The 144,179-nt window shown below is 40.5% G+C and overlaps 3 protein-coding genes across 9 annotated transcripts; all 3 read left to right on the top strand.

Moving 5' to 3' along the window:
• The first annotated feature begins 25,842 nt into the window (after positions 1-25,842).
• Positions 25,843-100,749, top strand: gata4.L (GATA binding protein 4 L homeolog). 4 transcript variants are annotated; one of them, XM_041562185.1, is made up of 8 exons: positions 25,843-25,898; positions 62,444-63,211; positions 81,580-81,654; positions 91,992-92,158; positions 96,737-96,862; positions 97,867-97,954; positions 98,395-98,522; positions 99,645-100,749. In XM_041562185.1, exons 2-8 carry the CDS (start codon positions 62,689-62,691, stop codon positions 99,795-99,797), a joined length of 1,260 nt encoding a protein of 419 aa, XP_041418119.1. In that variant the 5' UTR covers positions 25,843-25,898; positions 62,444-62,688; the 3' UTR covers positions 99,798-100,749.
• A 7,257-nt stretch (positions 100,750-108,006) lies between these two features.
• neil2.L (nei-like DNA glycosylase 2 L homeolog) lies at positions 108,007-123,499 on the top strand. Of its 3 annotated transcripts, none has more exons than XM_018264102.2 (5): positions 108,007-108,066; positions 113,045-113,184; positions 113,260-113,558; positions 115,886-116,082; positions 123,070-123,499. In XM_018264102.2, exons 2-5 carry the CDS (start codon positions 113,047-113,049, stop codon positions 123,381-123,383), a joined length of 948 nt encoding a protein of 315 aa, XP_018119591.1. In that variant the 5' UTR covers positions 108,007-108,066; positions 113,045-113,046; the 3' UTR covers positions 123,384-123,499. The 3 variants fall into 3 exon arrangements, with proteins under 3 accessions (XP_018119591.1, XP_018119590.1, XP_041419537.1); XM_018264101.2 differs by lacking the exon at positions 108,007-108,066 and adding an exon at positions 108,907-109,051; XM_041563603.1 differs by lacking the exon at positions 108,007-108,066 and adding an exon at positions 111,890-111,943.
• An 8,591-nt stretch (positions 123,500-132,090) lies between these two features.
• On the top strand, positions 132,091-141,666 carry fdft1.L (farnesyl-diphosphate farnesyltransferase 1 L homeolog). Of its 2 annotated transcripts, XM_018264100.2 has the most exons (8): positions 132,091-132,273; positions 134,078-134,175; positions 137,895-138,078; positions 138,638-138,766; positions 138,955-139,146; positions 139,268-139,444; positions 140,613-140,765; positions 140,864-141,666. In XM_018264100.2, exons 1-8 carry the CDS (start codon positions 132,175-132,177, stop codon positions 141,074-141,076), a joined length of 1,245 nt encoding a protein of 414 aa, XP_018119589.1. In that variant the 5' UTR covers positions 132,091-132,174; the 3' UTR covers positions 141,077-141,666. The 2 variants fall into 2 exon arrangements, with proteins under 2 accessions (XP_018119589.1, XP_018119587.1); XM_018264098.2 differs by lacking the exon at positions 132,091-132,273 and having other exon boundaries at positions 133,697-134,175.
• Positions 141,667-144,179: the final 2,513 nt, after the last annotated feature.

Raw genomic sequence — 144,179 nt, 5'->3', positions numbered from 1 at the left:
ATCCAATCAGCCCAATGGGAACCCTGGCAATTACTTGCTAATAAGCCCTGAGCTGTACCTGCCTGGGGATAGATCTATATGGGGGATGTTTGGAAGAAGATAAATACAATGAAATGATTTACCATCTCACACAGAGAGAGCTCTCAGCTGGCTACTCTCACTATTTAAATATGGCTGATAAGAATCCGCACATTAACGTCTGTTTGCACACATGCTGTCATGACCCGGGCAGGGGGTCAGGGAACAGTCAAGGTTGCCCCGTTGGCCAGTCCATGTGCTTTGCTTCCCTACAAAACATTTTAGAATATACAGACCATGTTCTCTACCATCAGATGCAAGTAAAGCTGGCCATAGATGTTGAGATTTTTAAAAGATCAGATCCTCATCGTGAGACCACGATTTTCTCGGAACGATCGTACGAATTGACCATCAACTAAAAAGACCAATTTGCCAGGAAAACAAAGGGGAGCTGCCTGCTTGGCCCTGCAGACATAGATACATTGCACTGGGACCGACAAAGATTTTTTAACCTGGCCGATCAATTTCCTGACAGATGTCGGACGAAAAATCGTAAGATGTACGATCGTTTGAATACCACTAACCGCATGATAATTTCGAAGGATTGGTCGGACTTCCCTAAAATCGGTCGTTCGGCAAGAAGAATCGTCGCGTCTATGGGGAGCTTTAGAGACAGAAAGACATTATTTGTAACTTTAAAACCAGTGAGAATGTGGAATAAATGGATTACATTTTATTTTATTATGCAATATTCCCTTTAACATTTTGCAGGTTACATATATATGTCCAAAGCGAATGTATTTATTGTAAGAGCCCTAGGGACGTACTTTACCCCCTCAACCTTTGGATTTCAGGAAACGCACATTTATGGTTTCTAGTAAAAGGTCCCGGTATTCTCAAAGGTTTAAAGTACATTCCAGAGAAAGTTTTAAATGTAGAAATATAGGTTCTGAGCTGCTTTTTCCAGGTGCCAAATACAGCAGACAAATCATAGGGACCACGGTTGTACCCCCTTTGTAGTTTATAAGGTTTCTGGGCTAATCGAAATATTCATGTGACGTTCCTTCTCAGTGGTGCCGTTCTACAGTAATTATTATCATATAATATTCTACAGTAATTATTATCATATAATATTCTACAGTAATTATTATCATATAATATTCTACAGTAATTATTATCATATAATATTCTACAGTAATTATTATCATATAATATTCTACAGTAATTATTATCATATAATGTTCTACAGTAATTATTTTCATATTATATTCTACAGTAATTATGGTATCAATGGTGCAGGTATTGGAGGAGCAGCCCCAACAGGGTCCCTTGAAAAGATGTCCCAGTAATGATTAACTTTCCCCCTTTTGGTCAATATTTTGATTTTGAAAATTATTTCAAAATGTATATTACATGTAATCTGAAAAAAAACTTTCCCCCTTGCTCTGTCTGATTGCAACCAATGCAATGGGGTTTGCTGGCTGCCTGTATGTTGATTTTTTTCTAGTTGGGGTTTTTGGGGAAAAAACTTGAATTTTTTAGTGGAAGAGAAAAAAACTTTTCAAGATTTATTATTCCCCGATGCTCCAAAAAGGACAGATCCAAAAACCCTACATCTGAAACCTGTCGAGGTCATGTATAAGTCAATGGCAGATTTGAAGGTATCATGATCTGTGCTGGGTGTAGTCCAATAAACCAAAAAATTCAGGGTGTTGATTTTTTATAATTGGGGTTTTTGGGGCAAAATTTTTTAGTGGAAGAAAAAAAACGTGGATTTTTCGAGATTTATTATACCCCGATGGTGCAAAAAGCCCAGATACAAAAACCCAACATCTCGAACCTGGCGAGGTCATGTATAAGTCAATGGCAGATGTCCCTATGCCAATTTGAAGGTATCATGGTCTGTGCTTGGTTTAGCCCAATAAACTGAAAAATTCAGAGTTTTCTAGTGATAACCCAGAAAAAATCAGGCGATTCTAGAGTAAAGTCCAGAAAATTTGTCCTATTTAATTTTTCACTCGATTTTATTGCGTTTTTTCCCCAACCCAAATATTTCTAGTTATTTTATTGATAAATAAAATAATATCATGGATGGGAGTTTGGTCAAGCTTGGTTTAATAAAAATAAAAGATAAATTTGAGTTTAGTAAATAACCCCCTATTTCACTGGACTTGGTCCAGTTCCAAACTACAGGATATGAGAATAGCACTAAATCGTAAAAATTCAGTTACATCAAGTAGGAGAAACAACAGCCTGTCAGAAAGCAGTTCCATAGTGCAGTACTGGCTCTTCCTGAAAGCACAGCAATGCAGAATAACCTGAGATGCACCTACACACCAATATTAATACTAAATAAATACACTTGTTCGTTCAAGAATAACATTTTATATGGTAGAGTGAATTATTTGCAGAGAAAACAGTGTAATTTAGAAATAAAAATGACACCATAAAAATCATGACAGAATCCCTTTATGGTTCGGGGATACAATGTCATTCTAGACCAGGGGTCCCAAACCTTTTTTACCCATGAGTCACATTCAAATGTACAAAAAGTTGGGGAGCAACACAAGTATGAAAAAAAGTCCCTGGGGTTCCAAATAAGGACTGTGATTTGGTAGCCCTTATGTGGACTGGCAGCCAATAGGAGGCTCTGTTTGGCAGTACACCTGGTTTTCATGCAACCAAAAGTTGCCTTTAAACATGAAATTTAAAGCCAAGCACCTGTTTTGAGGTTATTGGGAGCAACATCCAAGGGGTTGGGGAGCAACATATTGCTGCAAGCCAGTGGTTGGGGATTATAACTACAGACTTGGCCCCTCCAGACTAAATCAGCAGGTTTTGGGGTATGTATAGGGTTTTTGGAAGGTCATCTCTGATCAATATCTGACCTAAAATTGTGAGTTGATAGAGTCCTCTTCAGACTGTAAGTCCCTCACAATGATCCAATCATGAGTCCAGGGATCAAGCAATTGGATCAGCACACTGCGTTGGTGGCCAAATAAAGTAAAGATCTGAACCTCATCAAACAAGTTGGTCCTACCATGTACAGTATGCTCATCAGACCCATGCAGATGTCATACATTAAGCTTAAGGACAGGCACTAGCTGGTATTGAAAATAGTAATACAATTATTTACTATAGTTTTATCTATTTGTATTTTATTAGTGTGTGGAAACTGACAAAATCATGGACACACCAAACAATACACAAAAATTGATTATATAATAAGAAAATGGGCCAGCAATTATATTTAAAATAACTTCATTAGTTATTATGGAAATGCTTCAAAGGAGGTTTTGTTACTGTTTCTAAGTGGAGAGTTCTTCAAGAACTATATGAGTATATAGATGGTTGGCTGATGATGGAGATGGAAATCTAGTAAGTGATTTGCATTCCAGACCTTATGATGTTACGATGCTGATTGGAGAGAACATGCAAATTGCTTGACGTTATCCTGGTGCTCATGAATCGACCTTTGAAGCCATTTAGAAGAGATTAGGGGAACATTATAGGTCTGGAGTATGGTAACATCTTTGTTGGTTTTGCACACACTCGCTCCTCTGGTCTGCACCAAGTACGGGTTCTGTATGTGATTATACGACAAGTTACAGAATATATCCAGGCAACTCACACCATTTAGTTTATCACCTAAGTATAAGTATTACAGCAACATATTTTCAGGCACAACAGATAGACGTAAGCAATGCAACGGAAACTTGTTCATTGCTGTAAGACATTTACACATGCAATAAGTAAACGGCTGTATCCCATTTCACCTGCTATTGCTGTATGTTGCTTGGATATAGATATATTCAGAAATATCACAAGGAATGATTTGTGGCACTAAGTGATTGAGTGGTTAGCAAAGCTGCTTTGCCTCAGTGGATTCAGTCAGGGTCCTGGCATGGGGTTGTATATTCTCTCTGTATCTGTGTGGGGTTTTCTTCCACATTCCACAAATATCCAGGGAGGTTTATTGTCCCCTGGTTAAATTGTATGTAGTCTGCGAAAACTCGATTGGACTAGGGACTGAAATGAATGATGAATGATATTTAAATAAAAATGATTCTTATTGCCAACCACTTCCCATGCTTAACAGATTCACCATCATATACTTATTTTGCTCTCTGTGTGGTGCCTTAACCATTGGGCCAGATGAGCCTCCTGTAAGGTTGTTCACTGTCTATTACCTGACCTTTGCAGCCAGTGTCGGACTCGGACACCAGGGGCCCACCAAAAATCCTAAAACTACTATTTTCTTACTTTCCTCACTCAACCTTTATTTTCCAGTCTCTTTTCTTTACACACTTTAATCTATTATTCCACCTGTTTAGCCACTTTGTTCTCATAGAAATAGGGAATGGTAATGAAATAGTCCAAACATTTAGCAGCATGAGGCCCACTGACATCTGGGGCCACCGGGAGTTTTCCTGGTATCCCAGTGGGCCAGTCCAACACTGTTTGCAGCCCTAGCCCAGCAGCAGCCTGATTGGTTTGCAGTCAGCCAATCAGGGCTAACTCTGCCCTATTTAAGGCCAGTCCTCAAAACACTCCTTGCCTGAGCATTGGTTCCCAAACTAGCAGTGTGGCATGGTCCCTAGCTAAGGGTTCCAGCTCCAGCCCTTTTCCCTTGATTCTACCTTGTCTTGATCTGCCTTGTCTTTCCCTGCCTTGTCTTGCCTTGCTTACCCTACCTAGTACCTTTCCCTGCCTTGACCTTGACCTGACCCTGCCTTGCCTGTTCTTGATTCCTGCTTCTTGTTCTACCTGGTACCTTTCCCTGTCCTGACCTTGAACTGACCTTGCCATGCCTGTTCCTGTTTCCTGTTCTGTCTTGTACTCTGTCTATATCTCTCCTCATCTCGCTGTGCATGTTGCTCTGCCTTGTCCTACCTCTTCGACTATCCTGTCCTCTCCTGCTATCTGCTCCAGTCTCCTTCTGCTCCAGTCTTCTTCTGCACTCTATCCCCAGTCTGATCTGATCTGCACCCGCATTGTTCTGTACTATCCTTTCACTCTGTTCCTGATCTATGGCCGAACCGTGTTGTTCCATCCTTTCAGTCTGCTCCTGATCTACGCCTGCATCATCCTGTCCCATCCAGTCTGTTCCTGTTCCACTCCTGTTCCTATCCAGTCTGTTCCTGTCCTGACAGCCAGCTCTTGCCTAAGGACTCACCTTCCTCATCAGCCTCCACAGTGTCCCCTACCTAATCCTTGACACTTTGAAGCAGAGGTTCTGTTTCTATTTTGAGTTACCATACACTATATGCTCTGATGTGGTTATGCCATATTCTAAGACAGTGGTTATTGGACTTTTTCAGTTCAAGTACAAATTCGAGGTCCAGCATTTGGTCGTGGTCCCTCTTAGGACATGACAAGATTACAGATATAGGAAAACATTAGTGTTCGAGCCATTCAGATGTAATCCCAAAGAGACTACACCAAATGAGCAGATTATTAAATGTATGGCCAGTTTAACATTTGCTTCTGATGAAGAAGTGTGATGCGGCGAGAAGAGTCTGGTCCCTCTAGCGTGCAGTGTCATGCTTTCAAATGGCCAATAAAATATAAAACTTTAAAATATATTTGAGTGCTTTCACTTGTGCTCTATATGATGGTGAAATACTGCACTAGGCTCTCCAAGGGGATCAGCCCCACGGTTTGGAAACCGCTAATTAACAAAATTCACTTGATCTGTTGGAACCTTAGACAATACAAATTGATGACCCCCAAGTATTTTTATAATAAGAAAAACCACGGCATGCAGAATTTGCAAAGAGTGTTGGTGTAAGAATACCTGGTGGTGTAGTGGTGCTGAGACACCCGCATCTTCCTACTTCTTCATACACCAATGCGAAATGACACCCAATTCCGGGTTTTGGAGTGAGCATTGCGTCTGATATCATCGTGCTTTGTGCTTTTAAGATATTTAAAGGGGTCTCATAGTTTCATAGTTTCTGGGTGCGATTTCAAGTTAGTCTTGTCTATTCCTGATCTTGCCTGTCCTGACCTTTGCCTGTTTATTGACTACTCTCTGGGATCACGATTCTGTACTGCGCTATTGTTGTGTTTGACCCGGACTATGAGCTCGACTACTCTCTTGTCTCCTGATTTTGTGCTGCTCTGCTCGATTGCTATTGACCCGGCTTGTCCCACAACCGCGCTCCTTGTTCCCCGTTCTTCCTGCTAATGTTTGGTTCCTTTGCCTGCCCAGAACTCTCTCCCTGGTCCTCTCACTATAAGACCTGGCCGCATCCGATTAGCAGACGGCTCCTCCCGAAGTGAAAGGCAGTTGTTATAGGCAGAAACGTGAGCTGAGGCCAGGACCTTGGGGTTTGTTCTGGGTTTGGGACACCAACAGTTGGAAAGTGAAAACTACATTAATATTATATGTTAAAGTATTCAGGGCAATGCCAGTGTCACTAGCACTTTAATCGTTGGGAATAGGCATTTGTGCCAAGATACAGCAAAAGATTTCTCATGAGCAGAGCCTATGATTAAAACGGCTTCTGTTTGCTGGTACCAAATAAATCCACATGTATTTTAATTCTCTGCCTCTGATGGACAGCTCATTGAGTGCCAACTCCAACATACGTGTTTGATTCCGTTCCCCCAGCCGAAAGCTCAGGGCAGAGAACCTGGGCCTCCTTGTGAGTTTTAGTGAATTATGGATGCAATTTTTTTAAGTTTTAAACACTTTTATTGGACTCCGGTTACTTTTCAATCACTTTCAGAAACGAAAGAAATTTTAGAATCAATCTGGTTAATTGGACTACCAGAAATGATAATTTGACATGTCAACTTGGTTTAGAAGTTTTGTGGACACTAATAAATGATCTCTAAAGTGACATTTAGGGGATTATTTATCAATGGTCGAATTTTAGAGTTTTTTTTATACCTCGAATGAACCCACAACTCAAATGGTTTCTAATTTAAGGAAATATCAAATGGAAAAAACTCCAATTAGTGAGTTTGGGGTTAACAATCAGAAAACTCAAATTAATCGAGTTTCAGTGGAAAAAAACTCAAATCTCTCAAAATGATTGTGTTTTTGGGTAAAAAACTTCGAAAAAAACTCTCGAGCAGTATTGGATTGGGATGCCAGGGGCCCCCAGAAAACCTTAGGCTGAGAGCCCACTTTCCAAACTATTATATCTCCTCTCCTCACTCAATCTCTTTATTCTCTTAGTCTCTTTGCTCTACATACTATACTCTATTCTTCTATTAAGCCTCTTTGTTCCCATAAAGAAATTGGGAATGACCATGAAATAGGCTAAATGGTTAGAAGCAAGAGGCCCACTGACGCCTGAGGCCCCCGTGCCAGGGGCCCCAAAGAATATTTTATTTAAAAAAAACATTGGCACCAGGGCCCCCCTTACAAGTTAAAAAAATTGGGGCCCCAAAGAATATTTTTTTAAAAAAACATTGGTGAAAGGGGCCCATAGAATATTAAAATAATACATTGTTGGCCAGGGGATTAAAAAGAATAATAAAGGCAGTTGTTATAGGCAGAAACGTGAGCTGAGGCCAGGACCTTGGGGTTTGTTCTGGGTTTGGGACACCATTCGTAACAGTTGGAAAGTGAAAACTACATTAATATTATATGTTAAAGTATTCAAGGAACTGGGAATAGGCATTTGTGCCAAGATAGAGCAAAAGATTTCTCATCAGCAGAGCCTATGATTAAAACGGCTTCTGTTTGCTGGTACCAAATAAATCCACATGTATTTTAATTCTCTGCCTCTGATGGACAGCTCATTGAGTGCCAACTCCAACATACGTGTTTGATTCCGTTCCCCCAGCCGAAAGCTCAGGGCAGAGAACCTGGGCCTCCTTGTGAGTTTTAGTGAATTATGGATGCAATTTTTTTAAATTTTAAACACTTTTATTGGACTCTTTATTCTCTTAGTCTCTTTGCTCTACATACTATACTCTATTCTTCTATTAAGCCTCTTTGTTCCCATAAAGAAATAGGGAATGACCATGAAATAGGCTAAATGGTTAGAAGCAAGAGGCCCACTGACACCTGAGGCCCCGTGCAACAAAATTTTTGGGGCCCCAAAGAATATTTTTTTTAAAAAAAACATTGGCACCAGGGCCTCCCTTACAAGTTAAAAAAAAATTGGGGCCCCAAAGAATATTTTTTAAAAAAAACATTGGTGCCAGGGCCCCCCTTACAAGGTAAAAAAATTGGGGCCCCAAAGAATATTTTTTTAAAAAACATTGGTGAAAGGGGCCTATAGAATATTAAAATAATACATTGGTGGCCAGGGGATTAAAAAGAATAAAAAACACAAATTGGTGTTAAGTAGAATTGAACTTATGGCTTCAGGACTTCAACTTCACCTGACTTTGGGTCTTTTCGCCGCCTCAGGACTTCTATTTCGGCTGTTTTCGTGGCTTCGGGTCTTTTCGCAGCTTTGGGACTTCGGCTTTTCGGCACTACCGCAATTCGGCTGTTCGGGACTTCAAAAATGGCCGCACAGCTTCGGCCACTTGTACCCCCTGTCCCCCCCTGATAGCGGCCCTGCCATCAGGAGTTTTCCTGGTATCCCAGTGGGCCATTCCGACACTGCTCTCGAACATCATGAAGGCTATAAATATCCTCAGCTATTGACTCCTACACAACCTCAACAAGTTTTGGATGTGGTGTGTTATCTCGAAATATTAGAGTTTTCATGGAAAACACAACTCGATCCTTAAATGGATACTGTCATGGGAAAAAAAATTTTTTCAAAATGAATCAGTTAATAGTGCTGCTCCAGCAGAATTCTGCACTGAAATCCATTTCTCAAAAGAGCAAACAGATTTTTTTATATTCAATTTTAAAATCTGACATGGGGCTAGACATTTTGTCAATTTCCCAGCTGCCCCCAGTCATGTGACTTGTGTCTGCACTTTAGGAGAGAAATGGTTTCTGGCAGGCTGCTGTTTTTCCTTCTCAATGTAACTGAATGTGTCTCAGTGGGACATGGGTTTTTACTATTGAGTGTTGTTCTTAGATCTACCAGGCAGCTGTTATCTTGTGTTAGGGAGCTGTTATCTGGTTACCTTCCCATTGTTCTTTTGTTTGGCTGCTGGGGGGAAAAAGGGAGGGGGGTGATATCACTCCAACTTGCAGTACAGCAGTAAAGAGTGACTGAAGTTTATCAGAGCACAAGTCACATGAAAGGCTAATAAGATTGCGACAGAGAAGGCACAAAGTAGGTGCAGGTAGACCTATCTCTGACTATGGAAAGACTAGGCCAGGGGTCTGACTCCTTATTAATATTTATAAAGCATTTTGTGGTACAGAGAGAGGGCCCATGAGCACCATGATGGTACCCTACCATGATGACACCTAAGAGAGAGCCAATGAGCACCATGATGGTACCCTACCATGATGACACCTAAGAGAGAGCCAATGAGCACCATGTCTCTTATGACTGGGGGCAGCTGGGAAACAGACAATATGTCTAGCCTCATGTCAGATTTCAAAATTGAAAAAATCTGTTTGCTCTTTTGAGAAATGTATTTCAGTGCAGAATTCTGCTGGAGCAGCACTATTAACTGATTCATTTTGATTTTTTTTTTTCCCATGACAGTATCCCTTTAATAAATAACCCTCTAATACTGAAGCATGAGTTGCATCCAATAACTGCAAATAAAATCGCATGGCGTATTGCACAATGCACACGCAGCTAATGAAATGGCACCCGCTTGTCTGCATTAAAGGAGGAACCACACCAAAGCCTTTTTTTTTAATGGCAAACACACAGTGTACCTGGCTGGATCAATACGTGTATTCAAACAAGCTGATTGAAATGCAATGTAACAAGGGGAAATAACACAGACAAACAATAAGTCACTTGTAATACACATAGATTATTATGCCTGCCATATATTTCCTAATGTCGCGGCTCTCGGGAGACCGAAATATACACCATTTATATGCATAAGCAGGGAATAGTGATAAGGCATGAGCTGAACAAACAAGAAACAGAAATAGGAGAATAATGCATTACACAATGTCAATATGTCTAAATATTCCAATATCCTATGCTTTTCTGTCTCTTGCCCTATGTAAAGACACAAATACAAACAACCGATTTAATAGAACACAGATTACACATTGTTTCGACTGGTTCCACTGGTTAAATATGCCTGTAATAATTATGTTGGTGAAAACATCTCTCTTTTATTTAGCTTCCCTTAAAGGAACAGTAACATCAAAAAATTAAAGTGTTTGAAACTAATAAAAATATCATGTAGTGTTACCTGGGGGTTAAAGGAACAGTAACATTAACCCACCGTGATTATTGACAGTGATAATAGTGTTCTTTTATTTAACTTAAAAGAACACTATTATCACTGTCAATAATCACGGTGGGTGTTAATAATTTTTTAAAAAAACAAAAAACAAAAATCTTTTAAAAAAATACTATACTATATTTTATCCTTTCTGTTAAATCCCCCTTCTCAATGAATTTTTGAGGAATTTAGCACTTTATTTTCTGTACTTGGAGATCGTCTCAAACTGGTGGAGGAGGACCTGCAAGTGCTGAACTGTGGGGAAACCAAAGTTTGTCCTTGGATACAACCTGATATATTTACATTTTTCTGATCTAACTTTTTGGGGCAAAAACTCTAATTCTTTTATGTAAAAAAACTTGAATTTTTCAAGATTTCTTATACCCCCTATGCTGCAAAAAGCCCAAATCTGAAAATCTGCCGTCGAGGACCTGTATAAGTTAATAGGAGAGGCACAAAATGAAGTTATCGTGGTCTGTGCTGGGTTTACCTGAAAATGCGACTTTTGGGGATTTTCGGGCTAACACTCGGAAAAATCTACCTTTCAGGGAGAAAAGCCATAAAAAAATCATACGATTCGGGGTTTTGGCTCGATTTTTTTGAGTTTTTTACCAATCCAATTAAATAAAGTTCATTAATAAATAAATAAATTGAGCATGGGAGTTTGGTCAAGCTTTCTTTATTAGGGCAATGAGATAAATTTGGATTCTAATAAATAACCTCCAAAGCGTCTTTTATTACATATGGGGGTTAGACTGTAAAGTTTGGCAGATGTTAATTATTTATTGGTCAGAGGTGGCCTGTGGGCTCAGCTTTATGGCATGGGACCCTCGGTGACCAAAGTCTATGGTACATGACACAATTGCAATTCTAGGGATGCACCGAATCCAGGATTTGGTTCAGGATACGGCCAGGATTCTGACTTATTTTTGGTCAAATCCTTGTGCTTGGCTGCGCCGAACCCAAATCCTAGTATGTACAAAAAAAGGAAGTAAAAAACAGTTTTTCCACTTTTTCCTCTCCCGCCCCTAATTAGCATATGCAAATTAGGATTTGTGTTCAGTTTGGTATTCAACCAAATCTTTCACAAAGGATTCAAGGATTCTGTTGTATCCCGAATTGTTGGTTCGGTGCATCCCTAGTTTTTTGGGGGTTTTTTCCATTGGCTCAGTAGAATCACTATCGATTTATACAGCAATAACTTAGACCTGTGGGTGCACTGACAGGTTAAAAGATGTGGTTCAGAAATATAGAAGTTAATGATTTCAATCGACAGTCACACCTGCAGGTCCAGGCAATAGCCATTGAAATCAATAGGGACACTACAATAAACAGAGTAATTTCCCTCTTCTGTGTTCCCACTGAATATCCTTGTTCATCTGGTAGCAATGAGGCGTGCGGCTCAAAAAATTGGGGGTCAATGAATAGAGTCTGCAAGGCAGAGAACGGAGAACTCATTTTGGAAATAAAAAGAGGGTCAAAAAAGTTGCTGCTTGTAGCGTGGCGACAGGGCGCCGATCCATCGCACAGCACTCCATTTCTCCTCCCAGGCTATCTCATATAGAAATATAGAAGGCAGGGAGGAGAAATAGCCCTGTCGCCTTTTCTGAAGAGGAGTGCAAGCGGAGTTTCGGTAGGTTATTTTTTAATAAAGACTTTGCGATTTTAAAGTTTAATATGTCTTGGTGGGTTTTTTTTTTGAATGTCAAGAAGGCTGCAAACAAGTCCAAATTGATCCCTGGACGACTCCCATTGACTTTTAGGTGGCGAATAGTCTAATTTAAGTTCTTAAAGCACCAGAGTATGATAAATTTCGAAAATCTAATTATAGTTTGAATAACTCCCTGATCGAATTTGACAGTTTTGACCATAAAAAAATCAAAAATTTGAATTTTCAATTTGGCCCTTGATAAATCTGCCCCTTAGTGTTGCGCAGTGTTGCATGGCAAGATCAGATAAAATCTGACTCACAAAATCTGATCAAAATCTTCCGTGGAGTTTAGACCTATTACAAGAAGACAACAATAGGCATGACCTAGCGATTCAGAGAACAGTGCAGAGCCCAGCTTATGTTGCACCCTAGGCAGCCCCCCCACCCTCGATTGCTACCCCCCTCCAGAGTAAAGTGGTGGGCGCCAACCCCTAGTTCCGGCCCTGAGAAGGAATGGCCCAATAGTATTGGAGGTATCGCCAATCTGAGGTTGTCTATATCGAAAGACACCAGGTATAACATTGGAAACATCAAGTTTGTTCAAAACTAGAATAAATGTCAGAAATAAAGTATTGATTCACTGGCAGTATATATATAAACTGTAATATTGTAAAACTGAATATACAACGCTGTAGCACAAGTTTAAAGGAATAAGCACTAGGAAGCCGCTATTGAATCAATTCTTTCTTATGATAAACCAATACATGTGTCCGATATCAAAACCTGAAAGTCATGTGATACTGTAGAGGTAAATAAACTAAATAAACTCCTGGCAGAAGTGGAATTCTCCCAAGTGATAGATAGAAGCTAAGTTCAGTATTAAACAGGCGGTTATTTCAAAGGGCTATCATACACATAGAATACATCTCATTATCACTTGAATAGGGGAGAACCATGGCACTTTTCATTGAAGTTTGGATCTGGGAGTTGGATAAATGACTCAAATGGCACCACAATTAGGCAGGTGTCTCAACCTTTGCACCATGGGACTGGGCAAAAAATCAGGGAAGATTCTTGGTGCCAAATGAATGATGCTATACATAGGGAGAGCAGATAAATAGAAGTATTTCTTTATTAAGTAGCAATATTAGCTACTAGTCTGCTAGGTGATAGTAAATTCCAAACTTGAGGTCATCATAGTTTAAGATAAAAGTTTTGCTTTTTGCCAAATGAAAGATAATGTAAGACTAATGTCACCTTAGGTAGTTTCTCTCCTGTGTATAAATGTAGGCAGGGTAAAAGCTTGGGAAGAGCAGTATACAAGGGTCTCATTTACCCTATTGAGGTAGAACAGTAGAGAAGGTCTCCTGTCGTTGTCATTACATTGGGTTATTTGGAGCATTTCAGAATCTGCTTGTTGTTATTATTTGTTTCTGTTGTTCATTGTATTAATTTTAATTGAAAGAAAGGCTAATAAGATTGCGACAGAGAAGGCACAAAGTAGGTGCAGGTAGACCTATCTCTGACTAGGGAAAGAAAAGGCCAGGGGTCTGACTCCTTATTAATATTTATAAAGCATTTTGTGGTACAGAGAGAGGTCCCATGAGCACCATGATGGTACCCTACCATGATGACACCTTAGAGAGGGCCCATGAGCACCATGATGGTACCCTACCATGATGACACCTTAGAGAGGGCCCATGAGCACCATGTCTCTTATGACTGGGGGCAGCTGGGAAACAGACAATATGTCTAGCCCCATGTCAGATTTCAAAATTGAATATAAAAAAATCTGTTCTGCTCTTTTGAGAAATGGATTTCAGTGCAGAATTCTACTGGAGAAGCACTATTAACTGATGCATTTTCAAAAAAACATGTTTTCCCATGACAGTATCCCTTTAAGGACATTGAAACATTTTGTGCCTTAAAGGGATACTGTCATGGGAAAAAAAATTCTTTTCAAAATGAATCAGTTAATAGTGCTGCTCCAGTAAAATTCTGCACTGAAATCCGTTTCTCAAAAGAGCAAACAGATTTTTTTATATTCAATTTTGAAATCTGACATGGGGCTAGACATTTTGTCAATTTCCCAGCTGCCCCTGGTCATGTGACTTGTGCCTGCACTTTAGGAGAGAAATGCTTTCTGGCAGGCTGCTGTTTTTCCTTCTCAATGTAACTGAATGTGTCTCAGTGAGACATGGGATTTTACTATTGAGTGCTGTTCTTAGATATACCAGGCAGCTGTTATCTTGTGTTATGGAGCTGTTATCTGGTTACCTTCCCATTGTTCTTTTGGTTGGCTGCTGGGGGGAAAAAGGGAGGGGGGTGATATCACTCCAATTTGCAGTACAGCAGTAAAGTGTGATTGAAGTTTATCAGAGCACAAGTCACATGACTTGGGGCAGCTGGGAAATTGACAAAATGTCTAGCCCCATGTCAGATTTCAAAATTGAATAAAAAAAATCTGTTTGCTCTTTTGAGAAATGGATTTCAGTGCAGAATTCTGCTGGAGCAGCACTATTAACTGATTCATTTTGAAATTTTTTTTTTTACCCATGACAGTATCCCTTTAAACTACTAAAATTCCTTAAAACAGGAACAGGGATTGTTTGTCCATATATTGCAATATATATAAGCTGGCCAACTCCGTCAAAGTCATCCCCGGTATGGCCAGTCCTACACTCAACTTTCATCTAATTCATTAAGAATTCTAATGCTTAATTATACATTTTTTAAAGGGACTAAGTTTTACCTGCAACTTACTAGCTGCTTTCAAAGTAAAACTCCCAAACTTGGTTGCCATTTAAATGACCACGAGTGGGATCACCTGACTATAGCTGGGAAGGGTGGGAGCTACAACATGGAGCTGGCCAGTGCTCCTGTATAAATTATAACAAACAAGGGGAAGTTGTGCTCAACACTCATTTTTAAAAACATTAAGCGGGGGAAGCTCCCACCCTTTCCAGCTAAAGTCAGGTGATCCCAACTTTCCCTTGTTTGTTATAAGCCTCAGTTATTCAAGAGAGCATTGTTTTTGGGTCCATATAATGCCAAACAAAGCTCCTATAAATGGCTGCAACAATCTCTGAAAATATTTTTTTATTTCTGAAAATAATATTTATTTGGATTAGTAGGTAGAACATCCCATGACCACTATGGCTGCATTTTGCAAGGCCTGCTGGATTTACTATTACTGTTGTGCCTTTTTTGAGCCTATACTGACCTTGAGTAAGTTTCCAATACAGTGTTTGGACAAGTCATATCACCTGCTGCATTTGAGAAGCCATTTCCCATGTCATGAGCTCTACGCATGAAGTGCTATTTATAAATAGTCTAATCTTTTGTCTCCTGCTGGAGAAGGTCTGGCAACCCCCAAAGGAGCCGCCGATAACAAACTTTACATTACCTAAAACTGTGCAACCTGTAATAACTACAGTAAATGCCTCTACATAACACTATACGTAAAAAACCCAAACATACAATTTAGTGAGGGTGATGGGTTTTTTTTCAGAATTATATAATTTATGCTACTTTTATGGATGAGCCCCTTGACAATCCCTATGTGGCCCTAACTTTCCCGATATCAGCTTTTTACATGGGAATATTGAAAGAGCAATCTCCCATATGTTGTGACTATGATGAGCTTGAGCAGTGTGATTTCTGGATCTGTCTGTGCCATTTGATCTGAAAACCAATGTGAATTGTTGCGATTAACCCAGGTACATCTCAACAGTATGAATATATTTACCAGTATTTAGTGATGTTTACAACGTCAATTTCAGTTACATAGTTACATAGTTAAATTGGGTTGAAAAAAGACAAAGTCCATCAAGTTCAACCCCTCCAAATGAAAACCCAGCCCCATACACACACCCCTCCCTACTTTTAATTAAATTCTATATACCCATATCTATACTAACTATAGAGTTTAGTATCACAATAGCCTTTGTATTATGTCTGTCCAAGAAATCATCCAAGTCCCTCTTATAGTCATTAACTGAATCAGCATCACAACATCACCCGGCAGTGCATTCCCCAACCTCACTGTCCTCACTGTGATGAACCCCCTACTCTGTTCCTTTAAATGAAACTTCTTTTCTTCTAGTCTGAAGGGGAGGCCTCTGGTACTTGATTCTCTTTATGGGTAAAAAGGTCCCCTGCTATTTGTCTATAATGTCCTCTAATGTACTTGTAAAGTGTAATCATGTCCCCTCACAAGCGCCTTTTTTCCAGAGAAAACAACCCCAACCTTGACAGTCTCCCCTCATAATTTAAGTCTTCCCTCCCTCTAACCAGTTTAGTTGCACTTAGTCTCTGCACTCTCTCCAGCTCATTTATATCCCTCTTAAGGACTGGAGTCCAAAACTGCCCCCATACTCCAGATGAGGCCTCACCAGGGACCTATAAAGAGGCAGAATTATGTTTCATCCCTTGAGTTAATGCCCTTTTTTATACAAGACAGAACTTTATTTGCTTTAGTAGCCACAGAATGACACTGCCCAGAATTAGACAACGTGTTATCTACAAAGACCCCTAGATTCTTCTCATTTAAGGAAACTCCCAACACACTGCCATTTAGTGTATAACTTGCATTTATATTATTTTTGCCAAAGTGCATAACCTGCATTTATCAACATTGAACCTCATTTTCCAGTTTGCTGCCCAGTTTTCCAGTTTAGACAAATCACTGTGCAAAGTGGCAGCATCCTGCATGGAACCTATAGTTCTGCACAATTTAGTATCATCTGCAAAAATAGAAACAGTACTTTCAATGGCCACCTCCAGGTCATTAATAAACAAGTTGAAAAGCAAGGGACCTAGTACAGAGCCCTGCGGTACTCCACTAACAACACTGGTCCAATTAGAAAATGTTCCATTTACCACCACTCTTTGTAGTCTATCTTTTAGCCAGTTCTCTATCCAGGTAACAATACCATGTTCCAGACCAACATTCCTTAATTTAACCAGTAACATTCTGTGTGGCACTGTATCAAATGCTTTAGCAAAGTCTAAGTAAATCACATCCACTGCCATCCCAGAATCGAGGTCTCTACTTACCTTCTCATAAAAAGAAATTAAGTTAGTCTGGCAAGATCTATTACACATAAAACCATGCTGGCACAAACTCAAAGTATTATGATTTGCTATGAAGTCCAGTATCTAATCCTTTATTAACCCTTCGAAAAGCTTTCCTACCACTGATGTCAGACTAACTGGCCAATAGTTTTGAGGCTGAGAACGAGATCCTTTTTTGAATAGAGGCACCACATTAGCAATTCGCCAGTCTCTCGGCACTATGCCAGATCTCAATGAATCCTGAAAAATTAAGTAAAGATGTTTGGCAATCACAGAGCTAAGCTCGCTAATTACCCTGGGATGAATACCATCTGGCCCCGGACCTTTGTTAATCTTAACATGTTCTAGTCTCTTTTGAATTTCTTCATGTGTGAACCATGCATCATTAGTTGTATTACTAGAATTGGTACTATTAAGAAGGAAACCTTCACTTACTGGTTCCTCATTTGTGTAGACAGATGAAAAATATGAGTTCAGAATCTGCACTTTTATTTTGTTTTCATCAACCAGCTGACCCCCCTCTGATAGTAAAGGTCCCACCCCTTCCTGCTTTGTTTTAAATTATCATTTTCAAATGCTTTCCATGATAGAGATGTTCTTGGAGGATTCTCTCCCACGTGTTGTCCGAATTTCTCAGAATTTCCCCACCTTTAAATGATCTCTTTAAACTCTTAAGGGTTTCCCCTCAGCTAGCCTAGCATAGCTTCAGTGTACACTATTTACTGCTAAAGGCCCAACTTAATGGCACATCTTTCACCTTGATGATTCCTGAGCTTGCCTAATGCCTATACCTTCACAATATGTCTCATACACAGTCTCCCTATAGATTGCAAGCTCTTTTGAGCCAGTAAGTTGCACATCTCAACAATGGCGTAACTATTATACAGAATACCCCTCAATCTCACTGGGACCCGGGGGACAAGGGGCCCAGAGCACGGAATCTGCTATAGTGTAATCCCCCTGCACACTGCAGGAAAGTTTGCCTCCCGCTGCAAATAAGTAGTGAAAAGAGTGGGAACCTTCCAACCAGGGGCTGGGGAGGCGGTAGAGGGTGGTGTGTGGCTAAAACTGGACATAAACTTGTATATTTTGTTCCCACAAATGATAGACAATCGTTCGTTCCAATGGACTGACTTACTACTAACCATTCAGATTAAATAAAGTAGTAAAAATAACAAATCAGATGATGTTCCAGCCATTACCGTAATTGACTGACAGCAATCGTATGAATGTTTGGTCTGACAAATAGTAGTGACAGTCATTGATATCATCAGACAGGCAATACATAGAGAGATATTATCACGAGCAGATAGAAATCTTCTAACCTGTCCGATCCTTCATGGGGAAGGACAGAGGAGTATTAAAAGGTGTTTACACTCCAGAATTCACACCCTTTATAAGGCACTGGTAAGGCTCCATTTCATACAACATATGATATTGCTACTTGTTATGTAAGAACATATTTCCATATGTTCAGAGAATGTTTCAGAAAGAATACATACCCTATGTTATTGGTTATTTAAAACAGAAAGAAGATAAACATTGCTAATGATGAGTAAAGGTGGCCATAGACGCAGAGATCCACTCATTTAGCGATGTCGCCAAATGAGCGGATCTCTCCCCGATATGCCCACATTGAAGTGGGCGATATCGGGCTGATCCGATCGTGGGCCCTAGGACCCATCGATCGGCTCACAATGCATCCGAAACGGGCGGTCGGATTGCGGGACAGCATTCACGCACAGATGCGGCCGAGATCCAACGGGGTTTTTTAACCTGCCCGATCGAGATCTGCCCGACTTTCGGCCACATATCAATCGGGCAAGCCCATCACGTGGGCCAATAAGCTGACGACTCTGTCTGTCGGCAGCTTTTATCGGTTCGTGTATGGGGGCCTTTATACTTTGCCTTGAAGTGAATACTGTGGAAGGTTTGGAGGCAGCTGGTTCAGTAACTCTGTATACTCTGTATAACTAATAGACCTCTCCAGTGGCCACAGCATACCTCCCAACATTTTGGAACTAAAAAGAGGGACAAAAAAAAAATTTCCGCACGTAGCGCAGCAATTTTTTGACCATAGCCCTTTCTGTGGCCACACCCCCTAATTACCATGTTTGTTTTACAAAATTTGGCAGGTTATGAAAGTTTGAATACATTTCTCCTTATCTAAACTGTGTTTTTGTGTCTCAAAATTGTTACAAAGTATCTTATTTGCACCTGTTAGCTGTTCTGGGCTCTCTGCTAAAAGCCAATTAAGTGAGAAACTTTGTTTCTTTTTCTGGCTGTTCAGTGCAGAGAAAAGAGGGACTTTCCAGTACAAATGAGGGACTGCGGGTTGAGCTGTCAAAAGAGGGACTGTCCCTCCGAAAAAGGGACAGTTGGGAGGTATGGCCACAGCACAAAATGGCAAATGGAACTGCTTCTCATCACAGCTGTGGGCTGGAGATGGACACGCCGTGCATTTATTTGCTGTTTGCTTTCGGGAAAACTTTACATTAAAAAAATAGCATTACAATAATATTATGAGCTGGGAACTCCCGAGTTTGCACAGAACCTTCACAGCTCTATTGTTTCCACAGTCGGCTATACAAGGGAAATAAATATCAGTGGAAACAATGCCTTGGGACCTGCAAGCTTTAAAGGAACAGTAACACCAAAAATATAAAGATTTTTTTAAAATAATGAAAATATCATGTACTGGTAAAACTGGTGTGTTTGCTTCAGAAACTCTACTATAGTTCATAAAAACAAGCAGCTGTGTAGCAATGGCGGAAATTGAAAAAAGACTAGATGGCACAGGTTAAATAGTGGATAACAGATAACACCATTATGTTCTACAGAGCTTATCTGCTGTGTAACCTGAGCCTTTGAATGGCTGCCCCATTACTACACAGCAGCTTATTTATATAAACAATACTAGTGTTTCAGCAGTGGAACACTACATTATATTTTTATTACTATAAAAAAAATATTTTTTTATTTTACTGTTCCTTTAACCCCCAGGTATCAGGGATTTCCACACACACAACCTCTCAGTAATATCCTCGTTTTTTAATTAAGGACCTGGCTGAACCCACTGGAATTGTTGATGAGAGCAATAAATAGATGAGTTGACGAGCGCAATAAATGTTACCTTTGGTGTGATATATGCAATAGAAGACAATGAAGAACACAAAATGGCTCAAATTGGAAAATAAAAATAACTATATAGCCACAGACTGAATTGGCTTTCTGGTTGACAATACAACTAATAATTACATTTCCAATTAATGAAAGGAAAAATAAAAAGACATATAATTTGAAACAATAACAAAAAAACTGCAAGTGGCATGATAATACCCTTAAAGAAATACTTTCATGGGAAAAAAAATTTTTTCAAAACACATCAGTTAACAGTGCTGCTCCAGCAGGATTCTGTGCTGAAATCCGTTTCTCAAAAGAGCAAACTGATTTTTTTTATATTTAATTTCGAAATCTGACATGGGGCTAGACATATTGTCAGTTTCCCAGCTGCCCCCAGTCATGTGACTTGTGCTCTGATAAACTTCAGTCACTCTTTACCCCTCCCTTCCCCCCCAGCAGCCTAACAACAGAACACTCAATAGTAAAATCCAGGTCCCACTGAGACACATTCAGTTACATTGAGTAGGAGAAACAACAGTCTGCCGGAAAGCAGATCCATAGTGCAGCACTGCCTCTTTCTTAAAGCGAAATGACCTAAGATGGCTGCCTACACATCAATATTACAACTAAAAAAAATATACTTGTTGGTTCAGGAATTAAATTATATATTGTAGAGTGAATTATTTGCAGTGTAAATTTAGAAAGAAAAACTACATCATAAAAATCATGACAGAAGCCCTTTAACTGGCTGCCTGGACCCTAAACAAGAAGAAAGGAGCGGAATGTATTGGCTTTTGCGCAAGAGAATCTGAATCATGAAGGTAATGTAAGACCAGGAATAGCAAGACCAACCCTGTGAGTTTGAGTAAAACCTGTACCAAGAGATCAAGAACCTTATGGCAAGCTAGTTACTTGGACACAATGATTTTAGCACAAACATATAGGGGCACATTTACTTAGGGTCAAACCTCGATATTCGACCGTCAAAGTAAAATCCTTCGACTTCGAAAATCGAAGTTGAAGGATTTACCTCATTTAGTATGATCGAAGGAAAAATCGTTAGATCGCTCAATTAAATCCTTCAGATCTAAAGATTCGAAGGATTTTAATCCATCGATCGAACGATTTTGGACCTTCCCCTAGGCTAACATTGATGTTCAGTAGGTTTAAGGTGGCGAAGAAGGTGGTCGAAGTTTTTTTTAAAGAGACAGTACTTCGACTGGTCGAATAGTCGAACGATTTTTAGTTCAATTGGAAGTTGAAGTCGTAGTCGAATGTCGAAGTAGCCAATGCGATGGTCGAAGTAGCCAAAAAAATACTTTGAAATTCAAAGTATTTTTTATTCTAATCCTTCACTCGAGTTAAGTAAATGTGCCCCATAGCGATTTCAGTGTAATGTAATTCATACTTCTATCCAGAATAGCTCGAATGACCCTAAAACACACCCAGCAATGCTTACGAGTGTCACTGAAGATACAGTCAGTCCAAAACAGCAGCCCATACGCAGGTGTCAGCTGTCCATACCCCGGGGACCATCATCTGCTTTCTCTCTGTGAATGACGACAAGGTGAGCCAAAGTTTACTGCACACGCAATAAAGCAATTTCTATTACCATTTACATTTCTTGCCTTACAAATTGGGAGAACCCAAAAATAGTCTCCATGATTGGATGGGGGACTGTTAAAAGGTCCCTGGGTGGGTGTTGGAGGCCTCCGGTGGAGATAAGAGATTAGCTGCAATATGCTTAATGCGCAGAAAGGCAACTGCTTTGCCTCACGTTATATCCCCACGACAACGTGAAGGATATTTGAAGTGAAGAACAACAGCAGACAAGCCAGGAGATAAAGTGGTTTAGTAAAGAAAGGATTAACTTGCATGAACAGGCAAGGAACGGGAATTAATGGGATCAAGTTGAATGTGATTACAGGACAATTGTGTAGGATTCTCAGAGAACACACACATTATACAAACACAAATATATATATGTAAAACATATACAGTATATGGAGATTTGAACTGGCAGTCAGTGGACTGTGGAATATGGCAGACGGGCTGCTGTAAGTAATCACAGACTGGTCAAGGGCTCTTTGGATGCCTGTGTACTTAAAGGGGTGGTTCACCGTTAACTTTTAGTATGCGATAGAGGTGTAACTATCAATAGTGGTGTAACTATCAGTAGTGGTGTAACCATCAATGGCGGTGTAACTAGCAAGGGATGGGCACTCCTCCACCGAACTCAGTGCCAGGGAGCTCCTGGCATATGCCAAAAAATCCATATGCCCTGCCACCCACATTAGCACTTATCACAGCTCCAGCGCACCACCAGTAACAAGTTCGGTAACTACAAGCTAAATGAATCCTATCTCATGTATTGTGACATAGCTGCTTTATCTGATGAGTGTAAGTAAATAGGGGTGTGATGTAAGTGAGGGTTCCTCACTGTGCTCCTGATCTACAGATCTGCTTCAGGCTTTTGTTAGACTCTAAGGGACACATTCACCAAGCTCGAGTGAAGGATTCGAAGTTAAAAAACTTCGAATTTCGAAGTGTTTTTTGGGCTACTTCGACCATCGAATGGGCTACTTCGACCTTCGACTACGACTTCGAACCGAAGGATTCAAGATAAAAATCGTTTGACTATTCGACTATTCGATAGTCGAAGTACTGTCTCTTTAAGAAAAAACTTCGACCCTCTAGTTCGCCACCTAAAAGCTACCGAACCCAATGTTAGCCTATGGGGAAGGTCCCCATAGGCTTGGCTACTTTTTTTTGGTCGAAGGATAATCCTTCGATCGTTGGATTAAAATCCTTCGAATCGTTCGATTCGAAGGATTTAATCATTCGATCGAACGATTATTCCTTCGATCGTTCAATCAAACTATTTGCGCAAAAATCCTTCGACTTCGATATTCAAAGTCGAAGGATTTTAATTCCCAGTCGAATATCGAGGGTTAATTAACCCTCGATATTCGACCCTTGATGAATTTGCCCCTAAGTGTGTATGAGGTGTGAAAGCCAATTACCTACACAAGGGGGCTGATTCACTATGGGTCGAATATCGAGGGTTAATTGACCCTCGATATTCGACTAGGAATTAAAATCCTTCGACTTCGAATATCGAAGTCAAAGGATTTAGCGCAGATAGTTCGATCGAACGATCGAAGGATAATTCCTTCGATCGAACGATAAAATCCTTCGAATCAAACGTTTTGAAGGATTTTACTCCAATGATCGAAGGAATATCCTTCGATCAAAAAAAGTTAGCCAAGCCTATGGGGACCTTCCCAATAGACTAACATTGACTTCGGTAGCTTTTAGATGGCGAACTAGGGGGTCGAAGTTTATTTTAAAGAGACAGTACTTCGACTATCGAATGGTCAATAGTAAAACGATTTTTACTTTGAATAGTTCGATTCGAAGTCGTAGTCGAAGGTCGAAGTAGCCCATTCGATGGTCGAAGTAGCCCAAAAAAAACTTCGAAATTCGAAGTTTTTTACCTTCGAATCCTTCACTCGAAGTTAGTGAATCGGCCCCAAGGTCTGATTCAGTAAGTGTCAGTTGTATTGAAGTCTGGTGTATGTAACCGAGGACTCCCTGTATATTCATTTCTCTGCACTGTTTCCCTAATGGAAACATTAACACCTGAAAAAAAAGCAATTCTTTGCCACTTAACTGGTTTTTCCTTTGTCCTCGCGCGGAAACTACAAAAAGCCAAAGTGACTTGCAGGGAGACTCATCTCTTTATGTCAGGGCTTGTTCAACTTCCAAACACTTTTTTCAGTTTATTTTTTTTTTCAGATTGTTCACCAGAAATAAAGACTTTTTTTTTTTAACTTTTACATTTTAGTTGATACGTTTCTTATCTTTGTCCCTGCTGAGCAGAACCCCTGAGTTTCATTAAAGGGGTTGTTCACCTTTAAGTTAACGTTTAGTACGTTATAGAATGGCAAACAACTTTTCAGTTGGTCTTCATTATTTACTATATTTATTATAGTTTTTTTTAATTATTTGCCTTTTTCTTCTGATTCTTTCCAGTTTTCAAATGGGGGTCACTGACCCGATATAAATTAAAAATAAATTTTTCAGACATTATGTACTTATCTAACTAATAAATCACGAAACATTGTTTTAAGGTGTCTTTTTTTACACGTGTTAGTATAACTTAAAGGGGTTGTAAACCTAAAAATTAACTGTTAGTATGATGTAGAGAGGGATATTCTGAGACAATTTGTAATTGGGTTTCATTTTGTATTATTTGTGGTTTTTGAGTTATTTAGCTTTTTATTCAGTGACTCTCCAGTCTGTATTTTCAGCAATCTGGTTGCTAGGGTCCAAATTACCCTAGCAACCATGCATTGATTTGAATAAGAGGCTGGAATATGAATAGGAGAGGCCTGAATAGAGAGATAAAAAGTAGCAATAACAATACATTTGTAGCCTTAGGGTAAGACCACACGAGGAGATTCAGGGAGATTTTGTCGCCTGGCGACTAATCGCCTCGTCTTTTGCGCAACTATCTCCCCGAACTGCCTCGGCATTAGGCAACTTTGGAGTCACTATTGAAAACGCATAGCCGCTTGTGCATTAGCGCAGGCAACTTTTCATTGTAGCCTATGGGGAAAAACGCAGAGGCAGTTTGAGGAGATAGTCGCGCAAAAGACGAGGCGATTAGTCGCCAGGCGACAAAATCTCCCCGAATCTACTCGTGTGGCCTTACCCTTACAGAGCATTTGTTTTTTAAAGGGGGTCAGTTAAAGCCGGAAAGAGTCAGAAGAAGAAGGCAAATAATTAAAAAACTATACAAAATAAACAAGTAAAACCAATTGAAAAGTTGCTTAGAATTAGCCAGTCTATAGCATACTAAAAGTAAACTAAAATTTAAGTAACAGGGCAAATAACTATGGTTATAACAAAGGACAGTGGTCATTTAAGTTTCCTCTAAAAAGTAACAATGGGGAATTTGTGTAGAAAACTATGACTGTATATTTACGTGTTAATGTGGGAGCAGCTTTGCTGCTGGTATTGGTTAAAAGAAATTTCCATCACAACAGTGCCCCCAGTGGTCAGGTTATGATAAATGATATGATTTGAATAAAGACTTGTGCATCATGGGAGTATTCAGGGTCAGACTGGCCTGCCAGAGAACTGGAGGATCTCCCAGTGGGTCGCAGCCAAGGACAATCCCATTAACCTGTTCTTTTTCCACCATAGAACCATATTAACAGACATTACATTTAGGATTGTCTAATAGTTGTGAGAGTGGTTTAATGTCAGGTTCTCTAATGGGCCCCATATGGGGGGTATGTATTGTTTAATCACCTCTGTATGAAGTCAGTCCAATGTTAAATTTAAAACCTGCAACTCCACGGTATGAGCAAGATTAATGTCACCATAAGTGAATACTGCAGTGACCCTAAAACACACAATAAAGAAAAGATACACTAATATTTCTCGCAAATCCGTGTCCTTCTACTACTAAAATACTTTATTCCTCTTTGTATATTAGGGAATTAGTAGCAGCCAGGGCAGAGCAGTTTTGTGAACCTTCCTAGAGGTTAATAAACCACTTTCTTATCTAGTTTCATGTTATCAAATTCCAAAGGAAACATCTCAGGGCTGGAGGTTCTGCTTCTTTTACTCTCCATGCACTCCATGCTTCTGCACAACAGCTCTGGGGATTCCATGGGCCTCTATAAGTCTGGATCCAGGAGGCCAGACATCAGCAGAGAGAGGGCGTAAGGTAATGTACTTTATCCTTTCTGCGGGGTGATTCCTATGAGCTATGAAATGATCAGGCAAACAGAGAAAGTCCTGAAAAAACTTGGCAACTTGGAGCTATAAAATAGCAAATTGGTATTGCCTGAAATGTATGAGGCCACCTTAAAAAGCTTGTAGATCATTTATTTTGTAATTGAGACTACTGGGTGCCTGGATTCTCTAATAAGGAAAAAAATAAAAGCATATAAAAAAAAAAAAGAAGGAAAAATTTGTGCTATTATTTAAAAAACTAGAAAAGAGGAGTAGAAAAAAGGAAAAATGTATAAAATAGTTGGAAATAGTCACTGACATGTTTTCCAAAATATTCTACTATTAATTCCACTTAGTTCATGTTTCCTAGAGGAAACTCAAATACAGGGCAATAAAGAATTTGAATGTTAGGATAAAATAACAAAAGATGTTGCTTAGGGGTGACTCCATAATATTTTACTACATTTGGGATCCATTATCCGGAAACCTGTTATCCATAAAACTCTGAATTATGGGAATTTTATCCAAATAATTCACATTTTTAAAAATTATTTCCTTTGTCTCTGTAATAATAAAACAGTAACTTGTACTTGATCCCAACTAAGATATAATTAATCCTTATTGGAAGCAAAACCAGCCTATTGGCTTTATTTAATGTTTACATGATTTTCTAGTAGCCATAAGGTATGAAGATCCAAATTATGGAAACATAACGGCATTCTGGATAACAGGTCCCATTTAGAGATAATGCTGTGACATTAGCCTATATGGGTTAAAAGTACATAAATAATGTCCCAAAAAAACAATTATTTCTACTGGATACTGTATATCACGACCTGGAGGATCGAAAATACAAAATGGGATAAACTGTATAATGCAGATTGTACTGTAAGCATGGATGAGATAGAGTATTTCCTAGTATTAGTTCATATATCTTATATTGTACAAATGGTTCCACATTTCACTACAACTATAAATGCGAATGGGATAATGTTTTATTAGTTATAATTACAAATATTTATATATAGTACTATAACCCAAATTATAATTATAATATAGATATGGTTTTATTATTGAAAACAAAAAGAAGTCATTAATATAAGTTCTAAATTTTAAAAATAAAGTGGACTATGGGAAATGGCCTTCCTATTATTCAGAGATTTATGGATAAAGCATTTCTAGATAAGGGATCCCATACCTATATAATACAGTTATCCAGAAACCTGTTATCCAGAAAGCTCCAAATTATGTGAAGGCCATCTCCCATAGAATCAGTACCTTGTACATGCCCTAGAATAAGATATAATTAATCCTAATTGGAGGCAAACTCATCTTATCGAGTTGATTTTTACCCCATAAATTTGAGTTTTTGTGGGTATTGTTCAGTCAAAACTCAAATTTTTGGGGTTTTTTTATAAAAAAAAAGCCTTGATTTTTTCTTTAGATTTATTATACCCTGAAGGTGCAAATAGCTCGAATCTGAAAATACACCATCTAAAACCAGTCGAGGTCATGTAGAAGTCAATGGCATTCAACCATATTAAGATGTTTGTTGCCTTCATGATGTTCAAGTTTTTTTCAGTGGGTTTCACTCCAAAACATCTATGAATTTCAGTGATTTCACCCAGACTACGCTGATTTGAGTTTTTTTACATTTAAGTTTTTTCTTTAATCAGCTTATAAAATTTGAGTTTATTCGAGGTATAAAAAAAACCTCACAAGCCTCTAAAACTCAACCTTTGATAAATAACTGCCTTAATGTTTAAAATATTTTTAAGTAGAGTTAAAGCATGGAGATCCAAATTACAGAAAGACCTGTTATCCAGAAAACCCCTTGTCCCAAGCATTCTGGATAACAGACCTGTATTGTGTAACTTCCGTTATACGTATATATTTCTTTTGTAGATACCTAAATTATAACATATCCTATGATGTAATTATATGTGTGATTATTTAACTTGAACTGTAATGATATGCCTCCTACTATACTTATATTGAGGGCAGTCTACCAGCTTTTGTAAAATATTGGGGGTATTGTACTTTTGGCTATAACTTCATCTTTGTGATACTACACCATGAAAATGACCAAATTTAGAAGTAATGACCAGAGCTCAGCTTGTAAATAAATAATAAGCTTAGTGTGCATCAAACATCCTTACGCAGCCAACATTCCGAGGAGGAGCGTGAATATTTTGTTTGAGGGGCTGCTTTATATAGACGCGCGTGTGTGTGTACAAATTGATATATATATTATTACATAACTTATATATATATTATTACACACAAAGTTACTTAACAGAAACACTGTGAAGATCCCACTTAGCCAAATGGGAGGTCCAGTTGAAGCAATCAATTAAGCTGACAGTTGGGATCAGGCAGTGAGAATCCCACTGAACGTCTGAGTGATAATAAGACCATGAGCACTATCTGATCCCTTGTTCCTTTCACTGCCGTGCTGGAATAATATTTATAAAGTGTTCCGACTTCTGTTAGTTAAAATGATCTGTTTAGATCAGAGTCTGAGAAGGTTTATGGTACGAGTCATGTGAAGGTGAGATACTGAGGCTTTATAGAGCCGACCACCAATGCTTTGGAAGCCATTCTGCCTGTAAAATGAATGTGAAAGCTGCTCATATTTGTGGGTCTGTACTGAAACACGCTCCACACTCCTGCAAAATAATTAAAAGATAGCTTAAAGGAAAACTATTCCCTCAAACAATGTAGGTCTCTATAAAAAGATATTGCATAAAACAGCTCATATGTAAAACCCTGCTTCATGTAAATAAACCATTTTCATAATAATATACTTTTTAAGTAGTATGTGCCATTGGATAGTCATAAATAGAAAACTGCCATTTTAAAAAAAATAAGGGCCGCCCCCTGGGATCGTAGGATTCACTGTACTCACAAACATACCAACAAACCATACTTGTTAGGTCACATGAGCCAATTAACAGACAGAGTTCTGTCTTTTGCTTCCACACTTCTTCCTGTTACAGTTAGAGCTGCAGTATTTCTGGTCAGGTGATCTCTTCCTGTTACAGTTAGAGCTGCAGTATTTCTGGTCAGGTGATCTCTTCCTGTTACAGTTAGAGCTGCAGTATTTCTGGTCAGGTGATCTCTTCCTGTTACAGTTAGAGCTGCAGTATTTCTGGTCAAGTGATCTCTTCCTGTTACAGTTAGAGCTGCAGTATTTCTGGTCAGGTGATCTCTTCCTGTTACAGTTAGAGCTGCAGTATTTCTAGTCAGGTGATCTCTTCCTGTTACAGTTAGAGCTGCAGTATTTCTGGTCAGGTGATCTCTTGCTGTTACAGTTAGAGCTGCAGTATTTCTGGTCAGGTGATCTCTTCCTGTTACAATTAAGGTGGCCATACACAGGGTCGGACTGGGAGGCATGGGGCCCACCGGGGCTACTGCCCCAGGGCCCCCCTCCAGCCGCCGCTGCCGCTCTGGAGTGCTGCAGGGGGTTACTGCGCGTGCCGCGTTTGTGCGCATGCGTGCGGCGCTACCTTTGTGCGCATGCGCAGCCATTCTATTCTACCGCGACCCCAAACAAAGTGGGGTCGCGCCGCCCCACTAAGTAGCGTATCTGGGCCGGCGGGGCCCACAAGAGCCCGGGGCCCACCGGGGTTTTTCCCGGTGTCCCGCTGGCCCAGTCCGACACTGGCCATACACGGGCCGATAAAAGCTGCCGACAGACCGAGTCGCCAGCTTATTGGCCCGTGTATGGGGCCCCCGACGGGCTTCCCCGATCGAGATCTGGCCTAAAGTCGGCCTGATCTCGATCGGATGGGACTAAAAATCCCGTCTGATCGCGGCCGCATCTGTTTGTTGATGCGGTCCCGCGATCCGACCGCCCGTGAAGCCACCCAAGGTGGGCATATTGGGGAGAGATCCGTTCGTTTGGCGACATCGCCAAAAGAGCAGATCTCTCCGTGTATGGCCACCTTTAGAGTTGTAGTATTTCTGGTCAGGTGATCTCTTCCTGTTACAGTTAGAGCTGCAGTATTTATGGTCAGGTGATCTCTGATGCAGCACACAGACCATCACAAAATGGTGGTTCAAGCCAAGGCAAGAGATGTAAATTTACATAAATAAGATGTAAATATTTACATAAATATATATTCCAGTTTGGTAATGGTAAGATACTTTAATATGCCACTTTATTTGATATAAACTATCAGTTGCTTAAATATTTGGGGGTATAGTTTTCCTTTAATAATGTATCCAATAATTGTTTCCTCCACCACTCTCCTATTTCTTTCCCTGTGAAACAGTAAAATCACAATGAAAAATAGTGAAACAAGAAGGTAAATAATTAATAAAGTAAAGGAAATTAGGACAATTAGCTATATTTGCTTTAATTGCTACTTAAATTAACTGTTAGTATGACGTAGAGAGTGATAGTCTGAGACAATTTGCAATTGGTTTTAATTTTTTATTATTTGTGGTGTTTGAGTTATTTAGCTTTTTATTCAGCAGCTCTCCAGTTTGTAATTTTAGCAATCTGGTTGCTAGGGTCATGCTTTGATTTGAATAAGAGACTGGAATAGGAATAGGAGAGGCCTGAATAGAAAGATGAGTAATAAAAAGTAGCAATAACAATACATTTGTAGCCTTTGAGGGCATTTGTTTTTTGGATGGGGTCAGTGACCCCATTTGAAAACTGGAAAGTCAGATGAGTAAGGCAAATAATTAAAAAATTATAAAAAAAAATAGTAATTTAGTCCACTTGAAAAGTTGCTCAGAAATGACCATTCTATAACTTACAGGTATAGGATCTGTTATCCGGAAAGCCGTTATCCACAAAGCAGTGAATTACGGAAAGGCCATCTCCCATAGACTCCATTTTATCCAAATAATCCAAATTTTTAAAAATGATTTCCTTTTTCCCTGTAATAATAAAACAGTAGCTTGTACTTGATCCCAACTAAGATATAATTAATCCTTATTGGAAGCAAAACCAGCCTATTGGGTTTATTTAATATTTACTTTGTAGTAGGGATGCACCAAATCCACTATTTTGGATTTGGCTGAAACCCTGTATCCTTTGTGAAATACAGTTACAGCAGTCTGGTTGCTACGGTACAAACTACCCTAGGAACCATGCACTGATTTACTGTAAGTAAGACACAGAAATATGAATAGAAGAGGGTCTGAATATAAAGAGGAGTAGCAGAAAGTGGCAATTACAATAAATGAGTAACCTTACGGAGCATTTGATTTTTAAAATGGGTCAGTGAAATTTGGAAAGGGTCATAAGAAGAAGATAAATAATTCGAATACTATAACAACAAAAAAAATGAAGACCGATTGAAAATTTGCTCAGAATTAGTCATTCTATAACATACTAAAAGTTACTTTAAAGGTGAACCACCCCTGTAAGAGAAGTTATAAAACGTTTCCCACTAAAACTGGGTGTCCTAAGAAAGCCAGGTTTAAATTACATTGTAAATTAAATTTAAATTCCCGTGTATAAATATCCCCTATTGTATAGTACAGTCATTATTATTATTATTATTATTATTATTGCAAGCAACACAAATATGGAGGGAAAGCAGATTTGGAAATGATCAGTTGTGTCCTTCACTTTATTCATATCTGTGTATTCTTGTTTCAATATTTGCACCGTGTGATGTGAGGAGTTTGTTGGCACACACATTATAGAGACATGTGAGAAACTCTGTGTCTGTATTTGGCTCTTACAGATTTCGGCCAGCTCTGCAGCGTCTTGGTTTGTGGGCGGCACTTTACTGAGTAGATGATGAGCTGACACTTTACACCACAGCCGGGCACATTGTAGCAAGTGATCAGTCTGTGGATTAATCACTTCCTACACTTTTGTCATGTATAATTCGTATGATTGTTCATTGGCTGGTGTGAATGGGGCAGCTGAAATAAAAAATAAGATTGTGGGAGTTGCAGGTCTGGTTATTCTATTTATTCTTTGTATGACAGTTGCAAGAGTCCATTACTAGCAAATGCTTCCAAAAGGCTACAGTCCGACCCTGAACACAAGCGGGAAAAAAAGTTCCTAGGGAGTGACCAATATGGGCTGTAATTGGTTATTTGATCAACTACAAGAGGCTCTTTTTGGCAGTACATACGGTCTTTATAGGGGAACTATCATGAAAATGAAAATTTAATATAAGTTTCATCGTACTGAAATAAGAAACTTTCTAAATACAATCAATTAAATATTCTGTATCATTTCTAAAATAATCAAGTTTATCTTCACTATTCCTCTCTCAGCATCTGTTTCTCTTCATTCTGTCTTCATTCAGGAGTTGGGTGTCAGATATTCATTGACAGTTAGATCCAATATATCTTATAGGGGGGCTCCTTTCCTACGTAGCAGATAAATTAGAGCTCACTCAAATAACTGATTCCAGTACAAACAAAATAACTGCCGTTTGCACAAATCCTGCATGTAGAGAGACATGATGTCTGGTGATTTTAATAGAGTGAGCTCTAATACATCTGCTACGCCACAAGTGCCCATACTTTATTAATGCAAGGTCTACTTTTAGTGATATTGTCCCGTTATGATCGACATCCATAAAATATCATGGAAAATATTACTTAAATATTAATTTATGAGAAAATGCATCAACTATTTCTTAACCTTAACCTAATAAATATCTGAATGAAAAGAATGAAACAGGAGAATGATTTAGACAAGCTGTTTGTTGGCTGAGTATTGAGATCTACTGATCACCAGCTAAAGGTCTACTGGTACATCCCGATCTACCTATTGGGCACCCCTGTTCTAGGCAAAAGGAGCCCCCCTATTAGATATATTGGATCTAACTGTCAATGAATATCTGACACCCAACTGCTGCATGAAGACAGAATGAAGAGAAACGGATGCTGAGAGAGGAATAGTGAATATAAACTTGATTATTTCAGAAACGGTACAGAATAATTAATTAACTGTATTTACAAAGTTTCTTATTGAAGCTTGTATTAAATTTCCATTTTCATGATAGTTCCCCTGCAACCAAAATTTGTCTCCACGTCAGAACCAAAAATTAGCATCTGCTTTGAGGCCAGTGGGAGCAACACCAGAAGACTTGGTGAGTAGTGATGGGCAAATTTACTCACCAGGCATGGATTCGAGGCGAATTTCCATGCAAATTGTTTTGAGAAAAGTCGCCGGTGGAAAATTTTGCTGCGACAAAAAAAGTCACTCGTGTAAAAAATTTGAGTCTCAAAATCATTTTGACACCCTTTGACTTTAATGCATTTGGACAAAAAAGTCGCACGTGTAAAAATTGTCATTCGTGTTAAAATTGCCATGTGTCCAAATAATTTTGACGCCCATTGACTTCAATGCATTTGCAAATTTTTCGGAGTTTCACCAATTTTTTGGTGGAACGGGACAAATTCACCCATGCGTTGCGGTTTTATGCGTTCAGCCGCAGGGGAGCGCAGGAGTAGACCCAATGAATTATTTTCAATGCGGCTGTACTCACACAGACGCATGTAAGCGCTGAATGCAGGTTGGGATAGAGCATGTTGCATTTTTCCTGCGTTCGCATGTAAGCGCTGAATGCAGGTTGGGATGCAGCATGTTGCATTTTTCCTGCGTTCGCATGTAATTCGCTGAATGCAGGTTGGGATACAGCATTTTGCATTTTTCCTGCGTTCGCATGTAAGCGCTGAATGCAGGTTGGGATACAGCATGTTGCATTTTTCCTGCGTTCGCTTGTAAGCGCTGAATGCAGGTTGGGATGCAGCATGTTGCATTTTTCCTGCGTTCGCATGTAAGCGCTGAATGCAGGTTGGGATGCAGCGTGTTGCATTTTTCCTGCGTTCGCATGTAAGCGCTGAATGCAGGTTGGGATGCAGCATGTTGCATTTTTCCTGCGTTCGCATGTAAGCGCTGAATGCAGGTTGGGATACAGCATGTTGCATTTTTCCTGCGTTCGCATGTAAGCGCTGAATGCAGGTTGGGATACAGCATGTTGCATTTTTCCTGCGTTCGCATGTAAGCGCTGAATGCAAGTTGGGATGCAGCATGTTGCATTTTTCCTGCGTTCGGTGCTTACATGCGTCTGTGTGAGTAGAGCCCCATTAAAAAGAATTCATTGGGTCTACTCCTGCGCTCCCCTGCGGCTGAACGCATAAAACCGGAACGCAGGGGAGCGCAGCTCAAACGCCCGTGAGTAAGGGCCCTTAGGCTGCATTGAAATAAAATATTTCTGGCACAAGCCAAATATTATTACATACTTTAGCTGAAAGACTCAGCCAGCAAGCGATATAAATGACACAAAACATTTTGCAAACCTGTCTAATGCGTTTCTAAACAGTTAATGATGCAGGTTCTACTGTCAAATCATTTATTATAGGCTTTATGTGTAAATAAACCAGTTCAGCCCATTATGGCGTTAGTGCAATTATCTTCTGGATGTTTTATTTGTGCTTAAAATGTCTCGACAGGCTTAGCTGGAATTAACAAGCAATAAGTCATCGTTTTACAGCACCAAATCCTTTAACCTACAATTCACCTAAACAGAGACTGGATCATTAATCACAGGCCATTCTGTTGCAGAACCAAAGCAATTTTGGGGATTAAAAACCATAGGAAACAGATATATCAAGAGATAAATGACTTCACAGCAGCAGTAGGCACTGAATACCAGCGGATAAAACAGGTTCACCCTTTCCTCTTTATCCAGGGCAAATAGTATCTTGAACCCAAGGGGCAGATTAACTAAGGGTCGAATTTCGAAGTACAAAAAAACTTCAAAATTCGACCATCGAATTAAAAAACTTCGAATTCGAATATTGAATTCAACATTTTTTTCAACAAATTTGGCAATCCTGCTATCGAATAAAAAATCGTTCGCTCAAACGATTAAATCTAATGATTCGAAGGATTTCAGCGATCGATCAAACTATTTTTACTCAATGTGTAAAGACTTGGGGGCACATTTACTAAACTCAAGTGAAGGATTCGAAGTACCGTATATACTCGAGTATAAGCCGTCCCGAGTATAAGCCAAGGTACCTAATTTTACCTCCAAAAACTGGGAAAGCTTATTGACTCGAGTATAAGCCTAGGGTGAGAAATGCAGCAGCTTCTGGTAAGTTTCAATCAAAAAATTGAGGGTTTCTGCTCCCATTGGAGATGCCGGCGACCATTCTTGGACGCCGGCGAATATTCTTGGAGACTATTCTTAGGCACTGGCGACTATTCTTAGGTGCCGACTACTATTCTTAGGCACGGGCGACTATTCTTAGATGCGGGCGACTATTCTTAGGCGCCGGCGACCGTTTTTGCGCTTGACCCGGATATAAGCCGAGGTAGAGTTTTTCAGCATATTTTGGGGGCTGAAAAACTCGGCTTATACTCGAGTATATACGGTAAAAAAACGTCAAATTTCAAAGGTTTTTTTTGGGTACTTCGACCATCGCATAGCCTACTTCGACCTTCCACTACGACTTCAACTTCGATTCGAACGATTCGAAGTAAAGATCGTTCAACTCAAAGTACTGTTTCTTTAAAAAAAACTTTGACTACATACTTCGCCACTTTAAACCTACCGAGCTACAAGGATTTCATCATTCAATCAAACGATTTTTCCTTCGATTGATCAATCGTAAAATTTGCGGTACATTCAAAATCGAAGGATTTTACCTCGAGAGTCGAATTTGAGGGTTAATTAACCCTTGATATTCGACAATTAGTAAATGTGCCCCTTAGAATATGGTTGTAGAAGGTCCCCATAGGCTAACATAGCACTTCGGCAGCTTTAACTTGGCGAAGTATTGAAGTCGAAGTTTTATTACAGAGACAGTACTTCGATTATGGAATGGTGGAATATTCTAACGATTTTTACTTCAAATCGAAGTCAAAGTTAATTCGAAGTCATTTTATCCTATTCGATGGGCGAAGTATCCAAAAAATTACTTTGAATTTCAAATTTTTACTTCGAAAATTCCCTCGAATTCACTTTGACCCTTAGTAAATCTGTGTATTTTGATGCTTTTGAGAGTTAGCACATGGTAGACACAAAGCCTACTGAATACTAATTGGGTACCAACAGGGGGACAGATATTTGAAGGGACTAACTAAGTGGGACATCAAATGCCTGGTAGAAGTAGAACTTGTTTTGCTGTTTTTTGTAAAAATGTAATTGCACTGTGGGATCTGACTTATGAAACAATGTAGCAAGCTGGCTGATTATCAAACCTGTAGGAGAACTGATGTTTCAAGAGTCTAAAGCAAGATCAAGAGATCAGACAGGGACAGGCCTGCACATTTCTAATAGCAAATACATTTACAAATCATTTTAAAACCATTAAAAAAACTTAACTGACTTATTTTGAAAAGCTATAATTTTGGGGGGGGGGGGGAAGGACCTTTTAAAGTGCTAGAATTTATACTGTAGCCATGATAAAAAGTATAGGCTATGAGTATGTTGACCGCAGTTTGCATATTCAGTACAGGTATGGGATCCGTTATCCGGAAACCCGTTATCCAGAAAGCTCTGAATTACAGAATGTGTCGGCTCCTTTCGTGACTTCGGCTCTTTCCGCGGCTTCAGGACTTCGTCTGTTCGGCACTTCCGCATTCGGCTGTTTGGGACCCTGAAGGTGGCCCTGCCCCCCATCCATAATAGAGTGACCCCAGCCAGAGTAGGATCTGAAGTGGGAAGGCCAAGATCTGATAACAGTCAGCTCTCACTCTCCAGCAAGTATAAACCTCTAGGCGTCAGTCTGTGACTTGGATGTGCAACTCAACTTGTCACGTTAATGAAAAGAAACAGACTAATGATGGTTTAATTACTGGGAACGCCTAGGAGTGAACTTTCCACCACCAGTCACTCTCTGACACCCATTACTTCCACCTGCACTTGGCTGGCCTGTCCCTGGCGTGTTCTACTACTAATACTCCTGTACTTACTCTAGGGCTGCTGATACTGTACCACCAATGGATCCCAAAATGTGGGGCTGGTCCCCAATAGGGTCGCCCAAACCAGTGGAAGGGGAGCCAACATGAAAGCCATGCTTCATCCTTTTACACACGTGTGTATTTGAGCTGATACACTTGTGCGACGGCCTTTCTGTAATTCAGAGCTTTCTGGATAACGGGTTTCCGGACAACGGATCCTATACCTGTATGTTATAGAATGGTCATTTCTAAGCAACTTTTCAAGTGGACTTTATTACTTATTTTTTTTTATAGTTTTTTCATTATTCGCCTTACTCTTCTGACTCTTTCCAGTTTTCAAATAAGGGTCAGTGACCCCATCTAAAAAACAAATGCCCCCTGATTGTTACTGCTACTTTTTATTTCTCATCTTTCTACTCAGGCCTCTCCTATTCATATTCCAGTCTCTTTTTCAAATCAGTGCATGGTTGCTAGGGGAATGTGGACCCTAGCGACTTGCAAACTGGAGAGCTGCTAAATAAAAAGCTAAACAACTCAGTAACCACTAATAATAAAAAATGAAAACCAATTGCAAATTGTCTCAAAATATCCCTCTCTACACCATACTAAAAAAACAACACCCATAAGCTCAAGCACACAATATATAGGGCTCATTTGGGAATGCAGAGATGGTATTTTCCCTTGTCCCTAAAGATAGGACTTTTTGGGCCTCCATAGCAAGAGACTGCTGTCCCTGAAATAACCACTGGCAGAATGAACTTCACATATACTGACAGTAAAAGGAAACAGTTCATGTTGAACAAGGGGACAGTGGTGTAGCTTGATTTGGTTGGGCTCCCCTGCAAAAGATATTTAAGGGGGCCAAGCGCACACACAGATACCAGCAGCAAACAAGCAAATAGTTGTCAAAGTTTATTCTTTATCGAAGGCAATGAAAGGGGAAATACCATACAGCAAACCCCACTGTTCGGGTCCATTTGGCCCCTGGGGCCGCTGGGTCTACTGTATGACAGTTACACCACTGCAAGGAGATATACTGCCACTTTAATCAAATCTTTAGTCCAACAATTTTGCCACTCACTGGTGACCTGCCTTGTTTGTATCCCAATAGTTAGGGATATATTATATACATGTGGTATCTGGCCCTCTCCACACCACAGTTAAAAGACCACACAGACATCAGCACTAAGAAAAGGTAACCCCCCACACACACAAGTTATAAAAAGCTATTGCTGGTCAGGGCCTCCCTACAAATAAAAAAAAAACATTGGTGGAAAGGGCCTATAGAGTATTAAAATAATACATCGGTGGCCAGGGGATTAAAAGATTTTAAAAAACCCACATTGGTGTTCAGTAGAATTGAACTCATGCCTTCAGGACTTCAACTTCGCCTCCTTTCATGACTGGGGTCTTTTCACACATTCAGGACTTCAATTTCAGCTGTTTTCGTGACTTTGGGTCTTTTCGCTACTTTAGGACTTAGGCTTTTCGGCAATTCCGCATTTCAGCTATTAGGGACTTCGGAAGGGCGGCACAGCTTTGTTGCTGTCAAGGGGGGGCCTGGCTCTTTCGAAAAGTTCAGCACTGCCGGGCCCCCCTTCAGGCCTGGGCCCTGTACACTTGTACCCAGGTTTGGACTGGCAATCTGTGGGTTCTGGCAAATGCCAGAGGGGCTGCTATAAGGTCCCATAGAAAGTCAGTATTTAGTGGGCTGGTGGAGGCTTTTTGGGCCTCTATGTGGGCTTTATGGGCCTCTGTGTACCTGAAATGCCAGGGCCTATTTTAATTCTCATTTCGGACCTGCTTGTGCCCCCTGTGCCCCCCTGAAGGCAGCCCTGCGCCTGTATTACCTTCAGGAAAGCAACTAAATCAGGACATTGAAATCCATTTTTCATGGTTGTGGGATTATAAATAAAGGTTTACCGAGAATAGGGCTGCACCGAATCCAGGATTCAGTTTGGGATTTTGCCAGGCATTTTTCAGCAGGATTTGGCAGTATCCAAATGCTGAATCCGAAATGTTAAAATCATGTGACTTTTTGTCACACAAACAACAAGTAAAAAATTGTTTCTCTTTGGCCCCTCCTGGCACTCATTTGAATATGCAAATTATGGTTTCCTCCCACGCTCTTACAGACGAGCGTTTTTACCTGCGCTCCCCTGCGTTCCATTTTTCTGCGTTCAGCCGCAGGGGAGCGCAGGAATAGACGCATTACATTTTTCCAATGGGGCTGTACTCACACAGGCACGTGTAGGCGCCGAACGCAGGAAAAATGCAGCATGTTGCGTCTCAACCTGCGTTCGCCGCCTACACGCGTCTGTGTGAGTACAGCCCCATTGGAAAAATGTAATGCGTCTATTCCTGCGCTCCCCTGCGGCGGAACGGAACGCAGGGGAGCGCAGGTAAAAACGCTCGTCTGTAAGAGCCCTAATAGAGCGAATAAAGCACGGCTTCTGAAGTGTACCGATGGCCAGATTTATTCATTTGGTGATGGGATGGATGACCTGTCGGATGAGGACCACATCAACTTGCCAATGCACTCCTTGTCCAAGATATCTGATTAATATTTAGATTAAAAAAAAATGTCACCAGATTATAATGTTAGTACCTCCCAACTGTCCCGTTTTTCAACCCGCAGTGCCAGGTTTGTTATTGAAATGTCCCGACTTTCACTTTGATCTCCTGTACCGAGCACCCAGAAAAAGATACAAAGTTTCTAAAACTTAATTGGCTTTTGGCAGAGAGCACAGAACAGCCACCAGGTGCACTTTTGTACTTTTTTTAACAATTTAAGATAAGCAAAGAAACAATTGTAACAAGTTAGGATAAGCAGGTCTCTTGGGGAAACTGTGACTTGCAGCTTAAAGGGTAATTCACCTTTATTAGCAAAACTGTAATAACACATAAAAACCACAAAAACGTGTTCAAACTTTCATAGCCTGCCACATTTTGCAAAATGAACATGGTAATTAGGGGGTGTGGCCACACAAAAAAAATATTTTCTCTTTCTATTTCCAAAATGTTGGGAGGTATGTGTTTTGCCAATTTATTGTTATTGGCGGAAAACTTGTGGACGTTTTTCTTGCCAACAAGAAATTTCCTATACACAATAAGTAAATGCTCTACAAAGTTGTATTAGCTCACGTATGGCCACTTTAATATAATACTGACATGGAGCCAGCCAGCTGGACAGCTAGTTATTTTCTATTGGTTCCTGCACTGGTATGTATGGACAGAGGCTGCATGTGATCCCCACGTTATCACAGTTGACAACATGAATAGGTTCTGTTTGATAGATGTGGACTAGCAATATGTCCCAGATGGATCACATGCATTTGGATTATTTTGAGCAACTTTCTTGCTGCAATTAAAGGAGAACTAAACCCTAAAAATAAATATGGCTAAAAATGAACTTATTGCACCAGGTTTCTGTGCTGCCATATAGTAATTATGTGTATTAATTACTAATCAGCCTTATATTGTGACATTTCTATTCTATGTGTACTGTATATTGTGAGTGGGTCCCTAAGCTCAGTAAGTGACAGCAGCACAGAGCATGTGCAGTGAATCAGCAGAAAAGAAGATGGGGAGCTACTGGGGCATCTTTGGAGACACAGATCTTTACTGCTAAAGGGCTGTGGTTGCCTTGGGCTGGTACAGAAGCACAAAACATCATGTACAACATTTCTAGCTACTTCTTTAGTTAGGCTTTAGTTCTCCTTTAAATGTCTTTAAATGCCCCAGCCATGGTACCCACCAGTCTGCTAGTAGGCATTTCTGCTCTAGTAAAAATATTTCCAAAATACAGTCATTTTAAAGATTAGGGAGCTTTTTCAGCAAGAGCTCTTGGAATAAGCTTGATAGAGTGCAGCAATAGAGCTGCCAGTTAGCACGTTCTCCTCGGGGAGGCATTTACACCGATGGACTGCCGTCCTTTTCAGCAAGGAAAAACCAACAATATTTGGAGAGCTTAAAAAAAGGCCCAATCATTTGTCATTCTGTCTCCTAAGTACCACCAAACTTTCCCAGGAGATATACTGGAAGCATTGAGAGTGCAAAACTCCCGACTCATTTGGAGTGCTTACCAGTTGGACCATTGTAAAGACTTTTGTTGTGTAAAATACATTAAAGGATAAGTAAACCTTTAAAATAAGTGAATGTAAAATTGATGAGGGGGTTATTCTAAGCACTTTTGCAATTTACATTCATTATTTATTTATTTTTAATTCCAAGATATTAAAGGATGCATGTGCTGTTAATATGAATGAATTTTGTTACAACAGCGCCACCTGCTGGTCATTTTCGAACCAGTCTGACCAGCAAGTAGTCAAGGAAGAAGTTGTCAGGAGAAAGAAAGAGGCTGCTCTGATGTTCTTCTGCTTAGGAATAAAATTAGAAACCTTTCTCAAATCTTTCCTAAGCAGAAGAACATCAGAGCAGCCTCTTTCTTTCTCCTGACAACTTCCTTGACTACTTGATGGTCAGACTGGTGGGAAACTGACCAGCAGGTGGCGCTGTTGTAACAAAATTCATTCATATTAACAGCACATGTATCCCTTAATATCTTGAAATTAAAAATAAATAAATAATGAATGTATATTGCAAAAGTGCTTAGAATAGTCCCCTCATCAATTTTACTTTCACTTATTTTAAAGGTTTACTTATCCTTTAAAGGTAGAGAGGTGCGTCCAGGTCCGGATTGAGAATTAAAATAGGCCCTGGCCTAATCAGCCCACATAGAGGCCCAATCAGCCCCCACCAGCCCACTAAATACTGACTTTCTATGGGACCTTATAGCAGCCCCTCTGGCATTTCGAAGAACCCACAGATTGCCAGTCCGGGCCTTGGTGCGTCCCATAGTTTTGGGTACAGAAATGGTTCAAAAGTCTCCAAAACCCTACATATGTATTCAACCCCTTGAGGAGCACTGCATTAACCAGTATGATGGTATACTATGCTGTAAGCAGGGCCAAAACTAAGGGTGGGCAAAAGATGCACATTCCTAGGGTGCAATAATGGTAGGGTGCTAGGCACATAACTTTTCCCCCTAGTTCATGCCCTTCCCCGCTGGTAAAGGGAAACTTCAGTACCAACACAAGCACAGGTGTGGGTCCTTTCCAGTGCCTAGTTGTCATCTTTCACAAGGCTGCAGGCAGGAGGGTGCCAATCATTAACAATTGCCTTGGGTGCACATGGAGCTTGGCCCGGCACTGACTGTAAGCACAGAACTTCCCTGACTGTCTATTTATATATTGGAGTTGCTGTATAGTTTCCCTTAAAGGACAAGAAGGCTAAAATTATGAGAAAGGTCTATATAAATACACCAGTAAACCCTCAATGTAATGTTACTCTGAGTCCTCTGTCAAAAGAAACTAGGGAACTAGGACTAGAACTAGGAAACTAGAGAAATTTATGTTAGGATATATAAAATGTTGGTAATGGATATAAGATTACATTTTGTAATTTGTAAAATGAACCAAAGCAATAAAAAAAAAGCAAAACGAAAAAACCTAAAGAAACTAGGGATGCGCCAAATCCAGGATTTGGTTCGGGATTCAGCCTTTTCCAGCGTATTCACATTCGACCGAATCCTTCTGCCCGGACGAACCAAATCCAAATTCTGCAAATTAGGGGCAGGGAGGGAAATCGCGTGACTTTTTGTCACAAAACAAGGAAGTAAAAAATGTTTTGCCCCTTCCTACCCCTAATTTGCATGTGCAAATTAGGATTTGGATTCGGTTTGGTATTCGACCAAATCGTTCACAAAGGATTCAGGGGTTCGGCTGAATCTAAAATAGTGAATTAAATTGCATCTTGTTATGTTTTAGTAGCCGAGGATGAGTAGAGTATAACGGATCTTTATTAGCAGATTCATGCAGCCATTACATACCTCCCAACATTTTGAAAATAAAAAGAGGGACAAAAAAGTAAAAAAAATTTTGACCATGATTATTTCCAACCAATTATTATTTATAACCAATTTCGCAGGTTATACAAGTTTCAACATATTTGTGTTTCAGTTTCAGTTATTACAGTTTTGCTAATGAAGGTGAATTGCCCTTTAAGCTGTGAGTCTAACTTCTCCCAAGGGACCTGTTATCTTATATTGTTACAATGACTTATTTGCTTATCTTGATACATTTGAATTGTAACAAATGTATCTAATGTTCTGTTGTGGCTGTTCTGGGCTCTCTGCCAAAAGCCAATCAAGTTAGAAACGTTGTTTCTTTTTCTGACCGTTCACTGCAGAGAAAAACGGACTTTCCAGTACAAATGAGGGACTGCAGGTCGAGCTGTCAAAAGAGGGACTGTCCCCAGGCCTGGATTTGTGGAAAGGCCACCTAGGCCCGGGCCTAGGGCGGCAGGATTTTAGGGGGGCGGCATGCTTCCCAACCACACCCACATTGGTTCAAAAACACTGGGGATGCGCTGGAGATACAACCATTTTTTAAATTTCCCATGCACCAATCCCCATTGCTCTTGTCCGCCTGGAGGGGACAGGGGCGACGAACCGCAGTGGGCCTAGGGGCGCCCACTATGTAAATCCTTCCCTGACTGTCCCTCTAAAAACGGGACAGTTGGGAGGTATGTACATTCCACTTCAACAGTAGCTTACTCTAATGCCTCAAGCTGTATAGAAAGTACTGTGTATTCACAGTATAACTATTGTGTACAGTGACACCTACAGGCCATTTGTATAAACACCGCACATCTCAAATTGAACCTCGTCCATGAGTTTTCACATGATAAACGTTTTTCCCTGAACTGAATCTGGCCCCAAGTTGCCTATTCCTTCTCCTCATTCTTCAAGCCTTGGAGAGCCTTCTGTCTAGCCAGGGTTACGTCTCCACCAGGCCCGGACTGGCAGTCTGTGGGTTCTGGCAAATGCCAGAGGGGCTGCTATAAGGTCCCATAGACAGTCAGTATTTAGTGGGCTGGTGGGGGCTGTTTGGGCCACTATGTGGGCTTAGTGGGCCTCTGTGTACCTGAAATGCTAGGGCCTATTTTAATTCTCAGTCCAGGCCTGGTCTCCACCCCATCCCAATTCCAACCCTCATCCCCAGTTACTTGTTTCTTTCGTTATTGCCCTTGGTTGTGAATGTGCTAAATATCTGCAATAATTCTGGGTTAAGGGCCCAGCACAAATACCCTCACTACCATTCCCATACTAGTAGCCTTGATAACTTGCTTGGTTATCTAGTTGCAGGACTACCAGTGGAGCATGTGTCAGATGCATGAGACCAAAAGCATACATTATTGCATTCCTTACAGTCTCCAGCTCCTGCTGAACTTTTCCCCCATCACCTACAGTGGCTGAGCCCCGTGGGTATAATACAACATGTTGTGTTAAGCAAATTACATTTTGACATCCAATATGACTCACTGTGTGTCACATCTGCCTAGTGTCTCACAGACTGATCTCTGTGCTGCTCAATTTCACATCTTGTCATTGTCACAACTCAGGAATGTGAGCTCTTGTTCCGCTCACTCACGGAAGGATGGGTCCTGGGAGGAATCAAATCACCCCTTGCCTCCTGGAAACACAAACACATCATTTAGTCTTTGCTTGTCTAATTCACTGCTGAGCAGGTAGAAATTATCAACTTGTATGGGAAATGTATTCCGATTATCTTTTCTTCATTGCATGGAAATAGGCATAAACCCACATTAGAAAAAGGGCCCAATAAACAATTAACCAAGGCAAATAGAAAAAATTTATGTGTGCATATATATATATATATAGCTTTCTAACTGTATAAACATTGGAGATTGAACATTTCAAGACATTTTCAAGTTCTGTTTTGCAGTTAAGGTCACTTTAAAATGAACTTTTAGGGGCCAATTCACTAACTTCGAGTGAAGGATTCGAAGTAAAAAAACTTTGAATTTCTAAGTGTTTTTTGGGCTACTTCGACCATCGAATGGGCTACTACGACCTTCGAATCGAACTATTCGAACTAAAAATCGTTCGACCATTCGATAGTCGAAGTACTGTCTCTTTAAGAAAAAACTTTGACCCCCTAGTTCGCCATCTAAAAGCTACCGAACTCAATGTTAGCCTATGGGGAAGGTCCCCATAGGCTTGGCTAACTTTTTTTGATCGAAGGATATTCCTTCGATCGTTGGATTAAAATCCTTCGAATCGTTCGATTCGAAGGATTTTATTGTTCGATCCAAGGAATAATCCTCGATAGCACTATTTGCGCTAAAATCCTTCGACTTCGATATTCCAAGTCGAAGGATTTTAATTCCCAGTCGAATATCGAGGGTTAATTAACCCTCGATATTCGACCCTTTGTGAATCGGCCCCTTAGTATGATGTGTGCTTTTCAGGGAAAATTGCAAGTAACCTTTTTTTTTATTTTTTTCCGGTTTTATAATGTATTCATGTTTTTTTGCTGTGCAGCTCTCAAGTTTGGAATTGCAACTGGTTCCTGGTTGCTAGTGCTTTATTATCCTAGTGTCCAGACAGTCGTTTAGAAAGCACAATGGAACGTGGATAAAAGCAAGGAAAGAATGATAAAATAATAGTAAAAATCAAACTGAACTCTATTTAAATTGGTATGTGTTTGGTTGCTGGGGTCAGTGACCCTGGCAACCAGCTAGTATTTTCAGCTGCAGGTTGGTTACAAGCAAATCCACACAATTTTACTGAGGTTCTGGGAAATTTGGGGGAATGATAAATGTGGAAGGTATAGATGCATTGCTGTTAGTCATACTTTAAAGCTACAAGTGCTATCAGGTACCTCCCAATATAGTCGAATAAGTAAAAATAATCGATGTTATGTAAGGAAAATTGCCTTATGTATGTTATGCTCTTATGGTGCGCTTAATCACAGGATTAAAAGCAGCGAGAGGGAAGGACAAATGTAACTGCATACAATAGGTCACTTAAGCTGGCCATAGACTCAAAGACATCGCCAAACGAGCGGATCTTTCCCCGATATGCCACTAACGGCATGGCTATATCGGGGGTACTTCGAACGTTGGGCCGTATGGTCGAATGATCGAATTACGATATGCGAAGGGGCTCCGACGGGTCGGTCGGTTAAAAATCAAACCTTCCCGATTGATATCGTGGCCAGATATCGATCGGGAAGACCCGTCGGAAGCCCCCATACACGGGCAGATAATCTGTCAAATTGGTCCAAACGACCCATATCGGCAGCTTTATGTGCCCGTGTATGGCCACCTTAATAAAGAATTGCATTTACAGTAAAGCAAGCTCAGAAATACAGCACAAAAAACAGCAATCAATCCAAATCTGACTCTACTCCCACCCAGGAGCAAGCAAAGCTCGCAAGAGTTAAACATGTTCTGTGTAATCTACTCTCAAACCTTGTGGTTTTCTGGTGGCCATGAGAAATTCTCCTACTTCTGAATGTCTCCAGCTGCATTCTACTATAAGTCTCCTCTGCTTATAGGTTCTTTACAGACTGTCTGTATTTCACCCTTTCCCCAATATTTAGGGTCTTATAGTTTATATATTGTTTTGTGCAATAGTATTTGTGAATTGTGACCATAGAGGTAAAAATTCCCTGTGTAGCTTGCTATGGACATATAGAAATAGGCAGAGAGGGAATGATCTAGTCGCAGGCTTCTTATTGTGTACAACATTATCAGTTCTTAGTGCAGATATTTTTTCTGTGCAGGCTTTGTGCAAACCTGGAAGCTGTCCCTGCTGAATTGCACTGGGAATATCCATGTTGCCTTTGTTTTATGGCATTTCCCTGTACAGGCTAAACATAACAGCTGTTCTTGAAGAATTGTGTGTTATAAAGAAGAATACATACTGTATGCTGCACAGTCTATGAACAAACTTAGAAACTGTTCCTGCTGAATTGTGCTTAGTACAGGGGAATACCTATGCTGCCATAGTTTTATGGGATCTCTCTGTACAGACTATGAGCCAATTTAGGGGACTGTTCCTGCTGAATTGTGCTTAGTACAGGGAATACCTATGCTGCCATAGTTTTATGGGATCTCTCTGTAAAGACTATGAGCAAACTTAGGGGCTGTTCCTGCTGAATTGTGCTTAGTACAGGGGAATACCTATGCTGCCATAGTTTTATGGGATCTCTCTGTACAGACTATGAGCCAATTTAGGGGACTGTTCCTGCTGAATTGTGCTTAGTACAGGGGAATACCTATGCTACCATAGTTTTATGGGATCTCTCTGTAAAGACTATGAGCAAACTTAGGGGCTGTTCCTGCTGAATTGTGCTTAGTACAGGGGAATACCTATGCTGCCATAGTTTTATGGGATCTCTCTGTACAGACTATGAGCCAATTTAGGGGACTGTTCCTGCTGAATTGTGCTTAGTACAGGGGAATACCTATGCTGCCATAGTTTTATGGGATCTCTCTGTAAAGACTATGAGCAAACTTAGGGGCTGTTCCTGCTGAATTGTGCTTAGTACAGGGAATACCTATGCTGCCATAGTTTTATGGGATCTCTCTGTACAGACTATGAGCAAACTTAGGGGACTGTTCCTGCTGAATTGTGCTTAGTACAGAGGAATACCTATGCTGCCATAGTTTTATGGGGTCTCTCTGTACAGACTATGAGCAAACTTAGGGGACTGTTCCTCCCGAATTGTGCTTAGTACAGGGGAATACCCAGGGCAGCCATCAAGGGGGGACAGGGGGGAGTGTTTTAGGGGGCCTGGAGGGTGAGGGGGGCCCAGCGCGACGCACTTACTTGATTAGCCAGGCCCATTCCATTCCCTTATTGGTCAAAGACTTTATGTCCCGGTTGAGCTGCTCAGGGATTGGATAGCTGGGGTTTGAACTTTCCCTCCAGCTCATCCAATCACCATGCAGCTTTACTGGGACTTGAAATTCTGTGACCAATGAGGGAAATGCTGTCACTGGAAGAAGATGCAGCAACCTGTGCTCCCCTCCTCCCTTCTGAAGTTGGCATCTCACTCACAGCAGGTGGGCCACACAGTGGCGTAACTATCAGGGGAGCAGGGGGTGCGATTGGGCCAGGGCCCGAACCCCTGCAGGGCCCCCCGGCAGTCACACGCCCACTGCAGTGGCTGCAGCGCCGCACGGAAGAGGGTGGGGTCAGGGCCCTGCTGCACGGCCCACACCAGGGCCCACCCCCACCTAGTTCCGTCTCTGGGGCCACACTAATGAAGTACAACATGATAGGGCACCAATTGTTTTTTAAACTTATGGGGGGCAATGTTTTTTACATGGACGTTTAAGGGGGGCCCTGGCCACCAATGTTTTTATAATGTGGGGGGGCCTGGACACCAATTTTTTTTTTTTTTTACCATGTGGGGGCCTAGCCACCAATATTTTTTAATGGGGGCCCTGACCACAAATGTTTTTTTTATGGGGGGCCCTGATCTCTATTTTTTTTTTATTTTTTATTAACATGTGGGGACCCTAGCCATCAATGTTTTTTTTACTGTGTGGTAGGGGGTGGACCTGTGGGGTGTGGAGGGTGGACTTGTGGGTGGGGCTTACGGTGGACGCAGCCCAGGGGGCCCAGGAAATTGCGTTGTACAGGGCCCTGTGATTTCTGATGGCGGTCCTGGGAATACCTATGCTGCCATAGTTTTATGGGATCTCTCTGGACAGACTATGAGCAAACTTAGTGTAGTTTTTATTTCTAAATGACACTGTTTACACTGCACATAATTCACTCTACAATATAAAATGTCATTCCTGAACCAGCAAGTGTATTTAGTTGTAATATTGGTGTGTAGGTGCATCTCAGGTCATTTTGCCTGGTCATGTGCTTTCAGAAAGAGCCAGCACTTTAGGGCTGCTGGGAGGGAAGGGAGGGGGTGATATGTCTCCAATTTGCAGTACAGCAGTAAAGAGTGACTGAAGTTTATCAGAGCACAAGTCACATGACTGGGAACAGCTGGGAAACTGACAATATGTCTAGCTCCATGTCAGATTTCAAAATTAAATGTAAAAAAATCTGTTTGCTATTTTGAGAAACTGATTTCACTGTAGAATTCTGCTGGAGCAGCACTATTAACTGATTTTTTCCCATGACAGTTTCCCTTTAAATTTAGCTGGACATACATGTGAAGATCTGCTTGTTTGGTACCAAATGACTGGATCTTTCACCAATATGCCAACTGTGAGGTGGGCAATATCGGACTGTTCTGATCATTTGGTTGCCCCTAATTAAGGGCGGTGTCTGGTGTTTCAGTCTGGCAGTTTAGTAATCCAGGAGCAGATTATGAACTGTTTGCTACATTAGTTGATCCATTTCTCAGCAGAATCTGTTGGAATATTAGCAACTATTGTATCAATTTTAACAGCTGCCTTTAAAGGGGCGGTTCACCTTTAAATTGAGTTTTAGTATGTTGTAGAATTGCCTAACAACTTTTCAGTTGGTCTTCATTATTTTTTTTTTTATATACTTTTTGAATTTTTTTCCCTTTTTTCTGGCTCTCTCCAGCTTTCAAATGGGGTCACTGACTCCAAATGCTCTGTAAGACTACAATTTTATTGTTATTACTATCTTGTATTGCTCATCTTTCAATTCAGGCCTCTCTTATTCATATCCTTGTCTCTTGTTCAAATCAGTGCATGGTTGCTAGGGTAATTTGGACCCTAGCAACCAGACTGTAAATTGGAGAGTTGCTGAATAAAAAAACCTAAAAACCACAAATAATAAAAAATGAAAACCAATTGCATATTGTGTCAGAATATCACTTGCTACATCAGACTAAAGGTTAATTCAAAGTTAAACAACCCCTTTAATAAACGGCTCAGCAGGGATAAGAAATGTATCAACTAAATGTATCAATTTATAACAGTTTACAGACTCACAGAGCTGTTTCAGTAAGACATAAAAAGGCAAAAAACGAAACTTTAAACTTCAATGTTAGAAAAACAGTCACAAATAGAAAATAGAAAGTAATTGAAAAAAAGTCTCTATTTCTGGCGAACTATCTGAAACCAACTGAACTGAATAAAGTGTTGGACAGTGAATAATACCTTGAAGGAATTATACCCTTAGTGACTGCCCATTGAAAATAGTGTACAAAGTACATAGGTCCCTTTATCTAGCACCTGCTTGAACACTGCCTACAATATCTCACCTGTCAGTGAATGCTTAGAGGTTGATATTAAAGGAGAAGGAAAGCTACAGAGACATTTTTTATGAAAATAGATTAGCTGCAATAGTGCAAGATAGAATGCTATATTTATTCTGTAGAATGCTTTAATAAACCTGAGTAAGAAACTCTAGAAGCTCTCTCTGTTTGTTTAGGATAGCAGCTGCCATATTAGCTTGGTGTGACATCATTTCCTGCCAGAGTCTCTCCCTGCTCACTCATAGCTCTGGGCTCAGATTACAGCAGAGAAGGGAGGGGGAAGAGGAGCAAACTGAGCATGCTCAAGACCAAGCCCTGAAAACAGGAAGTCTGATTCAGAAGCCCATGAGTACACAATAGAAGGAAAGAAATGTGGTGTTTCTGTTGACAGAGGACTCAGAGCAGCATTACTTTGAGGGTTTACTGGTATATTTAGGTGGACATTTTTGATTAGGCTTACTTAGTTTTAACCTATCTTTCTCCTTTAAAAAAATTTGGTTTTATATGAAAGTTTATATAGAAGGGTTCTTGCTATTGTGGGTCTCACTTCATTATGGACCATGTACTTCTGCACAAGTTGAACATCCTAAAGCCTCTTGGTGCAATTAAAAAAAAAAACATTCTAGGTAGAAAGTGCTTTTTGGTGATGTTTTAGAGTGTCCTTCTTTACTTTGGGTCAGGCCCGGCACTGGCAATCTGTGGGTTTTGGCAAATGCCAGAGGGGCTGCTATAAGGTCCCATAGAAAGTCAGTATTTAGTGGGCTGTGGGGACTGTTTGGGCCTCTGTGTGGGCTGATTGGGCCTCTGTTGACCTGAAATACCAGGGCCTATTTTAATTCTCAGTCCGGTCCTGCTTTGGGTAAAGTTGTTATGACAATATCACTTATTTAGGCACTAGGCCTTTCTAAGCAGTCAGAGAAAAGGCCAATCTGCTCCAATCTGCTCTGTGTTATCAGTGACTGACAGGCATAGTGTTGGCCTATAAGTGAACATGGAGTGGATTTCAGAATAAAAATACATAATTGCTTGCAAAAAGCCAACGCACAATAGAATTGAGCTTGTTGTAGGGTAGTGCCAGGTAGCAGCCAGTTGCTAAGAGCCATTACACTTAGAAGGGAGCCAGCTTGCTAAGAGCCAACAAACCATAGAAGGGAGCAGGCTCAGACTGGCAATCAGTGGGTTCTGGCAAATGCCAGAAGGGCTGCTGTATGGTTCCATAGAAAGTTACCATAGAGTGGGCTGGTTGGGGACTGTTTGGGTCCTACGTATTTGGAATGGCAGGGCCTATTTTGACTCCAAGTTCAGGCCTGGAAGGGAGCCATCTTGCTAAGAGCCAGAACACTATAGTAGAGAGCCAGCTTGTTAAAAGTCAGCACACTATAGAAGAGAGCCAGCTTGCTAAGAGCCAGAACACTATAGTAGAGAGCCAGCTTGTTAAAAGTCAGCACACTATAGAAGAGAGCCAGCTTGCTAAGAGCCAGAACACTATAGAAGAGAGCCAGCTTGTTAAAAGCCAGCACACTATAGAAGAGAGCCAGCTTGCTAAGAGCATGCACACTATTGAAGGGAGCCAGCTTGCTAAGGGCCAGAACACTATAGAATCTGCCAGCTTACTTAGAGACAATAGACTACAGTGAAATTGCTTTGGGGCAGTGCCAGGTAGAACCAGGTTGATAAGAGGCAACACACAGTGGAAATAAAGCAACTTACTAAAAGACAATACAGGAGTGAGTGAGTGAGTGAGCTTGATGTGGGGCCAGTGAGCTGCCAGTTGCAGTGTAGAAGTGAGCTTGATATAGCAGTGAGCTTGCTGGGATGATGATGGCTAGCACATGCTGAAGAGAGAGAGGAAAGGGAGCCAAGTTGAACTGGGTCCAGCCCAGCTGTCAGTCCCCTCTCTCCCCCCAGTCTAATGGCTTTTTCCTGCCTGCGAAGCTTTCTGCCTTCTATCCACAGCCAAGACTTTGCAACGGAGCCGGGTCTTCCCAGGATCTGACCCCAGCGCCTGAGTGTCTGAGAGCGGCCAGAGAATGGAGACACCCCGGCTCCTCCAAGCTCAGCCCCCTCAGCATCTATTTACTAACTACTGTCACCAAACACCTCATTAATTATTATCTCATTAATATGACTCTGACACCAGCACCCCCATCCATCAGAGCCGGCAGCAGGTCACTGGCAGCTTTCAGCCTTATAACTGCTGCAAAGATCCCCTGTCTGTATGAAATATTCCCTTTTCTATCTGTTCTAATTGTCTGTCTGCGTCAAATGTACTATTCACTGCATCAGGTGCGCTCTGAATTGCATTCTAAATGTGTTTGCGTCACTTACTATTCATTACACATGTCCCAGTGATTTGTGATGTAATGAACTGGGAACTGGGCTTTTGTTTGGGTTAAACTCCGCATCTGCTCTTGTTTGCGATATACTTCTGTTTATTTTGCGGCTAATTAATTAATATTTGCGTTTTCTAAACAGTTTTAAACCCAAATGCTTTATATTATAATATTAATACACCCCTTGATTTTTTTCCACCCGTTGCAGAATGAATTCTATATATTCTGTATGTCTGCATGTAATAATGTATCTGCATTGAATTCTGCCCTCTGCCTGCTATATAATAATAGAATAATATAATCATAACGTATCTGTACACTTTATATACTATTAATATGGTATAAATTGCATTTTCCATGCTGATTTTTGTATGCCACCTTCAGTTGAGACATAATATCGTATTGTATAAATAGTCGTTGGATTTCTCAATGTTACATGTGTCATACATACTGCATGCTGTAAATATAAAGAAATGTCTCTCTATACCGTATGATATTAATACAAATGTGTATATATGTGCTATATATACATTTTTACAATAATATGTGCCTGTATGCTACGAACTATTTTATTAAAATGTGATTTTAGGGTTTCATATATTAAAATAAATTAAAAACCCACCCACATTCTATTTATTCCTATGGGAGCATATTTATCAAATGGTGACTTCTAACTTTCACCCATTGATAAATATAATTCTAAAAAAAAAATCCCATGAGAATGAATAGAACGTGGGTGAGTTTTTATTTATTACTCACATTTTGATACATCTGCCCCTTTTAAGTGTTTAGTTATTTATAATGAAGTGGAAATAGGTTATTTCATTTGTTGTTCATGTGTAATGACGAACTAAAAGGTATCTATTGTTATAGAAGCATTTATCACTTTATGATGATGATGATGATGATGATGATTATTATTATTATTATTATTATTATTATTGTTATTGTTGTTGTTGTTGTTGTGGTTGTAATTATTATTACTATTATTATTATTGTTGTTATTATTATTATTATTGTTATTATTATTATTATTATTATTATTATTATTGTTATTATTACTATTATTATTATATATAACATTATCACTTTGCAATCAGGCGAAACTAAAATAAACGCTTGGTAAGAATTTTAAGGAAAATGGATAGAAAAAAAAACACCTTGTGTTGCATGTAGTATTATTTGGACTGTTATCTGTATGTTCTTAGATTAAAAGTATGTGCTGTGTTAGGAACTAGGAGATTCCAAATATCCACCAAATACAATAAAAAGTTAGAATATGAAAAAGCAGTACCAAGAAGTCTGAGAAAGAAAAGAATAATACAGGAAGTATATAAACTTTAGCTTTCTAAGACCAAAACATAAAGCCTACATTGTCTAGGACTATCTTTATTAGTAACTACCCTGGAAGGTATAACTTTTTTTTTTAATTTGGTTTTTTTTGTTAGATTTATTGTTAAATGTTAGATCTTACTCCTTAGAGAAGTATATGAACATAATATGTATGTATCTGTTGGAAAAACACAATAAAGAAAGAAAAAATATGTGCTGTGTTATATCAAATATCTTGCTGTGCCATTTAGAACAGGCCTTTTATTTAAAGTACAGTGCCTACTTTATTTTAAACGAATTTCGTGTGTGTTGAAACGAAATGTAACAGGGTATTGGCAAGTGTTTGTCACTCACAACACCACCAGCTCTTTATATGGGAAATCGGTAGATTATTTGCAACACGATTCGCGTTTCGTGACAAATTAAATGAATTTTTTTTTGTGATTGATACACAGTGTAAAAAAACTACAACGTGTGTATTCGTTGGAAAACTAAGCGATCAACATCATCGGTTAATGGGCAAAAAACGCGAAGCAAAAACAAATAATAAAAAAAAACTCCAAGGTATTTCTGTAGTTCGTTAGCTGTTTGGTATAGAGAGCTCGAAGGCAAATATTTCTCCCCATTATATTCAGACTATCAAGGTCACTCCAAACTTAATTACTACAAAGACCTTGGAAAGAATATCTGATCCCCCCCAGCAGCCACAAATTGGAGACAGATAGCAGCACCGCTTTCAACAAACACCACAATTAACCCTTCAATCTCCTGCAGGGACCATGAGAGACAGAGCTTTCCTGTGACAGGTATGCTAAATGAGGAACTTCTTATTTATTACCTTAATATGGTCACTTGTATTCTGAAGAGTCATTTTAAGAGTGGAATTGAAATAAACATATGAAATATATTTAAGCGATAATAAATGGCTGCAATTCTTGTTTGTTGTTCATGCTCTCGGTCTCTAAACATGTGTATATACAGATATATTTATATTTAGATGTATATGTGTAAATGTGTAAAAGAAATACAAGTATAAAAATAATCCTAAAGCCCCTAGTATTGTCTCAAACTTTTTCAGTTCAAGTCCTACTTGATGGATCAACCTTTAGACAGGGACCCCATAGCTCATGAAATGACATATTTAAAATTTGAGAACAACTGCCCTAGACCCTTCAGATAAGGTGGGGTGATTTATTAAGGACTAGGGAGAGAACCCTGGTAACTTTATATAGCTTAAATGGATACTGTCAGGGGAAAACATGTTTTTTTCAAAACACATCAGTTAATAGTGCTGCCCCAGCAGAATTCTGCACTGAAATCCATTTTTCAAAAGAGCAAACACATTTTTTTATATTCAATTTTAAATTTGATATGGGGCTAGACATATTGTCAGTTTCCCAGCTGCCCCAAATCATGTGACTTGTGCTCTGATAAACTTTAGTCACTCTTTACTGCAAGTTGGAGTGATATCACCCCCTCCCTTTCCTCCCCAGCAGCCTAACAAAAAAACAATGGGAAGGTAACCAGATAGCAGCTCCCTAACACAAGATAACAGCTCCATGGTAGATCTAAAAACAACACTCAATAGTAAAAGCCAAGTCCCACTGAGACACATTCAGTTACATTAAGTAGGAGAAATAACAGCCTGCCAGAAAGTAGTTCCATCCTAAAGTGCAGACACAAGTCACATGACTTGGGGCAGCTGGGAAACTGACAATATGTCTAGCCCCATGTCAGATTTCAAAATTGAATATAAAAAAATCTGTTTGCTCTTTTGAGAAATGGATTTCAGGGCAGAATTCTGCTGGAGTAGCACTATTAACTGATGCATTTTTAAAAAAACATGTTTTCCCCTGACAGTATCCATTTAAGCTATATAAAGTTACCAGGGTTCTCTCCCTAGTCCCTAATAAATCACCCCACCTTACCCACAATAGTGTAAAACAGGACCCTAATGACTTTGTCTCACTTGTTGCCATTTAAAAGCATTGGGCCCTAATGATAGCTTGGGCATGGGGCCATTACTATCAGTTAGAGATAGTTGGATCGTAATGACTGGCATTCAGGCAATGCCATTTATAGATAACTAGGGGTCTGTGCAGGAATTCACTAACTGCCAGTTATTAAAAGCTGCTTTTTAATGGCTGATATTTACCTATTACTGTTTACAAGTAGCAAGCTCCTAATGCTGGGATTCAGGTAGTGACATTTATAGATAGCTAGGTGTCTATGCAGGATTTCACTAACTGACAGTTATTAAAAGCTGCTTTTTAATGGCTGAGATTTACTTACTGCTGTTTAGAAGTAGCTAGCCCCTAATGGCTGGGATTCACTTACTGCCAGTTAGAGATAGCTGGAAGACAGTTGCCAGTTTGGATTAAATAGGACCCAAATGAAGGTAGTTGGGCTTAGATTACTCTGGGACTAACTGCCTGCTGCGCCTGGTGCCCAAATCCATCACTCTATTGCAGCCTGTACCTTCTTGTTAGTTTTTTTTTCCATGTGGGGTTATTTAAAGAGAACTGTTAGAATAAACAGATGTGACATGTGTTTGGGAGAGTGTCTGTGAAGTTGTGACATGACCATCAGATAAGTAATGTAAGTTGATTCTGTAAGTGCTCCACTCAGTGTCAGCCCATGCAGATAAAGTCTCCCCCGCTCTCCCTCCAGTTGCCCATGCCAGTCTTATGCCCTGGGAAGAGTCTGGTGCCAGCCAAGTGTGGTGCTGGGAATATCAAATACTCCTCCTCTACAGATCTGTCTGTACCCCAGTGAATCTGGTCTCTGCTCAGTGCTCAGAAGTAGGTTTGGTAAAAGGTGAAAAAGATGACAATAAAATGCCCCCCAAATCTTCTCAAATATTCTCAAACCCATAGTTCCAACCAAGCCTAATACTGGATTACACACAGATAATTCACTTGTAAATGCACTGTAGTGTTTTCTGAACAAGTTATGAGTCACTTATTTTATGGTTATTTTGAACAGACAAATTTGCATTAACTAACATGCCTAAATTCCTATTCTGATATGTGCAAGCATACACTCATTATATAACATGGGAGCACAAATAAAATGGTAAGGCACACCAGCAGGGCACACTCCCATAGAGCAAACATGCAGCCACTCAGTTAACTGCAAGAAATAAACTCACAAGTAAATATCAGTCACCCACACACCCCTCTGTTGAATTCACAATCACAGCAGAGCACAGACAACAAATATATATATATATATATATATATATATATATATATATATATATATATATATATATATATGTATATATATATATATATATATATATATATATATATATATATATGTATGTATATATATATATTTTTTTATTTGTAAAGCGCTCCTTGAGGGCAAAGCACTGTACAACAAAACAATAAATAAGTAGTAACAAACAAGGGGTCACACATATATATATATATATATATATATATATATATATATATATATATATATATATATATATATAAATATATATATATATATATATACTTCCATTATATATTATACTTTCATCAAAATGAATGTATAAATGGCATAAATGTATTACATGAACCATAAGTTCTCTATAAAGAGACTGTAGGTAGCCAGGATAGGAGGAAGCTAAAATAAAACTAATATCCATAGGTAAGAAAACAGCTGGGCAGGAGGAGAAATGTTTATTAGTGAAAGATACAAAAAGAAATAGGAGTGAAATTTGGAGAAAAAAAAAATCACAGCATGGACTGAGCAATTATTATTCTTGTTTGGGGGATTGTTTAGGTCCTTCGTGGAATTCAAATCCCCCCACCTAGAAAAACCTTACTGTTGGGCTGGAAGTCTAATTTGAAAATTAATACAATAGTTAATTATAAGTAACAAGCACTTCATAAGCATAATATAATAATAAGGGTATAAAGCTTATTTACTGTCAGGTAAAATCAATTTTAATAAGAATAAAGAAGCTTTTTTACAAGGCCAAACATGTACAATATGATTGTTCCAATGACCAGCCATTAACTTGCCCTTTTTTAGCAACCAATTAATAACTTCAGTATAATGAGCGTTATATAAATATATACACGCCTGTTATATTTGCAACATTGTAATATTTAAAATTATTTCTTTATTTTAACGTATATTCGATTTTTAGTAGCCGAGTTCGTGTGTAAATCTATAAAGTGCCTTTTTATTGCACACGCAGAAGTATATAATAAATATAATATATATATATATATATATGCAGTGAAACAATTATGTGGATTTTGAGGCTACATACCGTTTTACAACCAAACACACAACCCCCAGAGGCAGAAAACATTACTTTTTAATCTTATCGAGACATTAGTGACAATGTTAGTAGAACACAAACTGCACGACAATGACACATAATTATCTTAAGCCCGGCGCTGGAGAGGTTAAATTATTAGCTTCTTATTGTTGTACAGCGCTGAATACAATCACCCCCAAAAAGGATCTCTGTGCATTGAATTGTTCTGCAGTTTTAGAATAAATTAGTCTCATAACAACGGGCACCATCTGACAACTACAGACTGGTGGGCTTTGTACCCCATTAACAAGTAATAATGGCACTAACACAACAAATAATTGAGCAAATAATTTGTATAATGAAAGTGAATGTATTGTTGTTAAATATAGAAAAAGTCCCTCTATTTTAAAATTGAAGGGATACACAGACACGAGTTCAAGGTATTCGTGTAATATATGAATCCTCTAGTTTTAACTCAGTTTTAATTCACCGATGATTTTAATAACCCGCAGTAAATTTGTGAATGATTTAACTTCATGGAAGGCTAAAAGAAAAAAAAATGTAGAGATTTGGTGAAAATAATATGAAATCGGTAAATGATAAAGTACAGGTTTGCCCTGGTGCTGTGTAGCCTATTATCCCGCAGACTCAACTGTCATATCTATTATTTATTGTTATTCCAAGAAGGCGCTGACTGCAAAATACCTGGTGGCAAAATATATATATATTTGTAAATAAATAAATAAGTGCACACCAGGATTTATCTTAAAAAACACGATTTATTTGATCAACGTTTTGGTCCTCAACAGGGACCTTTATCAAGTCCCTGGTGGGAAACGAAACATTGATCAAATAAATAAGTTGTCTTGTGCATCAGTTTTTTTTTTTACCAGTGGCTATTCAAATACTGAACTGCACCTTCCAATGCATTATATATATATATATATATATATATATATATATATATATATATATATATATATATATATATATATATATATATATATATATATATGTCTGGCACACTCAGGGTCTGTAGGTCTGTATATTATTATATTATATATTAACCTCTCCTTTTTTGCATAATATACAAGCCTTGAGCTATTTAAGTACAAATACTAATAAGTAAATACTAATAAGTATTTCTAAGTATTTGTCACTTCGCACCCAGGGCAAATGAGTGCACATATATAAGTGCGTGTAAAGTTAATATTTATAGAAAGAATTCAAATAAACTATTTATCATGGGTTTGTTTTTATTTTATGTTATATATATATATATATATATATATATATATATATATATATACATTTTCCGATTATTCATGACTAATTAGAAGCCAGGGAGCAGGGTTTAAGTTAACACATGAGGCAAATTAATTCGGGTCAGGAATACATTGTAGTAAGGATGATATATTTAAAGGATTGATCTAATCTGGATTAGTGCAATAGAAATCCTAATGTTGCCACTGCATAGGAACATAAAACTCTGTAAATAAGCGATTACTTACTGGGCTCTGTTTTAAATGACTGCCACTCCATTCATTCCCCCTCTATGGAGAGAGAGAGAGAGACAAATGGGATTGTTTCAAATGAAGGGGCTGGTGGCACCTCACTATAAAGTCATTATGGGGGAATGACTGGGGGTAATGGGTTTTTAATAGCAGATAGCATGATAGGTTTTTGCTTGATTGTGTCAAGTCTGTGACTGTATAATCTGGCAATTTAACCCCCAGTGTGCCTGATATTTTTGTGGAGGAGCCTGGCAGGCTGCAGGGATGTGATGAAGCACAGGGGGATCCCTCATAGAATGGGCTCAATATGGAAGGCTAAGATACATATTTGAGTTTCCAGTGGGGAAGCTTGGACTTTGACTGCTGTTTTTTTTTTCTTAAACAGGAATGAAGTCTGGCGCCTGCTGATGGTGCAACAGATATTTGACCCACGTGATAGGGAAAAGTCAGTGAGTAGGAGGCAGAGAGTGCTTGAGACAGGCAGAGAGTGCTGGAGACAGGACATGAACCTCCCTCCATGCGCTCTGTGATCCAGGTCCTTTAAACTGGACAGGATTTATTCAGCAGCCACATCATCCCCAGATGCCTGGATCCTACCCATTGCTGCAGCCGCCTGAAGGTTGGTCAGTTTCTCTGCTGTCAGATTAGTCCCTACACCACCAGACTTGCATGGATTTGTACAGGGATTCAATGTGTCGCTCTCTTTTTGGGATGGGAGGGGGGGGGGCTCAGGACTGATTTACGCCGAAATGAGTAACAGGAGATAATCCAGTTACAGTGAGATTGATTCACTTTGAAAGTGGGTGAGAGAGGGTTGTTGGGTGTCTGTGTTCTGACCTGAGAGAGGGGGTCGAGACTTGTCTCTGTCCCTCTCTTATCTCACCTTATCTTCAGATTATCTCTTTTTTTTTTTGGGTCCTATCATCTGATCCTAGATTGTCAGAGAGAAAGAGAAAAAAAGGGGACAGATACTGGGAAGGGGGTTTGTACCTGTCAGATTAGAACAATCTAAACCAATATCCCATCAATTCATGGTGAGGATAATTGTTCCCACTGCAAACTGAAAGTGATTGTGTGTGTGTCATAGAGCTGAACACAAAGAGAAATAAAAGAAAATTATAACATATATTTTAAGATTTTGTTTTGTAACACTGTGTATCATCCTTGAAAAAGGAACGTTGGAAGCAGATACTATGTAATAATACAAATTACATTTTTTCATTAGAGTGCTGGTTTTTATATATACATACATATATATATACATATTATAAAGAAGTTTATTCAGTGTACCCTAATTAATCAACCATTGCTGTATCAAAAATCACAACATTGTTTCTAAAATCTTAGAGTCTCAATTGTACCTTAACCTTTAGTTTTTAAACTTTAATTTGCAGGGCCCTCTAATCCAATTGTATTATATATATATATATATATATATATATATATATATATATATATATATATATATATATATATATATATATATATATATATAATATATATAGATATATATATATATATAGATATATATATATAGATATATATATAGATATATATATATATAGATATATATATATAGATATATAGATATATATAGATATAGATATAGAAATATATATGTGTGTGTGTGTGTGTTATAATTAAGTGCAATTTTCCGCTGTTCTTTGTATGCGTATTCGTTAGTTATTCTGCTATATTTTACTACACAGATTAGTTCACATTGACTTTTTAAACACAAGTCGTGTATGAGGCTTTAGTCAGTTCTTTTTGCTTGACTTGGTCTGTGACACAAGAAATAATTATTGTTGTTATTATTGATATTGGTATTATTATTGAAGCTAAAAGGCCCTTTAGTATTAATTTGTTCCACGCGTTATGTGTGCGCGTATTTATTACAATTTTTACGCATAATTCTATACAGGCAGGTGTTTTGGGCAGGAGGGAAATAATGCATAAGAATTATGGAAATTAAGGCCTTTAATTCAATACAGTACTTTAAACTGTTGAGGAGTTTAACTTGGTAATTATACAACATGAAAAGTGTACATTAGTGTGTATAATCATATTAACATTATTACTATTATTTTTTGGCAATTCCCACTGGGATATACACACCCATATTAAATCTGTATAATATATTTAAAACCCAGAAATGAAAGCCTGGGTGCAAGAGAACACAAGTGAGTGCTTTCTGGACCTGGAAAACTCAGCTGGGCCTTGTTCAGATTGTAAATGGCTATTACCATTGGGACATTGTGCTGTTCTATGTATCAGTTGTGTCTGGGATCAGGCAAAACTCCCAATAAAAAGGAACAGGGTAAAATCGCATTGACTTTATTGCTTTTTGTGGCTACTGAAAGCGTGCCACTTATTTCTGCCTGTCACTCCTTGACCAGGGAACCATGACAAGACCTCACAAGTTTTTGTTTTTTTTCTACTTCAAGAAAACTCACAAATATTTACCCTGGTTCCTTCCCATTGTTTAATTGTTTGGCACATTTTCTCTGATCTTTGAGTGGCTCAATTGCATGCAGCGTCTCCTTTTCTAGTGAGATATCAGCCGGTTATGTATTTATTACTTCTCATTAATGGCATATCATAATTATATTATTGTATTATTATTAGAGCAAAGCTAGCAAATATATTCCACCTGAATAAATCTGGTTACATGAAATAATAACTCTAGTAAAGGTTAATATTGTTGTGCCTTACTTATGAACCACATTGGCGCCCAATTAATCAAAGAAATATGATGTTTAATTAAATGACATTATGTATTTGATTTTCATTAAATATTCCCATGCATTCAGAATGACTGTGGTCCATACCCATATTGGCTTTATTTTCTGGTAATGTTATTAAATGTTGTTTGGCTAAAGAGTTTTTGGGGGCTGATGTGATTTGTTTTTGTTATTCTTTGGGATCAAACGTGAAGTGTTCAGCTCATTAGCAACACAAAGGTGAGGGGGAGGCTGTGAGACAGGTATATTCTGTGCCCTCCTTGGGACAATAGAGTCTGCCACCTCCAGAGATCTCTCTCTAAGCTCATCATTTCTTCCCCAGGGGTGATGGGTGCCTACCCTTGTGTCCTCTCCCTTATTCTTCTCCTCTGTCTGACTCCTAGGTGTGACCTATAAATATCCCAGAGGAGAGGAGGGCGCTTCTCAGTATAAACTTGGGAAGAGAAGATGAGGGATGTGACCTTCTGATTTGCTGATTGTCTCTAGACTTATCTCAGGCCTGGTTTCCATTAGATTGGGGATTCGACGTGAGATATCTGCTTGCTTTCTCTTGAAGAACATACATGCACAGCCGTATCTAACGTTGAAGAGCGCTGAGACTATCGGATCTGTGGATTGAGTTGCCAGGATGTATCAGAGTATAGCTATGGCCACTAACCATGGTCCCCCTGGCTATGAGGGGGCTGGGAGCTTCATGCACAGTGCTACTGCTGCTACCTCACCTGTCTATGTGCCCACCACTAGGGTCTCTTCCATGATCCCCAGCCTGCCTTACCTCCAAACTAGCGGCTCATCTCAACAAAGTAGCCCAGTTGCTAGCCACAACATGTGGGCACAAGCCGGAGCTGAATCTTCTGCCTACAACCCAGGAACTTCTCATCCACCAGTGTCTCCAAGATTCACCTTCTCCTCCAGCCCCCCTATTACAGCAGCCTCCACCAGAGAGGTCTCCTACAGTAGCCCCCTTGCCATCTCAGCTAATGGGAGAGAGCAGTACAGCAGGGGGCTGGGTGCCACCTATTCAAGTCCTTACCCAGCCTATATGAGTCCTGACATGGGTGCTGCCTGGACTGCTTCTCCATTCGACAGCTCCATGCTCCACAACCTCCAGAACAGAGCTGGTCCGGTGGCTTCAAGGCACCCAAACATAGGTAAGTCGCCCATTCTTAAAGTACCTACCTGTATGAGTCTTATTTCTTTATATCAAAATGTTGTGTCTCATAGGAGCGCTTGGAGGCAAGTGGATTATATATTGCATTCTGGTAGATGTGAGTTTTCTAAGTAGGAACTGAGGGGCCTCTGCATTTCTCTGGGTAACTTTTGTAGGGCATTTCTGGTTACTAGAATTAAAGCATACTAAGAATGTTTAGTCAGTGGTTATGGCCAAATGATATGAGAAAGCCCAAGGTGTGGAGAGAAATGAATTGCAAGATATCAGTGAAACCCATAGGTAAGTGGCCGGTAAGAACACGACATGGCTAGTGCAGCAGCAGCAGGACTTACCTGTCATTCCTTGTGGCAACACATGGCGTTTTGGCCACTTTCCATACAAAGGAAAGTCTCACCTGAGCAAATAGCCACAGGATCGTTACAGCTCATTCCCACAGTGTTTACTTCCAGTTCCTGGGGGGCAAATCAACTGATTATTTCATATATATGAATGGATAGATTTATTATAACCAATAATCTCACATTCTTTTCTGTATTTACCATATTGCAAGGATTTCTGCTCTATGCTCAAGTGAAGAACTGACGTGTATTTAGTGTGTATGTGTATGCTTATTATTTATATATATCAAGTTACAGGGTAACCGTTTGCAATTAAAAATAACAAAAGCGGTATAAAGGTGTTACATTGAATGGCCAACTTTACTAAGATAATCATAGTCAGCTTTCAGAACATTTTAGTCTCTTTTTTTCAAGCTGCAATACGATGTTCTGAAAACTTGCTATGATTATCTTAGTAAAGTTGGCCAATAAATGTATCACCTTTACACCGCTTTTGTTATTTTTAATTTCAAACGGTTACCTTGTAACTTGATATATAGAATATGCACACACATACACACAAAATACATGTCCGTTGCCCTGTAACATTAACATGCTACACTTTACCAATATGCTGTATATATATATATATATATATATATAGATATAGATATAGATATAGAGATATAGATATATAGATATAGATATATAGATATATAGATATATAGATATAGATATAGATATATAGATATAGATAAAGATATATATAGATATATATTTACTGTATTTATTTTTAAAAAAGTATTTTTTTTGTGAAAATTCCTGGTGTGCATCATCAGCATCTCACTACTATATATATATATGTATATATATATAATATATATATATATATATATATATATATATATATATATATATATATATATATATATATATATATATATATATATATATATAAAGCCAAAAAATAAGGTGCACACTGGGAACATTTATAGAAGTAAAAAATCAAAATTTTTATTTAATACATGTTTAAAAGCAGGTCAACGTTTCGGTCTTTTCAAAAGACCTTTATGGGTCTTGATAAAGGTCTTAGGAAAAGACCGAAACGTTCTGTGTGTGTGCATAATAGAAGAACCAGCACCCAGCACTTCTAGTTTCCAGTTTTGTGATTCAATGTGTTTTATCTTTTATTTCACTTCATGCTGCATCAAATTAAGTATTGACCGAAACGTTGGATGCTGCAGAAATAAAATATGGAACTGCTGGTGCACTATATATATATATATATATATATATATATATATATATATATATATATATATATAGTCTGTACACACTTTAAAGGCGATGATGCCCTGGTGCTAATAGAAATAATATATAAATGTTTGCAAAATAAGACCCCAGTGAGAGTCAAAACGTCGATTATAATAAAGCTTTTACTGCAAAAGCCCCTAGAGTGCAACAGCATTTTGCAAACTTACATTTACACACACACACACATATATATATATTACTAATATTTGATTTTATTACAAATGCATAATTGAGGCGATTATTTATATATTTATATATTATCCAAACAATAAACAATAGCTTTAGTTAAATGTACACGGCGGTATATGCGGTGCAACACAAACCCGTCTAATTAATAGTAGTTATTGCCAGTTAATATAACAATTAGCAGAGGTCTATTGTTTTGTTCCTTAACTAATTTACGAATCCATTAACCGTGTGTGGATTGTGCAGTAACGCGTGATTATTTTATTCGTACAGAATATTTCAGCCCCAATTAACAAAAATGTTGTTTCGAGGATTAAACTCACAATATTCATTCAGATTGAATTAGCGACATCTCATAAAATCATAAAGTTATAATATGATCTATTAGCGGAAAGCTAATATAAATGTATATATAAAAGTTTCACCAACATTTTCAGTTGCAAACACTTCGATACACAAACATTGTTCCATCTCCTTATCTGCTGTGAGTTTGTTACAAATGTTACAACTACCATTTCATTTTGAAGTAAACGAATTATCCAGATTGAATTGAGCATAAAGTACCTCATTTATAAAAGCGCAAAACAGGGATATTAAAGAGCTTGTTCACATTTGAGGGGAAATTCTGAGTCTATTTGTAATTGGTTTTTAGATTATTATTATTATTATTATTATTGTTTTTTGAGTTATTTAAATTTTATTCAGCAGCTCTCCAGTTTGTAGTTTAAGCTATCTGGTTGCTAGGCTCCAAATTCCCCTAGCAACTATGCATTGATTTGAATAAGTGATTGGAATATGAATATATAAATAGGAGAGGCCTGAATAGAAAGATAAGTAATAAAATAATAACAATACATTTGTAGCCTTACAGATCATTTGTTTTTAGATGGGGTCAGTGACCCCCATTTGAAAGCTGGAAAGAGTCAGAAGAAGAAGGCAAATAATTAGAAAGCTATATAAAATAAATAATTAGAAACAATTAAAACGTTGCTTGGAATTGGCCATTCTATAGCACAGTAAAAGCTCATTTAAAGGTGAACCACTTTACATTTAAATGTAGCGAGCAGAGCCAGAATGAGCAATTAACCGAAAATAATGAGATGCAACCTAGATGATCTAAATCAGAATAACGAATATGTATGTACAAAAGAGAATGCGTCAAAAGTTAAGTTCTACATCAACCAGTTCTGACGCTTAAAAAATTTTCAACAGCAATTATTTGATTGCAAGCTCTATAGGTAAGGCAGCATATACCATACCCTATTGAATTCTGTCTGAAGCTGAATAGGCTGAGTGGATGTAAGTAGGTGTTTCAGATTATTCTGAAATAATCACACTATTCTATACTGCGATGATGCCTCATTGTAAACGAATTAAATAAAAATCGCAAATGCGACAGAAACCAATGTTACCCAACAATGCTACAAAAAAAAGTGTTATTCGTTATTCTGAATTTAATTGAAACTATTCTGGTTATGACATTTATGCAGCTGGTAATGGAGACGTGTATTAGGGCAATACATGAAAATACTAAGCGCAATGAAAGTGCAACTCTTATTAGTTATAGGTATAAAGCATAAATCCTAAACTAGCAAATGTTTCATGTTACACACAAGGATGAATCAGTGCACCACAATGACCCTGCCCTTACTAATTCACATTATTGCATTCCTTTTGGAATCGAATGGGAGGTAACACAGTCAATTGCACTGGTATCAAGACACCTCCTGGTAAATTAAACATTTGCAAGCAGTGTGCCCCATTCTTTACTGGTGCAGATTCCTTTTTAACGTCAAAGTAAGGAGAGATCTTCCAAGCACCATGGGAATTTTTTGGGCTAATAGCATCCATGTTACACAGTTGTATAACTAATTTTATTTTAAAAAAAATAGGCATTTTATATTTCCCTCTACACAGACATACTTAAAGGGGTGGTTCACTTTTCAGATAGCTGTTAGTAAAATGTAGAGCAGTGATCCCCAACCAGTAGCTTGTGAGCAACTTGTTGCTCTCCAGTCCCTTGGATTTTGCTCTCAGGGTCCTCGAAGCAGGTGCTTGTTTTTGAATTTCAAGCTTGAAAGCTAATTTTAATTGCATAAAAACTAAGTATATTGCCAAGTAGAGCCTCTTGTAGACTGCCAGTCCGCACAGGGGCTACCAAATAGCCAATCACAGCCCTTATTTGGCACCCAAAGAACTTTTTCGTGCTTGTGTTGCTCCCTAACTGTTTTTACATTTGAATGTGGCTCACGGGTTAAAAAGGTTGGGAACCCCTGATGTAGAGTGTGATATTCTGACACAGTTTGCAATTGGTTTTACTTTTTTATTATTTAAGATTTTTGAATTACTTGGCTTTTTATTCAGCGGCTCTTGAATTTGCATTGTAAGCAATCTGGTAGCTAGGGTCCTAATTACCCTAGCAACCATGCTCTGATTTGAATAAGAGACTGGAATATGAATAGGAGAGGCCTGAATAGAAAGATCAATAATAAAAATTTGCAATAACAATATATTTGTAGCCTTAGAGAGCATTTGTTTTTTAGGGTAAGGCCACACTGGGCGTTTTGGGGAGATTTAGTCGCCTGGCGTCTGCGTTGGCTAAAATGGAAAAAAAAAACGCCGTCGCTAATCACATGCGGCGATTCGCTTTCCGTGGAAGTGGAAACTTCTGGCAACTTCAGAAAGTGAATCACCGCGTGTGATAAGCGCCAGTGTGTTTTCATTTTAGCCGGCACAGGGTCAGGAAAGGCGTTTGGGGAGATTGGAAAACAAAGCGCCGCGTGTACTTTAGCGGAAGCGACTTCATTATAGCAGATGGGAAGACACGCTAAGACAGTTCGGGGAGATTGTCGCCCAGGTGATCTACCCGAATCTCCTCGTGTGAACTAACCCTAAAGGATCATGTACCCCCTACTGTAAATCATAAGGATATTAGAAGTCACTGAGGGGTTATTCTGTAACCATATAAAGGCACAAGGCTGCAGGCTGAGTTATACAGGGAACTCTGAGTATCACTCATGTATTATAAGGGATAATGTACCCCCTACTGTAAATGATAAGGATATTAGAAGCCACTGAGGGGTTGTTCTGTGACCATATAAAGGCACAAGGCTGCAGGCTGAGTTATACAGGGAACTCTGAGTATCACTCATGTATTATAAGGGATAATGTACCACCTACTGTAAATGATAAGGATATTAGAAGTCACTGAGGGGTTGTTCTGTGACCATATAAAGGCACAAGGCTGCAGGCTGAGTTATACAGGGAACTCTGAGTATCACTCATGTATTATAAGGGATAATGTACCCCTACTGTAAATGATAAGGATATTAGAAGTCACTGAGGGGTTGTTCTGTGACCATATAAAGGCACAAGGCTGCAGGCTGAGTTATACAGGGAACTCTGAGTATCACTCATGTATTATAAGGGATAATGTACCCCCTACTGTAAATGATAAGGATATTAGAAGTCACTGAGGGGTTCTGTGACCATATAAAGGCACAAGGCTGCAGGCTGAGTTATACAGGGAACTCTGAGTATCACTCATGTATTATAAGGGATAATGTACCCCCTACTGTAAATGATAAGGATATTAGAAGTCACTGAGGGGTTGTTCTGTGACCATATAAAGGCACAAGGCTGCAGGCTGAGTTATACAGGGAACTCTGAGTATCACTCTTGTATTATAAGGGATAATGTACCCCCTACTGTAAATGATAAGGATATTAGAAGTCACTGAGGGGTTGTTCTGTGACCATATAAAGGCACAAGGCTGCAGGCTGAGTTATACAGGGAACTCTGAGTATCACTCATGTATTATAAGGGATAATGTACCACCTACTGTAAATGATAAGGATATTAGAAGTCACTGAGGGGTTGTTCTGTGACCATATAAAGGCACAAGGCTGCAGGCTGAGTTATACAGGGAACTCTGAGTATCACTCATGTATTATAAGGGATAATGTACCCCCTACTGTAAATGATAAGGATATTAGAAGTCACTGAGGGGTTCTGTGACCATATAAAGGCACAAGGCTGCAGGCTGAGTTATACAGGGAACTCTGAGTATCACTCATGTATTATAAGGGATAATGTACCCCCTACTGTAAATGATAAGGATATTAGAAGTCACTGAGGGGTTGTTCTGTGACCATATAAAGGCACAAGGCTGCAGGCTGAGTTATACAGGGAACTCTGAGTATCACTCTTGTATTATAAGGGATAATGTACCCCCTACTGTAAATGATAAGGATATTAGAAGTCACTGAGGGGTTGTTCTGTGACCATATAAAGGCACAAGGCTGCAGGCTGAGTTATACAGGGAACTCTGAGTATCACTCATGTATTATAAGGGATAATGTACCCCCTACTGTAAATGATAAGGATAGTAGAAGTCACTGAGGGGTTCTGTGATCATATGAAGGTGCAAAGACCAAACCCACTGCATGCACTAGTTTTTAGTGTTATACATCAGTGTTAAAAATACGTGCAATATTTCCCTGTTTGCATTTTTGAACCACTCAAACTAAATGGTTTTCCTCAGATAGAGAGGTTTGTGTCTGCTCAAGGACATGCGAGTAAACACGGCTGTGCTCATGCCCAGGGCTAAAGATTTGTTCTACTACAAAGTGAAAGAATCAGTACGGAATGTGCCTGGCTGCTTAACTGTACCGACTACAAAATAATGTGCACTTTGTGCAAACTCCCTGCTAACACAACTTCATAGGCAGAATAGGAACAAGTAATGGTGTTCTCTCAGTCTAACATATAATCCTGTATGTTTTTAGTTAGTTTGTGGGTATGATATGAAAGCAAAACCTTCTCCTTTTTCCTAAATACCAAGGGCACAAATGAGCAGTTAGTCCATAACATCTGAAGAGTAAAACCAGTTGTAGTAAACTACAAGAGCAAGTCAAAACGGAACCGGTAAAACGTATCAAAAAATGTTTTCTGCTTTTATTATTATTCCTGTAGTGGCCCAATAAACTTTGGCTGGTTTTTAAACCAGTTGAGAATTAGCCCCGTGTGGAATTATTTGTAAATGTGATTGCTATTGGATTCTGCCTGGTTCTGACCCCTGAAACAATGCAGAAAGAAAGCAGAAACCAACAGATTGACAAACGTGGAAGCAAACTTACCTCTGTTACTATATTTCAAGAGTCACAAATAGCAAACAGAAAGAAACAGTTTCCTCCATGCTCTTGATTAAAGGGATACGGTCATGTAAAACACATCAGTTAATAGTGCTGCTCCAGCAGAATTCTGCACTGAAATCCCTTTTTCAAAGGAGCAAACTGATTTTTTAATATTTATTTAGAAATCTGACATGGGGCTAGAAATATTGTCAGTTTCCCAGCTGCCCCCAGTCATGTGACTTGTGCCCTGATAAACTTCAGCCACTCTTTACTGCTAATTTGGGTGATATCACCTCACCCACCCCCGCAAGCCTAACAACAGAACAATGGGAAGGTAACCAGATAGCATCTCCCTAACATTTCCATGGTAGATCAAAGAACCGCACTCAATAGTAAAATCCAGGTCCCCCTGAGACACATTCAGTTACATTGAGTAGGAGAAACAGCAGCCTGCCAGAAAGCAGTTCCATCCTAAAGTGCTGGCTCTTTCTGAAATCACATGACCAGGCAAAATGACCTGAGATGCACCTACACACCAATATTATAACTAAATATACTTGCTGGTTCAGGAATGAAATTTTATATTGTAGAGTGAATTATTTGCTAGTATAATTTAGGAATCAAAGCTACACCATAAGGGTAAGGGCACATGTTATAAACACAGGTGACTGTTGACCTTGACCCTGGTGCGTGCAGTAGTCGGTTTCTTCCTTGTCGTGTACCTCCACCAAGGTACAGTTCAATCTGGAACAATCTAATAGCGTAAACAAGGAAAAACCTGGGAGGCAGAAGGTATCTGCTCAAGTGATTTTATTGGTATTTAACACTACATGTTTCGAGCCTCCTGGCTCTTTGTCAAGTGAGGTAAGGGCACATGGGGAGATTTGGGGAGATTTAGTCGCCCGTCGACTAATCACCTCTTCTTCTGGGCGACAATCTCCACAATCTGCCTTCCCCTACCTTCCTGCCAGCTATAATGAGAAATCGTCAGCGGGGTGGCATTCGTGGCGCTTCTTTTTCTGAAGTCGGCCGAAGTTTCCTTGTGAGGCAACTTTGAGTGACTTCAGAAAACGAAGCCCCGCGAGAAGAAGAGGCAAATAGTCACCAGCAGGGGCGTAACTATAGAGGAAGCAGACCCTGCGGCTGCAGGGGGCCCAGGAGGTATAGGGGGCCCCATGAGGCTCAAATTCATATACAATTTCAATACATTTTGGTAAAACAGGACAACCTCTGGATATGTTTGGGGCCCTAAAATTAATTTGCTGTGGGGCCCAGTAACATCTAGTTACGCCACTGGTCACCAGGCAACTAAATCTCCCAGAATTTCCCCATGTGCCCTTACCCTAAAACTAATTACAGAATATCTTTAATCTCAGTTTTTGCAGCATTTATCATGCATACACATTTCCAGTGTGAAACAGTTTTCAGCATTGTAGCATGTGTAATAGCTGACAAGCTTCGGGGAAGATTTCACTTGTGCCTTTATATCAAGAAAAAAAATGTTATTGACTTTTGCCCTCTGTTGTGGGGCTCAATCAAATGGATAAGGGGACAGTTTGAGGAGCTATAATGAGAAATGGAAAAAAATATATTTTCTGTCATGGACACATCTGAAATTATAGCAGGCTGACTGTTATATATAAATGACAACGGCACACACATCGTTTGGAGAAAAGGTCAATCTGTCTTGCGTCTGTCCCATATGCAATGCAACAGGAATGAATGAGATCTGCCTGCCCCTGTGCATAATGTTCAGATTTCAGCCAAAAATGTCTTGTGTTTGGGATTAGCTACAGTAACGCAATGTGGAGAGAGGCCTGGGATAGAAAAGTTAAACCGCTGAGTAAGCCTGTTTAGTGTTGGAACTTACAGTAAATTCCTCCCACAATTCCCCAACTTGAAATCAGGGAGACCAAACCCAGTTCCAGTGTAACTGATCTTCTCCGAAATACACCAACTTCTGGGTTAGCCCCACCCCTTCAACAAATATTGTGTGTTTCACCTAAATAGGGACTATTGCCAGGTATCTGTCAATTTTTATTTGAATCTTTTCATTTCAAAGGCTGCACAAGATGATTTGCAGGCATTCTGCCCAGTCTGGTTTTCCCATTAAAAAAAATACAGTGTCAAGTGACCCTAGTATCACCCTGCTGTCTCAGAGGGGGAAAACACTCCATTTAGGAATATTTTCTAGTTTTAAATGATTTTATTTTCTTTGCTGAGACTGTTCTCTGGAATATACAGGGAGGTCTAGATTGCCTAGTGTCCCACTACCACAAGGGAAAATATACTGTCTGTATAAAGAGGGATTATGTTCACTTTAATTTGCTAAAATGTACATACAGACTATATAATTTCCCACATATTTGCATTACTGCAGTAAATGGGAGCTGTCTCTCTAGGGGCATATTTTATGTGATTTTTTTTAGCCTAAATGTGGTTACAGGCTTAGCACGTGTATCTTCCAGATACAGATCATTAATCTCGACAGACTTTTTAAAGGGAATGTCAACTCAAAAAAGAAAAAATGTTTGCCTAATAAAAGAAAACATAATTCTAAGTAACTTTTAATTATACGTTTATTATTATTTTTTTAATTTTTTTATGTTATTTGTTGTATATGTATTGCTATATATTCTCTGCATTGGTGGTTCAGACTGTTGATACAATGTAAAACAAGGCAGCTGACTTTGATGGGGAATTCAGGCTTTTGCAACATTGTTAAAAAAGTAATAACCAGGAGTTAAGCAAATGCTGCTTTAAATAGCAGATATTTATTCAAAAGGAACAAAAAAAATCAGATTTTTCAAGATTTATTATACCCTAATGCAGCAAAAAACCCAAATGCAAAAATTCCTCATCTTAGATCTGTAGAGGTCCTGTTTAAGTTAATGGGAAAGGTACATATCCCAAATTGAAGTTATCACGGTCTTTGGTGGGTTTAGCTCGAAAATCTGATTTTTGCTTGGTTTTCAGGCAAAAGCTCAAGAAATCGAGCAATTCGAGAAAATAGCCTGAGCAGTTCGAGCGATTCAACTTTTTCCTGCAATCCAATTCATTTGGGTTATTTTATTATAAAATACGGTCAAATCGAGGATGGCAGTTTGTTTTTTATAAATTAAATATAAGATAAATTCAAAACAAATCTCTGTAGGGAAAATGGCACAGTGTGTTGCACTTTGCACTTTAATATATAAATTTAAGGGTTTCTGCACCATAGTATCCATTTTTGCGCTTCCCTACAGAGATTTGTTTTGTATTGGAGAGTCCAGCAGAGTGGAGCAGTGAAGGGCGGCTGTAATCAAGATTCTTTACACCAGTTGAAGATTTCACAATTTAAGCGCTGAATGAACTTTGTTTGTATTATAAGATAAATTCAGATTTTAGTAAATAACCTCCTAAAATAACTAACATTTTTTAATAAATATATATCGGAAAATTGCTTAGCATTACATTTTCTTTTATTAGGCAAATTATTATTTTGAGGTTGACTTGCCCTTAAAACTTTTTAAAACAACAGGCTACAAACAAACACAGATGCCATTATATTTAAACAAATGACCAGGACAAGCAGAAAATATAAATAGTGCTTCTTAGATACGACATATAAGACTCTTTATGATCCAGTTTTGTTGATGTTCCTTTTAGGGCATGGACACACAAATGCGGTTTTTAAATATAAGCCAACCACCGGGTAAATACACTTGTGGTTTCAAGCTTAGACAATAGCACACTAGGTTAGCATATTTACGTGCAGTTGGCTTTTTTTTTAAAACCGCGCCGTGTTTCTGCGCCAAAAAACGTATGTAGCATCAGACATACAATCTTTGGGTCATGTGTTTTCTATATGCACATCAAGTTATAAAGGAACCAGGCCCAGAACCCACATCATGAACATGTTTAATCGACTAATTACAAGAGTCAGATAATATTATTATTATTTTATACTAGTACCTTGAGTCTTAATGAGGTGTTAAATTGATTCCACACATCATCTATTGTTCTATGGGGAGGAGGCAAGACAATTAGATCTTGTAACAAAACATAATTTGACGTTATTCATTCTCTTTCTTTCACTGCACAGCCGGGCACACACACACATGCATATACACACACACATAAATACAAGGGTGTTTAAACTGTTTTGGATAATTGTTGAGTATTGTTAGAATCCACAAACAATGACAGTTACATCTAATTATGTTATATTGTCCTTAATTTGCACCAAAAAGGAACTTTCGGGGAGGGTGGGGTATGTTAATGTCCAAATCAACATTTTCAAATGAAAGAAAAAAGATGGCTGGACAAGCTGGGGAGAGTTGTGGAGATAAATCAAAGTACTTGCACCCTGTAGCATGGAAATCCCACTAGCCAATATTAGTTGTAACCTTGGTGGTAATGCATTAAACTAGTTATGTTTTATTTGCTAAGAAATAGATGCATAATCAATAGTGTGAAATAGAGGGTTTCCTTGTAAAATATTGATTGTTGTGAGAGCAACTGCATAGGGCCACACATGTATTTGTATGTTTAAGGTAACAAGTCTTTAAAATAAACATAGTGCTTATGTAAACACAGTTAAGCCAGTGGCACAACTAGTCAGAGCATTTTGGAAGCACTTGCATCTACATCTCCTGTAGCAGTGGTGGCCATCATTTTTTAGATTAAAGGGAAAATGTGTTAGTGCTGTTCCAGCAGAATTCTGCACTGAAATCCGTTTCTCAAAAAAGCAAACAGATTTATTTATATTTAATTTTGAAATCTGACATGAGGCTAGACATATTGTCAGTTTCCGAGCTGCCTCCAGTCATGTGAATTGTGCTCTGATAAACTTCAGATGAAGCATTGGCCTGGATGCTCTCAACCTGCATATTTTATCAAGCTGAGAGAATCTGCTGTGCGCCTCATCTCCATTCATTTCAACCGCTTGTTGGGAAAATGCCAACTGTAAACTGTTCTAAATTGATACATTTAGTTGATACATCTATCTTTGTTCCTGCTGAGCAGAATCCCTGAGTTGCTAATACTCCAGAGATGCTGCTGAGAAATGGATCAAACTAAATGTTGCAAAATTGTAACAGTTCAGAATCAGCACCTGAATTACTGAGCTGCCAGACTCAAACACCACAGACAGGGACGTTCAACTTTAAACTTAGATTTTGAAAAAACGGCAAAGAATACAAAATGGTAAAGTAATTGGAAAAAGTCTTTATTTCTGGTGAACTATCTGAAACCAACTGAAAAAAGTGTTGAGAGGTGAACAACCTCTTTAAGTCCCCTGATTTTAAGTTTTCTTGCATTTTACATTTTTTTTATTTGTGGTCCCTTCAATTTATAATGCATTGTCCTGATTTTAAGTAATATTTTCCCTGATTTTGCATCAAACTTTTGTCACAATTTTCCCAAAAATTGCTGCTTGTCCTTGTGAATTTTAAAATACTAAGCAGATGTATATTGTGCCCTGGTTCTGCCTGTAAATGGTAAATTCCAATGAGTCTGTCCCTTATACAGTCCTGCACCAATCCTGTCCCTTATCCAGTCCTGCACCAATCACTTATTGCTTTACGTTGTGTATGTGACTGGGTTTACATTGTGCCAGTTTCCCATAAGGTACAGAACATGATGACAAACATCTCCATGATATAGAAACTGCCACATCCATATATACTGTATAAATTCAAGGACTATTCTCTGCATTTAGTGCATTGTTTATCAGCACTTTAACCATAAAGTCATCACAATAAAATGGAATTAGCTAAGGGTAGGCAGTAAATTTGATTACCACTTTTTCTGAATTGATGATAATTAATAGCAAAGTACAACACACGTGTGAAATAGGGACCTGTTGTACAGAAGTTGTACATAGACAAGGATGTCAAGCTTACATGCCTAGGAAGCACTCATTATTATCAGTAGTGATTAGCCAATCTGTCCCGTTTCACTGAAAAATCCACAAAAGTGCAGAAAAATTCACAAAACAGGAAACTTCGCAAAACGCATTGAAGGGAATGGGTGTTTTTATGAAATTTTTACGCATTTGACAATTTTTCTTGCTCCAAATGCATTAAAGTCAATGGGCGTTTTTTTTTACGGCGACTTTTTTGTCCTAATGCATTAGGGTAAGGCCACACGAGGAGATTCGGGGAGATTTTGTCTCCTGGCGACTAATCGCCTTGTCTTTTGCGTGACTATCTCCCCGAACTGCCTCAGTGTTTTTCCCAATAGGCTACAATGCAAAGTCGCCTGCGCTAATGCACACGCGGCGATGCGTTTTCTTTAGTCGCCCGAAGTTGCCTCAACGAGATAGTCGCGCAAAAGACGAGGCGATTAGTCGCCAGGCAACAAAATCTCCCCGAATCTCCTCGTGTGTACTAGCCCTTAAAGTCAATGGGCGTTTTTTCTTACGGCAACTTTTTAGTCCTAATGCATTAAAGTCAATGGGCGTTTTTCTTATTTTTCCTCTTTTGTCCAAATGCATTACAGTCAATGGGTGTTTTTTTTTTATATGGGCGTTTTTCGTGGCAAATTTCCCGTGGCAAATTTTCATAAAAAATATTCTCACGTGGAGAAATTTGGAATTTTGCGCAAATCCATGGCTGGCAAATAAATTCACTTATCACTAAAAAATCTTAGGTAGTTGTGTAATAGGTGTCCCTGTACAACTGTAAAACTGGATGAACTGCTGGCTACGGACAATGCAGTGTGTTGTATATTGTACAGAATCAGATAAACGTAAACACTATGGAAGTAATATAGATGTTAATATATATAATATAGATGCAGAGATGTCTCTCTGGGATGCATATAATGATATTGGTTGGTTCTACCTAAAGGTTCCCATGCACGGGCAGATATAAGCTGCCGACAGATATTGGGCATTTAATGGGGCCCTCCGACAGGCTTCCCTGATCAATATCTGGCCAAAAGTCGACAGATATTGATTGGGCAGGGGTAATAATAAACCCATCGGATTGTTGGTGTGGTCCTTGATTTGACCACCCGTATGCTCAACGTTGTAAACCTATTGTTGGGCCCTAGGGCCCATGATTGGATCAGCCAAATATCACCCACCTCAGGGAGAGATCTGATCGTTTGGCGACCTTGCCAATCTCTACATGTATGGCCATCTTAACTTTCCTTTGCTAGTCTGGAGTACAAACAACTTTCAATCCACATACTCATCTCTTTTTTTGTTGCTTAAAGGGATTCTGTCTTTATTTTTATGGTGTAGTTTTTATTTCTAAATTACACTGTTGACACTGCAAACAATACTACCATATAAAATTTAATTCCTAATCCAACAAGTGTATTTTTAAAGTTGTAATATTGGTGTGTAGGTGCATCTCAGGTCATTTTGCCTGTTCATGTGCTTTCAGAAAGAGCCAGTGCTGCAGTCTGTAGAACTGCTTTCTGGCAGGCTATTGTTTTGCTGTGGGACATGGATTTTTAACTGTTCTTATATCTACCAGGGAGCTGCTATCTGGTTACCTTCCCATTGTTCTGCTGATGGTGTTCTGGGGGGAAAGGTAGGGGGTGATTTCTCTCCAACTTGCAGTACAGCAATAAAGAGTGACTGAAGTTAATCAGAGCACAAGTCACATGACTGGGGGCACCTGGGTAAGTGCCAATATGTCTAGCCCCATGTCATATGTAAAAAATGAAATATAAAAAAAATTGTTTGCTCTTTTGAAAAATGAATTACGAGCAGCACTATTAACTGATGTGTTTTGTAAAAAAAAATATGTTTTCCCATGACAGTATCCCTTTAAGTGTGCTGTACTATTTGGTACTGAACTGAATGAGGTACCAAGTCTTTGGAGTAAGAGTATGGGGCACATTTTCTAAGGGTCAAATATCGAGGGTTAATTAACCCTCGATATTCGACCATCGAAGTAAAATCCTTCAAATTCGAATATCGAAGTCGAAGGATTTACCGCAAAGGAAAAATCGTTCGATCGAATGATTAAATCCTTCGAACCGAACAATTCGAAGGATTTTAATCCATCGATCAAAGGATTTTCCTTCGATCAAAAAAAAACTTAGAAAGCTTACGGGGAAGGTCCCCATAGGCTAACATTGATGCTCAGTAGGTTTAAAGTGCCGAAGTAGGAAGTTTTTTTTAAAGAGACAGTACTTCGACTATCGAATGGTCGAATAGTCAAATGATTTTTAGTTCGATTCAAAGTCGTAGTCGAAGGTCGAAGTAGCCTATTCGATGGTCGAAGTACCCAAAAAAAAACTTCGCTAAGTATATGTGCCCCCATGTGTATATGAGTATGTGTATATATTTGGTATAAACAATTTCTAAAGTAGCAGATCTCCCAGGACCTCTTCTGTGAAGAGTTCTGTTTATTTAAGGTTGTTATTCACATAGGAACTGAAGCCTTTCAAATACTTGCCTCTGTAATTTAGTAAAAAAAAAAACAAAACCCTACAGCAGCTGATTGTCGCATCATTTCTAGCCCCTTATGTACCACAATTTGTGTGACTCGGGCCATAATTGTAATTTGCAGTCGGGCACCAGCACAGCCACTCAGTTTTTCTTGTCAACAAGTAATCATTTCTTTTATTTTAACAACAAATTATTGGTGCCTTGTTTATATTTTTGAATAAAATATGGTTAGGCACCATGCCAACGTGGCTGTCAGAGTAGTAGCTAATCTCCTGCCGGCCAAGTAAAGGGCAACTTTTCCTCTCTTTACTCTTGCATATGTTTGTTCTGCTCTAGAATTTATAAAATACACACGCACCCCCCCCACCATCATTAAAGGTTATTTAAATACTGTCCAATCAATCAAGCCGACATTCATCTCCATGGATATGGTAGCAGAAGTTGCTGCAGAACTTTGGTAACATTCATTCCAGGCAGATCGATAGTAACGAGTTGTGGGTTAATTATAATCACTAAATAAACTCAGAAGTTTCAAAGTTCACCTACGTTCTGCAACGTTTCAAAAAAAAAAAAAAACAGCCAGAGAGCAAAGCCAAGAAACTTTCATTGATTTGTCCAAAACAGGTGGGAGTTTGAACCAGTCCACAGGGTGCTCCTGCTCTCTCAAATTATGCTCTTATCTGAAGCTTTGCCTATCTAATAATGCATGTCATTTAAGATAAAAAGTTCAACCAATTGAGTTGGAAAAGCTCAGCTTATTGTTTTTCTTTTCCCAATATACCCGCTGTTGTTTGGCCTCATTTTATTCCACTTACTTACTCCAGCAAAACTAAAAGTATCCTCCCTTATAGCTGTCACAATGGAAATACCTGCAAGAATAATCACACACACTTTTCTGATAAGTTACTCCAGGAATCACTCAATGTGCCGTGAAATAACTTTGCATTTGAAAAAGATTGATTGGACTCTGTGAGGGGATATTTATCTTAAAGTTCAGTTTACCAGAACACTCTACTCACTTGTACAGGATATTAAGAAGTATATTTACTAAAAGGTGAAAATAGAGCAAAGTATATTTTTTAAAATACAATGTTTATTCCCACCAACAACCGTTAGGAAGGCATTAACCCTAGCCCAAATATAAGATAGTCCCTTGATATACAACATACATTGTATACAAGATTAGTATTTGTTACTTTGTGTACAGGGTGGCAACTCTGAAATTCCGAAATAACCTTTTATTTATTTGTTACATTTCCCCTTCCAAACCTGCCGAGTTATTCTGCTCCTGTCTCACCTTGATCCATCTGTCGTGATTTTTATGGTGTCGTTTTTATTTATAAATTAGTTCACTGCAAATGATTCAAATCATATTAAATTTCATTCCTAACCCAACAAGTATACATTTTTAATTGTAATATTGGTGTGTCAGTTAATTTTGCCTGGTCATGTGCTTTCAGAAATAGCCGGCACTTTAGGGGGCAAATTCATTGACCTCCGGAAATTCGCCAGCGAGCAAAGCGAAGTTGCGCTAGTGTTGGCTAATTTGCAAATGGCAAGAAGTTAAATTTCAATGGACGTATATGTTGCAGCAAATACATTACACTACACAGGGGCATAACTACAGAGGAAGCAGACCCTGCGGCTGCAGGGGGGCCCAGGAGATATAGGGGTCCAATATGACCCTAATTAATATACAATTTCAATAAATACTGCTAAAACAGGTCAACCTGGAAAATAACTTGCTATGGGGCCCAGTAATATCTAGTTACGCCACTGACACTACACAAGCCCAGGGAACCTTAATAAAATAAAATAAAGTTGTTATATTGCCCTACACATGAGCCCAGTGTATAGTTTATGAACCATATGTTAGGAAATGTAGGGGGGAAGCCGGGTACCCTAAAAGAAATTACGATCTTTTGCAGCCTATCACCCTGAAAAATTAAAAGTCGCCAGAGTTTTTTGGGAATTAGAACATTTTTAAAATTTTTTTTTGAGGAAGTCCTGTCTACTCTATTGCACATCACCTGGTCTGAGGTGGTAAAGGCAAGTCTGGCGCAAGAGGTAATGTTCATTAAAATGCGCATCTTAGTGATTTTGCGTAGTCAGTGTCGGACTGGGACACCAGGGGCCCACCCAAAAACCTTAGACCAGGGGCTCACCAATTAATCTTAGAAAAGGGGCCACTCTCAGTACTATTATTATTCTTCCTCTCCTCACTCAACCTCTATTCTCCTAGTCTCTTTTCTTTACATACTATAATCTATTATTCCATCTATTTAGTCTCTTTGTTCTCATAGAAATAGGGAATGGCCATGAAATAAGCCAAATATTTAGCAGCATGAGGGGCCACTGACACCTTGGCCCACCGGGACTTTTCCTGGAATCCCTGTGGGCCAGTCCGACACTGATCGTAGTTACGTCCATTCGCCAGAGCGAAAATTTGACTGGTGTTAGAGTGTGAAGTAGTGCTACAGTCTATCTTCTACGCTAGGGAATTTACGCCAGCGCCCGTCAGTAAATCAGCGAAGTTCCAAAATGAGGCCAGGCTGGTGAATTTTCGCCAGCGTTAGTCACTTTGCCCTTAAATTTGGATGCTTTCTGAGAGGCTGTTGTTTCTCCTACTCAATGTAACTGAATGTGTCTCAGTGGGACCTGGATTTTACTATTGAGTGTTGTTCTTAGATCTACCAGACAGCCGTTATCTTGTGTTAGCGAACTGTTATCTGGTTACCTTCCCATTTTTTTATTGTTAGGCTGCTGGGAGGGTGATATCACTCAAATTTGCAGTACAGCAGTAAAGAATGACAGAAGTCAGGGGCTCCTGGGAAACTGACGATATGTCTAGCCTCATATCAGATTGCTTGTTTGAAAAATGGATTTCCAGAAGTCTGCTGGAGCAGCACTATTAACTGATATGTTTTGAAAGAAAAATGTTTTCCCATGACAGTATCCTTTAAGTGATGAATACTGGCACTTCACATCCTTTTGCTTTCATCAGAATCTCTGCACTACTTCCCCATGGCAAGCACAGGATCTTCAGGTCCCAGAATCCATCACTTCAATATGGAACAAGGTGAGGCAGGGTCTGAATGACTTTCTAACTAATGCTTTCTTCTCAGTCTGAGGAATCAGGTACAGTATGTCTATGTAACATAGTAACATAGTAAGTTAGGTTGAACAAAGACACGCGTCCATCAAGTTCAACCTTTTAAGTCAAGTCAAGTGTCCCTGCTGCTCTAGTCTATATATAACCTGCCTAAGGGGAGATAAATATCTGGAGAGATATCTGGAGATGTGGCCTATAGCAACCAATCAGATCTCTGCTTTTGTTTTCTAACTTAAAGGGGGCATCTAATTGACGATTGGTTGCCATGAGCAACATTCTCCAGAAATCTATCCAGCTATTTATCTCCAATGTTAGTAAACATGCCCCTAACTGCCAGTTGATCCAGAGAAATGTAAAAAACCCAATTTAAAGCCTCTCCAATTTGCCTCAGAGGGGGGAAAAAATTCTTCCTGACTCCAAAATGGCAATGGGACCAGTCCCTGGATCAACTTGTACTATGAGCTATCTCCCATATCCCTGTATTCCCTCACTTGCTAAACGCCATCCAACCTCTAATGTATCAGCCTGTACCACTGATTCACTTCCCAGCTCTCCCTGTAACACCCCTTTCCCTCCTCTAATCTCATTGGCTCCCTCCTGTCTGCTGGGAGGAGCTACTGGTGAATAAAGCATCCGACCCTTCCTTGTACCTATCTAATGTATCAGCCTGTACCACTGATTCAGGGAGACAATTCCACATCTTCACAGCTCTCACTGTACAAAACCCCTTCTGAAGTATGTATTTGTTTTTGCCAATTCAGATCATTTTTTTATCCTACACTACGTTAGGGTCAGTCCAAACGAGCAGATTCGGGGAAATTTAGTTGCCTGGAGACTAATTGCCTCTTCTTCTGGGGGACAATCTCCCCAAACTGCCTTATCATGTCTTCCTGTCCACTATTATGAAAAGTCGCCTGCACTAAAGCACACGCAGCGCTTTGTTTTCCAAAGTCGCCCGAAGTTGCCTCACGAGGAAACTTCGGGCGACTTTGGAAAACAAAGCGCTGCGCGTGCTTTAGCGCAGGCGACTTTTCTTTATAGTGGACGGGAAGACACACTAATATGATAACCTCCCTTTTAAGGGCCAGTCCACACGAGCAACTTCGGGGAGATTTAGTTGCCTGGCAACTAATCGCCTCTTCTTCTGGGCAGTTCGGGGAGATTGTCGCCCAGAAGAAGAGGCGATTAGTTGCCAGGCAACTAAATCTCCCCGAATCTCGTGTGGACTGGCCCTTAAAAGGGAGGTTATCATTGCCCTTCAGTAGGTTGGGGAAATATATTTTATACAACACCACTTCCAACCACTTACTTTTTTCAGGATACAACCCCACCTCCTATAAATTGGTTACATGAATTATTTACAGCTGATAAATTCAGTGCTTATGAAATAATGACATGTAAATTATAATGGAGCACCCTCTATTTATTTATAAAGGATAACTGATTTTCCCTGGAAATAGTATGCAGAATTTAGAACACATAAAATTCCACAAAGGCATGGCAACTGATAAAAAGGTTTGCCAATGTGCCTGTGAAGCTTTTATGTGTGTGGGTAATCTATCACTGTCGAGTCAAACTGATCCCCTCATCAGAGAAGGAGTCAGGGGGGAGTTGTGTGTGTGCTGGAGTTAGTTAGTGTGTACATTTATCACTCTATGTATACTGATAAGGTAAATAGGTCTTTGTAATCTGTTATCTTACAAGCAAGACACAAATGGGACAAATGTTAGGGCACAGAAAGTATATATGCTAGGACCAGGACCATATGTAACACTTTAACTGCTAACACAAAAGACACAATCTGCCATTCTGCATGACAATGCATGAGATTTCTTAAAAATCCAATAACTGATAAACTATGGTAAAAACCCACCTTCAGTCTATAGCCCTCCTGCTACTTGTAAACATTGGGGCTACGGCTCTTGGGGAGCATAACTCCGCTGTTGCTGTTCTCAGCAGGAGCACAGTGTGCCATCGGCCTTAAAAGGGTGGTTTACCTTTAAAAAGATACTGTCAAGGGAATTAATGTTTTTTTCAAAACGCATCAGTTAATAGTGCTGCTCCAGCAGAATTATGCACTGAAATCCATTTCTCAAAAGAGCAAACTGGGTTTTTTACATTTCATTTTGAAGTCTGACACGGGGCTAGACATTTTGTCGGTTTCCCAGCTGCCCCATGTCATGTGACTTGTGCTCTGATAAACTTCATTCACTCTTTACTGCTGTACTGCAAGTTGGAGTGATATCACCCCCTCCCTTTCCCCCCAGCAGCCTAACAACAGAACAATGGGAAGGTAACCAGATAGCAGCCCCCTAACACAAGATAACAGCTGCCTGGTAGATCTAAGAACAACACTCAATAGTAAAATCCAGGTCCCACTGAGACACATTCAGTTACATTGAGTATGAGAAACAACAGCCTGCCAGAAAGCAGTTCCATCCTAAAGTGCTGGCTCTTTCTGAAAGTAAAATGAACTGAGATGCACCTACAGACCAATATTACAACTAAAAAATGCACTTGCTGGTTTAGAAATGAAATTTTATATTGTAGAGTGTCATTTAGAAATAAAAACGACACCATAAAAATCACGACAGAATCCCTTTAAGTTAACTTTTAGTATGTTATAGAATGGCTAATTCTAAGCAACTTTTCAATTGGTCTTAATTATTTATTCTTATATATAGTTATGTATTTTTTAAATGATTTGCCTTCTGATTCTTTCCAGCTTTCAAATGGGGTCACTGACCCCTTCTACAAAACAAATGCTCTGTAAGGCTGCACATGTGTTGTTTCTGTTACATTTTATTATTCATTTTTCTAATCATCATCATCATCATTTATTTATATAGCGCTGTCAAGATACGCAGTGCTTTAAATCAGGCCTCTCCTATTCATATTCCAATTTCTTATTCTAATAAATATCACAATATCACTCTCTAAATCATAGTATAACATAACTCAAGGTGACCAAACAGATTAAGTTGGCAGCTTATTGGCCAGTGTATGGGGCCCTTCAACGGGCTTCTCCGATCGTTATCTGGCCGAAAGTCGGATAGGTTTAAAAATCCTGTCAAAATGAGGTCTGCAAAGGTTTGTTGATGCGGTCTCGATCTGACCTCCAGTTTTCTCCTCGTTGTGAGCGTATTGTTGGGCCCTAGGGCCCATGATCGGATTAACCTGATATCGCCCACCTCAAGGAGCATAATCTCCAAACAAGCGGATCTCTTTATGTACAGCTTTACAGATCCACAATATGTGGAGTTCTAACTATCTTTTAAGGCTAAGGCCACACTAGGCGATAGCGCCGCGATTTGACTCGCGGCGACTTTTCGCCGCGACTTTTAAGCCGCAATCGCTGTGGAAACTTTTGCGCTGGCGTCTATGGGGAATCGCGAAAAATCGCCAGCGTAAAAACACACGCGGCGATCTTTTCTGTACTGTCGCTCGAAATTGCCTCGCTTTTCGCCGCGAGTCAAATCGCGGCGCTATCGCCTAGTGTGGCCTTAGCCTAAAGGAAAACTAGATCAGCCTAAAGTATATACTACATGTACTACTAATATATCTTATCTATAAATGAAATGACTTTGCACAGAAACCCCTAGTTTCCACTCTTGTATTTCTCTTTTAGTAAATCTATGCATTTGACATTGTATAAGCACCATTTGTCCTTCAGAGAACCCAAAGGCACAGGCAATGTCTCAAGCTGCAAATAATCTTGTGCAGTTTATCAGTGAATTGGATTTATCAGATAATAATTGCAAGTTTAATTGGGATACATTATCATTAATTAGTTAGAGATTGTAACGCTGAGATAATGAGGGCACAGAAACAAATACAGAATTGATATGATTATATATGAGGATAACAAGGATCTTCTGTGCTGAGCCTTCTCTTAAGCTCTGGGCTAGAATGGAAATAATTTTCAAATACAGTTTAGTGAGCAGAGTAAAATTTTTGCCTTGGGCATAATGATTCCTAATATCAATAGGAATCAATTATATAAGATGTCGTTAAAAGGGTGGTTCACCTTTAAGTTAACTTTTAGTATTTTATACTAAAATCAATTTAATTCTAATCAACTTTTAAATTGATGTTCATTACATTTTTTTTTTTATAGATTTTGACTTATTTGCCTTTTTCTGCTGACTCATTCCAGCTTTCAAATGAGGGTCACTGACCCCATCTAAAAAACAAATGCTCTGTAAGGCTACAAATGTATTGTTACAACCAGATTGCTGAAATTGCAAATTGAGGAGCTGTTGCATAAAAAGCAAAATAACTCAAAAAACCTTAAATTTAAAAAAATGAAAACCAATTGCAAATTGTCTCAGAATATCACTCGCTATATCATACTAAAAGTTATCTCAAAGGTGAACAACTCCCTTTAATTTGCACAGTCAAAATACAGTTCTTCACAGCTCATGGGATGTAGACTGCTCGCCCCTCTTTCATACCTCCCAACTGTCCCATTTTGAGCGGGGCAGTCCCACTATCAACAGCTCAACCCACAGTCCCGGATTTGTACTGATATTTCCCAAGTTTCTCTTGGATCTCCTGTACTGAACTGCCAGAAAAAGATACAACATTTCTAACTTAATTGGCTCTTGGCAGAGAGCCAAGAACACATACTTAACATACTTTTGTTACAGTTTTATATAAGATAAGAATGAAGACTCACGGCTTAAAGGGCAATTCACCTTCATTATCAAAACTGTAATAACATAAAGACCATAGAAATGTGTTCAAACTTCAATAACCTGGACAATTTTGTAAAATGGACATGGTAATAAGGGGGTGTGGCCACAAAAATGGGTTAGTCAGATTGCTCCACGCAGCAAATCTTTTTTGTCCCTCTTTCTGTTTCCAAAATGATGAAGGTATGCTCTTATAAAGCATTATTTAAAAAAAAAAAATTGTGCAACATTATGGAAAGAACCTTAAATCCATTGTTTCACATTTTAATTGAAAACAGCTGACTCTGATTTTGCAGTTATAATGTTTTTAAAGTCACAAAACAGCTTTTAAAGTCACCGAGTGGATTTGGTGTTCAGTATCCCTTCATTAGACCAAAGCCATTAATACAAAGAACTCTGGTCTACGGTTGTTTTAAACACTGCTTAGTATAAACAGACAATATTCAGCTCTAGTTTTAACAGGAACCAACTTTTCAGAGATTGATGTTTCTGACACTGCAGTAATTTAAACATCTCCTACAATTCATGTCAGAATTGAAATATCCCCCTGAAAGCAAGTCTGAAAGAGTGTTTAGAAAATTGCAAGTGCCTCTCGGTGCTACTAAAGGTTGTAAAGTCTCCTTGGAGGTGCCTCACTTAGTCCTGATGAGAGATGTTGATATTACTCTCTTCTAGCACTATAAACAATTCCTTAATGGAATCCACTTTCACTGAGTGCACCATCAGGGCAGAGACTAGGATATGTGTGTAAATGAGAGACAGACAGCAAGCATGTGCTGCGTTAAATGTGTATAGTGATATGTTTTTAATCAATTGCTCTTCTTTGAGAAGATCTCAGTAACCAATAAATTAGTTTTCGGGCTACCCGGTCCTCCCAAATTTAAGTATAGCCACACAAATTTCATATTTTTTGTAGTACGGGTATAGGACCTGTTATCCAGAATGCTCGGCAAGGGGTTTTTCTGTATAATGTATCTTTCTGCAATTTGGATCTTCATACCTTAAGTCTACTAGAAAATCATGGAAACATTAAATAAACCCAATAGGCTGGTTTTGCTTCCAATGAGAATTCATTATATATTAGTTATGATCCAGTACAAGCTACTGTTTTTAGGAATTTTTTTTTTTTAAATTTGGATTATTTGGATAAAATGGAGTCTATGGGACACGGTCTTTCTGTAATTCTGGATAAAGAGTTTCCAGATACGGATCCCATACCTGTACATATTTAAAGCTTTTCCAAGAGGCTTCGCGCTTTGAGAAGATCTCAGTAAACAATAAATGAGTTTCGGGCTACCCCGTCCTCCCAAATTTAGGTATAACCACACAAACATTTTAAGTACAGGTATAGGATCCGTTGTCCAGAAAGCTTCAAATTATGGAATGGCCGTCTACCATAGCCTCCATTTTATACAAATATATCCATGAAAAACAATTTCCTTTTTCTGTGTAATAATAAAACAGTAGCTTGTCCTTGATACCAAATAAGATAATAAATCCTTATTGGAGGCAAAACCAGCCTATTGGGTTTAATGTCTCCATCATTTTCTAGCAGACTTAGAAGATACATTATCTGGAAATCCCCAGGTCCCAAGCATTCTGGATAATAGTTTCCATAACTGTAGTACATATTTATAACTTTTCCACGCAGTAAACAATAAATGAGTTTCAGGCTACCCTGTCCTCCCAAATTTAAGTCTAACCACATACATTTCATATTTTCTTGCAGTACATATTTATAACCATGCCAAGAGGCTTTCACACAATAATGAAATGTAGCAGAGTTTTCAAATGACATTATCTATGATATATTGATTTACACAGCCCCGGCTCTCTATACTGATGTAGTCACAATGGGAGCAAGCGTTTAGATAGCAAAACATATTCGCTAGATACAGTATTTGCTGTACTACAAAGTCTACATGAACTGTGATATCAGGCAATCGCCTTAAAGCAAAGTAAAACATCTGAGAGGGAAAATAGTGAATTTATTGTATTTCTCCTTGCACCGTCCGTTCTGTCCACAAAGGGAACGTTGCAAAGGATTCTTGGCATTATTCTTTTGATATATTCCTGGAAGCTATCAAGAGAAAAACAATAATGAGACCCAGCAATAAGGCATTTATTTATCCTTACTATATGGATGACTCTTTCCAACTTTCGAAGGGGGTCAGTGATCCCATCTAAAAAACAACTGCTAAGGCTACAAATGTATTGTTATTGCTGCTTTTTATTACTCATCTTTCTATTCAGGCCTCTCCTATTCATATTCCAGTCTCTTATTCAAAACAGTGCATGGTTGCTAGGGGAATTTGGACCCTAGCTCACTGGAGAGCCGCTGAATAAAAAGCTAAATAACTCAAAAACTACAAATAATAAAAAATAAAAACCAATTGCAAATTGTCTCAGGATATCCCTCTCTACATCATACTAAGGGTAAGGGCACACGGGCAGATTCGGGGAGATTAGTTGACAAATCACCTCTTCTTCGGGGCGACAATCTCCCCGAACTGCCTTCCTCTACCTTCCCGCCACTATAAAGAAAAATCGGCACCGGGTTAGCACTCAGAGCGATTCTTTTTCTGAAGTTGTGCGTAATTGCCTCACGAGGAAACTTTGGGCGACTTCATAAAACAAAGCGCTCCGAGTGCCTGCCCCCGGACGATTTTCATTTTAGCCGGCGGGAAGGCAGGGGAAGGCAGATTGGGGAGAGTAATCGCCCAGAAGAGGCGGAGATTTGTCGCCTTGCGACTAATCTCTGCAAAGCTGCTTGTGTGCCCTGACCCTAAAAGGTGAACAACCCCTTCAAAAGGGAAGATCTGTGCCTCTGAAGAAAACCCAGTAGCTCCACATCCCCATGCGGTGTCGGACTGGGACACAAGGGGCCCACCCAAAAACCTTAGACCAGGGGCCCACCCAAAAACTTTAGATCTGGGGCCCAACCAAAAACCTTAGACCAGAGGCACTATTATTCTTCCACTCCTCACTTAACCTCTATTCTCCTAGTCTCTTTTTTTACATACTATAATCTATTATTCCATCTATTTAGCCTCTTTGTTCTCATATAAATAGGGACATTTTTAGCAGAATGAGGGGCCACTGATACCTGGGCCCACCGGGAGTTTTCCTGGTATCCCGGTGGGCCAGTCTGACAGGGTCCTCATGAACGAATAGTCACATATACTTTCACACAGTATACTGCACCCTAGTTACATAATCGGATTTGTAGCAAGTGTTGGAGGAAATCTCTGTAGATCTAATGGCATCAGAGAGATATATAGGGCTTGCTAATATGACAACTTGCTCTTTCCTGTTATAATCCTAATCTGTCAAGCTGAGTGCTCATATAAGCAAAAGGGAAATTGTTAGCGTGTTGTGGCCAAGCAGTGAGCTGGGAATAGCTGTCCCTTTGCATTGTTCTGAAAGCTGGGGAGGATTGTTAGGCAATTTGCCGACTATATAAAACCTTTTTCTTTTCCTGTCTGTTTGTATATAAAGGAGAGGCGGGGAGAGGGCAGAGAGAAGTGTCAAGAAGCCCATAATGGCAGGATTTAAAGCCAAGTTAAGTAGCCGACTGCCATAAAGAAATTCAGGAGTTACAAGTTCAAACCACAGGCCTTAACAAAGAAAATATTGGCTAAGAGCGGAAAATCCTTGTGTCCTTTATTTCTACCAGGGGGTGCTTGGAGCGAGGACTTATTGCCTGTTTGTCTTCCCATTACATACACTTAAAAAGCTTACCCCCTTATCACGGTTCTCTCATCACTTTATAGGCAGGATTTACTTTGAGTAAATGTTTAATAAAACATATGCCCAGCTACTGAACATTTATCAGTGTATTTACATTAATTAACAATGAGCAGGAACTACCATACTGATTACATATATGGATATAAACGGACGAACGGTAACCCAATTGAAGCAGTGCCTCGTGTGGCCAAAGTATAAAGTACTTATTAAACCTCACAGTGTGCAGTTTAATCTGGTGAAGACTAAAATGATTATGTTTATATATTGCTCTTTCAAAATCATGAATTATAAGAAACTTGTAAAGATCTGACACTTTTAAGTGACAATAACTCAATTTGCAGGATATAATCTGTAACAAATCTCTGTACAATGTTGCTACAACCGTAGTAATCTCCCACCCTTGCAATTTCCTCTCTCTCTTTCTTATACTCCTCGTCTTAATACCCTTTCTTATATTTCCTGGTGGACTCCCTTTAAGGGGTGGTTTGCCTTTAGTATGGTATAGAATGACCAATTCTAAGCAACTTTTAAATTGGTCTTCATTTCTTGTTTATAGTTTTTTTAATTATTTGCCTCATTCTTCTGACTCTTTCCAGCTTTCAAATGGGGGTCACTGACCCTATCTAAAAAAACAACTGCTTCGTAAGGCTACAAATGTATTGTAATTGTTACGTTTTATTACTCGTCTTTCTAATCGGGCCCTTTCCTATTCATATTCCAGTCTCTTATTCAAATTAATGCATGGTTGCTAGGTTAATTTGGACCCTAACAACCATATTGCTGAAATTGCAAACTGGAGAGCTGCTGAATGAAAAGTTGAATAACTCAAAAAAATATCAGTCTCTACATCATATCATAATGGTCTTCATTTCTTGTTTATAGTTTTTTAATTATTTGCCTCATTCTTCTGACTCTTTCCAGCTTTCAAATGGGGGTCACCGACCCTATCTAAAAAAACAACTGCTTCGTAAGGCTACAAATGTATTGTAATTGTTACTTTTTATGACTTGTCTTTCTACTCGGCCCTTTCCTATTCATATTCCAGTCTCTTATTCAAATCAATGCATGGTTGCTAGGGGAATTTGGACCCTAGCAACCATATTGCTGAAATTGCAAACTGGAGAGCTGCTGAATGAAAAGTTAAATAACTCAAAAAAATATCAGTCTCTACATCATACTAACAGTTCTTTTTAAGGTGAGCAACCCCTTTAACCTAATGGGATCCTCTTTGCAGCACAGACCTATATATATAGGAAGAAGGAAAACTCAAATGCTTGAAAGTCCTTGATAGTTTTTCATTACTAATGTCTTATTGTAGCCTACCAATTCCCAGTTCTGACTTGGGTTCCAGCAACATAACATTTTGGGGGTTATTTACTAAAATCCAAATTTATCTCAATGTCCCAATAAAAAATGCTCAACCAAACTCCCATGCCCAACATGCTTCATTTATTAATAAATGAACAAACTTGAATGAAATCTGGAAAAAAAATCCGGATTATATGGCTAAACCCAGCACAGACCACTATACCTTCCTTTTGGGATAGGGACCTCTGCCATTGACTTATACTTGACCTCACCAGGGTTGAGATTTTCAGATTCAGACTTTTTGCAGCATCGGGGTATAATAAATCTCCAAAAATTTTATTTTTATTTTTTTCTCCATGAAAAAAGTTTTTGCCCCAAAAAGTCCAACCAGATCAACTTGTGGTTTAATAAATAACCCCCTCTTGTGTACTGGGCATTATAATGAGCAGCATTGCTTCCATGTTCCTACATTTGGATGGTGTAATTATTTGCACAGGTTTATTTGCATAAAGCTACAGAGCCGCCTCTTAATTCTGTGTCTCTGATTCACAGAGTTTTTTGACGATTTTTCCGAGGGCCGAGAATGCGTCAACTGTGGAGCAATGTCAACCCCACTTTGGAGGCGGGATGGAACGGGCCACTATCTATGCAATGCTTGCGGATTGTACCATAAGATGAATGGGATCAACCGTCCGCTGATTAAGCCCCAGAGGCGACTGGTGAGAAATATTTGCTTGTTATTTGTGTAGCGCTATAGTAAATTGTGTGTTCTGTTACACTACTATTGAGCTCCACTCCCAATATTGTGCTCTGGATGAGACCTATAATCTTAGGGAGTAAACCCTCACAGTGGTGTGGAAGCAGGGTGTAGTACAACTGTAACTGGATACAGGGTATAATAATTGCATGCCAGTGGTTCTTATAACATGAACATATTTATTGAACATATACAATCTTTAATGGAGTATGCAGGAGAGCAGACAGGATTTCACATCAACATTGGGTAGGCACATACTCACAACACCTTTGGTCAGTATTAGTCCCCACAGGTGACAGGACTTGCTCAGCAGCAATAAAGGTAAACCCAGCTTTCAGACTTTTCCCTAAGTGGAAACTGAGGGGAACCTATCTACCCTAGTCCTATACACTTAGTCCCTACTTCTGGGCTATTAGTACCCGGGATCTTAATCCCTCTGACACTCCTCGTCGGAGCCTTGAGCTGCTCAGCTAAATAACCTGTCTGTCACTCCTAGAGTGACCTATAAAGGTGAGTAGCCTATCTTATACTAGACCTGACCTGTCTAGGTTCCACAGAGCTCTACCTGCCTGTTCAGGTTAGAGCCAGCACAAAATGGACACTGAAAGCATTGTTTTAGAGGCTTTTATACTTTAGCACAGTGCCATCTACTGGTCACTGTGAGAAACAGCAAGGGGCATTACCCCTTCCAACTGTATTTTAGGACCCAGTTAGGTGTCTATAACATTAGGGGACTGCCTGCTAAATAATACTGGGGATGGCTATTTTACACATCCCTACATTTGTACATTTATGTTTATTTTAAAGGAGAACTAAAGCCTAACTACAGAATTAGGCTAGAGATATTGTACATTATGTTTTGTGCTTCTGTACAAGGCAACCACATCCCTTTACCATTAAAGATCTGTGTCTCCAAAGATGCCCCAGTAGCTCCCCATCTTCTTTTTTGCTGATTCACTGCACATGCTCTGTGCTGCTGTCACTTACTGAGCTTAGGGACCCACTCACAATATACAGTACACATAGAATAGAAATGTCACAATATAAGGCTGATTAGTAATTAATACACATAATTACTACATGGCAGCACAGAAACCAGTGCAATTAGCATCAGAATTTAATAATCAGCAAACCTGTAGCATCAGCTTATATTACAGCCAGGGAAGCTCATTTTCTGCTGGATAATTAGTGACGAGCCCTAAGCTTAGCTTCTCAACAGCGAATCAAAGCCCACTGAGCATGTGAGTGTCACAGACACTTTCCAAGATGGTGACGCCCTGTGACAAGTTTGAAGCCCTGGATCATTGCTGCGATTGACAAACTGAAACTTTAGGCTGGTGCAATAAATTCAGTATATAAAAAATGGCATTTTTAGATAAAATCATTTTTAGGTTTTAGTTCTCCTTTAACAGGGAGGCTGCCCACCCTTTGGAAATCCTTCACTGCAAAAGAGCAAGTCCCTGGGTATATTAGAAGAGCAGGTTTAAAATATGCATTAGTAAATGTTGCACTGCCTCCATTACCCTCTGCCCTACTTTGTTTTTTGGTAACAAAGGTCTTGGCTAAGTGAGCTCCCTGACAAGTGCTATTGAGGCACATTATGTTTAATTTATGAGGTCCACTAATACTTCCATATTTAGTCAGAAGATATTCAACTGCTCTGGATTACTATATAATAACAGGTGCAAAGTTTGCTCCCAGTCTAGTAACTCACAGCAACCAGTAAGATATTTGCTTTTGACCTGGATGCCAGTGAATGGTATTCTAGCTACAAAGGTAAACCGCGTTACCCCCCATTTATATAACATGTTAATAATACGCCACTGATTCTCATGTTAAAATGTGCTCTGCATAGGGAGTTGCCTCTGTGATGTCATTTACAATGCTCGGTATATCAGAGAAAGAGCACAGAAGTGCACCCGCCAGCATTTTCTAGACCTTGACTGAAACAAAGACGTCATTTTTCTTTTGCTGCTGCCATGTAAAGCCTTGGGTGGGTCCAGAGGACTTTAGATATACTGTCCTCTATTAGAGACATCATGGAAAACATTTCATTTCCGTGCACTTTGATCTAATAACTTCAGCATCATAAACAAACTAGAGATGACTTCTTTAGGAGGCAGCTATATTGCTTAGGTGGTGGTGGATGGGTCAGAATGTTAAATGCCTTTTTAATCGTATATAAATTAAAAGGGATACTGTCATAAGAAAACATGTTTATTTTTCAAAACGCATCATTAATATTGCTGATCCAGTGCACTGAAATCCTTTTTTCAAAAGAGCAAGCAGATTTTTTTAATATTTAATTTTGAAATCTGACATGGGGCTAGACATATTGTCAGTTTCCCAGCTGCTCTTGGTCGTGTGACTTGTGCTCTGATAATTTTCAGTCACTCTTTACTGCTGTACTGCAAGTTGGAGTGAGATCACCCCCTCCCACCCTACATGGTAAAGTGAATTATTTGCGGTGTAAACAGTGTAATTTAGAAATAAAAACCTATAAAAATCATGAGAGAATCCCTTAAATGCTATTTCTCTGTTTCATGGCAGTATATAGAGCAATCTACTATTTTATGTTGATCTACAATGGCATACATCGCTACGAAATATGTTGGCGCTGTATAAATACATGCAGTGTCGGACTGGGATGCCAGGGGCCCACCAGAAAACTATTATTCCTCCTCTCCTCGCTCAACCTCTTTATTCTCCTAGTCTTTTATCTCTACATACTATTCTTCCATTATTAAGCCTCTTTTTTCCCCATAAATAAATAAGGAATGACCATGAAATAGACCAAATGGTTAGAGGCAAGAGGGCCAACCGGGAGTTTTCCTGGGGCCAGTCTGACACTGAATACATGTTAATAATAATAATAATAATAAGGCCTCACCCCATGACCCCATTCAAATATATTTTAACTCTGGCACTGATGAAAGAGAAGGCCAGGGAGTTCCTCTGTTTTTGGGCTGATGGGAGTTCCTCTGTTTTTGGGCTGATGGGAGTTGTGTGTCAGAGACAGCTGGAAAGCCAATGTTTAAGGATTTCTGTGTTTTAAGTCGAGGCTGTGAATATGTAAAGGTGGCCATACACTATAAGATCCACTCGTTTGCCAAGGTTGCCAAATGAGAGGATCTTAACCCAATATGCCCACTAACGGCTGGGTGATATTGGGTGAATCCGATCATTCAGCCCTGGGGCAAAACGATGGGATCACAATGCTGCAAATGGCCGCCGATGAGTCGCAGGACCACATCAACTAGCTGATGCTGAAAAAATCAAACTTGACCGATCGATATCTGGCCTGATATCGATCGGGAGGACCCTCTGGGACCAATATCGGCAGCTTTAATACATCGGCCACCTTAATACACCTGCAGGTTCCCTACTTGCCTTCAAGGAGTAATACCAGATGGGTTTAGCTCCAAGGGACGTGACTTGCACTTCACTTTTAACCTAACTTATAAAGCTAAGTATTCCATAATTACTAAGGATTGGCAAGGCATGTATTTTCCATGTATACTGCTCTAAAACTTCCACTTGCACATACATCTTTTTCAATAGCCATATTTTTCATTCTGTCACTAAGAACCAAAGTAAAATTGCCATTTTTCACCCTTAAAAGTAACCTACTGAGGGCAACAATCAATTTTATTTTTAAATTGTTTATGTGTGAGCTGTAAACCCTCTGAGCCCTTCACATCCTTAAATTTTCTGTAATGGCGTTATTTTTACCATAACTCAACATCAAAGACATGTGAGCACAAGGTGCTAAATGCCACCCTATGGGATTTTTAAACCTGCCTGATTTTCTGCCATCAGGCAGGACCTTCCGAGTGCTCATTAAAGTGGCAGATAAGCTGCTTACTTAGTTTCATGGAGCTGAGTTGGCGCAGCTTTTTTTTTTTTTTTAGCTTGACTGTGTGTAACATTGCACATGGGTGAGGCTTGGGTTTTGGCTATAAGCATGTAAGGTCTAGAAAAACTCTGCTAGACCATAAAATGTAACAGTACTGGAATTGAAAAACCTAACATACATACTGCCACCTAGTGATAAACGGACACATTGCAGAGAACACCATTAATATTTCACAATTCAACTAGGGTTGCCACCTTTTCTGAAAAAAAAATACTGGCCTTCCTATATATTTATCTTTTTACCCTATTAATAACATTTGGATCAACAATCATTTTTACTGGCCAGGTCGGTAAAATACCGGCCAGGTGGCAACCCTAATTGCAAGTAATTGCCACCTGGCTGGTATTTTACTGATCTCAATGTTATTAATAGGGAAAAAAGATAAAAATATAGGATATATTTTTTTCCAGAAAAGGTGGCAACCCTAATTGCAATTATACATTATATGGCACCATCATTTATGAGAATTCAGCAATTCTTCTTGGAGATGCGATGCCGCTGTATATTAATTGTAAAGTTATGCGATCATAATTGTGTCTATCTGAGTGAGTATGATTTCACATGATTTCAATTGCAGTAGCTAAGGGAATCCCTAGTAACCATTTTATATCTTGTCTCTTTCAGTCTGCGTCTCGCCGCGTGGGCCTATGCTGTGCCAACTGTCATACAACCACTACTACACTCTGGCGTCGTAACGCAGAGGGGGAACCAGTATGCAACGCTTGTGGCCTTTACATGAAGCTACACGGGGTATGCTATCTCCTAACTTCCTAGAGGCCCAACGAAATTTGCTCCTCCATCCTGATGAAATCACAAGATTAGGAGGCAGATTTATCAAGGCTCGAATTCAAATTAAAATTTCCGAGTGTCACAATTAACACATTCTAATTTTAATCCCCCTATTCGAATGTGAGATTTATCATACCTCGACCAAGTCAATGGCCGAGGTCCGGTGAGCCATTTTGAGATGTTAATAGCCTTCCTGAAAAACCTGATTCGTACGAATCGAACCATTCGATCGATATTAGACATTCAAGTTTTTTCTTAAATAACCTCCCAGTCCAATTCTGAGTATATTCGAATTTAAAAAAAAATTTACATGGATTTGAAATTCGACCTTTGATAAATGGGCCTCTTATCGTTTATTAAGGGGTACATTTATCAAGGGTCGAATTTCGAATTCATGGGAGGTTTTTTTTAAACTCACATTTATTAAAAAAATTAAATATCTAGAACAAATTTTACACACTCGGAATTCGAATTTCGACTAAACTCGTTCTGAGTTTTTTCCTTGAAAGACTTGAATGTCAGGAAGACTACTAACATCTAAATTGATGCCTGGGCCTCTCCTATTGACTTATACATGAACGTGACTGGTTTTAGTTGGCGAATAGTTGAATTACAGAGTATGATAAATCTCGAAATTCAAATTAAAACTTGAATCGAGTTTGGATAATTCACAATTCGAATTTGAGAGTTTTGACCAAAAAAAAAAAACGAAAATTCAAATTTGAATTTCCTATTTGACTCTTAATAAATCTACCCCTAACTGTTATGATTTCATACCTGACAATCTGCATGTTAGCGCTCAGTGACTCTGCTCTTCTTATTCCACTGCATGAATAGCTGTTGCAAAAATACATTTTTAAAAGGTAGAAAATCGAATTGCCCTGAATGTATCAATTTTTTCTGATTGCAAAGAATGGAAAACTGATTTAAAAAATATTTGACTGTTTATTTTAATTCCATAACAGGTCCCTCGGCCACTAGCAATGAAAAAGGAAGGGATCCAGACACGAAAGCGTAAACCTAAGAACCTCAGCAAGTCTAAAACGTCAACAGGTATCACATATGAACTCAGCAATTAACTACAATGCTTTTTATAGCAGCAGTGGGGGTATTATTTAACTAATGAAAACAGGGGTTTGTTATACAGGTATAGGACCTGTTATCCAGAATGCTCAGTACCTGGGTTTTCCGGATAATGGATCTTTCCGTAATTTGATCTTCATACCTTAAGTCTACTAGAAAATCATGTAAACATGAAATAAACCCAAATAGACTGGTTTTGCTTCCAATAAGGATTAATTGTATCTTAGTTGGGATCAAGTACAAGCTACTGTTTTATTATTACACAGAAAAGGGAAATAATTTTTCAAAATTAAGGTTATTCGGATAAAAGTGGGTTTCAGATTAATGGATGTATAAAATGTTTTTAAAAATTAATAAAATACCTATGTATTTAATAATATTTGCTTTAATGTTCATTTTTTATTTCCCAGGCCAAAGCGGCAGTGACAGCCTCACTCCTTCTACCAGCTCCACAAACTCCACAGGAGAGGAAATGCGTCCAATAAAGATTGAGCCGGGACTGTCCCCTCCATACGGCCACTCGAGTTCTATATCTCAGGTACTTCCTAGATGTCTAATTATGTAGCCAGTGCGTTGGCATCAGCTGCCACATTCTGGCACATAAACAATATTTTGGCATGATGCAAAGCTTACCTTAAAGGAACAGTAACATTAAAAATGTAATTGTTTAAAGTTATAAACATATAATGCAGTGCAATTGCAATTGCTGTTTGCTTCAGAAACACTACTATTGTTTATATAAATAAGCTGCTGTGTAGCAATGGGGGCAGCCATTCAAAAGAGAAAAGGCTCAGGTTACACAGCAGATAAACTCTGTAGAACATAATGGTGTTATCTGTTATACACTATTTAACTTGTGCCATATAGCCTTGTTTAAATTTCCACCATTGCTAAACAGCAGCTTGTTTATATGAACTATAGTAGTGTTTCTAAAGCAAACACACCAGTTTTACCAGTGCAGGGCAAAAGTACATTATATTTTCATAACTTTAAAAATTTTAATTTTTTGGTGTTACTGTTTCTTTAATAACTGTGTCTACAGAATGTCTCCTCCCTGCTTGCTGTGATTCTGAATTCCCAGACTAAAGGTGGCCATACGCGGGCCAATAAAAGCTGCCAACAGACCGAGACGGCAGCTTATTGGCCCGTTTATGGGACCCTACGACGGGCCTCCCCGATCGATATCTGGCCGAAAGTCGGGCAGATGTCGATGGGACAGGACTAAAAAACCTGTCGGATCGCGGGCACATCTGTTCGCATCTGTCCGTTACCCTTCATTGCGATCCGATCAGCCCAATATCGCCCATCTCAAGGTGGGCATATCGAGGAGAGATCCACTTGTTTGGCGACATTGCCAAACAAGCGGATCTCTTAGTGTATGGCCACCTTTAAGGGAACATGATTTAAATCCCGTTGGAACGCAGACATCAGCCTATTGCCCCAACTCAAGGTGGGCGACATCGACAATCCAGAGTATCTCTTTGTCTGGCCACCTTTAGAGTGACAGGTCCCCTTTAAATAGCCTCGTAGCCAATGCCAGGATTGCAGACATACTCTGCTCACGATTAATGTTATGCCATCTACCTGACACCAGTGCACACATTTGGGGCACTTATACTGTACTTTTTGTATTTTAAACATTTTACTGTGTTTATTCTAGGCATCTTCATTATCTACAATCACAAGCCATGGGCCATCAAGTTACCCAATGTCAAGCTTAAAACTCTCGCCACAGAATCACCACTCTACAATCAACTCATCTCCACAAGCCAGCTCCAAACATGACTCCTGGAACAACCTGGTCTTAGCTTAAAGCACATGCCATCAGCCGCCTCCTAAATTCACATGAACGTTCACTGTACTGATCAGACTTATGGTCAGTTACATACTAAACTCATTGTTGAACATGTGTAATTAAAGAAACCAAAGACTCGGACATAAAAAAGTGATAAAAAAAAGACTTTACAAAAAAAAAAAAAGTAATTTAAGATTTTGCTGTAATAGAAAGGAACTGTTTATACATTAGACTATATAAATTGTGGAAGAGAAGGAAAGATGTGTAGCTGGGAGAGAAATTTGCCAACGCAATGAAGCTTCGTCCTTCACACAACTTTGGAAACCTTACTTGTCAGTGGATGAAACCTCTACACGAGCCTTGGCGTTAAGCTGCCATTAATTCACTATGTAATTGATTGAATCTCCCATGCTGGAACCTTAGTTGTCTCTGTCTCAAAAGTAGTACAATTCAAATATTTTGTCCATTTTATTTTATTCTTCTTTATGGCAAGGAGTCGTGATGTTTAGGCACCATTTGCACAGTTACACAGGGCCTTTTAAGTATATCTCAAACAGATTTTCCCCTCCATTTTTATATAATAATAAGATTATTATAATATTTCTGATCACACAACAGAGCAGGATGCCACTGTAACTAGATCATAACCTCACTTGTAATTGCAAGCAAATCTCATGCTCGATAGAATCTTCGCATCTTTAGAATTATTATAAATATTTACATTGTGACTTGTGGTACTTCCCATGGTCCTTTGGAGAGCCTTCCTTCATGGTATTTTGCTCAGTCATGGCCCAAACACATTACTACCTGTAACAATGGCAAGCTATATATATATATATATATATATATATATATATATATATATATATATATATATATATATATATATATAATATATATATGGTAACATGTCTGTTGTTGTGAGCCATAATATATATTTACAATTATAATACTTTACAGCGTCTTCAGGCAAAAAAATATATATTGTGACAAGCTGGCTGCCTGTACAAGTAATTTTTGGGAGAAATTAGCTATGGTAGGCAAGTAAGAAGAGGATCAGGAGCATAAAGACAGGGACATATCGTCTTCGGGCAAAAACACAGGTTTATTCAGAACTTTTTCCCAACATAAAGTCACAGCATTCAGTTCATCAGAATTTCAGCTTCACGCTTCAACCGTACAGGTTGGCTTCCACACTCAGGAATATTCAGGCTTCTCACGAAGCCCTTCCGAGTCTCCCCTCCTGGGATATCAGATCACCAGCTTCAGGCCTGGCTCATCTTCTGGCAGCACTTCAATCCCTTTAGACTCAATCTCAATCACCTGGTCACATCTCCCTCTGCTCCTTGCAATGACAGGCAGCACCCCAGCCCCTCTGGGAGTTCCTAACACAGACAGGTAACCTTCCTTTTCTGTGTCCTGCTCTGAGAGACCTTACTAACACTTTACTAGGATTAAATATCTTTCCACAGGACAATCTTCCTATGGAAAGTGAACTCCAACATGTGAAGTGGAACGGATTACCTGTTCCCTCCTGAACACTATAGTTTCCAGGGCCAGACCACAATATCGTTTAAACAGAGAGACCATTCTCTGTTTAGACACATCTTGCTTGCAGCTTTCTCCTACAGGGGAGAAATTAAAGGCAAAACACATCTTTTTAAACATTGCTTTGGTCATTCTACCACAATATATAGGGATATCCCTATATATATATCCCTATATTTTACACACTATTGGGTTACTAACTTAATGGTATAGTCATGCATTAAGTAAAGATGCAGATTTTTTTTTATTCTGTTTTCCTGACCTCAAATCTTTATTTTATCTCTACTTGTTTTATTTAATCTTTGTATATCACTCCAGAAAAATGAGCAAGTTATCAAGACTATTAAAAGGTTTAAAAATGTCTTAAATACATTTGATTGGCTGCGCATATCCGATAAACTGAAACGTATAAATCCAGTACATTTTCAGTTACGAAAATAAAGATTCTGCTTATCCTCAGCCTGTAAATCTAATTTATTTTTACTATCTTAAGGGGAACCAATGTTTCAGCAGATTATTTGATTACAGGTAACATGAAAAATGCGCAGTCAACAAAACTTGGTAATGTTTATGGTTAAAAATTTTCCATATGTATAAGTAGAATGTATATATGTATTACAGATAAGTAAAAGGGCATGAATGCTAAAATGCTAAATTACATTCATACATATTTGCGTATATGCTGAAACATAGATAATATTACACCTTAATTTCTAAGGTGAGTGTCTTAGCCCAGGCAAGCAATATGGTTACTTTTATGTTCATCCATACTTAACTTTATTAACTGTATAAAAATGTTTTTTTATGCCTTTAAAAAGGGGTGGTTCACCTTTAAGTTAACTTTTAGTATCTTATAGAATGGCTAATTCTAAGCAACATTTTAATTGGCCTTTTATTTCTTTTTTAATTATTTGTCTTCTTCTGACTCTTTCCAGCTTTCAAATGGGGTGAACAACCCCTTTAAAGCATGAATCTTTTTTTTTTATCTCTAACAAAGCTACTCACTTGATAGTAATCTGGATACTTGCTCACTAGGTGGATGAAGGTTTATTGTCTGTCAGATTCCATTTTTAAAAAGGGGTGCGACTAGAAGCTCTTGAATGACAATCTGTAAAAAAAAAATATGTATATATTGTGATTATTGTTTCGTTTTTTTTTTTTTTTTGCTCCAACGTTCAATGTTAATAATCATTGATGTATATGATTTGTGGAAATGTCTTTAGAAAAGATAACTAGCTAGAATCTCAGTGATTAAAGTAGGTTTGGGGTTATGCTCAAATTGTTTTGAAACTGTAACGAAAAAATAAAAGAAAGTTCCCCAGTGTAAATGTACATAAACCCTCTGTAATCATACATCACAAGCCTTATAGCTGATAAGAAATGAGTGGAGTGAGAAGGAATTTTGAGAATCAGTCTTTTTATGTGTTCTCTATGATTTTGGAAGCCTTTAAAGAGAGAACAACAAGAAAAAAATAAAGAAACATTTTATTGAAATTTTGAATGTCTGAATGTACTTGAGCTGAAAAGCTTTGAGAGAAAGAGATATGAGGCTGGCACACTCTGCGTAAATGTCAAGATGAATATGTACCAAATACATGGGCAGATTGGCTTCTAGAAGACAGAAAAAGTGAATAAAAAACTGCTTGTGCTAAGTACGAAAAAATAAATTTGGCTAATTTACTAACATACAGTACCTGCTGAGCAGGTGTTTGTTACTACATAGTCGTACAGGCGAAATTAGCTCAGGGACCAGATCTGTCAAGTGCAGGGGCGGAACTACCGGGGAAGCAAGGGGGTGTGAGCGGGCCAGGGCCCACACCCCCTCAGGGGCCCCCGGCAGTCCACGCGCCGTGCATATCCCGGCCAGTTCCGGGTCAAGTGTCAACCAATTAGTGCAACATGTTTGTGAAGATTCTCATTCATCCAAGTCATGGTATATCTGTAAAAATAAGTCAAATCAAATGGACTTGATCAGTTTTTTATTTTCTTGAAGACGCTTCACCAGTCACCCAGTTCTGAATTGAGAAAGCCAGTTGGATGACTGGTGAAACATCTCTAAGAAAAAAAAACAGAGCAGGTCCAGTTGATTTGATTTTACCACAGATATAATTAGTGCAACAGTTAAGGCGGCTACACACAGTAAGATTCGATCGTTTGGCGTTTTTTTTTTATGATGGCGGCGATTATTTCTGCCAATATGCCCACCTTGGGTAGGTGATACCGTGCTAATGCGATCCTTTGGCCTTAAGCCTATGGGATGAAAGGGATAGGAAGCAAACAAGGAAAAGTGTCCTTGGCATTAACCTTGGCATATTTATTCAGAATAGCGCAGTGGAGCTCTTGGGCGCAATGTTCAATACCTTCGGATCCTCTTCTTTTCCTTTGGCAATCAACTGAGCTTACCAGCGAATGCGCAATAGGCAAGAATATCAGGCTGGGCCCAACTGCGCATGTGTGAAAAAACTCTGCCTTGGAGCTCACTTCCATGAGGAATCCGAAGATACAGCGCCTGAAAGCTCTGCTGTGCTACTCTGCATGAATAAGCCAACGTTAATGCCAGGGACACTTTTTCACGTAAAGTACTATGGAGGGAGAAAGCAGGGAGGGGGCACTGGAGGGATGGGGATTTTTTATTAACAGAGGTTTAGTCCTCCTTTAAATCTGCCGTGTATGGCTACTCTTCCTATTCTCGCACTGTCCATTCAGACTAAGTGAGCAGCTTATTAGCCAGTGTACAAGAGCCTGTACAATCAATAGAGAATGCAGAGATTCTCTAACTTGTTCAGGTGCCATGCTGTATTATTATTAATATTATTATTATTATTATTATTATTATTATTATTAACGTGTATTTTTAGAACACCAACATATTGCACAGAGCTGATATATGGCCAACTTTACACCCTTTTAGCAAGTGAGGGAATACAGGGATATGGGAGATAGCTCATAGTACAAGTTGATCCAGGGACTGGTCCCATTGCATCTTGGAGTCAGGAAGGAATTTTTTCCCCTTTGAGGCAAATTGGAGAGGCGTCAAATGGGTTTTTGTTAGGGATGCAACGAATCCACTTTTTTGGATTCGGCCGAACCCCCAAATCCTTCGCGAAAGATTCGGCCGAATACCGAACCGAATCCGAACCCTAATTTGCATATGCTCTCTGGATCATCTAGCAGTTAGGCAGGTTACATATAGACTTAAAAGGTTAAACTTGATAGATTGTCTTTATTTAATCAAACTTACTATGTTACTATGTTAACTACGAGGTCAGAAAAATCACATAGGATACAGGTTGCTATAGTTACTATGTTACTATGTAAATGCTCCTACGTGGTTTTTAATACTTTGGTCAAGCAATATTTTCAAAGGAGCAAACTGCACCCAATTTGTTTCTTGTGCATAACAAAAGAAAATATAGTTCTAAACACATTGCATGAAATATTTTCAGTGTTTCTAGAGTTCTGTGTAAATATACATGCAATTGAAAGCAGTGTTTGGCCCTTTTTGCGCTGCTGGTTGTGACTTTTGAAATAATGAAGCAGAGAATGAAAAAACAAATTCTCTGCAAAGCTATAAATGTATTGTTATTGCTGCTTTTTACTACTCATCTTTCTATTCAGGCCTCTCCTATTCATATTCCAGTCTTGTATTTCAATCAGTGCATGGTTGCTAGGGTAATCTGGACCCTAGCAACCAGATGGCTAAATGTGCAGACTGGTGAGCTGCTGAATATAAGCAAAATAACTCAAAAACCACAAATAATAAAAAATAAAAACCAATGGTAAATTGTCTCAGAATATCCCTCTCTAAATCAATTTAAAGGTGAAGAACCCCTTTAATCCGCCAGTTGCTGCTACTTTGCTTCAAAAATCACAGCTGGCAGTTCAGTTTAGAGAGAGAGAGACAGTTTTGAAAACAATTCTAGTGCCATTGTACATTTTCAATTAATGTAAATTGGAAAGTGGCTTAGAATTACATTTTCTTCCAGTCCGCAAAAAGAAATAGTTTCGAGTTCTATTGAAACCTCCAAAACTGGATGTAGCAACTAAATATTACCCAGTTCCTGTTAATGGCAATTCGGGAACGATGACACCCCATTAATTTGTATTTATGCTAAAATTTTCTCAACACAGATATACTGGTTCAGGCTAAATGTCCTAAATTCTTGAACAGAGACTGTTAGAGAACAAGGGCCCCTGGAAACTCTCCCCAGATGAGTGGGAGTCACTGATAATGAATGCATTAGCAAAAATAGTTCTAAAAATAATGTAATTGGACATATGTAGCCTAACACGTTTCATGCCAAACTCACTCACTTACTCATAGGCTAATGGTCTTAGCCATGCACAAGCATTTTATTGGGGTGGTGACTAATCTAAAGGAGTTACATCACACAAAGCCTTATCCAGTAAAAATAATACCATCATGTATAAGGCAAACGTTTCTATTATTTTAATTATATTAATTAAATAATGGACAATTGTTAAAGAATGCTCAACTGCACTGAAAAGTCTTTTCACAATTTGTTTTTATTGGCTGTTGATGGCACATATGATTTCTATTGGCTGTCCTGCATGATGTCATTTTATTTGATTCAATAAGGCTTAGTGTGATGTAACTCCAGTGTCGGACTGGCCCACAGGGATACCAGGATAACTCCCGGTGGGCCAAGGTGTCAGGGGGCCCTTGTGCTAAACATTTGGCCTATTTCATTGCCATTTCCTATTTCTTTGAGAACAAAGAGGCTAAATAGATGGAATAATATATTATACTATAATATATTATAGTATATAAAGAATAGAGACTATGAGAATATAGGTAGAGTGAGGAAAAGAATAATAATAGTACTGAGAGTGGGCCCCTGGTCTAAGGTTTTTGGGTGGGCCGCTAGTGTCCCAGTCCGACACTGTTTAACTCCTTCTGATTGGTCATCGCCCCTGTAAAATGCTTGTACACGGGTGAGACCATTAGCCTCTGAGTTTTGGCACAAAATGCATCAAGCTACATATGTCCTAATAAACAATTTTTATAACAATTTTTGGTATTGCATTTATTACCAGTAAGTCTCCTTCACGCGTCTGGGAATTTGTATTTATAGCAACCCTTGGACTGGTGTTTTAATGTGTTGAGACCACAGTTTATTCATTGTTGTGATTATAAAAGCATTTTTTTCTTCTCAGGAGCAGATTTACATGCCATTTTTTTAAAAAACAAAATCCCCATCACCATATGTCAAAACTCCTGAATTTTTCTTGTCGCCTTGTCCTGCTTCCTGTATTTTACACCAAGGGTCCCCAACCGCCGGGACAGTCTTGAACTGTGCCGCCGAGCCTAGGGGACAATTAACGCGGTGCGCCGAATAGGACGCCAGCGGAAGTGACGCCAGTGCACTGTTCGCGTGATGTCACTTCTGTATTCTTCCTCAGCCCCCAACTCCATCACCGGATTTCCTATGGAAATATGTGGCAGAGGGTGGGGAGGGTTTTAAAGAAAAACAAAAACGAAAAAAAATAGGCCCCCCAAAATCGTGCCGCCCTAGGCACAGGCCCTCGGGGGCCTATATATAGATACAGCCCTGACTGCAACTTCCAATCTCAACAACATGAGGGGAAGGCTGCATACTGTATGTACCAGAAATATCTAACAATTGTAGCAAAATGTAATAATAACACACCTCCCAACTGTCCCGTTTTTAGAGGGACAGTCCCTCTTTTGACAGCTCAACCAAGAGTCCTGCACAGGTCCATTTTTTGGAACTCTCAGGTACCCAACCCGCTGCAGGACTCTAGCTCACCCCACGGTCCCTCGTTTGTACTGGAAAGTCCAGTTTTTCTCTGCACTGAACAGCCAGAAAAAGAAACAAAGTTTCTAACTTTTGGCAGAGAGCCCAGAACAGCCACAGCAGCAGATAAGATACTTTTGTAACAATTTCGAGATAAGCAAATAAGTAATTTTAACAATATAAGATAACAGGTCCCTTGGGAAAAGTAAGACTCACAGCTTAAAGGGCAAAATTGCAAAACCACAGAAATATGTTCAAACTTTCATAACCTGCCAAATGTAAAATTAACATGGTAATTAGGGGGTGTGGCCACAAAACGGGCATGGTAAAAAAAAAAAGTTGCCGCGTTATGTGCACCAACTTTTTAATTCCTTTTGTTTCCAAAATGTTGGGAGGTATGTAATAATATATAGTATAAATCATCCTTTGTGATATAAGCTTTACTAAGCATTTTCATGGAGCCAACACAAATGTCCCTTTGAACCTCACCAGGCCCGGACTGGCAATGTGGGTTCTGGCAAATGCCAGAGGGGCTGCTATAAGGTGCTATAGAAAGTCAGTATTTAGTGGGCTGGTGGGGGTTGTTTGGGCCTCTGTGTGGGCTGATTAGCATACCTCCCAACATTTTGGAAATAAAAAGAGGGACAAAAAAGTTGCAGCCTGCAGTAGAGTCCTGCAGCGGGTCGGGTACCTGCGGGTTACCCGCAAAAAAAGCGGGCACCCTGCGGAATGAGGGGAGGATTTTCAGGTGCGGGTATACCCGTGGGTCTCATCTAAATTTCTTATCTGATGTAATATTGTCTATATTTTACTCCTTTTAAAGTTTTATAAAACTTGTTTCAGTCCCTCCCACTTTTGATGAAATCACTTCCAATTTGCAAAACCATCACTTCCTGTTTGATGGTGGTCGGTGTGTTGCGGATAAGGCAGTTGCGGCTCCTGGTCGGTAGCGGATCAAAGTGGGTGAATATGCGGGTAACAGTTCAGGTCGCAGGCTGAGGGTTTGGGTTGGGTCCAGGTCTTAGAAATTGGTTCCACGCAGGACTCTAGCGCGTAGCGTGGCAAAATTTCTTTGATCACGCCCATTTTTTTGCTACGCCCCCTAATTACCTTATTCATTTTACAAAATGTGGCAGGTTATAAAAGTTTGAACATATTTCTGTGTTTTTTTTCAGTAATTACAGTTTTGCTAATGAGGGTGAATTGCCCTTTAAGATGTGAGTCTAACTTTTCCCAAGGGACCTGTTATCTGATATTGTTACAATTACTTATTTGCTTATCTAAATACAATTGTTACAAAAGTATCTGATTGTTGTGGCTGCTCTGGACTCTCTGCCAAAAGCCAATTAAGTTTGTTTCTTTTTCTGGCTGTTCAGTGGAGAGAAAAACAGGATTTTCCATTACAAACCAGGGACTGTGGGTTGAGCTGTCAAAAGAGGGACTGTCCCTCTAAAAACGGGACAGTTAGGTACCTGAAACGCCAGGGCCTATTTCAATTCTCAGTCCAGACATGGACCTCGCCCTAAAACTGATTTCAGCCTTCAACAGCGTTGCCCAATTTGCCCCTAATTGTACCACACACAGCAATAGAATTCTGCCTGCCTGACTAGAACGTAGTTATCCCTCACAAAATAGCGTCAGAAAGTGTTACTACTAAGTATGTTACTGTATCCTTCACTATTTAATGACACACCTATCACTTACAAGGATGCCGCTAAATGGCCGTAAAAGTGGGCGCGGCCTATCACTTCCGACGCCAATGCTGCAGATTGGCTGGAATTACCTGCGCGCTTGAGGAGGGCGTCTGAACGTGGGGGTGTCCTATAATTTCTGGCGCGAACGCAGGTGATTGGCTGGTATTTGTGTAGAAGAGGGCGGTTGAAGGGCCGCGTGGGGTTACCTTGGCGCTGTGATTGGTTGAGATTCCTCTGATGAAGGCCGCAGGTAAATCAAAAGCAACGCGATCTCATACTCCCGCCCTCTGATTTGAACACAGAGGAAAGGCTGTATGTGTGCCCCTGTCTGACTGACGTGTGTAACACTGATCTCTATAACTTTAGTCACATAGTTTGGGTTATTGTTAAAGTCTGTGGTGTTTATTAGTCGATAAGCCATGGACACAGTCAGATCCAGAGCGTGTGATGGGAGACACACTGTAATTGTCGTTTTGTCCCAACACAAAGCAAATGTAATGTTTCTATACAAGTTACTGTTTCATGAGGAGATTTTTCAGTTTCACCTACAAGTAACATTGCTGAGCTGCCTGTGTCTGCTGAAAGAAACATTCCCTATAGCATTAAAGGGCTTGTTCACCTTTAAATTAACTGTTCGTATGTAGAGGGATATTCTGAGCCAGTTAGTAATTGGTTTTCATTTTTTATTATTTGTGAGTTATTTAGCTTTTTATTCAGTAGTAGGGATGTAGCGAACGTCGGAAAAAAAGTTCGCGAACATATTCGCGAACTTACGCAAAAATGCGAGCGGTTCGCGAACGGTTCGCGAACCCCATAGACTTCAATGGGAAGGCGAACTTTAACATCTAGAAAAGACATTTCTGGCCAGAAAAATGATTTTAAAGTTGTTTAAAGGGTGCAACGACCTGGACAGTGGCATGCCAGAGGGGGATCAAGGGCAAAAATGTATCTGAAAAATCTGCCTGTGTGTGCTTGGAAGAGATAGTGTAGGGGGAGAGCTGTTAGTGATTTCAGGGACAGATGATAGTAAGTTTGCTGGCTAGTAATCTGCTTGATACTGCTCTGTATTGGAGGGACAGAAGTCTGCAGGGATTTGAGGGACATTTTAGCTTAGGTAGCTTTGCTGGCTAGTAATCTACTGTTCTCTTTAAACAACTGCCATACGTTGACCTTGTAGGCATTGTTTGCCCAGTTTTTTTGGACGCAGCCACTGAAGCACAGTTGCCAGAAAAAATATGCCATATAAATGCTGAAAATAGTCATTTTTCGCCATACGTTGACCTTGTAGACATTGTTTGCCCAGTTTTTTTGGACGCAGCCACTGAAGCACAGTTGCCAGAAAAAATATGCCATATAAATGCTGAAAATAGTAATTTTTAGCGGTGGATACGGATTACGTAAAATATATGAATGCTGCTTGAAAAAAGTGACTCCGGTGTTTTTTCTGGAGACGGTAATATTATGGATATTTAGACAGAATGGGAACAAGGTCACACAGCTCGATGGCGGGTTGAAGAAAACAGTGTGCAAATAATGCCTACAGGGCAAATAATGCCTAAAAGGTCAACTTATACACTACTACAGCGGTAGTAAAATAAAAAAAAGTAAAATAAAAAAAAAATGAATATTAAAAAAAAAAAATTAAAGTTGGTGCTGCTGAACTACTAGGAGCAGCAGATTAGCACACCAGTCCCACTCCCCAACACTGCTAGACTAATAGCACTGGGCTCTTATAGTAGTAGTAGTAGTAGTAGTAGTAAAACAACAAAAAAATAAATAAAAGCAGTCCTTACAAGGACTACTGTTATTGCAGCAGTCAGCAGATGAGATCAGAAGCAGGACAGCTGCCCACTGCAGCTACATACAGAGCACTGCAGTAGAAGGTAGATTACTAGCCAGCAAAGCTACCTAAGCTAAAATGTCCCTCAAACCCCTGCAGACTTCTGTCCCTCCAATAACAGAGCAGTATCAAAACGATTACTAGCCAGCAAACTTTCAACTGTCCCTGAAATCACTAACAGGCAGCAGCTCTCTCCCTACACTATCTCTTCAGCACACACAGGCAGAGTGAAAAAACGCTGCAGGGCTTCGGTTTTTATAGGGAAGGGGAGTGGTCCAGGGGAGAGCTTCCTGATTGGCTGCCATGTACCTGCTGGTCTGGGGTGAGAGGGCAAAAAAAAGCGCCAACAATGGCGAACCCAAAATGGCGAACGTCGCGCGACGTTCGCGAACTTCCGGCGAGCGCGAACACCCGATGTTCGCGCGAACAAGTTCGCCGGCGAACAGTTCGCGACATCTCTATTCAGTAGCTCTCCAGTTTGCATCTTAAACAATCTGGTAACTAGGGTCCAAAGTCCCCTAGCAACCATGCACTGATTTGAATTGGAGACTGGAATATGAATAGGAGAGGCCTGAATAGAAAGATGAGTAATAAAAATTAACAATAACAATATGTTTGTAGCCTTACAAAGCATTTGATTTATAGAAGGGGTCAGCGACGCCCATTTGAAAGCTGTGAAGAGTCCGAAGAAAAAGGCAAATAACTATAGAACTATAAAAAATAAATCATGAAAAGTTGCTTAGAATTGGCCGTTCTATAACATAATAAAATTCACCTTAAAGGTGAACCACTAGGGATTGGCAAATTTGACCCGATTCATTTCGCCCAAAATTCGCTGCCAGCGAAATGTCGCAGACGCCCATTAATGGGCGTCAAAAATGTTTTGACGCACGTCTTTTTTTTTTTTTTTTTGACGCACAGCGCCATACAAGTCTATGGGCGTCATTTCCGCGGCAAATCAAGGGGAAAAAATTCGCCAATCCCTACGATCCACCCCTTTAAAGAGGTTGTTCACCTTCCAAACACTTTTTTTTCAGGTCAACTGGTTTCAGATTGTTCCCTGGAAATAAAGACATTATTTCAATTACTTATCATTTTTTACTGTTTTTCCAAAATCTAAGGTTAAAGTTTAATGTCTCTGGTGTGTGAGTCTGGCAACTCAGTAATTCAGATTCTGTTACAATTTTACAACATTGAGTTGATCCATTTCTCAGCAGCATCTCTGGAGTATCCGCAACTATTGTATCAATTCTAACAGTTGCCTGTAATGGAAGCCAGAGATTCTGCTCAGCAGGGACAAAGGTAAGAACAATTATCCACTAAATGTATCCATTTAGAACAGTTTACAGGGTCGGTGACCACCACTTCCCAGGGCTGCTTTAGTTGAAAAATGAAATTTTACACTTCAATATTACAAAACAGTCACACGTAGAAAATAGAATGTGATTGGTAAAAGTCTTTATTTCTGGGGAACAATCTGAAACCAACTGAAACTGAAAAAAGTGTTGGAAGATGAACAGTCCCTTTAAGAATTTTTGTTTGTTTTACATTCACAGAATGCTGGAGAGATGGTAAGCCTAGGTACAGGTATAGGTACAGATTCCAATGATAAGAGGCTTACACTGCCCTCTTTACCTCCTGTATCGGTTATTGGTGTTTTTTGTATGTTCAGTGCATGCACCCATTTATTGTACAGCGCTGGGGAATATGTTTGCACTTCATTTATAAGCAATACTGCTGGAAGAAACCACCAAAGAGGTAGATTTACATATACACTATGTTCAGATTCATAACCAGAAGTTTGGGCAGGAACCCTTGGAAGGTGAGCTAAAGAAAAGCTTTAGATACAGACTCACCTGGGTTTTACTGGGTCCATACAAAAGCCAATAATACCTGCTGACACTGATTTAATGTTCAAATTACTTTTAGAAGACTTCACATCATGTCTGAAATATTCCATATAAGTGAGTACTGTCACATTAACATAACTCTTCACTGATTTCTTATACCCTGACATGTATAGCGGCAGCCTTGTCCCTTTATATGGTCACAGAACCCCTCAGTGACTTCTAATATCCTTATCATTTACAGTAGGGGGTACATTATCCCTTATAATACATGAGTGATACTCAGAGTTCCCTGTATAACTCAGCCTGCAGCCTTGTGCCTTTATATGGTCACAGAACAACCCCTCAGTGACTTCTAATATCCTTATCATTTACAGTAGGGGGTACATTATCCCTTATAATACATGAGTGATACTCAGAGTTCCCTGTATAACTCAGCCTGCAGCCTTGTGCCTTTATATGGTCACAGGGAATAAGTAATGGTGCATTTATACATTATTTTCATTTCATACAGAGACTGTGTGGAAAAGGCAAAAAACTGATGTTTATTTTGCAGACATGCCGGAAGGTCCCACAGTCAGACGTTTCTACTCTATCGTTTCCCCATTTGTGAGTCAATATGTGGTAAAGGTTGGAGGGAGCACAAAGCAGATTTCTCTTCATGACCTGAAGGGAAAGTCTTTTAATTCCTGCCAGGTAAAAGTAATAATTGTGGCCTATTTTTAAAATACTTTTAAAAACAATACTGAATCTTTCATTATTTGATTCTAGGTTCATGGTAAGAATTTGTACTTGGAATTTACCATTTCTGACACAAAGGCAGTAGGAAATGCATCTTCCGGCATAGATAATGCTAAAGAATACACTGAAACACGGGAAATTCAGAGTTCTGTAATTCAAGCAACCTCTAAAGAACAATCCGGGAGTTCACAAGATGTTGGTTCCGCAGAGAGTCATATGAGCAGATGGCTACGGTTCCATTTTGGGCTGTATGGCAGCGTCAGATCAAATGAGTTTGCCCGGGCTAAACAAGCAAACAAGAGAGGGGACTGGAGAGACCCAACACCAAGGTTGAAAATAGTAAAAGTCTCACTGTTTATAGGAGCTCATGTATTTCAGTTTCTATTTTGTGTTTACACAAACCTTTGTCAAGGGTAATCCTACATTTGCTATTAATAAGTATAAATGACAAAAAAACATTCATTTTTGACTATTTGTTTAAAAACCTAGCACTCTTGACTGTTTAAGTTAGCATGAAAATACCCCCATATACAGAGCAAGGTTTGTACAGAGTTTTTCGCTGGGATGAGAGTGAAGGAACTTGATGGCCTTCTTCAAGCACTGACCTCAGCCCAACTGAACCCCTATAGGATGAATCAGAGGGGCACGTCCAAGTCAGGCTGATCCCACAATGTCGGCATCCAACCTCTCTAATGCTCTTGTTGCTAAAAAGAAGAAAATCCACCTGCTAGAAGGGTAGAGGCTGGTGTAACAGAAGTGGGAGCACCTACTGTACTGTATATAATTATCCTTGGTTAGGGTTAGAGGATGGCCATATGGTGTATCTTGCTTTTCAAATCAATTCAAAATAGAGAACGGATTCTCTTAATTGCTGTAGCAATGGGAAGCTCTCAATTGCACTATTCACTTTGGGTTAGGACCAAAAATGATAGATTCTGTAAATCCCTTAAAGAAGCATAATGATGACCAATTACGGATATGGAATATTTTTGTCTGAGAAAGATTTTCCTCAATAAGTATTTCTAAGTAAACTGCCAGTTTTCACCTGTTATTTTAAGCCCTGAAAGAGCCTGTGGATATGGTTACTGTATCAGATAAAGAGCAGCTCACGAGGGCCAGGGCACACAGACTCGCTGCTCTCGGCCTGCATTTTTTATTTTTTTTTGCAGGTTGAGAAAAGCTGATCTGCTCCCTTACCCAGCTCAGTTGATCTGCTGAAAAGTGCACCTTCCACTTGTGTAGAGGCACAGGGAGACAAGGTTGACCTAAAAGTGTCTGCTTTTGTGCTTTTGGCAAAACCACTACTCCATGCAAAAAAAAATGCAGGCTGAGAGCAACGGAGCCAGTGTTCCATGTGCCTGGCACTTATCAGCTTCATCTCAAATCCTAACCGGCTGTAACTGGGGGAAGGAAGGGGTTTAAATATGCAGAGGGCTTCTCGGTGGACTACTGATTTGTTTTGATGTTATTGTGGCAATTGGGAATTACAATATGACTTTAGTTAATATTTAAAATTTTTCACTTTTTAGGGTCAGGGCACACGCTCAGATTCAGGGATTCAGTCACCCGGCAACAAATCTCCTTCTTCGGGGCGACTAATCTCCCAGAACTGCCTCCCGCCAGCTAGAATGTAAATCACCGACGTGATGGCACTCGCAGCAATTCGTTTTCCTTACGAGGAAACTTCAGGCGTCTTTTGAAAATGAATCTGAGTGTGTGCCCTGACCCTTAGTGCAGGAATTAAAAAACATACATGCTTTCTTCCAATTGTTTTTTATAAGAAAATATGTTCTGCGCAACTTCCTATTAGGTGAACTGATATTATAAAGTCTTGTGTATTTAAGTATCCTGCTGAGCCGATTCTAGATGCATCACTATATACAGTACATATAAAAAATATATATATAATTCTTGTGATCAATTTTATCGAACATCACTGTGTGTGTGTGTGTATCCTTCAGAATAGACCGCACTCCAAAAAAATTCTATATAGCAATTTATATAAATTACTCCAATAGAGCTTGCACCTTTATATCCATGTTTCCTCATTCCATTGTCCCAACAGTGTCACTCTTCTTGTAATTGCTTAATTAATTACTAAAACATGTATTAATCAAAATCGGTGTTTTGGGAACAGTTGAGCCACCCATTTATACTAAATCAGGCATGTTTTGCAGTTACAAATAAAGTGCAGTGCAGATTAATTGCAGATGAAATTTTTATGAATTTCAAACCAGCATTGCCTCAAAGTATTTGGGACCAATCATTGTTTTATAATTACTAATATTAAATATACCATGACCTGGATGATATCAAAATCGTCATAGTCATAAACATTATTCAATAAGTGAAAACATGGTAAATTAAATTAATATTTATTATGAAGAAAAATTAAGCACCTAGAATTCATAAATTAATTACAACTACGTTATAATGAAACTCCATAAGGTACTAAGAAAAAATCTGGTATCAATAGTTGAAATGGCTATAGAAATTCATGAAAAATAAAAGGGATTGATGGGGGTCTGGTATTGATTTATGGGCATAAAATTCAGGCCCTGTGGTCCTTAGATAAATGTGGGAAAACAATAAAACTGATAACCACTGCTGCATAATGTGCCATTGTTTGCTATGATATTTTTCTTTGTTCTATTAGGCTTATTCTGAACTTTGAAGCTGGAGGCTTCTTGGTGTTCTACAACTGTCGTATGGCATGGTGTTCTTCTCCAGCCTCAGAACCCTCCTGTGATGTGCTGTCTCCAGAGTTTGATACAGAACGAGCTGTTCGGGCTTTATCTTCTTCTCGACCTGTCTGTTTTTCCTTGATGGACCAGAAGTGCTTCTCTGGAGTAGGTATGGAGTAGTGATGAGCAGGCCGAGAAAGACTCAACCCGCCTGCCAATGACATCACAAAAGGGGCGGGGCATGCACACGTCTTTAAAACTGGAAGCCAGCAGTCTACGGTCGTGGGTGGGGAGAGTGGGTAAAAAAGCTCAACCTGCAAGAGGAGCAGTGAGGTCAGTCCAAACCCACCCAACCAGTGGGTCCCGCGGGTATTGAGCCGGCCCACACATAACTAGTATTGAGTTAGTCTGCTGACAGTTTGGTGTGCTGTACATTTCTCACTTTGAATATGGCTGTGTCATGGGGAATGTAAGGAAAATACATAGTTCAGTTTTGCTACGAGATTGACGTTGCTGTGTCACTTGTAGAGATGATTGTATTGAGAAGGCAAACAGGAGTCTCATGGCTCTCGTGATGAAATTTAGTGATTTTCATGTTAATTGGAAAAAATGGAAATAGAAAAAAGAAAAAACACCCCCGGCTCTATCCAAATGAATAAAATTTATCCTATATGGCAATTGTGAGGCAAATGACCAAAAAGCTCACCCGATGATAGAATTGAATTGGGTGCGATGCCCCAAGTCCGTCTCTTTAGGGTGAGTTGTAATGAACCGTGCAATCCAAAACGTGATTCAATCAATGTAAGGCCAAAGGCCTCAGGAGTAGTGAGGACCAAGGGAGGAAAATAACAATGTCCAAGTTCGCAGTACAGTAGAGGATGAGACAGAAGAATGGTCAAAAACAGGCAACAAGATCAGTCCAGGCAGAAGAGGTTCGAAGTCGAGAATTCCAGGCAAGGGTCGGTACACAATAGACAAGAAGTTCGCAATGAATCACACCCAGGAGTAGAAAACTAAACCTATAATTGGGCACAGGTTACAGTCCGGAGTTCCCTTATAAAGGCCCAAGTTTGGCGCCAATTTCGGACGCATCGGCGTCATGACGTACGCGCGGACGCGCTGACGTCGGCGACTGACGCGCTGACGTGTGCGACGGACGCCGGCGCCCATTTTTGACGCCGACGTCCATTCCGTCGCCGGCAACCAACCAGGGTGTGGGAAGAAGCTGACATCATCCGTCTGCGTCCGTGAAGACCCAAGGAGCCACCATCTTGGTTATCTGTGCCAGATTCCATTACAGTACCCCCCCCCCCTAGGGGGGGCCTCCGGACCACCTGGGTTGGAAGGAAATTGCCGGTGGAATTTTTGGACCAGGAGAGGGGCGTGGACGTCTGAATTTCTTACCCAGGAGCACTCCTCCGGGCCGAACCCCTTCCACTCAATGAGGTATTGTAGGGTGCCCCTCGAAATTCGGGAATCCAGGATTCTTTTAACCTCGAATTCCTGATGTCCATCCACCAAGACAGGAGCTGAGGAAGAAGAAGAAGAAGAAGAAGTACCTGCAGGTTTGAGCAAGGAGACATGGAATGCATTAGGAATCCGCATCTCTGAGGGAAGTTGTAGACGAACAGCCACCGGGTTGATGATCTCAGAGATGGAGAAGGGACCGATAAATTTGGGACCAAGCTTCGGAGAGGGGACTTTAAGACGGATGTTTCGGGTGGATAGCCAAACCTTATCGCCAGGTGCGTACAAAGGGGAAGGGATTCTTCTTTGATCCGCGAACCTTTTCTGGACCAGGGAACTTTTTTCCAGATTGATGACCGTGGCGTGCCAAATGGCCGACATGTGGGCAGCTTGGTCGTTGGCGGCAGGGACATTGGTAAGTAATAAATCCTGGGGAAAAGCCAAAGGGTTAAGACCGTACATACAGAAAAAAGGGGACTTTTCGGAAGAAATGTGTAATGCATTGTTATGTGCAAATTCTGCCCATGGAAGCAGGTCCGCCCAGTCATCTTGTCACAGTGATACATGGCATCGAAGAAATTGTTCAAGGGCCTGGTTAACCCTTTCTGCTGCTCCATTAGACTGGGGATGGTATGAAGATGAAAATTGAAGAGAGACACCAAGGGCTTTACACAGGGATCTCCAGAACTTTGAAACAAATTGGGAACCACGATCAGAGACAATTTCGGCAGGGAAACCATGGAGGCGAAAAATGTGTTTAATGAACAATGAAGAAAGTTCAGGAGCAGAGGGAAGTTTTCGAAGAGGAGTAAAGTGTGCAACTTTAGTGAATCTGTCAATCACCACCCAAATAACAGTGTAGCCAGAGGAGATAGGGAGGTCCACGATGAAGTCCATAGATAAATGAGTCCATGGGCGGGAGGGAATGGGTAGTGGTAAGAGTAACCCTTTGGGAGGGGAACGCCCAGATTTGGATACAGCACACACAGAGCAAGAGGAAACAAAGTCTTTAACATCCTTTCTTAGGGACGGCCACCACACAAGACGAGTCAGAAGTTCTGTGGTTTTCTTGACTCCAGGATGCCCGGCCTGCTTGGAGCTGTGGGACTGGACCAACATGGAATGACGGAGTTCAGGAGGAACAAAGGCAACACCAGGAGGGGTTCCTTCCGGAGCAGAAGATTGAACAGACAATAACAGGGAGGCCAAGGATGGAAAAAGAGCAGCGATGATTTTTGTAGGAGGCACAATGGATTCAGGGTCTTCGGAGATGGGATCTTCAGGAACAAAACTTCTGGAAAGGGCATCCGCTTTCTTGTTTCTTGAACCAGGACGAAAAGTTAAGATGAAGTTAAAACGTGAGAAGAACAATGCCCACCTGGCTTGTCGAGGATTGAGGCGCTTAAGAGTCTGAATATATTCAAGATTTTTGTGGTCAGTGAAGATGGTCACAGGGATCGATGATCCTTCAAGAAGGTGTCTCCACTCGTCCAGAGCAAGTTTGACGGCCAGTAACTCACGGTTTCCAACATCATAATTCCTTTCGGAAGAGGAAAATTTTTTGGAAAAGAATGCACATGGATGCAGTTTACCATCGGCAGAGGATCTTTGGGATAAAATTGCTCCTGCTCCGATATCCGAGGCATCTACTTCAATGAAGAAAGGTTGGAGAGGTTCAGGGTGCCTGAGGATTGGGGCAGATGAAAAGGATTCTTTAAGGGACTTGAAGGCTTCCAAGGCTAGAGGAGGCCAATGTTGTGGTTTACCCCCTTTTTGAATAAGAGCAAGAATTGGAGCAATTTTAGAAGAAAACCTTTAATAAACTGTCTGTAATAATTAGCAAAGCCGATGAATCTTTGAACAGCCTTGACACTGGTGGGGAGAGGCCAATCTTGAATCGCTGAAACTTTGGCTGGATCCATCCTGAAGCCTCGTTGGGAAATGATGTATCCTAGGAAGGAAATGGAAGAAACCTCAAAGGAACACTTCTCCAACTTGGCAAACAGATTGTTCTTTCGAAGACGAGAAAGTACTTCTTGAACTTGAAGACGATGTTGAGCAAGATTTTTGGAAAAAATGAGAATATCGTCCAGGTACACTACTACATACTGGCCCAGTAAATCTCTGAAAATGTCATTCACAAATTCTTGGAAGACCGCGGGGGCGTTACAGAGACCGAAAGGCATGACAAGATATTCGTAATGCCCATCCCGGGTGTTAAACGCGGTCTTCCATTCATCTCCCTCTCTGACACGAATTAAATTATAAGCCCCACGAAGATCCAACTTGGTGAAAAGACAAGCCCCCTTTAGTTGATCAAACAGTTCAGAGATGAGAGGAAGGGGATAACGGTTTTTGATTGTGATTTTATTCAGACCCCTATAATCAATGCAGGGCCGCAAACCTCCATCTTTTTTTTCTACAAAGAAGAAGCCGGCTCCAGCCGGGGAAGAAGAAGGACGAATAAAGCCTCTTTGCAGATTTTCTTGAATGTACTCCTTCATGGCACCGGTTTCAGAAGGAGACAGTGGATAGATGCGACCCCTGGGAGGCATGGTTCCCGGAAGAAGTTCGATGGGGCAATCATAAGGACGATGAGGAGGCAGGATTTCGGCAGACTTTTTACAGAAGACATCGATGAAGGCTTGATAAACAGGAGGCAAAGAAGAATTAGAAGAAACGGATGAAACTTTAATAATAGACTTGGTAGGTAAACAGTTCTGTTGGCAAAAAGAACTCCAGCGGGAGATCTGAGAGGAAGCCCAATCGATGACAGGGTTGTGAATATTCAACCAGGGCAGACCAAGTACAATGGGAGTAGAAGGACAATCGATAAGGAGGAAGGACAATCTTTCCAGGTGCATGGACCCCACAATAACGGAAAGTTCATCGGTGGAGTGGGAAATTGTAGCGGAGGATAGAGGACGATCGTCAATCGCCAATGCTCGAAGAGGAACAGCCAGAGATCGCAGAGGAATGGAATGGCTTTCTGCGAAGACCTTATCGATGAAATTCCCAGCTGCACCGGAGTCAAGAAAAGCCTTAGAAGAGATCGACTGGGTTCCAAAACGAATCTGCACAGGAAGGAGGAAGCGTTGAGCAGAAGAATGGGGAGAGGGACCAATTCCACCCAGGTAAGTCTCCCCAGTCTTACCTAGGTGTTGGCGTTTCCCGGCTTCACTGGACACTCATAGGCGAAGTGGGATTTTCCACCACAGTAGAGGCAAAGTCCAGCAGCCCTTCTCCGAAGCTTTTCCTGTTCGGTCAGACGAGCCCGTCCAATCTGCATTGGTTCTTCCGAAGGCAGGGAAGAGGAAGCAGGAACCGCAGGATTTGGAGAAGACTGGATGGGAGCCGGGTTGGAAAGGAGGGGTCTTTGGAAACGAGGAGCCAGAGTAGGTTGGAACCTGTGGAATCTTTTGGTTGGGGAGCGCTCTCTGTCGAGTTCAGCTTGAAACTCCCTCTGCCGAGTATCCACCTTTATGGCCAGGGCGACTAGATCTTCCCAACGGGATGGAATTTCCCTGGACACCAGATCAGACTTTATACGTATCGCCAGGGCCGTTGTAAAAGGCAGCGTGATACCCGTCGTTGTTCCACGAAGTCTCTGCAACCAGGGTGCGGAACTCAATGGCATACTCCGAGACTGAGCGAGTTCCCTGTTGAAGGTGGAACAGGCGTGCGGAGGCAGCAGTAGCACGACCCGGAGCATCAAAGACCACTCGAAGTTCCCGGATGAAAGCTCGGGCATTATCAATAATGGGATCCTCCTTTTCCCATAGAGGCGATGCCCACTCTAGTGCCTTCCCTTGCAGACGGGAGAAGATGAAGCCCACCTTAGCACGTTCCGACAGGAATTGGCTGGGTGCGAGTGCAAAGTGGACCTCGCACTGGTTAACAAACCCACGGCAGGCTGTAGGATCACCACTGTAGAGTGGGGGAGCCGGAATGCGGGGTTCGGTGGCGTGAAGCGGAACCACAGGTGCAGGGGCTGGAGTAGGATCGGCAGGTGTTAACGCCGATAACTTGGCAAGAATGGTCTCCAAAGCCTGACCAAAGTGAGACTGCTGTACCTCATAGGACTGCATACGGGATGCCAGACCACGAAGCGCCCCACCGACATCAGGCGGCGCAGGATTCTCCTCCAACGGGTCCATGGCCCAATTATAATGTAAGGCCAAAGGCCTCAGGAGTAGTGAGGACCAAGGGAGGAAAATAACAATGTCCAAGTTCGCAGTACAGTAGAGGATGAGACAGAAGAATGGTCAAAAACAGGCAACAAGATCAGTCCAGGCAGAAGAGGTTCGAAGTCGAGAATTCCAGGCAAGGGTCGGTACACAATAGACAAGAAGTTCGCAATGAATCACACCCAGGAGTAGAAAACTAAACCTATAATTGGGCACAGGTTACAGTCCGGAGTTCCCTTATAAAGGCCCAAGTTTGGCGCCAATTTCGGACGCATCGGCGTCATGACGTACGCGCGGACGCGCTGACGTCGGCGACTGACGCGCTGACGTGTGCGACGGACGCCGGCGCCCATTTTTGACGCCGACGTCCATTCCGTCGCCGGCGACCAACCAGGGTGTGGGAAGAAGCTGACATCATCCGTCTGCGTCCGTGAAGACCCAAGGAGCCACCATCTTGGTTATCTGTGCCAGATTCCATTACAATCAATATGAAAATGCCTGCACTCACCAATGACGAGGGGTGGCCCGGGTGCAGCGCCCCGAACCCGTAGTTTGGGGTGAATTTCAGAGAAGATGTGTGGAAAGGCACGCACTCCTGCGACACACCAGGTTTGTAAAAATTAGATCTTCATTCCAAGGGTAAAAACAAACGTCCTATCCTAAACATCCTAGGATGTTTGTTTTTACCCTTGGAATAAAGATCTAATTTTACAAACCTGCTGTGTCGTAGGAGTGTGTGCCTTTCCACACATCTTCTCTGAAATTGGAAAAAATGGTGCCATGCATGACCAGGGTTTTATTGGGTTTATTCATTAAAACCCTTAAAGGAGAACTAAAGCTTAACTAAAGAAGTAGGTAGAAATGTTGTACATTATGTTTTGTGCTTCTGTACCAGCCCAAGGCAACCATAGCTCTTTAGCAGCAAAGATCTGTGTCTCCAAAGATGCCCCAGTAGCTCCCCATCTTCTTTTCTGCTGATTCACTGCACATGCTCTGTGCTGCTGTCACTTACTGAGCTTAGGGACCCACTCACAATATACAGTACACATAGAATAGAAATGTCACAATATAAGGCTGATTAGTCATTAATACACATAATTACTACATGGCAGCACAGAAACCAGTGCAATTAGCATCAGAATTTAATAATTAGCAAACCTGTAGCATCATCTTATATTGCAGGGGAAGCTCATTTTCTGCTGGATAATTAGTGACGAGCCCTAAGCTTAGCTTCTCAACAGCCAATCAGAGCCCACTGAGCATGTGAGTGTCACAGACACTTTCCAAGATGGTGACCCCCTGTGACAAGTTTGAAGTCCTGGATCATTGCTGCTATTGACAAGCTGAAACTTTAACCTTGTGCAATAAGTTCACTATATAAAATATAGTTTAGTTCTCCTATTTGTTGCTACTGGCTCTTTAAAACGAAGTCATTTTATTTTAGGTGTATTGTCACTTAAAGCTACATCATCCAATGTAATGTTTCCCCATTATCCCTTCAGGCAACATCATTAAGAACGAGATACTGTTTCTAGCACAAATCCATCCACTTTCCCTTGGCTCCGCCCTGCCTATAGAGAAGCTTCACTCTCTGGTACACCATGCCTTGCACTTCACTTCTGCCTGGCTCTCTAGCAAGATGAAGAATGAAGGCCTGCACTACCATATATACATGAAGGAATATTGTGATAAAGGGCATAAGGTCATCAAAGAAAAACTGGGACCTGACTATGGATTAAAAAGACTCACCTGGTTTTGTCCTAACTGTCAACCACAAGTAAAGTGCTACCAAACTCTTCCAGTCAGTATTTTGTAGACTGGTAACAGATTTATCAAAGGTTGAAGTATAAATTCAAATTTAAAAAATTCAAATTTGAGCTAATTTTTGTGTTCTTCGAGTAGGGAATAGTCCAAATTTGATTTGAATGTGAAAAAAATTAGAAAATTCAAATTTCTAAATTTATCATGTACGCTCTCTTTAAAAATTAAACTTCGACCATTCGCCATCTAAAACCTGCCGAATTGCTGTTTTAGCCTATGGGGGACCTCCTAGAACCTATGGGGAGTTAATTGGTGAACTTTGAAAAAATCTAATTTTCTTTTTGCGAAAAACTTTGAATCGAATGCGATATTCTTTTGATTCGTACGATTCGAATTCGGCCGAACTGTACCTATTCGATCGAAAACTGACCTATTCGACCAAAAAAAAAAAACTTTGACTTAATTTCTGTTGGACTTTTTGAATTCGGATTTCGACCCTTGATAAATATGCCCCTAAAAGTTAACTTAAAGGTGAACCACCCCTTTAACTGATTGAACATATAATGACAGCAGGTTTCCCTCTGATTTCTTTAATATGCACTGGGACACGGCACTAGGTCCTATCCCTGTACATGAAAAAAATGTATCTGGATTGCTTGGGACCTGGGATTTTCTGTATGAAGTGGTCTGGTGCCTAAATGTAATAATTGTTTAGTTTCCCTATAAGAAACTGCATTTAAATATTTTGGAGGTTTCTCAAAAATGGGATTTCACACAGTAGATAAATCTGCATGTTAAATAAATAAGCATGAAGGTGAAAATGCTGTAAACTGTTATATGGGTTTCTGTTGTCTGTGAATCAAACGATATTCACAGTAATTTTTACATTTTTAGTGCTAAAATTTTGCTTTTGTTGTGAAAATAAATGTGAGGATCAAAAAGAATAAGATTCTGTAAGAATGCCTTTAAGTTTCATTTAGGGCAGAGACTAGGGTTGCCCCCTTTTAAAAAAAAAAAATTTGGCCAGTGGTGGGGGCGTAAATTAAAGGGGTGTGATTAGGGTTGCCACCTGTCCGGTTTTGATCCGGACAGCCCGGTATTTTGAGGAGCTGCCCGGGTTTATACTTCCTGCCCGGTTTTCCAAATAAGGAAAACCGGCCGGGATTCCCTTTATTGACACGGCGATCGGCCAATCGCTGATTGCCGCATCATAGCCCCGCCCACTGACGTCATGGGTCCGCCCACTGATGTCATGGACCCGCCCCTGTCCGGCCTCAGCCAGACATAAAGGTGGCAACCCTAGGCGGGACGTGACGCAATTGTTCGGAGCCGATCAGGTGCAACCCAAAAGGGGTGGAGCCACGGGGGTAGCCTCACAAAAGGGGCATGGCCACCACCCGAAGCCGCCGAAAATGTAAATTTTCATCGGCAGGCAAGGGATTTGTAAATGGTATTACAAATTACCGGCAAATTTGTAATACCGGCCCCGGCCCATGTTTTACCGGCTACCGGCCGGGTGACAACCCTAGCAGAGACACATGCGGATTTAGGGGAGATTTAGTCGCCCTGCGACAAATTGCCCCTTCTTTAGGCGACTAATCTTCCCGCCTGTTGTGGTCACTGTTCAGCTTTTCAGTGTTCTGTATGTGATACTAAGGCTCCAGGTATCACATTAACAGCAACTTTCTCCATGTTTATTTAGCAATGAAGATATAACTTAAAACATCAAACATCAGGGTGCAACCATGCTGTGCAAGAGAGAGAGAGAAAGACATTGCAAAACAGGCACTGGAGAGAAACTGCTGCTGGTGAAGCACCGCACCCTCTATATTACTCCAGTGGTAAAGTCACAGACAAATACACTACACCGCCGGCTAGAATCTAAATCGCCGGCTGGCTGGCACTGTGAATGCTTCGAATTCCGAAGTTGCCTCACGTGTGTCTGCCCTTAAAGGAAAACTATACCCCCTCAAACAATGTAGGTCTCTATAAAAAGATATTGCATAAAACAGCTCATCTGTAAAACCCTACTTCATGTAAATAAACCATTTTCATAATAATATACTTTTTTAGTAGTAAGTGCCATTGGGTAATCATAAATAGAAAATTGCCATTTTAAAAAATAAGGGCCATACAAACCATACTTGTTAGGTCACATGAGCCAATTAACAGGCAGAGTTGTGTCTTTTGCTTCCACACTGTTAAAGTTAGAGCTGCAGTATTTCTGGTCAGGTGATCTCTTCCTGTTACAGTTAGAGCTGCAGTATTTCTGGTCAGGTGATCTCTTCCTGTTACAGTTAGAGCTGCAGTATTTCTGGTCAGGTGATCTCTTCCTCTTACAGTTAGAGCTGCAGTATTTCTGGTCAGGTGATCTCTTCCTGTTACAGTTAGAGTTGTAGTATTTCTGGTCAGGTGATCTCTGAGGCAGCACGAGGCAAGAGACGTAAAAGGGCAATATTTACTTAAATATATATTCCAGTTTGGTAAGATTCTCTAACATGCCACTTCATTTGATATAAAAATCTGTTGCTTAAATATTCATTTTGGGGTGTAGTTTTCCTTTAAGGGCACTTATTGTTCATAACTGTCCGTCCCCCCGTCCCACACTGGATGTGCAGGCTAATATGAGGGGGTTTATTTTACCTTTAAAAATGAGTGCATAATGATTGAATGTCCCAGCATGCTCCATATGCTCATGTGGGCCGCCAGATTTCACAATTTTGAGACATAGGGCCAATTGGATTTTTCATAATTTTAAATAAAGGGTGCGCCCAAGCCTTTAATTAAACAATGCACTAATCTTAATTGCAGCCAGTCGTATTCTTGTAATGCTAGTGATCTCACTGTCGTTTGTAAGGAGTAAATTGCTGCTGTTCAAATGTCTTTTCTTTTGTCCATGGTGCATCGCTATATATACGTGAACAGCATATAAATTGTTACAGGTATGGGATTTGTTATCCGGAAACCTGTTATCCAGAAAGCGCTGAATTAGGGAAAGGCCATCTCCCATAGACTCCATTTTATCCATATAATCCAAATATTTAAAAAATGATTTCCTTTTTCTGTGTAATAATAAAACAGTAGCTTGTACTTGATCCCAACTAAGATATAATTAATCCTTATTGGAAGCAAAACCAGCCTATTGGGTTTATTTAATGTTTATATGATTTTCTAGTAGACTTAAAGGGGACCTGTCACCCTAAGAAATAATTCCAACTTCTTTTCTATCATGTTAGTTGAGCAAAATAAACTTTACTTACACTATATTTATTATTTACATTTTGTTTCCTTCAGTCTTGAAATTACACAATCACAGCAAGCAGGCAGCTGCCATTTTGTGGACACTGTTGTTAAGGCAAATTGTGTATCACCCCCAAAATCTTGTGTATGCACCAGAATGGGGGACCTAATATCCATGCTGTAAGATACTTACCTAGGGGACGGCAGGGACGCCTGCCGCCCCCTCGACGGGGACGCCCGTCTCACTTCCCCGCCGCCGATGCGGCTAGGCCTCAGGCGCCGGCTCCTATGGAGCGCGCGGCGCGCATGCGCTGGAATTAAAGGGATAGTCACGCTGGCGCGATTGCGCAGGCACTGGCGCTGATTCGCCAGCATCCAATGGCGCCAAATTCAAATCTTTAAATGGCCAGCAGTCCTTTTGTGCCTTGCCCAACGTAGGTTCTGTATACTGTTCCTGGGTGCGATTATTTCTGTGATTCCTGTTGTGACCTTTGGCTATTCCTGATTCCTGTTTGACTTCCGCCTGCCCTGACCCTTTGGCTTGTTCCTGACTACTCTTTGGATTCCGTTCTGTACTTCGACCCTGTTAGTTGCTGACCTGGCTTGTGACCTCGATTACTCTTTTGCTTACCGATTTGTACTGCATTCCCGATTGGTTTCGACTCGGCCCGTTCCTGGACTTTGATAACCTTTACGTTAAGTTCCCTTGCTCGCCCAGAGTTCTTCCCTCAGTCTCCTCACTATTAAGTCCTGGCGGCATCCGAGTAGCGGAGGGCCCCACCCGACGTGAAAGGCGGCGGTTGTAGGCCGAAGCGTGAGCCGAGCCCGGGACATTGGGGTTTACTCTGGGTTGTGGGATACTGAACGTTACACATGCACATTGTCCTATACAATTATAGATTGTGAGGGGGGAAGGGGGAATGGAAAGTGAAAGTAATTGACTGCCCCACCTCTATGCCTAGAGGCATAGAGGGGTGGAAAATAATATTTGATTGACAGCTCAGATATTGAAACACCTTTTATAACAGGTATATATATTTTTACAGAAAAAAATAATTTGTGTTCCATGTTTCATTTGCAAAGGACTTTCATTATGCAGGTTTTTATGTGTAGGTGACAGGTCCGCTTTAAGGTATGGAGATCCAAATTACCATTTCTCGAAAACCCCAGGTCTCAAGCATTCTGGATAACCAGTCCCATACCTGTATCAGTATTAGGGGTGAATAGTATATAAGGAGTCTCTCCAGATATTCATCTATTGTGTGGAACTGCCCCTAAAACCTGAGTGCTGCTTGTGGGGAAGACTATAGCCAGTACCTCAATTGAGAGCTGTAGTTGGCAATGAATAGCACAATGGCCATCATGACTGATATGAACAGTATACAACATGTCATTCCTGTTTGACTTTCAGCAGCTCAATGTGCATATCCATATGTTATGTCTGATAATTAAATGGGATATAAACCTAAAAACTGATATAAACCTCCTACGAGTGACCTTAGAAACACTTGCAATTTACATAAAACAGTGTCAATGACCGATGTTCTACTGAACATAGTAGAGTCTATGCAGGCTTAAACTGTATACATGGACTTGTTGTCCAGAATGATCAGGACCTGGGGTTTTCCAGATCAAGGGTCTTTCTGTAGTTTGGATCACTTTAAGGGGCAGATTTTTTCAAATATTTTATTTTTGGTCAAAACTCTCATTCGAATTGTGAGTTATCCAAACTCGATTCGAGTTTTAATTTGAATTTCGAGATTTATCATACGCTGGCCCTTTAAAGGAGAAACTATACTGCTGCCTGTGTGCTGAAGGTGTTAGTAATAGACACGTATTGGCACATAGTGACGCGCTGCTCTCTTTAGTTTACTGTACTGGCACGTCAGTACGTCTATTGACACCATCAGCCCTAAAGAAGTATGTGAGAGTGGCGCATCACTATGGGGCACATGTACTAAGCTCGAGTGAAGGATTCGAAGTAAAAAAACTTTTTTTTTTGGGTACTTCGACCATCAAATAGGCTACTTCGACTACGACTCAGATTCGAACTAAAAATCGTTCGACTATTCGATAGTCGAAGTACTAAAAAACTTTGACTACATACTTCGCCACTTTAAACCTACCGAGCCACAATGTTAGCCTATGGGGACCTTCCTCATTACTTTTATAAGGGTTTTTTGATTGAAGGAAAATCCTTAGATTCGAAGGATTTAATCTTTCGAACGAACGATTTTTTCCTTCGATCGATCGATCAAAGTATTTGCGGTAAATCCTTCGGCTTCGATATTCGAAGTCAAAGGATTTTACTTAGAGGGTTAATTAACCCTCGATATACGACCCTTAGTAAATGTGCCCCTATGTGTCAGTGTGTCTATTGCTAACACCTTCAGCACACAGGCAGCAGTATATACCAAGTGTATTAATTTCATGATGGAGGCTGAGGGTGGGTGTAAATTTGGAAACGGGCAGCAATTGGCCCCCGGGCTTGACTTTGGACATGCCTCCTATAGTGACTATTCGCCACCTTACACCTGCCGAATTGCTGTATAAGTCGATGGGAGAGGTCCAGCCTTCCTGACATCGAGTTTTTTTTATTCAATTCGAGTTTTTCTAATTCAAATAGAATTCGATTCTAGTTTTCCGGCCGATCAAATTCGTCCAAGCTGAGAAAATTAGATTTTATTAATACATTTCGATTGCTCGAATTTAGAGTTTATGGGAGTTTAAAAAAAACAAACTCACATGAATTTGAAATTCAACCCTTGATAAATGTGCCTCTGTCTACTAAAAGATCTTTTAAATAAAGCCAGTAGGATTGTTTTGCCTCCAATTAGGATTAATTACAGTTTATCTTACCGTATATACTCGAGTATATGCCGAGTTTTTCAGCCCCCAAAATATCCTGAAAAACTCTACCTCGGCTTATACTCGGGTCAAGCGCAAAAACGGCGCAATGAATAGTCGCCGGCGTCCAAGAATAGTCGCCGGCGTCTAAGAATAGTCTCCAAGAATATTCGCCGGCGTCCAAGAATGGTCGCCGGCATCTAAAAACGAGACGCCAGCACCTCCAATGGGAGCAGAAACCCTCAATTTTTTGATTGAAACTTACCAGAAGCTGCTGCATTTCTCACCCTCGGCTTATACTCGAGTCAATAAGCTTTCCCAGTTTTTGGAGGTAAAATTAGGTACCTCGGCTTATACTCGGGACAGCTTATACTCAAGTATATACGGTAGTTGGGATCAAATACAAGTTACTGTTTTATTACTACACAGAAAAAGGAAATCATTTTTAAACATTTGAAATATTTTATTAAAATATTTGGCGCTTTCTGGATAACAGATACTATTCTGGTACTTGCAATCTACAGTGGTGGGGGAACTACCATGCACGGTAGAGCAATACAAAGTAGGTTACCTCTAAAACAGTTCTATACCGAATTTTCTCATTGAGCTAATGGCTAGTTCACAAGGTTGTTGCTTTTTTTTTTTTTTAAAAAAATTGACTAACTTTTTAATGAATATATATTGGAAATAGGCTTCTTTATTAATGGAGAACCTGGGACCATAATATCCCCTGGCCACCAATATCTGTTTTGGTTTTTAACTGTTAGGTTCCCAGGGGGAGGGGCCTGATAATTTTGTTGTATGATTGTTGATGATGATTTCTGATGGCAGAAGAGATAGATGAATTTATTAATCTAATAGAAGAAACAAACTGCAACTGCTGAGATTTTTCAACAAGTTTTAAAACACAAAAACTGTCCTTAATCTATTAGAGCGGAACATGTTTATACTGGGAACTAGGGATGCACCGAATCCAGGATTTAGTTTGGGATTCGGCCAAATCCTTGTGCCTGGCCGAACCGAATCCAAATCCTAATTTGCATATGTAAATTAGGGGAGGGGAATCACGTGACTTTTTGTCACAAAAGAAGACTTTTTTCCACTTTTTCCTTTCCAGACCCTAATTTGCATATGCAAATTAGGATTCGGTTCTCGGACGAATCTTTCACCAAGGATTCGGCCGAATCCCAAATAGTGGATTCGGTACATCCCTAACATTTTCCGTCCAGCCCGATCGATATCCAAGTTTTCTGCCGATATTGGTCGTCTCTTTTCCCACCATAAACTGGTCATGGATGTTAAGATTTTTAAAAAATCTTTCGTTATCGTGAGACCAAGATTATCAAGACCTTTTCAAGCGATGTTGTTTAGTTGAAGCCAGGAAAACTGAGGGGAGCTGCCTGCTTGAAAACAAATAGATTTCACTGTGGCCGATGAACATTTTTTAACCTGGCAATTAATTTTCTGACGGGTGTCGGACGAAAAATTGTTAGATGCGCGACTAATTGATTCCCAATAATTTGACGGGTTGGTTGGATTGCACTAAAATCGGTCGTTCACCAAAGAAAAATCTTTGCGTCTATGGGGACCTTTACACGCACCGAATATCTCGCGGAAATCAGTTTTGTATGTTATTATGTGTGCGTCTATGGGCCTGTCTCTGGCCAGCTTCAGTATTCACGGCCTAGTAAGAGGCAGCTGCCTGGCATGAAGGTCACACACAACTGGGAAGAGACAACTGAAGTGTTTGGCCCAAAGTAAAATTCCTCTTTAAAACCAGTTGTTACTTGGCGCCACTTTCCAAGCCCACAGCCTGTCTCACCACAATACAGGACTATGTACAACTATTTACCACACAACCTGCCGGTCTATCCACAGACCTCCCAACTGTCCCTTTTTCGGAGGGACAGTCCCTCTTTTGACAGCTCAACCCGCAGTCCCTCATTTGTACTGGAAAGTCCCTCTTTTCTCTGCACTGAACAGCCAGAAAAAGAAACAAAGTTTCTCACTTAATTGGCTTTTAGCAGAGAGCCCAGAACAGCTAACAGGTGCAAATAAGATACTTTGTAACAATTTTGAGACACAAAAACACAGTTTAGATAAGGAGAAATATTTTCAAACTTTCATAACCTGCCAAATTTTGTAAAACAAACATGGTAATTAGGGGGTGTGGCCACATAAAGGGTGTGGTCAACAAATTGCTGCGCTACGTGCGGAAAAAAAATGTTGTCCCTCTTTTTACTTCCAAAATGTTGGGAGGTATGTAATCCACCCCAAACCTCTTCTATTGAACTGCATTACGCCCCCTTTACAACCTCAATTCTCTGTCCCCAGAGCCACTGACCCCTGTGGAAACCCAGTGACCGAATTGCAACATCATTAGAACTGTCTGGAACAACATCAGCCCACAACCAACCCTGACAGCGCCAGCCCCGCCCAACCTGCATTCGCTCTGCTGACGTTTAACGTAAACATTTGACATGCAACCAATAGGCGCGGAGTGCCATACGTCAGCCCAGCAACAGGTTTCTCTTTATTGGTTGGCATGCGCTGGTCCGACAGCTAGCTAGCCAATAGGAAAAGTCAGTCCACCAGAGTACCATCAGTTTACTCGTCTCCGTGACAAAGTAGGCGTAACACGCGCGGTGATTGGCTCTGGTTGTGGAATTGGGCGGTGCGTTCATAGCTGTACTGATGGATGCGGTATAGGGACTGTAGGGTTACATAGAGGTGTGTAGCCGGCTTCTCTGCGCGCAGCTATGGACATACTCAGGTCTCTCGGGCACCCGGAGGAGATATACAATCTATTCAAGTTCAAGATGGGAGGCTGCAGGGCTGTGCTACCCACACTGGACCCGGTGAGTACTGTCAGTTCTACAGGAGAACATGGCAACTATAACTGTGCCCCTTCTTCCAGGTTTTATTCTAGCAGAGCTCCTAGTCTCTACTACCCTTAGTGCTCCCTGCTAGCCTTAGTGCTCCCTGTTAGCCCCAGTGCTCCCTGCTAGCCTCAGTGCTCCCTGTTAGCCACAGTGCTCCCTGCTAGCCTTAGTGCTCCCTGCTAGCCTCAGTGCTCCCTGTTAGCCTCTGTGCTCCCTGCTAGCCTCAGTGCTCCCTGCTAGCCTCAGTGCTCCCTGTTAGCCTCAGTGCTCCCTGCTAGCCTCAGTGCTCCCTGCTAGCCTCAGTGCTCCCTGCTAGCCTCAGTGCTCCCTGTTAGCCTCTGTGCTCCCTGCTAGCCTCTGTGCTCCCTGCTAGCCTCAGTGCTCCCTGATAGCCTCAGTGCTCCCTGATAGCCTCAGTGCTCCCTGCTAGCCTCAGTGCTCCCTGCTAGCCTCAGTGCTCCCTGCTAGCCTCAGTGCCCCCTGCTAGCCTCAGTGCCCCCTGCTAGCCTCAGTGCCCCCTGCTAGCCTCAGTGCCCCCTGCTAGCCTCAGTGCTCCCTGCTGGCCTCAGTGCTCCCTGCTGGCCTCAGTGCTCCCTGCTGGCCTCAGTGCTCTGCTGGCCTAGTGCTCCTGCTGGCCTCAGTGCTCCTGCTGGCTCAGTGCTCCCTGCTGGCCTCAGTGCTCCCTGCTGGCCTCAGTGCTCCCTGTTGGCCTCAGTGCTCCCTGTTGGCCTCTGTGCTCCCTGCTGGCCTCAGTGCTCCCTGCTGGCCTCAGTGCTCCCTGCTGGCCTCAGTGCTCCCTGCTGGCCTCAGTGCTCCCTGCTGGCCTCAGTGCTCCCTGCTGGCCTCAGTGCTCCCTGCTGGCCTCAGTGCTCCCTGCTGGCCTCAGTGCTCCCTGCTGGCCTCAGTGCTCCCTGCTGGCCTCAGTGCTCCCTGCTGGCCTCAGTGCTCCCTGCTGGCCTCAGTGCTCCCTGTTGGCCTCAGTGCTCCCTGCTGGCCTCAGTGCTCCCTGCTAGCCTTTGTGTTCCCTGCTAGCCTTTGTGTTCCCTGCTAGCCTTTGTGTTCCCTGCTAGCCTCGGTGCTCCCTGCCTCGGTGCTCCCTGCTAGCCTCGGTGCTCCCTGTTAGCCTCGGTGCTCCCTGTTAGCCTCGGTGCTCCCTGCTAGCCTCGGTGCTCCCTGCTAGCCTCGGTGCTCCCTGCTAGCCTCGGTGCTCCCTGCTAGCCTCAGTGCTCCCTGCTAGTGCCTTTTCACACAGCAGCAGAGACTTGAGGCTTTTTTACCCTGCCCCTCAGTTAAACATGCAGCTTCTTGTCTGTCAGTCTGGAGTGCAAAGAGTTAAAGTTTCTCAGAGGCTGCCCCGCCCACTCTGGGCAAGGAAGAAAACATTGCAGTGCAGGGGGGGTGGGCGTGTTGGCAGTTTGTGTTGTGAGAAGCCCTCGCTGCCTGTTGCAATGCCTGTGACTTTGGGCACAACTAGGGCCCCCCTCCCTAACTCAGGAGCCCTTGCCCCCAGGCCCAGTGCACAATTACTTTAAGTTCCCAGCACTGGGGAAAGTTCTGGCAAGTTTGGCTGATGGCCAGCGTGAATTGCAAAACTGCCGTCTCCCTGTTCAAGCGGACTCTGTCTCTGGGCCCAGCTCAGAAGCCTTGTGGCCAGCGCTCACTGCTGACTGCCAGCCGACTACAGGAGAGGGGTCTGAAGGAGGGCCGCACGGTGCAGATATGCTTTGCCCCCCAGAGTCAGGCAGTGTGCAGGATTCATCCCGTCTATTTCCTCCAACAGGACTCCATGAGCGACAGCCTGCAGACCTGCTACCGATACCTCAATGAGACCAGCAGGAGTTTCGCCGCTGTCATACAAGCGCTGGACGGGGAGTTGCGGTGAGTTATATGGTCTGGAAAATACTCGTAACTAAGGGTGGTGGGAGTTGTTGCACACCAAAAGCTGTAGCAGGGCAACATGCAGAGCCCATTTCAAAGGAGAGCTGTTCCTACTGCCATGGGGTGCTCCCCACTATGTGCCTGACACCCACTTGTACTGCCCTGGGGTCCTGTAGTAAGGCACTCTCTCTATATACACCACTATTTATGACACCCAGTTGTACTACTCTGTGGTCCCTTTAGTAAGGCACTCTCTCCATATACACCACTATGTATGATACCCAGTTGTACTACTCTGTGGTCCTGTAGTAAGGCACTCTCTCCATATACACCACTATGTATGACACCCAGTTGTACTACTCTGTGGTCCTGTAGTAAGGCACTCTCTCCATATACACCACTATGTATGATACCCAGTTGTACTACTCTGTGGTCCTGTAGTAAGGCACTCTCTCCATATACACCACTATGTATGATACCTAGTTGTACTACTCTGTGGTCCTGTAGTAAGGCACTCGCTCCACATACACCACTATGTACTGTATGACACCCAGTTGTACTACTCTGTGGTCCTGTAGTAAGGCACTCGCTCCATATACACCACTATGTATGATACCCACTTGTACTACTCTGTGGTCCTGTAGTAAAGCACTCTCTCCATATACACCACTATGTGCCTGATACCACTCATTACTACAGAGGGAGCAGCAGAAATGAACCCTCGCTCTGTTCCTGCTATCTGTCCAAGGTGTTCTGTGGCAATATACACACAGTATATATTATATTATATAATACACAAAAGCCATGAATATCCTGTAAATTATATCCTTATAAACGGTGAGTTCTGATGTCATCAGTTATAAACGGTGAGTTCTGATGTAATTTCTGTCACATGACTCACTTAAACGTGTGTATTATAATAAATAAAGTACCCCCAGTTGTAAAATATGAGAATTTACCTCGGAGTTCCATGACCTGTATAAAAACACTCGGCCTTCAGCCTCGTACTTTTATATGGTCATGAAACTCCTCAGTGACTTCTAATATCCTTATAATTTACAAGAGGGGGTACTTTATTCACGATATATTATACACCACCTTACTATAGGGATACACAGTCCTGCAGTAACTAAGCTCGTTGTTTAGTCTGAGGTCAGGTCTCAGCAATGACGAATCGTTCTTGAACATTCTGGGTGTGACCTTATCAGTACGTTCCTGGGATTTATACAGAATTGCCCCTCTGTGCCCCTGAGCAGCTGGCTGGGTGTCTTGTTGTTTTTAGTTTTACCACTCCCTCTGCACGCCCCAGGCACTAACACCTCTAGCCCCTCCCCCATGTTTATTAATAAAGCCTGACACGCTGCATAGGTGGAGTGCAGGAAATTTCAAGCTGTCACTATTTACTGTGTGCCATCCATCACTTTGTCTTAACTGGTTTGGTGAGGGAGTCCTGCTGTTAATCCTGCCGTTACTCCTGCTGTTAGTCCTGCTGTTTGTTAGTCCTGCTGTTACTCCTGCTGTTACTTCTGCTGTTACTCCTGCTGTTTGTTAGTCCTGTTGTTTGTTAGTCCTGCCGTTACTCCTGCCGTTAGTCCTGCCGTTAGTCCTGCTGTTACTCCTGCCGTTACTCCTGCTGTTAGTCCTGCTGTGTTAGTCCTGCTGTTTGTTAGTCCTGCCGTTTGTTAGTCCTGCCGTTAGTCCTGCCATTACTCCTGCCGTTAGTCCTGCCATTACTCCTGCCGTTACTCCTGCTGTTAGTCCTGCTGTTTGTTAGTCCTGCCATTACTCCTGCCATTACTCCTGCCGTTACTCCTGCCGTTAGTCCTGCTGTTAGTCCTGCCGTTACTCCTGATGTTAGTCCTGCTGTTTGTTAGTCCTGCCGTTAGTCCTGCTGTTAGTCCTGCCGTTACTCCTGATGTTAGTCCTGCCGTTAGTCCTGCCATTACTCCTGCCATTACTCCTGCCGTTACTCCTGCCGTTAGTCCTGCTGTTAGTCCTGCTTTTAGTCCTGCCGTTACTCCTGATGTTAGTCCTGCTGTTTGTTAGTCCTGCCGTTAGTCCTGCCATTACTCCTGCCGTTACTCCTGCTGTTAGTACTTGGGAAATGTATGGCATATGCCAGCTGTACCCCGCAGCAGAACCGGCTCTGATGAAACCTGCTAACTGGAGCCTTTGGGTGGGGTGTTAAAGACCCTGGAAATCTGCTTTAGGGAATCAGAATGTTTAGCTAATAAGGTGAGTCTATCCCCGACTAACTGCAAGATGAATACTCCCCAACCAAAATAAAACAGAATAAAACTAAATAGGAAGTGCCAGTGAGAAAGAGAAGTTTCCTATTAAACACAGCAGATGTTTACTGACCACTTCCTACTCTGCTTTTCCTCTTTCTGCCTATTCTCTCCCCAAAATTCACTTCCCTCTTTTTACCCATCTAAATGCTCCTCTGATTGGTCTGATGTGTTTAATGTCCAGTCTGATTTTAATCAGTTAATCCATTAGGCACTCGGAGAAGTGTGGCCACGTTTGATTGGCTAAAAGAGATGCACCCTGGAACTGCTTGGCCCGCCCTTTCTGAATAAGCATCTTGCTCGGCATATAACTGTGTAAATATGGGATGGGGGGGGGGTAGGAGAGCTAATGGGGTGGTGATAAGGGATGTGTTTTATTATCGTGCATTTGTATTACCCATAATGTCATGAGTAACCATTATATAACAGACGTGTCTGCTGAGTGACACTATTGCCCAAAGCACTGTTTGCATGCACTCCCAGACCTTCCCTTAAAGGAGAACTAAAGCCTAACTAAAGAAGTAGCTAGAAATATTGTACATGATGTTTTGTGCTTCTGTACCAGCCCAAGGCAACCACAGCCCTTTAGCAGTAAAGATCTGTGTCTCCAAAGATGCCCCAGTAGCTCCCCATCTTCTTTTCTGCTGATTCACTGCACATGCTCTGTGCTGCTGTCACTTACTGAGCTTAGGGACCCACTCACAATATACAGTACACATAGAATAGAAATGTCACAATATAAGGCTGATTAGTCATTAATACACATAATTACTACATGGCAGCACAGAAACCAGTGCAATTAGCATCAGAATTTAATAATCAGCAAACCTGTAGCATCAGCTTATATTACAGCCAGGGAAGCTCATTTTCTGCTGGAGAATTAGTGACGAGCCCTAAGCTTAGCTTCTCAACAGCCAATCAGAGCCCACTGAGCATGTGAGTGTCACAGACACTTTCCAAGATGGTGACCCCCTGTGACAAGTTTGAAGTCCTGGATCATTGCTGCTATTGACAAGCTCAAACTTTAGCCTCGTGCAATAAGTTCACTATATAAAATATAGTTTAGTTCTCCTATTTGTTGCTACTGGCTCTTTAAAACAAAGTCATTTTATTTTAGGTGTATTGTCACTTAAAGCTACATCATCCAATGTAATGTTCTCCTTTAATACTATAGCCCGGTGCACAGTCCTCTGGGGAGACAGCCCTCCCCTAGATCCAGTGGAACAAAAAAATCAGAGAACCCCTGTTTATTGTGTCACAAACAAAATCACAATAACACAATATTGTGACACAATAAACACTTGCCTGTTTGTGCCGGTAGCTCTTTTTTTTGTTCCCCTAAAGCTCTTGCCCAACCTCTGCCCAGCTGCCTATCTATCAGCATAACCAACGTGTGTCCAACTATAACCCGGATGTGTTTGTCTGTGCCAGGCACGCGGTGTGTATATTCTACCTGGTGCTGAGGGCTCTGGATACAGTGGAGGACGACATGACCATCGCTCTGGAGACAAAGATCCCCATGTTGCACGACTTTCACACTTACCTGTACCAGGCCGACTGGAGGTATATGGGCAGTAAAGAGAAGGACAAGCAGGTGCTGGAGGATTTCCCCACGGTATGGAACCTGCATGGGATATTCTGTCCCTTATTAGTGACCACACAGCCTTGCACCCCAGCCATGCACTCTTACACTCAAGCCTTGCACCCTTGCACTCAAGCCAAGCCATCCACCCCAGCCTTGCACTCAAGCCTTGCACCCCAGCCTTGCACCCCAGCCTTGCACTCAAGCCAATCCATGCACCTCAGCCTTGCACCCTTGCACTCAAGCCTTGCACCCCAGCCCTGCACCCCAGCCTTGCACTCAAGCCTTGCACCCTTGCACTCAAGCCATGCACCCTTGCACTCAAGCCAATCCATGCACCTCAGCCCTGCACCCTTGCACCTCAGCCCTGCACCCTTGCACCCCAGCCCTGCACCCTTGCACCCCAGCCTTGCACAGCTGTGTCCCCATTCACTGAACCCTGGCACCTTAACTTTGTTCTTCTGTCTCTGAGAGGATAAATAGGGTGCAATTCATTTTCTGGGGGTCAGGAGGGAAAATCTGCTTAAATATATTCTATTTGTATATACTGTAGCTTTGCCCATCTCTAGCCTCATGACTTGTCTGTTTCTAGATTTCCCTGGAGTTCAGGAAACTGGAAGCGATTTACCAGGAAGTCATTGCAGATATCTGTCACAAGATGGGAGTCGGAATGTCTGAATATTTGGAGAAGAAGGTTGAGACCCTGCAGGAGTGGGACCAGGTAAGGAAGACAGGGGTGTTAGTCAATTTGTTATAGTCTCTACACTATAGTCCTTCAGGTATTGTTAGTCGTCCCACAGTCCTAACTGGTATTTAAACTGCCATCTTGTGACAAGGGTAATGTAACCCTAGCAGTCAACAATTACTAGTTTGTTTTTGTGGCCAATTTTGTTTCTTTCCCCCGGGCAGTACTGTCACTACGTCGCTGGCCTTGTCGGCATCGGATTGTCTCGTCTGTTTTCTGCCTCCGAACTGGAAGATCCCATCGTGGGCCTGGATACAAAGCTCTCAAATTCCATGGGACTTTTCCTACAGAAAACCAACATCATCCGAGACTACCTGGAGGACCAGATGGAAGGCCGAGAGTTCTGGCCCAAAGAGGCAAGTGGCTGGATTGGCCCGACAGTTTTACTTGGGCTACAAATCCCTGGACCCCCCCCCCACACCTGCTGTTGGCTGGAGTGATGCAAGTTGCATTTAATCTTTGTTTTACATGTTCCAGGTTTGGGGCAAGTATGGGAAGAAGCTGTCAGACCTGGCCAACCCGGAGCAGATAGTCCCAGCGGTGCATTGTATGAATGAACTAATAACCAACGCTCTCCATCACGTCCCCGACGTCCTCACTTACCTTTCCCGACTAAAGAACCAGAGCGTCTTCAACTTCTGCTCAATTCCACAGGTGAGAGACATTCCTTATCAGACAGGGGGGCTAGTTTGCTTCTCTACTTACAGCCATGTTGTTTCTTCACTGTCATCTTTCTCCTGGGGCACCTAAATGACTCTTATTTACCATGGTGCACAATACTGACAAGCCCAGGAACTGAACATCATGCTAACGTTATTGGGGCGAGACAAGTACTCCCCAAGTGGCACTTCTTCTTGGGCTATGAAAGTCAGGGCCACCATCAGAAATCATGGGGCCCCGAACAACAACACTTTGTGTGCCCCCTGGTCCCACCCAGCCCCACCTCACATTCCGCCCACCCCACATCACAGTAAAAAGGCCACACAGCTCTAAAAACGTTAACCCCCTCCACACACACACAGTTATAAAAGTTATAAAAAGCCACTGGTGTTCAGGAACCCTCTATAAGTTAAAAAAAAAACATTGGCAGCCAGGGTCCCACATAAACGCTTTTAAAAAAAAAAAACATTGGTTACCAGAGCCCTCCTTAAAATAAAAAAAATTGGTGGCCAGGGGCCTATATAGAATAAATAAAAAATAAACACATTAGTGTTCAGTGGAACTTACCTTAGGCTCCTTTCGTGGCTTTGAGTTTTTTCGTGGCTTTGCGTCTTTGGCGCTTCAGGTTTGAGGCTTCAGGTCTTCAACTCTTCGGGACTTTGGCTCTTCGACTCTTTGGGACTTTGAGTCTTGGGCTCTTAGGGACTTCTGCTTTCGGGTCTTTGGCTCTTCAGGACTTCTGCTCTTCGGAACATTGGGTCTTTGGCTCTTCTACTCTTTAGGACTGCAAGTCTTGGTCTCTTTGGGTCTTGGTCTCTTTGGGTCTTGGGCCCTTTGGGTCTTGGGCTCTTTGGGTCTTCTTCTCTTTGGGACTCTGGCTCTTCTGAACCTCTGCTCTTTGGGACTTCGGCTCTTTGGGTCTTGGACTCTTCGGCACTGGGAGTTTGGCACTGTCAAGGGGGGCCTGGCTAATTTGAAAAGTGCAGCACAGCTGGGCCCCCCTTTAGGCCAGGGCCCAGTACAAATGTACCTCCTAATGGCAGCCCTGATGAAAGTAAAGCAGCTTTTGGAGGAAGGTTTGGCTGCAAATCTAGTGGCTGCTGCTGTGCCTATAATTAAGGTGTGGGCAGTATAATGGTTGTGTTCTCCCCTTTGCCTTTAGGTGATGGCTATTGCCACCTTGGCCGCATGTTACAACAACCAGCAAGTGTTTAAAGGGGTGGTAAAGATCCGCAAGGGGCAGGCGGTGACCCTAATGATGGATGCTACCAATATAGAGGCGGTGAGAGCCATCATGTACCAGTATGTAGAGGAGGTAAGTGCTCTTCTTCCCCATAGGTGGATAAAAGGACACGCCCCCCAGCTGTAATCTTGTTACTGGTATAATATGTTTTATTCCTATTTTATCCACAGATCTACCAGAAAATCCCCCTGACAGACCCCTCGTCCGGCCGCACCCAACACATCGTCACTTCCGTTAGGAATTTAAGTTTGTCCGACGCCTCGTTGGCTTCCCGGAACCATTTCTCCCCCATCTACTTGTCATGCGTCATGCTATTGGCTGCCATCAGTTGGCAGTATCTCAGCACCGTGTCTCAGGTATCGGAGGAGGTTCATAGCAAGTGACTGTCGTGGGTTACGGAGGGACATGGCTCCTCCCCCGGATGCCGGGCTCCGTCTCTACAGCATTGGCATCCCTAGGTCTGGTGCAAGCACAAAGGGAACGTCCAACCCCCCAGATGTACTTTATTTACCCAAAGGATCATGGGATTGAATCAATCAGATCCCAGTGATGGAAACTTTGGCTCACGATTGGGAAAAACATGACGGCACATAATGCACCTTTATCCAGAGTCGGTCGCTGAGCAGACGCCATACATACCCCAAAGGACGAGTTTTACGTTTTCTGATTTTATTGGCTATTTTTCAAAACCACGGACAGCTCTGATTGGCTCTCCCAGCTCAATATGTGGACACCCGCCTAGGTACTGCCTGCCATCGGGAAGTCGCTGGTGGTTTTGGACAGGCCTGAGAGAGAGACAAGAGGCAGTTTGATTTTTCAGGTTCTAAGATGAATCTTTGTGCTCGTCAATATCTTGTGGATTGTTACACGTCTGCAAATATTAGGGATGCACAGAATCCAGGATTCGGTTCGGGATTCGGCTTTTTTCAGCAGGATTCGGCAGAATCCTCGTGCCTGGCTGAACCGAATCCTAATTTGCATATGTAAATTAGGGGTGGGTAGGGAAATCACGTGACTTTTCATCACAAAAGAAGAATTTTTTCCACTTTTTTTCTTTCCTGCCCCTAATTTGCTTATGCAAATTTGGATTCGGTTCGGTATTCGGCCAAATCTTCCACCAGGGTTTCGGAGACTCGGTCGAATCCAAAATAGTGGATTCGGTGCATCCCTAATATTTGCAGACGTGTAACAATCCACAAGATATTGACGAGCACAAAGATTCATCTTAGAACCTGAAAAATCAAACTGCCTCTTGTCTGTGCATCCCTAGCAAATATCCTGCAAGTATGAGGCTGGGGGCTCTCTGAACCGCTACTTGTTCTGTGTTGAGATCGGTGATATTTAGTCGTGTTACAGTAACTAGCAATATTCTGTGTCTTGTTGTGTGAACAATAGCAGCAGCTGCAGCCTGAAACTGTCAGTTACTCCTAGACCCAGTGTTTGCAACTCGTTAAATCTGATTGGCCAGTGAACAGTATAAGCCAACCAACACTAGCAATAGGATGGAGCTGAAGTTTAATTGGCGGGATCAGTGCAGAATTGACCGTATTACACCATATCACCATCACACCTGTCTTACACCAATGACTGCCAGCAGGATTATGGGAGTTGTAGTTTAACCTCTGAAGGATGGAGACAGGCTGCTTATTACAGAATGAATAGGCACCGACTAGACTCCAACATTAAACTGGAAATGTGTATGGCAACGGGAAATGGCCTTATGTCATGATATGATGATGATTATTATATGGGTTATTTTAATAGGCAGTACCAGCAGGTTTAAAGGGGTGGTTCACTTTTAAATTAACTTTTAGTATGTTATAGAATGGCTAATTCTAAGCAACTATTAAATTGGCCTTCATTATGTTTTTTTATTTTTTTTATAGTTTTTTTATAGTTTTTGAATTATTTGCCTCTTCAAATAAATTATCTGAAAATAAATTATCTGTAAGGCTAATTTATTGTTATTGCTATTTTATTTTATTCCTCTTTGTTTTCTATACAGGCCTCTCCTATTCATATTTCTGTCTCTTATTCCAATCAATGCATGGTTGCTAGGGTCATTTGGACCCTAGCAACCAGACAACTGAAATTGCAAACTGGAAAGCTGCTGAATAAAAAGCGAAATAACTAAAAAAAACACATATATTAAAAAATTAAAACCATTTACAAATTGTCTTAGAATATCTCTCTGTACATCATACTAACAGTTAATTTAAAGGTGAACGACCCCTTTGAAGGAAATTTTTAGGTTACTTTATCAAATTGTTTTTAGTAGAAATATCGCAGTGAGATGTTGGAATCTGCAGCATTTTACTGAGCGCACAGTTCTGGGCAGATGAAGAACTGTTACAATGGCTGATTCAGTTGTTGCTGAGGGAGCTGAGAAAATAGGGCACATTATTTCTTATGGAGCTGTACACACACACACACACACATACAGAATAGGGAAGCCTATGCTTACAGACTTACCATAGGGAATACGTTCTCTACTTACTAATGTGGCCTATTTTCCTTGGCTGCCTGCAGTATAACTTCAACTGACTGTCTCCAGTTCTCCCTCAACTGACTCCGCCCACATTTAAATGTGTTGCATGTTTTAATCGAATCAGTGAAGGCAACACACATCCTTCAGTGGGGCGAATTCCCGGTTAAGACTCATCACCAGCTCAAGCTTTGCCCCACTGCGGTTAAACTGGTTTCCTAGCCGGGAGACCATGGTGGAAATGCTGGGAGTAGCAGTTCAACTCCTGTACATGTAGGAGTGTTAGAAATAACCTGTATTGTGACATTGTTATACAATGTGTTTCATTTTTATTAAATAAAAGTTTGTGTAAAACAGCTTCTACTTACTTTATCGTGGAACATTTTAGTTAAACTTTCCAGTTGGTCTTTATACTTAAATAATATAATAGACAAGAGCCATGAATATGCTGTAAATGATATCCTTATAATCGCAGCTTAGTGATGTCATTTCTGTCACATGACTGAAACTGTGTATTATAATAATATAATAAGTAGGGATGCACCAAATCCACAATTAGGCCGAATCCCTGAATCCTTTGTGAAAGATTCGGCTGAATACAGAACCAAATCCTAATTTACATATGTAAATTAGGATTCGATTCAGTATTCGGCTGAATCTTTCATGAAGAATATCTCCAATATACTTTTATTAAAAAATATGCACCATTTTTATAAGAAACCTGATTGTATGTAGTGAAATTCTCCCTTCATTTACTGCTGTGGATAGGAATTGTCAGACGGCCCCTAACTGCTCTGCAGGGAAACAATCATAATTATGAACAGCAGGGGGAGCCCCCGCCTTACTTCCCAGCCATGCAGAACTCAAGCAGCTTTGTTTGTTTCCCTGTAGAGCAGTCGGCGACTGTAGAGATTTGTATTGGGATTTTATTTTTGCCTTTACATCCCCTTTACTGTTTCCAACTCCAGCTGCAGGGACAAAGATCATGGAGCCAAATTTAA

This window comes from Xenopus laevis, chromosome 5L (genome assembly GCF_017654675.1).
Source record: "Xenopus laevis strain J_2021 chromosome 5L, Xenopus_laevis_v10.1, whole genome shotgun sequence".
Classification (NCBI taxonomy): domain Eukaryota; kingdom Metazoa; phylum Chordata; class Amphibia; order Anura; family Pipidae; genus Xenopus; species Xenopus laevis.
The sequence above is the reverse complement of the archived record's forward strand: the minus strand, read 5'-3'. Positions and strand labels throughout refer to the sequence as shown.

Coding starts and splice junctions, on each gene's coding strand:
- gata4.L (XM_041562185.1), top strand. CDS start 62,689: ATGTATCAGAGTATAGCTATGGCCACTAACCATGGTCCCCCTGGCTAT. Junction 92,159..96,736: donor TTAAGCCCCAGAGGCGACTG/GTGAGAAATATT, acceptor TGTCTCTTTCAG/TCTGCGTCTCGCCGCGTGGG. Junction 98,523..99,644: donor ACTCGAGTTCTATATCTCAG/GTACTTCCTAGA, acceptor TGTTTATTCTAG/GCATCTTCATTATCTACAAT.
- neil2.L (XM_018264101.2), top strand. Junction 113,185..113,259: donor AGTCTTTTAATTCCTGCCAG/GTAAAAGTAATA, acceptor ATTTGATTCTAG/GTTCATGGTAAGAATTTGTA. Junction 116,083..123,069: donor GAAGTGCTTCTCTGGAGTAG/GTATGGAGTAGT, acceptor TTATCCCTTCAG/GCAACATCATTAAGAACGAG.
- fdft1.L (XM_018264098.2), top strand. CDS start 133,868: ATGGCCAGCGTGAATTGCAAAACTGCCGTCTCCCTGTTCAAGCGGACT. Junction 138,767..138,954: donor CCCTGCAGGAGTGGGACCAG/GTAAGGAAGACA, acceptor TCCCCCGGGCAG/TACTGTCACTACGTCGCTGG. Junction 139,147..139,267: donor GAGAGTTCTGGCCCAAAGAG/GCAAGTGGCTGG, acceptor TACATGTTCCAG/GTTTGGGGCAAGTATGGGAA.